Raw genomic sequence first — 144,179 nt, forward strand, 5'->3', positions numbered from 1 at the left:
AAATCACACTTGCAGCCAGTTGAAATGGATTAAAGTTGAGTCGACCTCTGTCCTGTGTCCTTGTGTGTACCACATTGAGCATGGAGAAAAGAAAGAAGACCAAAGAACTGTCTGAGGACTTGAGAAGCAAAATTGTGAGGAAGCATGAGCAATCTCAAGGCTACAAGTCCATCTCTAAAGACCTGAATGTTCCTGTGTCTACTGTGCGCAGTGTCATCAAGAAATTTAAAGCCCATGGCACTGTGGCTAACCTCCCTAGATGTGGACGGAAAAGAAAAATTGACGAGAGATTTCAATGCAAGATTGTGCGGATGGTGGATAAAGAACCTCGACTAACATCCAAACAAGTTCAAGCTGCCCTGCAGTCCGAGGGTACAACAGTGTCAACCCATATTATCCGTCGGCGTCTGAATGAAAAGGAACTGTATGGTAGGATACCCTGGAAGACCCCACTTCTTACCCAGAGACATAAAAAAGCCAGGCTGGAGTTTGCCAAAACTTACCTGAGAAAGCCAAAAACGTTTTGGAAGAATGTTCTCTGGTCAGATGAGATAAAAGTAAAGCTTTTTAGGAAAAGGCATCAACATAGAGTTTACATAAAAAAAAAAAAAAAAAAAAAAAAAGATGGCATGGCATTGTGAAGTCTGAAGACTACCAACAAATTTTGCAGCATAATGTAGGGCCCAGTGCGAGAAAGCTGGGTCTCCCTCAGAGGTCATGGGTCTTCCAGCAGGACAATGACCCAAAACACACTTCATAAAACACTAGAAAATGGTTTGAGAGAAAGCCCTGGAGACTTCTGAAGTGGCCAGCAATGAGCCCAGACCTGAATCCCATAGAACACCTGTGGAGAGATCTCAAAATGGCAGTTTGGAGAAGGCATCCTTCAAATCTCAGGGACCTGGAGCAGTTTGCCAAAGAAGAATGGTCTAAAATTCCAGCAGAGCATTGTAAGAAACTCATTGATGGTTGTTCGCAGATATTTTGTCTAAAGGTTGTGCTACCAAGTATTAGGCTGAGGGTGCCAATACTTTTGTCCGGCCCATTTTTGGAGTTTTGTGTAAAATGATTAATGATTTGACTTTTTTTTTTTTTTTCATTGCAAGCAAAATAAATGAAGATATTAATACCAAAGAGTTTGTGCTTGCAATCATTTTCTGGAAGACAATGAGTATTATCTGACAGAATTGCAGGGGTGCCAATACTTTTGGCCAACACTGTACATAGTAGATGAGGCTGGATGAAGACATCAGTCCATCAAGTCCAACCTATAACTCTACAGTACCCTACAGTGTTGATCCAGGGGAAGTCAAAACACCCCATGTAGTCAAATAGACAATAAAAGGGAACCTTTATGCTAGGTTGACTTTTCCCCCAGTATCCATTCGCTGCCAAACCTTTATCAAAAAACAAAACAAAAAAAAACCCCCAAAACCACAAATAACGGATTGATCCAAAAAGGATTTCAAACGGTTACAGAGCGGATACCTGAATCTGTCTTTTTAGGTGGATTACTAAATGGATATCCAGTAAAAATGTGTCCGTTTGTCTCCATTTTGTGTTTTTTTTTTGTGTTATTATTTAAAAGAAGACTATAAATATGCTAGATATATGAGATCAAGAAGGATAAATCCATTTGGAGCCAGCTTTCATTCCTATCTACTCTGTTCATTATACTGTGCCTGCTTTGAACTATGTTGCCTACTCAAGTCCCTTTTAGTTTTGAATTCTTTATGCTGCATATACGGAGGAAGCAACTGCAACAGGAGAGAGTGCAGCAATGTCATCCCTACTTGGTTCACCCCATGACATCAGCGAAGATATCACATGATGTACATTCAACGCTATATCCAGAGCAGCGACAACACCCGGACAAGTTGTTTGATTACTTGCAGATGTCTGTATCCAGCTCTGATGAATGGCTGCAGTGTATCTCTTCCAGGATCCATCGGCAGGACACACGCTTCCGCAGATCAGTGTCCCCAGGAGAGTACCTCTGCAGTGTTTTTTTTTTTCCACAAACCCCAGAGGCCCTTTAACATTTTGTTTCCTCCAGTTCAAATTTTGTTCAGCCTTTTCTTAGCTTCTTGATTAGTGTGTACAGCCCAAGTCACATGTCCATAGGATTCAGAATATGGAGGATAATCTCCGATGCACGGGTCTTCACCCTTCTGTCATGGGCAATGTGACAAGAAAGAATGCAAAAGAAGATTCAGCAATCCAGGAGTATCAAAGTAAAATTAAAACATTATTTTTATTGTTCCCATACAAACAAAAAATAATGCAGTGTTACATCACTTAAAGCGGCGGTTCTCAACCTGTGGGTCGCGACCCCGGCAGGGGTCGAACGACCAAAACACAGGGGTCGCCTAAAGCCAGGGGTCCTCAAACTACGGCCCGCGGGCCTCATGCAGCCCACCAAGGACATTTGTCTGGCCCGCCGCATGTGGCCCACGCGCCATCACCTGGATCACTCACTAACGGGGAATCCAGGATTCCCCGTTAGTGAGCAGATCGCTGCTTTTAGTTGCATGTGCAAATGCACATATAACTGAAAGCTGTCAGTGTAGGCCGCACGACCGCAGCCTACACTGACGGCAGAGAGTGACCTCTGCTCCAACGACGTTAGTCATCACGCTTGCAGTCTGAAGGAGGAGTACGCGCAGTGGCTCTTCATGGGTAAGTATGATATGATTCCTATGACTAAGGAACAACATGTTCCAAAACGCATCAGCTTTTGCTCGCACTCTTTAAGTGATGTAACACCGCATAGGTTTTGGTTTTATGGGAACAATAAAAGTAATGTTTTCATTTTACTTTTATACTCCTGGATTGCTGGATTTTCTTTTGCATTTTTTCTTTTTTAGCTTCACGTGTTTTATTTAATGTTTTTTTGCTATTATTTAATTTTTTTAAATTATTACATAGCATATGCAGACACGACAATATATATATATTTTTTTTTAGTCTGTACGTTAAGATAAGCAGAGAGCAGGGAGCTATGTCACTTGTCCTGGGCGGAGAGATAAGACCATCCCCAGGTCCGTGATTATGGAAACACAGTGTAAACAATGAAGTAAATAACCTCAGATAGCGGCCAAACAAAACAGTTTTGCTTAAGCAATGTATTTAGGAAAAGTCTTAAATCCACATAAGCTGGCAGTATAGATAGGATCCTTGAGATGGGACAATCCCTTTAAGTAAGGCCTCAATTACACAGCAGTGATTTTTGCCCATTTGTTGTCTTTTCTACGAGCAGTACGTGGATCCACTGAATTAAAGAGGACCTTTCATGGTTTGGGGCAGAGGCAGTTCTATATACTGCTGGAAAGCTGACAGTGTGCTGAATTCAGCGCACTGTCGGCTTTCTCGATCTGTGCCCCAGGTAAAGAGCTAGCGGTGCCGGTACTGTAGTTCTTTAAAGTCGAAAGGGCGTTCCTGACAATCTGTCAGGAACGTCCTCCTCCACAGCAGTGCCTATAGCACTGTACTGTGTGAGCGGGGAGGAATGCCCCCCTCCCTCTGCTCACAGTGCTTGTCCATAGACGAGCATTATCAGGGGGCGGGGGTGGGCTTTCCTCCCCGCTCACACAGTACAGCGCAATAGGCACTGCTGTGGAGAAGGACGTTCCTGACTGTAAAGAGCTACGGTACCGGAACTGCTAGCTCTTTACCCTGGGCACAGATCGGGAAAGCAGACAGTGCGCTGAATTCAGCGCACTGTCAGCTTTCCAGCAGTATATGGAACTGCCTGTGCCCAAATCAATGAAAGGTCCTCTTTAAATATGTGTATTCAGATGCCTGCTTTGTATTTCCGTGAACAGTTGCTCCTCAGGAAGAAAAACCAGATGTATGCACTACTTTTATCCGTTTCTTGGGCAGAACATGCGCATCCACATCAACACGGACATTATTTTTATTTATTTTTTTTGAATCATTGGTTACAGATGCTTTGAAAATTGTATTTGTATACAAATTGTATTTTTCAACCAACTGAACTTTAGTAGGTTGAACCAAAATGGGTTTTTTTTTAAACTCTTTAAAGACTTCTTTCATTGTCTCATTTTGAAAAGCTATTTTATTATTTTCATTTTTCCATCAATGTAGAAGTTTGAGGACTGTTTTTGAAAGAAGAGGTTTTACTAAGTAATTACTAACTGAAATTATATTAAATCGTAATTGAACTTTCAAACTTTTAATTTTCTGGTAAAATTTATGTATGTGGGACAAATTGTTCTTCATAATGGTACTATTCATTATTCTGTACAAAGTACTGGGAATCTGAAAAAGTGGAAATGGAGAAAAAGTGCATTTGTACATCTTTCTTACAGTGTTCACTCTGCAGCCAAAAGTACGTTACCTGTAATTTATGTTTCGGTACTATTCCAGGAAATTTTTTGCCATATTCTGACTCATAATTTCTTTCATATTTCATATTCAGGGATGCAAAGGGCATCTTGTTTTGCGTGACCAGGTGTACTTTTTTTTTTTAGTTATACCAGTTTGTGGAATGTCTATTGCTTTAATCACTTTTTTTGCTGTTTTGTCTTCATAAATAAAATAAAAAAAAAACCGGTGGTTCGTTTTTTTTTTTTTTTTTTAATTTAATCCCCCCACTATGTCATTTATCATACAGGAAAATTTTTTATATGAGCTTGTAGATACCTAATGTGTATGTGTTTCACAATATTTAAGTACTTTTATATGTGTTCTAGGGAAAGGGATTGATTTGAATTTTAAGTTCTATATTTTTTTTGGGAAAAAGTAAAACAAAATGCATTTATTAGACCGTCTAGGGGTCTGATCACTAATGCAATGCACTGCACAATTTTGCCACTTCTATTACAGACTTCATAGAATAGCCTTCAATAGAAAGCAATGCCAGAAGCCTAGGAGCCTTCAATAGGCAATACCCGGCAAAATGGCATCTCAGCCAGCTTTGCCTGTGGTACATTAGCACTGGGTCTCTGCTGTATAATACTCCCCCTTGCTCTTGAGAAGCCACCATATTTACATCTCTTGTACTATTACGACTGATGTAGGGAAGGGGTTAAATATGTATAAATAAATTACTTTTATTCTGCTGGTCTGTACAATTATAGTCAGAACCACCTTATATAGTTTATATTTTGCTATTATTACACAATAAAACTTTGTGGAAAAAATATTTTTGCATCACCATCTTCTAAAATCAGTAACTATCCGTAAGCAGGCCCTTCTGAAGCAGTTTGGCCAAAAAGATGCAGACCAAGCAGACTCAGGATGCAGTAAGGGAAGGTAGCATGAAGAGGCCAGCCGCTACAAAGGCTGACTTAGAGAGGGATTCTATCGCCTTATCCAAAAGATTGCTGAGGGAGGGAGAGTCTGTCAGGGGCAAGGTAATAGCCTAGGGAAGCTGAGCCAATGCAGGATCCACGGGAGGCTTTGACCACTTGGAGATCCATTAGACTGCATTCACAGAGTTTTTTGGTCAGGAAACATCGCTCCTGCCGCTGCTGGCTTCATGCGATGTCGCAGGCACCTGTGCTGGCATCTAACCCTCCATGGCATCCGCCTCTCTATTACAGCGGATGCCGGGTCTGTATTGGCATTGTGAAGGCTGGAGAACTGACTGGTCTCACCATCTATGAGCGCGCACGCAGGGCCAGCGGCATAGAAGCGACATCATCTCACCGCTGGCTTTGCATATGTAACCCCGCCCACCAATGACACAACAAAGCAGAAAGAAAGAAGAAGATTTTACAGCAGCGAAGACTGGTGGGTATGCGACGTGGGAATACCCCTTTAAGGGCTAGTTCACACGTTGTTAGGTGGTCAAAGAATTGGGGCAGGTAAAAATCTGCTTCAGGAATTAGGAAGCATTTTTTGACATGAGGCGTTTTTAGTTTTTTTCCTACTGTACAGTGAATGGAACTTGAAATAAACCACGATGCGGTTTTTCCGCCTCCCATTCAGTTCCGTTGGTTTCTTCAGGCGGAATCCACCTGAAGAAAGGTCATGTCGGATTCCACTTCAAAATCCACATTTCACTACGTGTGAACTAGCCCTAATAGTTCAGCATTATAATGCCAAATTAACGCATTTTGGTCACTTTGCTTTCCCCCCCAAAAAAACAATAAAAAGTGATCACATACTAAACATTGGTACCAAAAGAAAGTACAACTTGTCCTGCAAATAAAGAACCCTGACATATCTCGGTCATCAGTACAATATATAAAAAAAAAAAAGTTATAGGCGTCTGAATACGGTGACACCAGGAAAATTGTTCATTCAAAAAAAGTGACATTTTATTTATAAAAGTGGTAAAATGTAATAAAAGCCAATGTAAATACGGTATTGCCATACATTGTAATGACCCACTGGACAAAGCTGCCAATGTCATTTTTTTTAATGCAGTGAATGCCATGAAAAAAAAAAAATGCAAAAAATGATAGAATTGTTTGTCATATCACATCGACCACCAAAAATGTATATAAAAGCTAATCAAAACATGATATGTACCTCAAAAGTCAGCAAATGAAAGTACAACTAGTCATGAAAAAAATAAGCCCTCACAACTACGGTTAACAGGAAAAAGAAAAAGTTATTTTGGAAGACGGAAAATATGAAAAAAATAAAGTCACCAAGCATTAACATACAAACTACTCTGCGCCCTCACATAATTTATGCTCTTGTTTAATGAAATGTTCAGACCATTATATTTTATGAGCAAATTAATGCATGAATTCCAAAAGCTGAAAATCTGTAGTAGGTAGACCATAGGCGAAACCACCATTTCTATTTTCGTCTTCCAGACAATATATCTGAAAGGCAACTTCTCTGGAGGTGACTTGGGTCTTAAAAAAAACAAAAAAACAAACAAACACAACATCAAAAATAAAAACCAAAAAACCCACCAACCCAAAACATTTAACCTCCAAGATCTGTATCTCCTAACAGTACTTCTACTCCTCCCCTTCCCCTAGGTCTTCCCTGTTGTGATCTATTTCCGATATTTTCACTTCAGTAGAAGACATATCTGCAGTGTTCTTCCAAGTAAAAGTACAGGGTTAGGCAGGGAGGTATGGATGATTTGAACGGGGCGCCACGCAAGGTGGGGATAACCTTGGTGGATAAAGAGTGGGAGTATCTGCTCGTCAGGAGCCGCCATTTTAGCAGCAATGGAGACGCGGTTGACAGAGCATCGTGTACAACACTTTTATTGAAACGTGCCGTTCTGTTATTCAAACACAGACGTTTCTGGAATAATTTCAATGTTGGCCGTCATGGTCGTGTTCCGAAGTGTGACACAATAATGAGGTGGGTGAATAACTTTCAAAGAACAGGTTCTTTGAGACCCGGACCTGCACGAACGGTATGGACCCCGGAAAACATCGAAAGGGTACGTCAAGCAGTTGAAGCCAGCCCTCGACATTCGGTCATACGGCACGCTCATGTAATTTTTTTCTTTTGTTTTAATTTGATTTTTGTAATGGCAACATCCAAGTTACATATTGAAAAACTAAAATTTGAGTTTTGTTGAAAAATGAGCGTGTAACTTATTTCAAATCATCCATACCTCCCTGCCTAACCCTGTATATATTCGATTAACTTTAAAATTCTGTAGAACGTTACAGAATTGTTTATGCTTTGTCTTTCAAAGGGTATTTGTAACTAGATTTCTTTTACTCCAATATCTGGTACAGAGTTGATTTTTTTTTTTTTGTAGTTTGTATTTGTCCTTTCAATTTCTCCTTTAAACCTTATTTTCTCTTTTCATGTTTAAGAACAAAACACATCAAACAAAAAAACATTGTGATTTCTTGATCCTACTTCATCATCAACTCAGTCTCTGCTCCCAACTGGTAGAGACAGCGATATACTCAATCACCTCAGAACCATTTCGTTCTTTAGGCTGAGGCCCCATGTTACGGAAACACGGCTGTATTTGTTGCAGATTGTATCACTTTAGTTTTTTTGAACCAGATCAAAGGATGGCTACAAAAAAAAAAAAAAAAAAAAAAAATATTGGAGGAATGGCATGTATAGAGAAAATACCATATAAAAGACACACTGGACTATAAGATGCACCTAGGTTTTAGAGGAGGAAAATAGGGGAAAAAAAAATTTGGAGGCAAAAAAATGGTAAAATATTTAACGTATGGGAGTTGTAGTTCTGCAAACAGCTGTAGGGCCACATTGACAGATGACCCCGCAGCTGTATGGGAATGCATAGAGTGGTTTTTTGCATGGTCAGATTTACTTTTTAGTTCTACCATTTTGGAAAATGTCTATTGCTTAGATCACCTTTTATTTAAATCAGAGGCAAAACGCTGGCACAAGTGCCGGGACCCGCAGCATCGCCACGCTCCTACAGGAAACCGCTCCTCCTCTGTCCACATTCAGAACATAAGACGCATCCTTAGTTTCCTTGCAAATTTGGTGGGGTGGGGCGTCTTAGAGTCCAAAAAATATGGTACAAACCACTACTGACTTTGGCTCAAAATCTGCAATGTGGGGATTTGGCCATATATAGGTTTTCCAAAACCGAATTTTTTTTCCCACCAAGAACTTATTTCCTCTTTAGAGGCTTTGAAGGTAGAGGAAAATGACGAGGTCCACATTTGAACAAATAGTTTACCTAAAAGATTTCTCTGGCTTCATTAGACTATTTCTAGTTCTTTGTCCAGACGATTATTCAGAAATCCAGCCATGCCAGTCTCAGAAGCAACAATACATACACAACAAGTTTTAAGGAATACCCAAGTAGAAGGGGTAGTACCATGTCCTCATGTCAGCCAGAATAGATTTTAAAAACATTAAAAAAAAAAACAAAAAACTTAAGAGCAGAGGGGTTGTTCATCCGGTTTCTAATGGCCTATCCAGATCACCGGTACCCAGACAGCACAGCCCTCAGTATGGTTTACATACTCCGAGCCATGCTGCTCACTAGCCATGCAAACTGTAGCAGTGAGTGCGGGTACCTGACCCCCCCCCCCCCAACCCACACACTCAATTTGATGTCCAATCCTTGTAATAAGCAAACAGTGTTAGAAACCACATAACCCCTTTAACTTTTACTCCAAATAATCTAAAAGTGGGCTTATAAGTATAACACTGCAAACTTATACTGATAGATTCTCAAGTATCAATATCATGGTTACTTGGACCCCATCTATTGGATATTTATGTTTTTGTGTTATAATACTTACAGGCTTACATACTTTTAGATTATTTGGAGTAAAATTTAAGTTTTATATTAATTTATATTTTCCACTGTGGCTATTGAGGATTGCGTAGCTAAGCCTTAAGACTTGCTGTGTATGTACAGGGTAAACCCTGAGGCCCAAGTAGCAGGTCACAGCAAAAAATTGCTGCGAGACAAAATCCCACAGATGTTTTCACTGTGTAATACACACAACTTACTGCCAAAGGGAATGATAACTTGCAGTTGCCAACATTGAGATGTGTTAACACTTCTTTTACACAAATTTCTATAAATCATTTCCCTCCCCCCTCTCAATTTAAAACAGCATTTCAAAGTAAAGAAAAGCTAAATCCTGACCGGACTCCTGGTAGACAATAGGAGTCCTCTTCCAACAACCACTCACACTGATTAAATAGCCTTCTGTGTATATCCTAATGCTATGCAAAATACACAGCCGGGAAAGTAGGACTTTCAGTCTCTTTTTAGGCTAAGGGTAAGTTCATATGGCAATTTTTGGTCCAGAACCTAAGGCGGAGGCCGCCTCAGGTTACGGACCAAAAGCTGGGTAGCAGCGACTGAAAGCCGGTGCACTGCACCCGCATCCAGCCGTGCACTCCACTCCAGATTAGGCCCAATGAATGGGCCTAGTCCGGAGGAGGGAGTATTTTCAGGCCGAATCGCGAGGCACCTCGCTTCTTTTTTCCGGGAGCCGGAAGAAATGGCTCCCAGAAAAAAACTCCTGAGTGGCTCCCATTGATTTCAATGGGAGCTGTCTTTTTGGTCAGGATTTTGAGGCGGATACGGCAGATTTTGCTGTGGTTTTTTGAGCCAAAATGAGGAGTTGATTTAACAAAAAGGAAAAGTCTCAGTGCTCCCTTTATGTGTTCTATTACTTTTCAAGCCACTTCTGACTTTGGCCCAAAAGGCCGCAGCTAATTCTGCAATAAAAAAAAAAAAGCTGCATTTCCACAACGTGGATCCTTTGCCTTAGGGTGTTAACTAGCTAATTTCTGAATAAGCACTGATCAACTACAAGACATGCAACTGGCCCTTATTGTGCGCCGCTTCATTACACAGGCTGATGCAGAGCTTATGTAGGAAGTACAATAGCTTTCATTGTCCATAGACAGGGCGATTTGCTGCTGATGGATAATGTGTATTTGTTCTGTCTAAATCAACAGATAACTCATTCATTGGGTAATTGTTGGCACTATTACACAGGCCAATAGTACAAGCATTTGTTCCGGTGAATTGGCTGTTTCTTACAGTTTACGCTAACAGGTCACTTTAATGGAATAAAGTAAAGGCATGTATGTATCCCGTTCCCCAACAAAAACACAAAGAAAATGTAGTTGGCTTAGTAATTTATTAATATTATTCAGAAATGCGGTTCTGGCCAGTGTGATTAAATAGAAATGGCTAGTTCTATCAGTGATGGGGCAACCCCCGAATCCCACACATTCTGGCAGGCTCACGCACACTATGCTTTTTCCACAGTCAAAACATGTACCACCTAAAATCAGGTGTACAGCGTTTAAAGAGCTTACCTACCTTTCTAAGGCTGGGTTCACAATATTGCTAGAACTCGGGTATTTCATTCCCCTATCCGCATTTTTTCACCTTTTCCCAGGCAAAAACCCGGCGGACCATGATAGTTTATGAGGTCCACGGGTTTCCATTCGGGGGTGTGTGGGGGAAGGGGTGGTGGTCTTAAAGCAACCCCCCCCCCCCAATGGAAATCCAAACGCAGGTGTGAACCTAGCATAACATTGATGGCTTGTCACTAGGATACATCATCAATTTTAGATCAGTTGGTTCAAACAATCATGATCGCCACAGATCAGCGGGTACAGTACAGCTCCAGGTAACTGTTGCCACACTGCTCACTGTCCTGCTCATCGTACAATGTTCCTACACATTGTTTGGAAAGTGAGATGCATGGCTCCATGCATGTAAACATTACCAGGAAGCATATGGTCTAGGCACAGCTAATCAGTGGAGATCCCCATGTTCAGATATCCACAGATCTACAATTGATGGCCATCAATATTAGAAAGGTGCATAACCCCTTTAACAAAAAAAAAAAAACAAACTCTGGAAAAGTGTCCTTTTAAAGTATACAACAGGGAAGTCATGAGAGCAGCAACGATTTAAATAATAGATTCCTAAACCATTTTTGCCCTCATTTTGAGAGAGACATAATGAACAAAATAGTTTACTTCTAAGGGAAGCTCTCTATGGAACAAACATTTCTGAAAAGTAAAAATGTACAGGTAATTGAATAAATATATACTTGCAATGAATACAATCATGGGATTTATTTAAAAAAAAAAAAGAAATTATAAATTTACACTTTACAGAGGTGCATTTCCAAGGATCAGGGGCAGGATACCCAATAAAAGCACCCATACATTTTTCGGGCATCCTTTGAGGATACTGAGTAATATTTAAATAAATGGGTGCTTATTGCTAAAGACTGAAAACAGTAGTTGTGTTAAAAACCATTAACAATGTCTGCTCTCCAGTAGAGGCGAAAAATGGATAAGAAAAATTAAGATACAAATAAACCTTCCCCTGAAAAATCAGCCGTACATTTTGGAATGGAAAAAAAAATATATATATAATATTCTCTCAATCGGCTAGTTTTATCATACACACAAGTCTCAAGTTTAAATTCTATTTTTTTCCTTTTATACAAACAAAGCCTCCCTTCCCTCCCACAAAAAAAAAACAAAAATATATATAACCTAACCCCTAAGCAACTGCATATATCAAAAAAGTATCTAAACATTGATATCCACACAACAGAAAGAGGTTTAAAAGAACATTATTTTAAAGGGAAAGTGAGGATTTAACCATCAGGTGTACTTTATTTTTCTTCTGCCAATCCATCGCTTCCACTTTCCTGAAATAGAAGCATGAGAGCTTAAGGGGAAACTTGATTGTGAGGATCCGGTGGATAGATGGAAAATATAAGGCTGTCCCAATTTGGCTTTCCTTTTTATTGTTGCGGTGATTTTTTTTTGTTTGTTTTTGCAAAGCCACTAGAGGGAAGCCATCATTATAGCCTGAAAACAAAAAGAAAGTCTTGAACAATGCAGCATTTACCTAAATATGAGGTACAGACCAACCTCATCAGATTTTTTTTTTTTAATCTTCAAACCCTTCACAAATTTGTATCCAGTGAAAAATCATACAAATAGGGTTCAAAAGAAAAAAAATGTATTGTGGAATTATCCTTCAGATATTTTCCATGTGGCTGGACCACCCACATCAAGAAACTCTGTAGGTCACACGTGTAATAATTTTCATAGATTTACTTAAATATAACTATATCTGTCGCATTAACAGAATGGTTTTGTTCTGACTGGATCTGTTCTGCCCCAGAATCAGAAGTGGACCAGTTAGATGTGGATATGAGAAATACCAATACCTTAAAAAAAAAAAAATCCAGTTACATCTTCAAAACACACCTTGGAAAAAAAATCTGATGCTGTAGTAGAGGGAATCGTAGTTTATTTAGGGAAATTAAACCTGAACGCACAAAAGAACGTATCTGGAGCATGGCAAACTGTAGTATAAGACGTCATGCCAGTGTAGATGAAAATTTGTAGGGGAGTGGGGGTGGGACATGAAGTGGCTTCCTTTTTATGTGCATTCCTTTTTTTTGCAAGAACACACAACAGACACCTCATCTGCAGGTAATTATCACGCTTTCCATGGGTAGCAGAAAATGGCAAAGAAGGAAAAGTGATGAGAGAGGATCATTCTCCCTCCTGCAAGTGAAAGGACCAATCCAGAAAAGTCCTTTCTTGTTTCCTCATGTTCTCCAGGTTTGTGTTCATTTTTTGTCTTTAATCTGTCAATGCTGAAGGATGCATTCATTATTTCCACGTAGAGGACTGGGTGATTGAGCGGGAAGGAATCATATCTAGGAGGTATTCCCGTTGGCGGTCCACAGCTGCTGACTTATGCACGGCGAGGCCAGGGTTCACAAAGGCTAAAGTTCCTCCTGCAAGGAATCAAAGTCACAGTTTTAAAGAAGAAATATAACTATTGTACAAAATTATGGAACAACTAATCTATTATTTTCAGTGAAGGCAGCTTATGCAGAAAGAACCTGAGTAGAGTTGAGCGAGTACTATTCGAAATGGCAATTTTGAATAGCACGCTCACATAGGAATGAATGGGAGTGGCTGGCGAGCAGGGGGTTAAGCGGCCAGACACTGGCCCCGGCTGCATCCATTCATTCCTATGGGAGCGTGCTATTCGAAACTGCTGTATCGAATAGTACTCGCTCATGTCTAAACTTGATATTTCTGCAATATGTGCATGGATCTTTGTAAAATATCTGTCTAAATAGCAAATAAAATAAATAAATAAAAAAAAAAAAAAAAAACTTCCAACATATCTGTATTTTTTTCATCAGACCATTTCACAAAACTTACTAGTGCCTAAGGTCACACAGCCCAGCTCTGCTAAGCAAACAGTCCATGTGAGGGCCGTATTTCCCAAAATGAACAAGGCTTCGTGAATGGAACTCAAAGCATCATAGTAAGTTTATGTTAGTGAGCCCCTAAAGGGCAGGTTCAGAAATGAACTCTCACCTTTCACGTCCTCCGGCACCCATGGTATTATATACCGCTAGAGAGCTGACAGTGCACCATCAGCTTTCCCGATGTGTATCTGGGTGCAGGAGATATCGGTGTCTTTAGTTTTGGCAGAGATATCTTTCAACTGTCAGAAGGGTGAGCCTTATCGCCTAGGAACATTGTTGGATGGTAAGGTATACTCCCCTTAACCACCTCTTCCATAGCATTGTACTGTCAGATGGGGCATTCCTTACTACCCAGTAATAACGCCGAGCATTAAGGCTTGGCTTTCAGCGGAATTTAAAACCGTGAATGCCAGGGGAGGTGAAGAGTCTTCTTTAAGTCACTTCAGTATTGTAGCAACACGGCCCTAAGAGTGTGCAGCGAGTTCCATTCACACAGCACTGTCCAGTCCTGCAAACACGGACTAAGTTTCACCGACGGAACTTGGCTCTGTGCATATGGCCTACATTGAAGAGTGTTGATATTTTGAGCTCCACGTTAAATTTTTGTGTAGATGCCAAACATACCAAAATATCCACAAACCACACTTGAAGGCGTTTTCCGAGATCAGGATATTTACAGGCCCTGAATATCAGACCCCTTGTCTCACACCTTTATGAAAGGGCTGTGGTGTGCTTCATTGTTTACCTTGGTATATCTACATACATACTGTATTCTATGTAGGAGTGTTAATTGTACTGCAGGTTCATCCCATTTAAGTGAATAGGACAAAGCTACAAAATCATGTATAACCACTGTAGAGTATCGAGCGCATGCAGCTGGACTAATGCAATTGATAGAACAATCATAAGAGCATTGTACCAAACAGCTGATCAACAGATGCTGCAAGACAGATAACATAATGATGGTCTGTGTATGAACGTTTAGTGACTATTTACTGTTCTTTTTATGCTCTATTAAGGTAGAACATATAAAGATTATAAACCAATTCTCTTTACATCAATCATGGTGAATAATAAGTTAAAGCAAGATACAGTAGATCAGCAGTACAACTTATTTTACTTTAATGTTACGGAAAGGCATTGCACATAACATTCAGATATGTAAAGAAATATACAGCTACAGTTGAGTCATGTCATGACTATCAAGCTTTCTTTTGCAGAAGAACCTATGGTCAAAAGTCTGAACATTAATAGTTAAAGTGTCCCTCCAATTCAGATATCCAGACTTGTATAACATCAGGCATGGAGAGTGCATACTGGGTGGTACAGTTGTTAAACAGGATACATACACAATATGTTTTCCATGTCTTTTGGTTTAAGACCTGGAACAGGCAGGAGTTCAGAACTGGGACACTTTAAATAAGTAAGAGATGGATCACAGATTACTTACCTGTTTCCACCTGTACAATTAAATATAGCAAATCTCTATAAAAGGTACTTAAACGCTGCATGATATATGTTCAGGTAAAATTGTTGCAGCAACAAAATTACCCATATTGCTTACCCCTGTGCATCTCCACTGATTGTTTCTTTGATTGTTGTGTCGCTATGACTCTCTGACTAGAAGTTTGTCCTATAGAAAACAATTATACCCATTTGATGCAATGACATACTGCAATACTGAAGGGGAGTATACAAAGAGTAAAACTGTGCAGTTATAAGAGGAAATTGGACCATCATGTAATAGCTGCTACTGTCTACATCAGCGCTTCTCAAACTGTGAGGCTATTGAGGTGCAGGCTCCTGCCCAGGTCAGCTATGGCACAAAGATGGGCCTCTAAGCCTGTGGCCCCACGTGGTGTAAATACTGTTGCAAAAACCACAGCGTTTTACAGTCACTGCAAAGTGGATGGGATTCTAGCCAGTTCCATCCACACACTGCAGAAAATTACAAAATCACAGCATGTAAATGATACTGATGATTTGATATGCCGATTTCCCTATAGGTATAATGGAAGCACTGCAACAAAAACCACAATGCCTTTCTCTCGTGTTTTTTTCCACACCACTCTTTTGCTGCAGCCCGCTACGTGGGGCCGTAGCCTAAAGCACAAATGGCATGGATTATGCTAATGTTGAATCAATGCAGTTTCCAAGGCAAGAAAGGCTAAAAGGACCTGTGAAGACATCACCAAGAGTTTACAGGTACTTCAGCCAGGAGCAATTCAGTTGGAATCTGTGGGCTGAATGCTCTAATTTCAAGAGTGAAGAGATCACGCTCAGTGGCACTGGAGGCAAGAGACTCTTATCTGCCTGGTCTATTATGGGATACTTAATGGCAGACTGTGCCTACCATTAAGAGAGGTGAAGGGTGGGGTCTGTGCAGAGATCAATGCATTGAGTCCTGCACAGTAGTATTTGTTTGGTACTGCTAGGGTGAGATATGCTGCACTGTGAGGTATTTTGTGCTGCAATGTGGTACTTTGTTTTGCTACAGGTATTGTGTATGTGCTGTACTGTGTTATTTAGTTGCTACTAGTTAGATTATTAAGAGTGGCATTTACTTGAATCTGTGATAGTATGTGGTTTGCTGGTGAGGCCCAGGTATCACACCGAATTGACTGGCAAGGTCAAATTCAAAAAAGTATGGGGCCACACAGTGGCTCAGTGGTTAGCACTGCAGGCTTGCAGCGCTGGAGTCCTGGTGTTCAAATCCCGCCAAGGGCAAAAAAAAAACCATATGCAAGGAGTTTGTATGTTCTCCCGTGTTTGCTTGGATTTCCATCCCATATTCCAAAGACCTACTGATAGGGGGAAAAAAAACGTACATTGTGAGCTCTGTGAGGGCTCACAATCTACATTTAAAAAAAAAAAAAAAAAAAAAAAAAAAAAAAGTTTGAGAAGCCCTGGTCTACATGGATAGTTTTCTTCAATAAATTCCCATGATCAAAGGGTGACATTCATTTGTATACATACAGGTACATATATAATATTATGAACTGCTAAAATCCTAAGAAACAAGTATAACATCACTGGAATGGGATTACTGTCTACACATGGCCAGAACGGGTAATGTTATGGTAGACATTGAACCTTTAAGTATAGGGAAGTCAGCTAAAAGTGACAAAAACCTTCATCAACTCATCAATTATGTACATCCAAACCTAGTACATATACAATGCATTTAGATATTAAAAGTGACTTACTGTATTGTATAAATAGTATACAGAAGTGTATAAACATCCAAACAAAAGAACCATAAGGGTAAGTTCACATGGTGGAATATGAAGAGAAATTCCTCTTCATTTCCTGCTGGCCTATTTGCTGTGGTCTAGTCACGACGGGATGCTGATGCAAATTTGAAAACTCCGTGTGAACATACCCTTAAAAGTACCTCCAGTTAGAAACAACTGGTGAATGTAGGTAACTGAGGTGGAGGATTGGACAGGGTAGAAAATTGATAGTCTGGTTAATTGATTTATTGCCTCATTCTGTGCACTGGTAGCCTTTAATCTACAAACCTAGTAGTGTTAAAAGCATGCAGAGTGTAGAAGCAGAAATTGAGTAACCCTTGTTATCTCCCCTTCCCTAATTTTACGTACAGTTTACAAATATTATTCCAGGGGCCATATATCTTTAAGAGGTAGACCGATTTCTTTGAAAAAAAAAAACAAAACAAAAATATGTAGAAAATAACTATGCCTGAGACGTTTCATATAGTAACCTGTACTATGTATTTATGAAAAGGTGTTTGTAACAGGAGTTATGTTTTAAAATTCTCCACTGTTCATCTAACGTACCTGCATTAATTGAAGTTTTCTTCCAGTTTCCAGGTGCCAGATTGGTTTTGTTCACAGAACGCTCTCCGGATTTTACAGTCCGGTTGGCAAGGGTGGCTGCATTAGTCAGCTTGGTCGTAGGTGGGAACGTATGCAACACGCCCCGAGTGGTCCCTGATAATCCACGGGATATTGGTGTGGGGCTCTAAAAGAGAAACATTAGAGAAGGAAATTAAAGTATTTGTCCCCTTTACATTAAATGTTTCCTTAAACAGTTTTGCTATGGATCATGTAACTACATACAAATCCTGTGTAGTTTCATACTAAAGTCATATTTTGAAGTAGCAAATTTTGAAGAATCCATTGTACACATGTTTGCAATATGATTATAGAAAGTCTTTTTTTGAGATCAATAAAATTAAAAAAAATGTATACATAAGACACAAAAATTCCTTTAGGATAGCATCAGGATAGGTTAGTTGGTTGGCATGAGTCATACAGACGTTTCTGTCCCCACATGGACCTTATTCAACAGACATCCTAAGTGGTTATCCAGTTTCTCACAAGTGTCTGTGGACACAGGGCTACCTAAAAGTGTAGTTTTTTTAAGTGTGTTCTAGGGAAAGAGGGGCAATTTGAATTACACTTTTTTTTTTCTTAACTCAAATTTTTAGACCCCCCCTAGGAGTCTTGAACCCCAGAGAGTCTGATCACTAATACAATGCATAATACATTGTAATGTTAATGCACAGCACTTCTATTACAGACCGTCATGGCAATGGTTTGCCTGCCCAAGATTTTGTTCAGATGGCTCATGACCAAAGTGTCAGAGGGGTTAAGTGTCTGCAATCATTGCAGTCATGGCCGCCGGGTGTCCACTGTATAATACAGCAGAAACCCAGCAGCTATGGAGGCCACCATATTTAAATACCTGACACTTGCAGTAATAGTCAAGCAGGATCTGTCTCAAAGTACAAAATGCTAAATGACATAACATTTGATAGCTGTTGTGCCCCTGAATAACAAGGTACACACCCATTCAAAAGACATGGCCCTTGTAAGGTTATGTAAACTAGTTCTGAGGCGGGAATCTTTTTAGCCTCTCAGAGAAATACAACAGATTACCGCCCACTTGGAGAATCAGCGCTAGTTTACATCTAATATTCCAGGGGACATATGTCTTTAAGAGGTAGACAGATTTCTCTGAAGAAAAAATAAAAATAAATGAAAAAAAAAATATATAAAAATCAAAACCCCCCCCCACACACACAACACTTGTTCAGGGGCACAATGATAAGCAAATGATGCATGGTACTTACCATTTTGTACTTGGTGACAGGTCCTCTTTATAGTAGATCAAGTGAAATTATATTTGGCTAAGGCCACACACATCAGATCCACAGTATGTTCACCAAAGACACCCTGCAATGGATCTGTTTTGCTGCAGATTTCAGAAAAAAATACCCAGGCAAATGGCCCCAGCTTTAAACCTTTGCAATGCAAAAGGTAGAAAACCTAATTAAGAACAAGCAGCGATAAAATGCATGCTGCACTTTCCAACCTGCAGTATAAGATGCTTTGTGCTGCAGGTTTTTTCCTGCATTGTGTGGTTGGGATTTGTTGGGTTATTACTGTAGTAAAGTGTTTGTTTTTTAAAAAATTTTTTATTTTCACTACACCATTCACTTTCTAGTATACCCACTTGCTCACCTGTTTCAGAGAGTGGTGTTGAACAGAATGTTCCGACTTAATCTGTGCAGGGGAAGAACTCTGCTGCAGTATTCGTTGCTCGATCTCCTGCTCTTGCTGCAGAGCTTTCACAAAGGCAGCCTTCAGTCGGTTAGTGTGTTCTGCTTTGAGGGCCTTCTTTTGGTTAGAAGTCATGCATACATCACACATGACGGTCCCATTCTTTTCCTGCCTCCAGAGGCTAGTGAAGTCTGTCTTGCACTGTGCACAGCTATAAGGCTCATGAGATGCAGGTGGTGGCACAGTTTTACCTGTAAGGACAACAGTTTTAGTTTGTAGTCCAGTAAAGGAAAGTACATCTACCTAAGTTTGAAGTATACTGTACAATTTAACAGTACTCCTTTAGGCTAGGGCTACATGACTATTTTGGGCCAAAAAGTAGCGCGACTTCTAGTTGTACATTGCTTGACTTTTCTGCGACTTGAAGTCAATGTAGCATTGGGGGTTACAATGAAATTCCAATGACAGACAAAATTGCTTGTGTAGCCCCTTAAAGGTCTTGGCCATTTTTTGATTTTCAGCTCAGAGTCACTTGATGGCTTATTGTTTGCAAAACAAATTGTACTTTGTAATGGTACCATTCAATATGCTGTGCAATGTACTGAATGGTGTGGAATTGGAGAAAAAAAAAAAATTAATACGAGTTTAATTTTTACGGCATTCACTGTGTGGTAAAAATTACATGTTACTTGTATTCTACGAGTCAGTATGAACACGGGATCAAAACATTACAAATACGATATAATTTTGGTATTGCCTATTAAAAAATGAAAAGCTTTGCAAAATAGAAAAAAAAATAAATTGTGTTGCCATATTATGACACCTGTAACTTTTTCATATTTACATGTATGGAGCTGGGTAAGGCTTCCTTTTATGTAGGACAAAATTACATTTTTTATTAATACCATTTGGGGAAACATCTGTTGGTTTTATCACTTTTTATTAAATACATTTATAGAAGGCAATGTGGCAAAATAAACACTAATTTAGCGATTTGGATTCGCTACTATGCTGTTCACTGTATGAAATAAATCCTATCCTACAATAATATATAATAAAATAATTATATATACTAATACTAATAAATAGAATAAAATATATAATAAATGATTAATTATTAAATTAAATTATTAATTAAATGTAATAAAATAAATGTGAAAGTTTGTATGTTTGTTCCTTAATCACGCAAAAACGGCTGAACGGATTTGAATGAAATTTGGCACAGAGTGTACCCTCAATTAAAATATAGGCTACTTTTCATCCCGGTAAATGACATTGTTTCATGACAGTTATGAATTTAGGTTCACATAGTATATTAAACAGCTCTTAGCAGCAGCTTAACTCATCCAGGGCTGTTATCTCTCTGTGTAAACATTCAGCTAACCCTCATTTGCATATTATCTGATCTGCTCCAGTGCAGACAAAGTGATATGGGCAAACACCTTCAATCCAAATTGGCAGTTTGCCAATTTTTTACATGCCTGGAAAAAGAGAATCTAATTTGTTGCAAACAACGAGAGCTATGAAGGAGCCAGAAGTCAGAGTTCTCCTCAAGCGGAGCTGAGGGGGAGGATCATCGATGCCAACACGCTCATTATATTGCTTCCAGCGAGGTGCTGAGATGCAGGGAATAATCCCAGGCACAGTGCAAGAACCAAGTTCAGCGGCAGGCCAGCTTGAGATCTGCCGAAACACCAGATCATGCGGCTCATCAACGCCAAGAACACACTCATTAATATGGTGTCCCAGCGAGCTGCTGGCACAATCACAGGCATGGTGTGAGGAACAAGTTCAGCAGCAGGACAGCTTAACAGTTGCCGAAATGCCGGAGCAGGCAAACCATCGACGGCAGCAATTTGCTAAATATAGGTGGATCATCGACGCCAACATCCTGCAGACAAAGTCGCAGGCAGAGGCTAGTATTTTAATAGTTCGGACATTTTGGACTGCGGGAACACCTTAGGGTATGTTCACAGAGGTTTTTTTTGCAGGCGGAATCCGCCTGAAAAAAATGGCTCCTATTGACTTCAATAGGAGCAGTTTTTTTTTTTTTCTTCCCCGCTACCTAGTAGCTGAAAAAAAGAAACAACATGACCTATCTTGCCGCGGAGCTCAAGACATGCGCTGTGATGTAGGGAAAGGAGGGGGGTGATTTGAACTATAGATAGAACGCTTTTTTTCCTTTTCTTCTTTTACATGATTTAAAAAAAAAACAAGAAAAAAAACAAACATCCTACAGACCTTGAAAGCTAGTGGGTCTGATCTCTCATACAATTCACTACTGTACTGCAGCGAACAACAAAATGCCCTCATTTCTAATACACACTGTCAGAGGAAGTCATGGCAACCCAATCGCCGCCCTCTGGTAACATTCTGGAGTGCAGCTATCGAAGAAAAATAATCCTTATAGGAATACTTGACAAAAAAAGAAGGAGTCCAGCAAAATTTCTTCCAAATTAAAAAATAAATAAATTGTTTCTTTTGTTTAGACAAACATATTAAAAATGTATATACTCCAACGGGATGCTTAGATGTAAAACATAGTAGTCAGAGACTGACGCGTTTCGAACTTAACGTTCTTAGTTGTAGTCTACCCAAAACACTAATATTATTATTAATTCCTACCTTGGGTCTCCAGCAGGTTCTGCACTACCTCCTCCAGTCCTACTAGATAAATGAACTCATTATTGGCTGCACTTGGAAGAAAGTTAAGTTCTGGTGCAGGTGGTTTAGGTGGTGGAATCTCCAGCAAGGTTTTTTCCAACTGCTTACGCAGGGCAAGCTTGGCAGCTGCTTGTCGGCTAGCAGGAGAGTCATTAGCATTTCCACTTGAGATGGCAGTGGAATTTCCGGTTGATCCAGCTGAGCCCTTTAAAGAAGTTGGGGATGCCTTAAAATAAAGAAATAAATTAAATTATATTTTATTATTTATTCATTGGACCATTAACGGCTTAAAAACACAGCCCAAAAATGTGTTAAGGATCACGCCTTTTTTTTCAAAACTGTCACTTTAAGAGGCAATAACTGAGTTACGCTAGTAATTTTGAGATTGTTTTCGTGACATATTGTACTTCATGTGAGTGGAAAACAAATTATATTTATTTATTTCAATGTATTAAATATTTAAATAAACCACAATATTTAAAATGTGAAATGCTCTGCTTTTCATACAGGATATTCATATCAACAAAATAAATAAAAAAAAATACGGGAAATACAAAAGCAGAGATATAGTACATAATATCTATTAATCACAGTGCAATTTATTTTAGACATTAAGGCGATTTTCCAGATTTACAAGAAAGTTTCCCAAATTTATTTATTTATTTTATTTTTTTTAGAGGCCATTTTAGTTCTGAAGGGGTTTATAAAATTATATAGTAGAAACCCCCCATAAGTCACCCGATTTTCAAAACAGAACTCCTCAAATAATTCTAAACATTTGCTTGTTTGTTGCTTGTAAAGTTTGTTAACCCTTTAAGAATCTCATGGTAATTAAAACAATAAGAGGTGAAAGTTAGATTTTTTTCTAATATATTCATTTAGCCATAAAATTAACACATACACAAACAACTGTGAGTTGCATTTTCTCCTTTTAACACTTTGTGAAATTTCTCCAAAGCACAGAAATACCCGACACTGTTTATTGCAGCAAAATCTGCTTTTTTTAGTTTTCAGGTGCCATGTCTCACTTGCAGATCCCTTAGGGAGCCAATACAATGGAAACCCCCAAAAGTGACCCCATTTTGGAAACTACACCCCCCTATAGAATTCATTAAGGAGTATAGTGAGCATTTTGAACCTCTGTTTCACAGATTTTATTAACATTTCGATGTGTAAATGAAAAATTACTAAAATGTCACATCATCTCCGAAGTTTTAATTTTCACAAGGGATTACAATGAGAAAAAGTACCTGCCCACCGATAGTTAAACAATAGCTCCTGGACACGGCAATAACCCACATGCGTTGAAATCTGCTGTATGCATATATGGTGGAGCTTGGGGTTATTTATAAAAAAAAAAAAAAAAAAAAAAAAAAAAAGCATTATTTGGCTTTTGGAGGGCAGATTTTGCTGGAATAATTTTCAGGTGCCATGTCGCATTTGCAGAGCCCCTAAAGTATCAATTCAATGTTAACCCCTCAAAAGTAAAATCATTTCTAGAAACTACACCTCAAGGGGTATTATCATTTTGAGCCTAAGAGTGCTTCCCAAAAATTGTAAAAAGTGAAAATTGAAATTTTTAAAAGAAATATGCATTGCATCAGAGACATACACTCCTAAAATGATTAAGTGGGCTGTCTTGGGGACCAGAGAAAAAAAAAAAAAGTTATATATGAGGGTGTAAACTGCTGCTTGGACACACACCAGGGCTCAGAAGGGAAGGATCATTGTACTTTTTAGCTTTCAGATTAGATATTTAGAGGGAATTTTTGGACGCCATGTTTTTGCAGACCGCTGGAGGTGAAAGTAAACTGGAATTCTCAAAGTGACCCAGTTTTGTAGGGTCAATTTTAGGGTCTCTGCAAATGTAACATTGCATCCAAAAAAACTATCTAAATCTGAGCTCCAAAAGCACATATCGCTCCTTCACATTTACACCCTGCTGTGTGCCCAAACTGCAGTTTATGCCCACATGTATGACACTGGTGTACCCAAGATAACGTACTTACTGTCATATGTGTGTATTAAATGCAGTTTGGTCACAGCAGCGCACAGAAGGGAAGGAGCTCTATTTGGAGCAAAGTTTGATTTTTTTGACATCTTGCCACTTTTGCAGAGCCCCTGAATTGCCAGGAAAGTGGAATCTGCAGACATGTGGCCTCATTTTGGAAACTACACCCCTCAAGGGATTTATGAAGCGATATGGCGAGCATCGTTAACCCTTTAAGAGTTGCATTAATTTTAAATTTCCAGAAATTAATGCAGTGTCAATAATGAAAAGTGAATATTACAATTTTTCCAGGGATACGCCATTTCAATGCCTGATATGTTGTGCCTAGCTTGTGTCAGCAGAGTTACACATGCCAAAAACTATTAAGTATCCCAGGCAAAACAGCCTTTGGAGCATTCATATTTGATACAAGCTGGGCACAACATATTTCGCACTGAAAAGAAAAATGCTATTTTCATCTCTCTTACCATCAGGTGTGTATTCATTTATTAATAAATTATGAATGCAACACTTGGGAGTTTAAAAAATATATATATACACACTATATACTTTAAAGAACACTGACACACACTCTTCACTTAACACTGGAAAAACATAGCCGTTTCATATTTCTTTATTTACCAACCTGTGGTATGTTGACCAGCAAGCTTGTGTTTGCCACATTGGCCACGCGAATAAGTCCCTGTTGTATGATTCTCTGTCCTTGCATCTGCACATTGGGCACTGATGCTCGAGGAGCAAGTAGTAAAGGAGGTGGACCTGTACTTGGATGTTGCCTGATATTGTGCATCTGCTGAGGAGACACAGAAATGGGCTGATGGTGGGGAGGGAGGGGGAAAAAAGGAAATGGCATATGGAAAGCACATGAGAAAGAAAGAATAAAAAGAAAAGCCAACAGTATACACTAGAAGCACACACAAAATAAATGAATAAAGTGTCCAGGCAATGAAATGTTTACCAAAAATAAATTAAAAAGAATTTGCATTTATATGGATAATCTACAGTTAATGTAAGTAACAGCTGTAAATTTGCTGCTGAATACTGAGTGTAGTGGTCTACACCAAAACACCCACCTAACAATACCTGGTTAAAGTTAGATTAATAGTAAATCAGTCAATACTTTAGGTTCATTTATCAAATATTTCCAGAATCTGTACAGAAGGTTTATCGCTTGAATTACATGGAGAAATACTGAGAAAAGATCTGAATCTAGTGTTCTAGGCCTGTTTTCACTACGGCTGGGCAATTATGACTCAAATCAACCTAATGATGAATTGAACATTTTACCTCAATCACAAAAGATGAACAATTATTTTAGATTACACGCCTTTCTACATATCAGCAATCCTGATTGGATAGAGCACAGCTAGGAATATATCCCTTAGCTTATGGCCATGTGAGACAGGATGGCATGGAGGCAGATTAACTTAAATATTCTATTTGCGCAAGTGTATATTGATTAATTGAGCTTATTTTCCGTATCAATTATTTTAAATTAATTGCTCATCCCTAGTGTTCACAATAATATATAGCCAAAATGTTAGGATCTCCCTGAATGAACACTATGTAAGTTATTCTTCCACCCAAGGCTATTTCTTATTAGACAGTAGAAGCCTGGATGTGTACATTAAATTGACACACATGCACATAAGGCTGGCTGAGGCATTTACTTGGAATGCTTGATCAAGATGGGAAACACATTGTGGCTTATTCTGCCCCCCTTTTAATAATGCCTACTGTCGTTTTAAATAGTGTTCATTCATACGGGCCCTAACTTTTATGCTTTGTATGAAGTACATTAACACTTGCACATCATATACAAAGAACATGAAAAGGATAGCCAAATACAAAAAGCAGTGTATATTACTCTTACCTGTGCTCCTCTCACAAGTGGAGGCATAACTATCTGTGTAGATTGCTTGGCAGGTGCTTGTTGCCCACCACGTACTAAGGGAGGAGGAATAACAGTGCCACCAATACGGGATGGTACCTGCAAGAAGATCAATCAATCGTGAAAACAGAAAGCCTCCTGCAGTAAAGTTTTAAATTATGTTGTACAAACTGGGGGACAAATTTCCTTTGAGAAAGTAATCATATAGAACTTGAGATATATATGAATACTTTGTGGCTCTCATTTAAAGCTGATCATAAAATTAACCTTTTGTGGTGCAGTCTCTTTCTGAATCTGACTCTGACGTAGCTTTTTAAGTAGCACCAGTTTAGCTTCTTCTAACCGTAATTCTTCTTTAAGCTGCTTGATCAATCGCTCTCTTTCTTCGGGGCTGCTTCTCTGTATTAGCTGTGGAGAAACACAGTAATACAAATAAATACTCCAAAAAATAAATACTTAAATTATAAAAACACACACACACACACTATATATATATATATATATATATATATATATATATATATATATATATATATATATATATATATATATATATATATATAAACACAGACTTCAGATATTCTGAACCTCATCATTAAGCACTGCAAAGAACAAAGTCACAAGACCATAAACAACCAAAACGGCCCTTCAAACAGCTGATCTGGGTGGGAGTGTCAGATGTCTTAAAGGAGGACCTTTCATGGGTTTGGGGCACAGGCAGTTCTATATACTGCTGGAAAGCAGACAGTGCGCTGAATTCAGCGTACTGTCGGCTTTCCCAATCTGTGCCCAGGGTAAAGAGCTATCAGTACAGTTACTGTAGCTCTTTACAGTCAGAAGGGCGTTCCTGACAGTCTGCCAGGTACGTCCTTCTTCAAAGCAGTGCCTATCGCGCTGTACAGTGTGAGCGGGGAGGAACGCCCCCTCCCCTCCTGATAATACTCGTCTCTGGAAGAGCACTGTGAGCAGAGGGAGGAGGCGTTCCTCCCCGCTCAGACTGTACAGTGCTATAGGCGCTGCAGTGGAGAAGGATGTACCTGACTGTCTGTCACGGAACGCCCTTCTGACTGTAAAGAGCTATGGTGCCGGGACCAATAGCTCTTTTCCCGGGGCACAGATCGGGAAAGCCGACCGTGCGCTGAATTCAACGCACTGCCGGCTTTCCAGAAGTATATAGAACTGCCTGTGCCCAATCTGATGAAAGGTCTTCTTTAAGAATAAGTCATTAATACTTCAATTATACAAAATCACTTTTAAAAGGGAGTCTGTTACCAGAATATCAGCCCAATCCTGCAGATTGATTTAGGGGACCCTAACCTAACAGTGTTTTCCCTTTTGAATCAGTGCCTCTGCTTGCAAGCTATCGCATTCAATATGCAAATTAGCTCTTTGGAGCAATGAGGACATTGCCATTTTCTCCAATAAGGTGGAAATGGAAACACCATTGAAAGAGCTTATTTTCATCTTCACAAATACATCGATATCTTGGCAACAGAGGCACAGATTCTCAAGGGGGAATATACTATATGATCCACATGACCCTAACCAATCTGTGGGGTGGAGTTGATATTGACATAAGGCATATTTATAGAAAGCCAAAACTGGCATGTTTACTTTAACAAAACACTACTCCAACTCAATGTATAAATGTTACATAAATAGAAGAGTGAAAGCAACGGGTAACAAATAAGAGGTTATTTTCTTACCAAAAAAGTTTCAGAATTGGGCTCCTTTGGCTGCTTTGTTAAGCCATTCATCCGTGGACTTGAAGGTTCATTATCAGATAAAACTATAATATCTGGAGAGGGAACCCTCTTTTCTCTCTTCATTTCACTGAGTAAAATAAATGAATATAAACATTTAGACATCAGTTGTTCCACCGATTTAAAGATTTTACCACTAGCTGGTACCCGCGACTTCGTCTGCGGTGATTGTAGCAGTGGGTATATACAGGCGCGGGTAAGGTTTTCGTACTGTGTATAAGGTATGGGATATAAAATGTAACTTTGTATCTTGTTGTTTCTGTAATTCTGAGAGCACATGAGACTTTTGTGTTGAATGTAATTTGTATTTCAGCCGCTATACGGTGTTGGTATAAACTGTACATAGTGACTTTGGGACAGAGGTATTTCAGGTTAATATACTTCGATATACGACATTGTATGATTTGTTATTTTCCACCAGTACATGTAAGTTTTGGGCACAGGATACTCTTGAGTAAGCAACATAAAGTCTGGCCCTGTGCATGATAGTTTAGTAACTCCATGTGCCTCTTATTAATAGCAATTAACCCCATCATGTCCCTCACATTAACCCCAGTGTAAGAGTTACTGATAGAGATGAGCGAGTACTGTTGGGATCAGCCGATCCGAACAGCACGCTCGCATAGAAATGAATGGACGTAGCCGGCACGCGGGGGGTTAAGCGCGCTGGCTACGTCCAAGCGGAAGTACCAGGTGCATCCATTCATTTCTATGGAGCGTGCTGTTCAGATCGGCTGATCCCAACAGTACTCGCTCATCTCTAGTTACTGATATGTGAGAGACTTGGAGGTAATAATTAAGTATCTTCATTACTGAGGTCTTTTATTAGTACCTCCATATGTCTCACATATTAGTAACCTTTATATGGGGCACACAGGGGTTAATATGAGGGACATGATGGGGTTTATTCCTATTAATGTGAGGCACATGGAGTTACTAACACTAAACTAATAACCCCATGCCTGACATTAATGAGAATAGGAAGTAAAGGAAGGGAGCTGTGTGTTTCTTACTTTCAGTTTGCTAGCAGCTTTGACAGGAGCTATCACTATAGCAGGCAGAGACTTGAGCGACTAAGCTCCACCCCCTGGGTTTCCTGCACATCTCGCAAAGGGGAGTGTCCTTATGCCTCAGCTCTAGCAGAGACTTTATTTAACTCTTGCAGGTCCTGTGCTGCTGGCATGCCAGTGAAATATGGCAGGAGTGCCACTCTTGGCATGTGTGCCAGGGGTTGCGGACCTCTGCTGTAGGGGGTAATATGAATTTTGTGGCTTGCTATGGTCCAAAGTGTGTGAGATTGCAGAGCTAGTGATGTGAGTTTGGGTTTTGTGGGGGTCCTGGGAAAAACGTATGTGCGCTATTGTGACGAAAAGTAGCCTATTGCGCAATCGAGTGTAGGGACTATGTTTGTGGAAAATTTCAGCCAAATCGGGGTCCAAAGTGTATGAGATTGCAGAGATAGTGATGTGAGTTAGGGGTTTGTGGGGGTCCTGGGAAAAATGTATGTGCGCTATTGTGACGAAAAGTAGCCTATTGCGCAATGGGGTGTATTAACTATGTTTGTGGAAAATTTCAGCCAAATCGGTCAAGCGGGTTTTGCGTGATTGACTAACAAATATCCGAACACACAAACCCACAAACATCCAAACTCACAAACTTTCACATTTATAATATTAATAGGATTGCCATTGTCTTAAGGTTCAGAGTCTCCAATATCTCCACTTGTCAATGACTCAGACAGACATACATCAGTGGTGTAAACATCAGTGTCAAAGTTAATAGGTTGCTAACGTAAAAGGAAAAACAGACTCTAGTTTTTGCTTGAGTATCACTTAATGATCCGCCCTACCATAATTAACCGTTAAAGAACCATTAATATTAAATAAATGCAGGTGTAAGAGTTACTAAAAGATGAACAACTTAAAATAGTGCTCAGTCAGTGCAGCATTTACTGCACTTTTTAGTAATACTGGAGAGTCAGTCTCTCCCTATCCTGCAATGTTTGACAAGAGGGAATACATTAGCACAGTTTACAAAAGCTAAATTACCGTATATACTCGAGTATAAGCCGAATTTTTCAGCCCAGTTTTTGTGCTGAAAAAGCCCCCCTCGGCTTATACTCGAGTCAGCAAAAAAAAAAAAAATAAAAATAAAAAATTAATTTTTTATTTATTTATTTTTTTTTTTAGGAGGGGGGTGGGTCTATGACCAGCCACAATAGTAATGTATAGAATCTCCCATAAAGTAGTGCAAAAGAAAAAAAAGAAGATTTAAAAAAAAAAAAATTAAAGTTCTAAGTCATTCCTTTCCCTAGAATACATATAAAAGTAGAAAATGACTGTGAAACACATACACATTAGGTATCCCTATGTCTGAAAGTGCCCAGTCTACTGAATATAGGGGATCTGCAGAGCTCCTGTTCCATCGGGAAGGGGTTAATAGGAGCACTGCAGATCCCCTATATTCAGCCAGGCTGAATTCCAAGTGGGGGGAAGATAAAACACAGTCCTCAAGCTCAGGGAAGGGGCAGACAGACAACCAAAACACCCCCTCCCCTTCCCCAGCAACTACTGCACCCAAAAACTCCAACCATTTTAATTTTTTTAATTTTCCAGTTGCTGCTGCATTTTCCCCCTAGGCTTATACTCGAGTCAATAAGTTTTCCCAGTTTTTTGTGCTAAAATTAGGGGGGTCGGCTTATATTCGGGTCGGCTTATACTCGAGTATATACGGTAGATCTATTAGTTCTTAAAGAGGACCATTCACCACCTCCAAAAAGTTCAGCTCTTTAACCATTTAACCCCTTAAGGACCAGGCCATTTTTTGGTTTCGCATTTTCGTTTTTCCCTCCTCACATTTCAAGAGCCATAACTTTTTCATTTTTCAGTTCACAGAGTCACATGATGGCTTATTGTTTGCGGGACAAATTGTACTTTGTAATGGCACCATTCAATATGCTGTGCAATGTACTGGGAAGCTGGAAAAAAATTCAGAATGAGGTGCAATTGGAGAAAAAATGCATTTGCGCCATTTTCTTATGGGTTTAATTTTTACAGCGTTCACTGTTTGGTACAAATGACATGTTACCTGTGTTCTACGTGTCAGTACGAACGCGGTGATACCAAATTTATATAGTATTTGAAATGTTTTGATACTTTTAAAAAAATGATAAACTTTGCAAAATAGAAAAAAAATTTTGTGTCATGTTCTAACACCTGTAACTTTTTCATATTTCCATGTATGGAGCTGGTTGTGGTGTCTTTTTATGCGGGACAAGATGACGTTTCTATTGATACCATTTGGGGAAAGATCTGATGGTTTGATCACTTTTTATTCAATTTTTTATAGGAGGCAAAGTGTTGAAAAAAACGCTTTTTGGCTGTTTTTATTTTTTTTGCCACTACGCCGTTCGCAGTACGGGATAAATGTTTTAATATTCTAATAGTTCGGGCATTTTGGAGCGCGGGGATACCTAATATGTTTATGTTTAATGTTCTTTAATTACTTTTATAGCTAATCTAGGGAAAGGAGGGTGATTTGAACTTTTATATTTTTTTTATTTTTGTAATACTTTTAAAAACTTTTTCTTTTCTTCTGTTACATTTGTGATCAGACCCCTTAGGTACCTTGAAACCTAGGGGGTCTGATACTATTCACTGCAATACTACAGTATTGCAGTGAATAGGAAAATCGCAGGACTTCTATTAGACGATGCCTCCGGCTGTCATAGCAACCGATCACCGCCCTCATGTGACGTTCAGGAGGGCGGCGATCGGCGAAACATGGCCGATACAGCCGGCATCTGCCATGTATGGAGCGAGCTCAGCGTGTGAGCTCGCTCCATACATCCCCATGCGACCCATGACGTACAGTTACGTCAAGGGTCGCTAAGGGGTTAATAGGTGCTTATCCGCTGATTGTGGCAGTTACAATTTTTCCTCTAGCCCCCACCATTCCTGAGCAATCAATGCCATTAATTTTGATGCCTGATATGCTAGTCTCTGTACTGTCAGGGCGGTGTGAGGCAGGAGCAGACAAGGGGTGCGATTCTGACCTCTGACATTGCATGACTCAGATTGCAGCCCCGAATCACGTCCTCTGCCTGACACTGCCTTTCTGACATTACAGAGTTCTAACAGTTTTGGTATCGGATGTGCTAACTGCACTTGTTGCTCAGGATTAGGAATCAGTGAAGCTGCACCTATTCACAGCTAAGAACTTGGTGGAGGTGGTAAAAGGTTCTCTTTAAAATAAAATGCAAAACTAATGCCAGAGAAAAGACACAAAGCAAAGAACATTTTTGGGTGTTCAGTTCGGTTCACATCCGTGCTAGAGTCTCCACCGATTTTGGAGGTTTCTTCAGAGAGAAATTTCTGCACAGAGAACTTTTCAATGCTGGTTTCCGTATAAAATTGGCAGAAATCCAACGAACCCCTTTACAGTCTATGGAGTCTGCGGGTTTAGCAGTCCAACTCTCAGTCGTTCAGGTTCCTCGGGAGACCCAAACAACGGAGAGTTGTGCATTTATTAGTGTTACTTGAACTACTACATGTAATGGCATGAATATTTGTTTTGTGGAGGTCTTGGTAGTTTACATAATCAGTAAGTTACCAATTTTATGAGAAAGAACAGCAGATGGTCATTTTTCTCTGCCAAGCATGGCATTATGCATTCACAAGTTAGTCAACTAGCAAACTGATATTTTCTAGAAAACTTCTGACCATTTCCAAGTGGATCACCAATTATGTGAGGAGACTACAATCAAAAGTCTTAGGGGGCGTTCACACTAGCTTCGGTGTCCAACAGCTGGTGTCCGATGCTAATGTCCACACAAAATCTTGCGCGGACATTAGCACAGGACACTTGCAGTGTCCGTTACATTTTGCATTATTTTAAATAAGACATCATGTAGTGTCCTTTACTGTCTGTCCGTGTCTGTCCTTAAGTGTCTATTTACAAAGGTGTCTGATTTTTAAATCCTGTAGGATTTTGCTGTCTGAAAAAAAGGACATCTGTATGTAAATCATTTGCATGACCAAAGACATCAGATTCTTTTCAGATGCTACCAAAGGTCTACAGATCTTGTGTGTAAGGTCAGCTTTAACTTGGGCTTCCACACAGACAAGGAAAATGACGCAACCATGTGATAAGTCGTTATCAATTATAACTGCATTTTTACCGCTTTGTTTTCGACTACATTGCACACCTTCACGCCAACAAACAATTTTTATGTCAAAAACTGCAATGGTCAACAAATGAAGTGCAAAACCCGTGCAGTCGGTTAAAGAGGACCTTTCACCACTTTTGGGCACATGCAGTGTTATATACTGCTGGAAAGCTGACAGTGCGCTGAATTCAGCGCACTGTCGGCTGTCCCAATCTGTGCCCGGTGTAAAGAGCTTACGGTGCCGGTACCGTAGTGCTCTATGGTCAGAAGGGCGTTTCTGACAGTTAGCCAGGAACGTCCTTCTGCCTCGCGGCGCCTATCGCGCTGTGCTGTGGAGCGGGGAGGAACGCCCCCTCCCTCTCCTGATAATGCTGGTCTATGGACGAGCTGTGTGAGCAGAGGGAGGGGGCGTTCCTCCCGGCTCCACAGCACAGCGCGATAGGCGCCGCGAGGCAGAAGGACGTCTCTGGCTAATGGTCAGAAACGCCCTTCTGACCATAGAGCACTACGGTACCGGCACCGTAAGCTCTTCACACCGGGCACAGATCGGGAAAGCCGACAGTGTGCTGAATTCAGCGCACTGTCAGCTTTCCAGCAGTATATAACACAGCATGTGCCCAAAAGTGGTGAAAGGTCCTCTTTAAGCATGTGTGTAATTATTTAAAAATCTGAACGGAGCCTTAACCGTTCGTATTTTGTGGAGATCGAACCAATTCATCTACCTTAGGAGTCGGTCGTTATACTGTTGATGTGGATATAATAAAATTTGATGCTAAAATTAATTAGGTCAGCACAATTAATCCTAGTAAACTTTCCCATATAGGATTTCTTCAATTAATTTGCACCCATGCCATATTGTCTCACACTGCCATTGGTCAGTATACTGAATAAATCAGTAACTGTACCACTACCCAAATTAGGGATGATGACATGCGAATAACCAAAATGAAAATTCTGTGACAGCGTGGCATATAACTAGAGAGAGTGTCATGTAAAAAGGGGGAGTGTCAAAAGAAACGGTCATTAATTGTAATCAAGATACAATGTTCAGTTAATCGTGAATTTTATTTAGGTCATAATTGCTTAAGTAAGGATATACCAAACTTTAGTAGCCCACAATATTGTATTTATATTATTCTATTCTAGAGTCGCCTTTCCATTTTTCCGGTCTGTCGGAAGACCAGAACAAGGGAGAGGTTGACTGCTAAAATAGTAGTAACTCACAAGAGTCAGACGGACCCCATTGCCTATAATGGGGTCCTTCGTTTTAAAATTTAAACCATGCAGTGCTTTTCGCTCTGACTATTTTCAGGTGGACATTGCGACAATCTCCAAATCTCTGGTGCCAATGCAAACAGAGCCTTAAATCCTAAAATCATTGGGAATTGCAGATTTGTAATCACAGCACTCAAGTTTCCTGGCAGATGAGACATTTCAGTCACATCAACTGGCCATTTACCATATTCTAACACCTATAACTTTTACTTTTTTGTTGACAGATATGCAGGAGCTCTTTATGTACAGGAAAAGTTGTACTTTTTATTGGAGTCAACGTTTGGAATTTATGACTTTTTGATCACTTTTTATTCCTATGTGATCAATAGAGGAATCTTACAACTCCATAGGCCCAGGCCTCAGACTGGAGGTTATGCCACAGACACAGCTGCAGCGCTGGACATTAACTTTATGCTCAGCATGATATAAAATAGTACAGCGTAGAGCGCTAAGGGGTTAAAGGGATTTTCAGGGTAAATGATATTGATGACAATCTTTGGATAAGTCATGAATAACACATCAGGGAGGGTCCCATAGTCAAATAAATGTAAACTCAAAAGCATGAGTGCATTTATTGCAACTGCCACTAGATGGTGTGCAATCCATTAAATGTTTTTCAAAATCATGCTCATTTCCTGACAGTTCCATCACTTAAAAGACCATCTCACCAAAAACTTGTAAAGCTAGGTTCACACTTGTGTTGTGCGATTGAAGGGGGGCAGGGGAGAATCTGTCACCCATTCCACTTGAAAAATGAGAAAGAAAAGTCCTGCATTCAGGAATTTTTTTTTCAGGACGAAACCCGGCAGACCCCTTTATAGTCTGCTCCCAAAGAGGTAACCGCTTTTTAAGCAGATTGGGTTTCAGTGTTTTCGGGTCCCCAAGCAGACTTGAAGAGTGGAAACTGTAATGCAGTTGTGAACCTAGCTTAAAAGGGGTTGTCCAGCCCAAAAAGGATTTTTCATACTGATGACCTATACTGGATGGGAAGTGCCCAAAAAAGCTTCTCTTATTTAAGTAAAAGGAGTGACTATGCAATTCCCCAGAACTACTGCTATTAAGTGGATAGGTGATCAGCAAGAAAATGCTTTTGGGGGTCAGAAAACCCATAATTTTAACTAATCTTTAAGGCAACTAAGGGGGCGTTCACACTTGGGCCCATGTGCATCGTCCCCGGCGGTCGGTTTTAAAACCCATTCCTTTTAAAAGGTTTTAAAAGCAAACCCCCACTGTCCGTATGCAGCCTCTCCATGGGAAAACCAGTTTTTTGGGCCGAACACAAAGTCGGACATGGAGGACTATTGAGAACTGTCCTCATCACATTATCCCAAGGGTGAAATTCTATCTGAATGACTTCCAGAAAACTCACATAATATGTCAATAACACGCCCTTATTACAGGTTCTAGACCCACCCCTGATGACACCATACAAAATAAAAATTAATGTAATGGAGGAAAAAAGTTTTCCCTCTTTTGTAAATATTTTCCTGAATTTAAAAAAGATTAAAAAAAAATGCAAAAATAAAAATAAATCCATATGCAGCCCTAGTTGAATATCCTAAATTATATAAAAAAAAATATTATAGCCTTCAAAACCGCACATAAAAAACAAAACAAGAAGAAATATCAATATGCATCTGGCCCTGAACCAGAAATTGGCCCAGTACTGAAGTGGTCAAAGGGGTTGCTGTACAATGTATATGGGGAAGGGGGGGGGGGGGGGTCTCCCAACAATCACTACAACAAGTGTGCCAAGCTCTTTGTTCATACTCACAGCAGTCATAGTAGGTAGGAGTTTAAATAAACTTCAAGGACCATGGGCTCAACTTCTTTTCTTATTCAGAGGCTTTAGGTCTAACACAGAAGTTGAGTAGTAGGCTCATACAGTATACACAACTTGTCTTTCATGGATATTCAGTAATATGTAAAATAGGTACTGCTTTGACAGTGCAGAGTACAAAAAACAGGCTCATGGAATACTGCCATGTCCAGATTCTCCCACTTTCAAGTCTTCCATCTGGTACTGGTAATTTATTACTGTAGGGTAGAACACAGCCCAAACTGACCTCACTTTCACCTTTTTATAAGCCTACTGTATTTTTCGGACTGGACGCACTGGACTATAAGACGCACCCAGGTTTTAGAGGAGGAAAATAGGGGAAAAAAATGTTTTAAGCAAAAACTGGTAAAATATTTAATATATGGGAGCTGTAGTTTTGCAACAGCTGCAAGGCCACATTGACAGGTGACCCTGCAGCTGTACGGGGACGCATAGAGTGTTTTTTTTTTTTTTTTTTTTTTTTTTTTTTTTTGCGGGGCCAGATGTACTTTTTAGTTATACCATTTTGGGGAATATCTATTTCTTAGATCACCTTGTATTGAAAAAAAAACCCGGTGGTTTATGATATATGATTTTCTAATATATATATATATATATATATATATATATATATATATATATATATATATATATATATATATATATATATATATATATATTTTATTTTTTTTTTGTTTTCTAGGGACAGGAGGTGATTTAGCTTTTTTTTATTTTTTATTTTACTATTTTATTCCCCCCCCCCCCCCCCCCCCGGGGGGGCTTGAACCTACGGTCACTTGATTGCAAGTCCCATAGACGGCAACACAACTGTATTGCCGTCTATGGGACATTGTGTATATTAGTATTACGGCTGGTCATAGAGACCAGCCGCAATACTAATACAGCAGTGACAGGTCTGGGAGCCTCATTAGGCTCCCGGCTCTCACCCGAACAGGTCGGCTCCTGCGATATCGCCGCGCAGGAGCCGGCCTGCAACTTCACAGGTACGGGGCCGGTGGGGACCGGCCCCGGGGGAGAAGGGGCCACCGATACTGACCCGGCAACCGCTGTACTAGAGAGGCGGATGCTGGCGAGGGATAGACGCTGGCACAGGTGCCGGGGCCTGAGACATCGCTGCGCTCCTCTGCCCTGCATGAAGCCAGCGGCGGGGGGACGGAGGAGCGGAATAGCATTGCCGCTGCTGGCTTCATGCAGGGCAGAGGAGCGCAGCGATGTCGCAGGCCCCGGCACCTGTGCCGGCGTCTATCACTTGCCAGGCGCCACATTCAGACTATAAGACGCACCCTTCTTTTCCCCCAAAAAATACGGTAGATTATCTGAATACATATCATAGAATCAATGGAAAAATACAGAGATCTGCTGATTTAAACTCACCTCTTGGTGGTGCTCATGTCCATGGGCTCTTCACCCGTTGGTACCTCCACTTTAATAGTGGCCTTCACCTCCCCACTTTTTAGAAGTCCCGGCATCTTGCCAGACCCAGACTCTGTCTTCACCATGATGTCTCCATCCAACAGTCCCTTCTCCAGTTTTAACTTCTTGCTGTCAGTATCATTCTGTGTCACCTCCCTCTCCAGCGCCCTCTTTTGACTCCGTGTCCGGCATGCTTCATCCGCCATATCGTTGGCCTGAAGATCAAAAAACATACAACAGAACCTCAAAAAGTTGCAAATTGTCATGATAAAGAAAAAAAACACAAAAAAAAAACAAAACAAAAAGGTAGCTCAACTGCAATTTCAGCAGAATATCCAGGGTCTCCAACATCATGAATTTAAGAATCTGCAAACTGCCCAACTCCATTGTCACCTGACATGAGGCACGTCCAAGGGTTGTGGAATGAGCCACACTACATGAAATGTGCATACAACAGTTTGTAGCATCAATGATCTCTGTGACTGAGTAACCATAGTTCTTATATCAGTCACAGAGACAGATATGAACCAATATTTTTTCATGCTGAAGGGCCTCTGCCTGATATCTTACAGTACACGACCGGTGTACATAGTCTCACTTATACTGGACACTACACATTTGGATTTATTACAGTTCTGAGAAGTGGAAGGCAAACCCCAGGTGGCATTACGTAGTGACATCAAGTCCCCACGTGACCTTTTTATTTTCCCAGGATGCTGCTGGAGACACAAAAGCACTTTCTGGAAAACCAGCCTGAACTGGTTCCAGACAACGAGAGCTGCGAGTGGCGTTAACCCCTTGCAGTGTCACTGACACCCGCCTCCCCCCCCCAACTATAAACGCCCCCCCTCCCTAGGCCTGCTGCTTCTGGCATTCCTGTACAGAGTCCAAAAGTGCATCATTCTTAAAGTGAAAAAAAAATACTGATGCCAGTCTGCCCCAGCTGTAGACAAATTTGGTTCTTTATTAGCTTAACAAAACATGGAAAATGGTAAATATAACCTTAATCAGGCAAGACCACAGCCTACCTCATCTGCTAGCAGTGGATAGGAATTTAATGAATGGTTTTATTAAAGCTATATCTCCCTTCACAAGCATGTTCTGTGGATTTCCACATTACTAGTCAATGACGATTCTTATGACCATAAAGAAACTATGGTTGTGCCACCTCTAGAAACCAGGTAGCATTTGCAATTGGATGTGACATAGGTCACTTTCTTGATGTAAGCACCAGAAGAATGTAAGAAAATGAATCTGGAAGGAACTGCAAATCGCCTTCTATAAGCACTTAGGCCGAATATCACACCAGAATTTGTTACCGTACAGGAGTAAATCCTAAAAGTGGGTGGACCAAGACAGGCTTTTTACTGTTGCCCAAGTGCATTGCCGGTCTATGAATCTCTTTTTGGGACTGCCAGAGACGGCCAAGCACTGTATTCTGCTGTCTCAGAGATGAATAGGAAGGCAACATGCCTGCATGAGCACAGGTGTAGTAAAGGACATGAGCCCCATTTTCTGAATGTCTCCAAGATACTAGTAAGGCCCGATTCACACAAGAGTTTCACCTGTGATTTGTACATGAAAGTATTTCACTAGGAGACAGGGACTCCTGACAGTACAGTTAGCTATGCTCTTAGGAGTTGCTCTCTCAACTTCAGCCACACACAGGGCAAGGATCTGGAGTCTTGCAATAAATTGCAAGAGTGTCAAACCATCTATATGGGGAACCTGGGACCATGTTCTTTGAATTAGTGGGGATGGAAGTGGTCGGATCTCCACTGATAAAGCAAGCTATCAACAACTTGGTGAAAGGTCCACCAACTCCTGCTCTGTCCAATCTTTAATAGGCTCGCCTCCAGATTCCTGAGCAATCAGTATAGCTAGTTTCATTGCTTGAAACGCTACCTATACTTTGCAATTCCAAGTGTATGAAGTCAGACAGGAATATGCAAGGGATCATGAGCTCTTAGGGCTAGTTCACACGTGGGCAAAGGGGAGGTTTTTGACAGCGGAATTCGCTTCAAAAACCTCTCCTTTAACATGGTGGTCTATGTAGACCACTAGCTTTTTTTTTCCTCCTAGCGTTTTCCGCCTGAAGAAGCGACATGACCTTTCTTCAGGCGGAAAACGCCTGAAGAATTGCATAGAAGTGAATGGGAGGCGAAAACCGCGCGGTTTTCGCCTGCAGTTTCTATAGCACATATAGGAAAAAAAAACCCTAGCGAAAACCGCTAGCGAAAACCGCGTCAAAAACCTCGTCAAAAACCGCGCGGAATGCAAAAAACAGCGTCAAAAAAACTCCTCGAGGTTTTTTACCTCGCACAAATAAGCTAGGCGGTTTTCACGTGTGAACTGACCCTTAGGCTACGTTCACACAGAGTTTTTTCGGTCAGGAAACTGACTCAAAGTCCTCCTCCTAAAAACACCTCACCATAGGACTGTATGGTGAGGCGTTTTTTGGAGGAGGAATTTGAGTCAGTTTCCTGATCAAAAAACTCTGTGTGAACGTACACTCAAATACAGTTTGTGAAGGTGGTGAGACATCCTCTTTAGCTTGGACCAAACCATTTAAGAGTCAGTTCACATGGTGGAAATTGAAGAGGGCACTTATTCAGACTGGAAAGTGAAGCCCCAGGAGGAGAAGAAATTCCCCTAAAGTCCTTTTCATCTACTTTGCATAGGAGTAAAATTCAGATTTTCAATGCAGAATTAAAAAAAGGCATCTTTGGAAAGTGTAGAAGTGACATTACAAGGTACTGTCATTAGTTTAATACCTGTCTTCTTGCTAACAGACTTCCTTTTCAAGTCCATTTCTGTCATTCTATGACAGATGACTGCAAAGGACAATAATAGTAGTGTGAATGTAGCCTAGGAGAAAATCTTTAAAACTCTGCAAAAATGTATTTATTTTTGCATATATTTTACTTGTAATGTGCATGGGATATTAAATATATTTCAAAACTATTCAACAATTGAATTTCCTTTTATAGAAAATAGGTTCTCCCTAGGAAACCTGTATGGGGTCGTTCACATCTGCGCCCGATCTCCGTTCTGCAGGTTTCCGTTTCCTGCACAAAACAGGGCAGGAGACTGAAACCTGCAGGACTCTTTCAAACGCATTCATTTGAATGGGTTTGAAAAGTGTCCGGCCGTGAGCGCCGGTGAGAATTTTATGCTCTTCTTGGTGAAACCGGGTTTTTTTTCATCCGGACATTCAGTACTAGGTGTCCGGTTTAAAACAAAACGGTTTTGCCGTGGAGAGCATAAAATGCTCACCGGCACTCATGACCAGACTCTGCATGACAGGTTTCCATCTTCTGCATGCAGAAGACGGAAACCTGATAACGGAGTGCAGATGCTGGTGTGATGCTAGCAATTTAACAGTTTCCAAAAAGAGAGAAGGTTCACTTTATGTTTCTAACTAGAAAAAAAAAAAAAAAAAAAAAAAAAACACACACACACTAGTGATATCGCTTAGACATAGATGAGAGTGTGATTTTTATAAGCAACACGAATCACAGCTTTCATATGACTCAAAAACCACTAACCCTTTGAGATCAGTTTTTTTTTTTTTGTTTTTTTTTTAAATCCTTACGCTGGGTTCACACCTGCGTTCATGTCTCCGTTCTATGGTTTCCGTCTTCTGCATGGCAGAAGACGGAAACCATAGACCGGGTCCGGCCGTGAGCGGCGGTGAGCGTTTTAGGCTCTCTGCCGCGAAACCGGATTTTTTAATCCGGACACAGAGTAGTGCATGTCCGACTCTGTGTCCGGATTATAAAACCCGGTTTCGCGGCGGAGCGCGCAAAACGCGCACCGCCGCTCACGGCCGGACAGCTTTCTCACCCATTCAAATGAATGGGTGAGAAAGTCTCCTGCAGGCTTCCGTCTCCTGCATCTGTTTTATGCAGGAAACGGAAACCTGCAATAAGGACAGATGAACGCAGATGTGAACGAGTCCTTACTTGTATAACGCCATCATATTCTGCAGCGCTTTACAGACATTGATAGTCACGGTCTCATATAGGGCTCACAATCTACATTCCCTATCAGTGTGTCTTTGGAGTGTGGGAGGAAACCCACGCAAACACGGGGAGAACATGCAAACACGGGGAGAACATACAAACTCCTTGCAGATGTTTGTCCTTGACAGGATTCAAACCCAGGACTCAAGTGCTGCAAGGCTGTAGTGCTAACCACTGAGCCACTATGCTGCTCAGAGGTCACACTACATTTTTATTTTTCTGGAAACCCCCCCCAAAAAAACACTCTTCCTCTTAACATTTATGTGGAGTATTTATATTAAGGGGGCCTTTCTAGTGTTGATTTACTATGGTGGTGTAATGGGTATACTTACTATTTATGCAATTCCATAGATATAGTGACCTGCACTGCCATGCATGATCATCTTCCAACTGCTGGTCACTGTTATTCACCAAAATGTAACATGGTCTTTCAAAGTATTCCTATGAGAGCAGTTCCATAGGAATACAATGAATCACAGTGCAGTCCCATTGTGGCCTATCAGCTGCAGCGACCTCACTAATAACAAAACTCCTTACTCTCAGTTTATCATTGGCTGCAAGAAAGGAGCTTTGTTATTTGATGTGCCAGACACCAGTAGCACTGCTTTGTTGTCAATGCCTCATGCAGCTCTTCTCACATGAGAAAGGATCATGTGTATAATATTTAAAAAAAAAAAAAAAAAAAAAAGTAAAATAGCCTATCCAAGAGTTTATGATGCCTGTACAGGTGTTATTGCAAACTCTGCCCGAGATACAGACATGACCTTCTCTCTCAGAGGTAAACTGCTACATTTGTGCATAATGGCAATCCAAACGCATTTTCCCTGGCAACCGCTTAGAGCGTTGCTAGAGAACTTTTGAGACCATTTTCTACTAAAAGGAAGTAAAACCGATGAATAAAGTAGATTACAAAAATGTTCACTAAACAACCCCTACACAACTTTAAAAATAATATCAGTCTATTGTTCGTGGGTTTCCCAGGTAACCGCTTTTTTATGTGTATAGGTTTCCATTCGGGGGTTCCCCAAGTAGACTTCCTGAACAGAAACCCCAACGTAGATGTGAACCAGGCCTCAGAAGAGAACACAAAACTTTGGGAAAATAAAAATGTTTTCTTGGAAGTTGCCATATTTTGACACCCATAACTTCTTACTATTTCCATATATAGGGCTGCATATGGTGGCTTTTTGTGTCACCAGATGCACTTTTTACTTATACCATTTTGGGATCGTCATGTTTATAGGCCCAAAACCCTATAAAGGGGTCTTTAGTCAAAGGAGACAGAACTTTATTTTGGGGAAATGGAGTGGGGAGGGGGGGTTGTTTTTTTACATTCTCTGTGTGAACTTGCCCTCCTCAAGATTCTAGTCAACTTCAAAACTCTGAAATATTAAAAACGATGAAACCAGAATAAGTTTAAAAACAGATTTAAAAGGGGGATGTCCCATTAAAGAGGACCTTTCATGTCCTCAAGCACACGCGGTTCTCTATACCACTGGTAAGCTGACAGTGCGCCCTTGACAGTACTCAGAACTTCCTCAGAACGCCCCCTCTGACCGTACACATCTAGACCATCAGCAACGCCCTTCTGACAGTGGGCAGAGATCGGTAACAGCACCGTTATCTCCAGCCCTGGGCACATAATGGGAAAAATGATAGTGTGCTCAGAGCACTGTCTGCTTTCTAGCAGTATATAAAACCACATGTGCCTGAGGACATGAGGTCCTCTTTAAAGACACTTTTCCCTTTTCCACAGGAGTTAAGTGTCAGGGCTCATTCACATCTGCGCCCGGGGTCTCCACTTTCAGGCTTCAGTTTCCTGCCCGAAACTGGGCAGGAGACTGAAACCTGCAGGCATTTTTCAAACCCATAATGGGTTTGAAAAGTGTTCGGCCGTGAGCGTTTTATGCTCTCTGCGGCGAAAGTTTTTTTTTTATAAAAAAAAAAACAAAAAAAAAAACTGGACACAGAGTCGGACATGCAGGACTGTGTCTTTTTTTTTTTTTTTAAAAAAAAAAACAAAACCAATAAAAAACAAAAAACACGGTTTCGCCGCAGAGAGCATGCAGAAGATGGAAACTGAGAGCGGAGACCCGAACGCTGGTGTGAACCCAGCGTCAGACCTTTGTGGGTCTAACTGCCCGTGGTGCCACAGTGTTTAAGTGAACAGGGGGCCAAAGTCCCCCATGCCGTCTCCTTGTGAATGGAGCGGCAGTGCACTTGCATGACCTATACTCCACTCACAACTATGGGGCTGTTGGGACTGGAATCTCTGGCAGCCCCATAACAGTGTGCCAATGTACAGTAATATATGGTGGAACTGAAATTCCGTCACAGGAAATCAGGTTTGGGTAAGGAGATACTCTTTTCTAACAGTGGTGCTTTAGAAAGATTTGTGTGTGTGTTATTGTATTTATTATGTATATTGGAGGCCATCTTTTTAAGGACCACTTTTCAGTTACATTTTTGGTGGTGGTCTCAAAAAGATTTCATTGTCTTTGCTTTATGTGAGGGATATAATTTACTTACACACACAGATGGATATATAGTCTGGAAAGAGGAAGTCTTTTACTTTGGCTGAACTCACATGTACTTACTGAATTGTTCAGCATGTGGGATATGCTCTGAAAGAGGCAATGCACAGCTACATCTAAATGTCCACTTAACAGTAGTGAAAGGGTTACCAACAGGTCAGTGACTTGAACAGCATGCCCTTAATTCCCAGTAATACAGCACTCTATCATGTCTTTAACTCTTCAATCCACAATGACTAGCACAATTTCATTTACATTTCTTGGGCCAAAGAAGTATAACCAGCTTTCCCTGGCTCCTGAAAAAGCAAAAGTCTGATTAGCAATTTAAGAATAAATAAATAAACTTCAGACTTTTGAAGGGAAAATAAAATCAGTACTTAACAGGTATCCGTATGATCTCACAGCTAGGCACCTTAGCTGAGCAGCGACATCTCTGCTTTCTGTGCTTCCTTGGTACATTTATAAAAGCTAAGAACTCTACAGTATGCTAAAACCAGAAATACCACCAAGACGCATCAAACAATGATGCTAATACAGACAGCAAGAGGAGAGGAGAAAGAAAAAAAAAAAAAAATACACAATCACATACATTGGAAAGTAAGAGGAATTTGCAGTGTGAAGCCAGCAGTGGGAGCAGCGAGACAAAAAGGGACGCAGCAACACAGCAGCTCTTGAGGATCGGCCAGCTTACAGCTGTCTGCCTGAGCACAATGGGTTAAGCTCTGCCATTTTGGTGTCATTCACTGATATGTCCATTAACAGTGTTACAGAGTAAAATGGAAGTCGTTAACCCTTCCCCTCCAGCAATCAGTCAGAGAAGGAAGTAAAGTGCTTCTCTGCAAAAGTTACTGCATTTCTCTCACCGTGAAGGACAGCCTCTTGAATGCATGTAAATGTCTCACGGGGGAGAAATTAAAAAAAAAAATTAAATAAAAAAAACCCTGATTGAGATGGAGTTTATATTCCCCAGCCTTACAATAATTATTAAACGCATGACTGGAAGAGATTCCACTCACAAGGAATACCGACAAGAAGACGCACAAACCCACAACACAGCTTATAGGCAAATAAAACAACCCCCTCTGTCCAATATATAAACCATACTACTATTTATTATTACAGCACTAACTGCTGTAACCTTTTTAGTATGGTGAGCATTTTTTTGTCACCATAGTTAGTGTGCTGTGTATTAATAGTAGGGATGTCAAACTGTAGACCAAAGTCATACAACATGAACTGTCAGCAACCAATTAATCTGACAATTAAACATGTATTTCAGTGTCATCCTTCTTTGATGGTTTGGATGAACAGAGGACTCAGGGTGGACGTTTGCACAGCCTCATCCTTATGTTGAATATATTCATACAAACCTATTCAACTTTGTTGAAATGAACAAATGCCCACAATGTCACACCTCATGGTCCCCCCTTCCCCTCCTTTTAGGATCACTTCTTCTGGAGCAGCACATCTGAAAGATCCCCGTGCCAGAGGTTGCTGAACCCTGGTCTAGGAGGCCCAAAGTAAGAAAACTGGTACACTATATATATTGCCAAATAATAGGTCTATAAACCCTTTTCCTATAATTGTCTAGCTATGCAGTAATACATGTCACCAAGCCAATAAGGAAGCAGTCAGTTCTGGTCATTTCAGCCTTTTCAAAGCACCAGGATTTCAATTTATGCCAAAGTAGCTGTATTTTTATTTTTTTTAAAGAGTTCTTTATTTTTAAAGGAACATTTAGGAATAAATTTTATTGAATAATTAAACTTTTTGAAAATGGAATGAAATTAAATACATTCCCGCAATACTTGGAAAATGTATGGCCTAGCCTTAAGATAAATTATTAATTCACCAGCAGGGGCCCAACTGCCAGGATTCCCACAGATCAGTGGTTTCAGTGGGTGTACAGCTACCACAAATGGTGGAAACACAGAACCCCAACATTCAGAAATTCACAGCATAGGACTTCAAATACGCATGTAGCCTTTTGTTAAAGTTACAGGGGTCAATATGGGCAAAATGTGAGTTATTAGACAGGCAGTATCACAGGGTTCATGGTGGTGTAGACTACATGACTGGTCAGCCTGTGGTGGGGGGAGTAGGGGCATCACTAGAATTGTGTAAGAATAAAATCTTGTATTTGCCTTGCTCTCCATGACACAGAAGGACATGCAAACCAATCCCAACAGACAAGCTCAAGTTACAGGTTTGCTTCACTGGCCTATCAAGTAAAAAAAAAAAAGGGGGGGGGGGGGTAAGAAGAAAGAAGCCCACAGCCCGTCTCACATTCAAGATACTCACTAATATTCTACAGGGACAGCAGTAAAATTAATTTCACAGGCACTGGACAATAAAATATTACTTATTAAATTTGAAGAGAAAACCATTTCCATGTATACAAACCTATCAAACAAAAGCCAGATGGGTAAATCTGGCATACAAAAGCTTTCTAAGTGACATTATGTATCCAATACATAATATATATGGATTGGATACGAATAGCTGGTAGCTAAAAGCTACTTAGTATGGCTATCTTACATTTACTGCACATACCTGCCTCACTTTGTTGTACAATCAGATACAAACTGCATGGTAGTGGATCAGCTTCTTAAAGGGGTTCTGTCATTGGGAAAAGTCATTTTTAGATAATCACATCCTTGCATAGGCTTTAGAAATTCTATTCCACACCTACCTTTAGTATGTAAATTCCCTCAGTGGATTTTGAATAAGTCCATATATATATATATATATATATATATATATATATATATATATATATATATATATATATATACACTAATGAGCTTCGACAATGCATTGGAAGTGTCTGTGTGCTCTATGTGTATGCACAGCAGAGACGAGTCATCAGCACAACAGCCTCATAGAGCAAAATGTGCACACAGACACTTCCGATGCACAGTCGAAGCTCATTAGCATATGGATAAAAACTGACTTATTCAAAATCTACTGAGGCAATTTATATACTAAAGGTATGTAGGAAATAGCCTTTCTAAAGGATATGCAAGGATGTGTATCTAAAAATGACTTTTCCCCCAATGATCGAGCCCCTTTAATTTACCCAGCAACCCCCACCCTCCTCAAAACAAAAAACAAAACAAAAACACAACAACAACGGTGCACATTTACAATTATGGTTATGACTGACATATACAAGACGCCCCTAATGTGAGCTAAAGCTTTTAGACCTGCTGGAGTAGCTTCCTAGAAAAGACACCGTGGCCTAAATCTGAGAAAATGCTCCTAAATTGTGCTAAAATTGTGTTTCTGTCTCAAAGTAATCCAACGAATAGATGGTATAAATTTAGTCCAGCGTAAAGATGCAGCGGATTTATCATCCAGTATCAGCCAATGTGATAAATCTGATGCACACTCAGACTAATTAGTAAATCTGAGCCATTATTTAGCCAGGAAAAGCATCTGTCAGCTCCAGTCACTATACTTCTTATTATGTAATATAGCTTTATGATATACATTGCCAATTTGTTTGAATTTATGGGGAAAAAAAAACAACAAAAACACCCATAAGGCCCGGTTCACATTTGTGTTTGGGCCATTCTGTTCGCCTCTCCACATTTTTGCAAGCAGCACTTCTCTCTCTGCATTTTTCCCCATTATAGTCTGTGGGTTTCACATTTTTCCTAAGGTAACTGCTTTTTTATGCGGATTAGGTTTCTGTTCATGGGTCCCCAAGCGACCTCACCGAACAGAAACCCAAGTGCAGATGTGAACCGAGCTTTACATGTTACCATGATCTATTTATAGTGACTTTGAATATCTAACAACGGAAGCAAACAAAAAGAACATACATACCACTCCATGTGTTAATGCATGGCAACTCTACACAGCACTTTATACTTAAAAGGGATTCTAACACAAACTTTTTTTTTTTTTTTTCCTGTGGATAAGACGTCTGAATAGCCTTTAGATAGGCTATTCGTCTCTTACCTTTAGACGTGATCTCCACTGAGTCGTTCCTTAGAAATAATGGTTTTTACCAGTATGCAAATGAGTTCTCTCGCAGCGATGGGGGCGTCCCCACCGCTGCCAGAGAAGTGTCTCCAGCGCCACCTCCTTCTTCGTCCGCAGCATCATCTTCAAGGTCTTCTTCTGGCACAGGCTCGTAACTTCTAGGCCTTGGGCAGAGCAGACTGCGCAGGCTGCTCTGCCCAAGGCCTAGAAATTACAAGCCTGCGCCAGAAGAAAACGCTGAAGATGACGCTGCGGACGAAGGAGGAGGCGTCACTAGAGACACTTCTCTAGCAGCGGTGGGGACCCCCCCATCGCTGTTTGAGCGCTGGAGCCCGCCCCCATCACTGAGAGAGAACTCATTTGCATACCGGTAAAAACCGGTATTTCTAAGGAACGGCGCAGCGAAGACCACGTCTAAAGGTGAGACACGAATAGCCTTTCTAAAGGCTATTCCGACGTCTTAGCCACAAAAAAAAAAGGGTTTTAATGGTAGAATCCCTTTAATATAATTTTTTTTTTCTCCATAAGAGTAACATGTGACTACTGGAACACTGTTTTGTAGCTTGCAGTCAGAGACAAGTCTGAAACATTGAAGATAAAATTGTCAGCCATTTGTAATGAAAGTTTTTGTAACAACTAGATGCCTATGATGTAACGATCATTACATGCCTACACAGGTGTACTTGGCCATTAAAATGCAACTTGCCGAAAAAGCGCTCATCCCCATTCTCTCAATACTTGCCTCCTTAAAACGGACCCAGATTTTCATGGAAAGTCTTGAAAGTCACTGATGTGCTCTGCTGAAATGCTCAGACCCAGGGCAGCTTTGTCACGATCTATATGGGAACCTGTACACTCTCTAACCATGCACAGTATGAGGTTTGGACAGCCAAGTTGTAGTATGGCCACCAATCAGGGTCAATAAATACAGCACACTGTCATAAAGGGTACAAAACTTTCTCTCTATGCAAATTTGCCTTTGTCAGACCTACTAGATCTTGCCATTAGTGACTCCAAATCAAACCAAGATCCATAGACAATGAACAAGATGACAGTATTCGCAGCACTGATGGAAGTCTACAGATTTGCTGAAATTATCAGTATGTTTAAAACAGAGCTTTCAGACAATGTGCATTTGATTCTCGCAGATACTTCACAGCAGTGTGCCCGCATTAGGGGGAAAGAGCAGGAGGTGCAATGGAGCAGAGGCAAGTATCTACACTAAAGCTTCCACAAGTTTGGAGGAAACATGCTTGCAGCCTAGAAAACCAGGAAGCTTTTGATTTGGTTGGGGGTTCTTTCTCCCAATATGCAAAACCATGGAGAAGGCTGTGGGCTGCAGATGACTGCAGTGTTTGAGACCCCTCATGACAGGATTATTTTATTTATTATGCTTACTTATATAGCGCCATCATATTCCGCAGCGCTTTACAGACATTGACAGTCACTGTCCCATATAGACAACTCAATGAGGAAAACGCGTTAACCTTGGGAGTAAACTAGTACTTTCACAGCCAAATACATGGCATGTTTGTCTGAATGTGCACTAATAGCAAATATAAGTTACCCTACTGCAGGGGTGTCCAAACTTTTTGCAAAGAGGGACAGATTTAGTGAAGTGAAAATATGTGGGGAACAACCATTCAGCCTGACATTCTTTCAACCATTAACAATAAATGCAAGTTAAAGGGGTTTTCTGGGATAACCCTAAAACCCTACACTAATCTAAACACCCTACCCCTCCTACTTTCTAAATTACATAAAAAATGTCTATTTACCCATATACCTGGGGTGGTCATGTGACCACCCTAGGGCCATTTTTTGACTATCTGGTGACGACAGCCTGAATATCGGCCTGATAGGGCCACAAGACTGGGTTTACCTGCTAGCTAGGCCTCTAGTACAAGCCAGAAAGTCTGCTTGACTGCCATGGAATCCACCACAGAATTTTTCTGTCTCCTATTCTCTTCAATGGGGGTGATCAGGTGAAATCCACTTGAAGGTTAGGCATGATACTCCCCCTCCCTGGCAGAAATAAATCAGCAGAGGAATCAGAGTCATTGAAATGAATGGGAGGCAGACTTTAGATGGAATTTGGAGAGGATTTTCAGGTTACACGCACATGACTGTATGCTTTGTCAGCATGATGGCCAAGATGGATATGACCATATAAACTCCCTTATTAATAAAGGGGGGGGGGGCTTCCTCTTTGTCCTGCTGAGCAGATGGTAGACTTTGGAGCACATTTAATGTCCCTACCGGTGGATCCATTCAACATCTGTGTGGTGTGCAGGAAACAAGCTGTAATGTACTTCACACTTGTGGCCACTCTTTTTAAGGGCTCAAAGTCATATTGTTTAGGAAGGAACGGATTCGATAGCTAGAACTTTTTAGCAAAGATCCATATAAAGTAAGCCTCGGAGTGGGGCAACATGATATGGTTATAGCTGCATGTAGTTCTTGGACTACCGATGCTTCACTTCATATTCCTATCAGTTGCATATCATATCATATATCATAGGTGGTGCTACATAATGCGCCTAAATGAGTCTTCCTGGGGGGCTCCCAATAAATTTTAGCAATATTTCATTACTGGCCATGCAGTAAAAGGTGGTACCACACCAAATCCCTGGATACAGCTATAGCCTGTGCTTTCTCTTCTCATTAAGTGAAACACCAATTAATTTTGGCTATATAGTTATTGGCCAGCTATAACAGCTACTGAAAGAAAAATGTTACAAAAACATTTTTTGAAACAATTGTCCAGGTACATAACCCATTTCTAGTCTGAATGTTTTATGATGCTTTGACTCAACCATCACAAACGCAAGTATTATTCCAAGATCCTATCAAGACAGGTCAATGTCTTCAGAGTTAATGAAGGTGGCTGAAAGCAGTTTAACCTGTTCCACCCTGAAGGAATAACAAAGAATACCAAGTGAAAACACACATGTTCTACAATATATAGTTTAAGTTACCCAGCATCCTTTGCCCTCACACAGGCCAGGCCTTGCGTGTCCAGGAAGTGACAGTGCAGACAGACAGGCCAGAAAGGGTGGGAGAGGGAAGGGGGGGGGGAGGCACAAGGGGGTGGGGTACAGAATGCACCCAGGAGCAGCTGTATTGTGAGGGGGGGGGGGGTGAAGAAGGTTGACAAGTGACAAAAGATTCTGTAATGCTACACAGGAAGACAGAGTGAAATGAATGTGGGCAAGGCAGCAGAAGAGTTAAACACCCACCTCCTCCCCTTGACCTGCCTTAACAATGCAATCTTCCCAGGAGCATATATTGAGACTCAGCAAAGGGACTCTGCGTCATGGATAGCTGGAATCGGTTAACTAACCTGAAGATTTTAACTAAGAAGTGCATAAGTAACGCCAACATACTGCACAAGTCTGCCTGGTTTAGGGAATCGTACGCTACCCTTCATTTTGCAGTGAAAGTTTCTTTTGACGGTGTTATGCTACCAAAATATCATCAGTTTATATATTGTATAACTACAACATAGAAACTACCACAAGGTATATCTAGGAGAATTACAGAGCACACCACAGAGATATAAACTCTCCAAAGCATGTCAGCCACCAACTACTGAGGATCTACATTAAGGCTATATTCACAAGACTGAAACTTAGTGTTCAAGTTTTCAGGGATCCGTTTTTCAGGTACTACATCAACTCAATGGGTAAATCTGGTCTGTGAAAACGGACCGGAGAGACCAAGGCATGAAAAATTACTGTATACACTAGTTTCTCATGGCTGACAGTTGAAGATTTGGGTCACGTGAATACAGACTAAAGGCCACATACATCTGTTTTGAGAATAATGGGAGTCAATGGGTGTAAAGAAACGTTAAATTTTTTCAGGTCGATTTGGGACACCTTTTGGACTAGTGGTTTAGTGAAGAGTTTCCTCAACCTTTTCAAGCCAAATACTGAAAAGTACCTCCAGTGCAAACTGTGGGGTCTGTAATGAGACGTGTGCTCTGAATCTGAAGTGGCACGCTAAGCATATCGGCTTATCTTCACCAAACAAATTATTTTCCTGAGGTACAGGAACCCCAGGATGAGAACCACTGGTTTAGTGTCAAATAGCCACACTAGGAATGGGGGGGGCTAAGCGGAATTCAGTCAAATACCATAGACACCAGTTATGATTTTTGCAGGTTTTTTTTTTTTTCCTTCCCAAACTGCAGGCTCAGTACTAAAACTGTAAATGTGAAATTGGCCTAGATGATGTGACCAGCTCTTTAGGACAACAATACATTTTCGTCTATAGCCCTAGTCCAATTTTAGCATACATTCATAATAAATCACAATGTTTAAAGAAAAAAAAATTGCCTGGATCTTAAGCCAATTACTCATCTGTAGTCTTTCTTCAGCATTTCTGTTAAAACATGCTAAATAATGCACCTAAATGCTGGTACTGGTTGTACTTTGAGAGCATCCCATGACTACACCACCTGTTCTAAAAAGTATTACTTTCTCACATCACCCACACTTTGAAAGCTAGAATACATACTGGTGATCACATTAGAATTAACACATCACCTTCATACCACCTGCATTAACCCCCCCCCCCCCAGATTGCCCTATGGCTAATCTCATACAGGCTGTTTGTTGCAGATTTAGCTGCATTTTTTTGAGCCAATACCAAGAATGGCTACGAAAGGAATGGGAAACGTACAGGTAGCCCTTATACTTCTCTCTTCCACTCCCGATTTATGCTAAAAAAAAAGAAAAAATCTGTAGCAAAATAAATAAATAAAAAGCTGGCCTTTCCACAACATGGGGCCTCAGCCTTAGGTCAGGGCCCCACATTGTGAAAAAACTGTATTACAGTACCTGCAGCGTGGATGGGATTCTGGCTAATCCATCCACATATTAGAGAAAAATAAAAAGCAACAAATTTGCAGTTGAAAAGCTGAGCATATGCATTTTTGCAAAATCCTAACATATTAATTACACCAGCGAAAACTGGCATTTTCCATATAGGTATAATAGGGGTAGAAAGTCTGCAGAGGAAAGTGATGCGTTTCACATCCAATGCACTTTGCTACATGGGGCCTTACTTTTAAAGAGGACCTTTTACCATTTTGCCCACAGGCAGTTCTATATACTGCCGCAAAGCTGACAGTGCGCTGAGTTCAGCACACTGTCAGCTTTCCCGATGTGGGCCCGGTGTGAAGAGCTTACGGTCCGGTACCGTAGCTCTTCTATGGTCAGAAGGGCGTTTCTGACAGTTAGCCAGAGACGTCCTTCTTCACAGCACAGCCAATCGTGCTGTACAGTGTGAGCCGGGAGGAAAGCCCCCTCCCTCTGCTCGCAGTACTCGTCCATAGACGAGCATTATCAGGGAGGGAGGGGGGCATTCCTCCCGGCTCCCACAGCACAGCGCGATTGGCTGTGCTGTGAAGAAGGAAGTCTCTGGCTAACTGTCAGAAACGCCCTTCTGACCATAGAAGAGCTACGGTACCGGGACCGTAAGCTCTTCACACCGGGCACAGATCGGGAAAGCCGACAGTGCGCTAAACTCAGCGCACTGTCAGCTTTCCGGCAGTATATAGAACTGCCTGTGGGCAAAATGGTGAAAGGTCCTCTTTAAAGCCGAGGCTCCACGTGGCAGAAGTTCCGCAGAAAAAGACACAGCGTTTTACAATCACAACAAAGTGGATTGGTTTCTAGTGAATCACATGCCCCACTTTGTGAAAAAACAAACGCAGCAGACACACAGATTTTCAAAACCGTTGGGGGTTTTGGAAATCACAGAATGTCAATTATACCTAAAGAAACACTAGCAGTTTTCCCATAGGTATAAATGAAGCAGAAAGACTGAAGAGAAAACCTTCGCAGACCTTCTGTATAAAAAAAAAAAAAAAAAAAATGCAGGAAAAAACGTGTTGCCACTGTGGTTTATCCCACAGCAGATTTTGCTGCGGGACACTACATCGGGTCTTAGCCTGAATCCTGAATAACCCTATCCTTGGAATAAGTTATCAAGCTAGTTTAAGGGGTCCAACTCAAAGTACCTACACCAATCAGACGTTTGAAAGGGATGTGGCAAATCCTGCCCTTTTTGCAGGTCCGATTTTTTTTTTTCTGACTAGTTTCTTTTACTTTGTTGTCTATTTAATTCCCCCTTTTTAAACGCTCTTACCAGATTTATTTATTTATTTTAAACCACTGCACTGGTACTAGAGTGAATTTTTGCCAAGTGGGGAGAGCAAGGGCAGGGAAGAAAAAGAACATAAAAAGGTACAAGAAGAAAAAATATATGTGCCCCATGGTGTTTTACTTGTGTCAGTTATATCCAGTCCCCTCCTCACCAGTGTTTTCACTTCTCCAAGTGAAACGCATTCACTTCTGCTCCCTCTCATTACTGGCCAAGTAGTAGATATACACCAAAATTAATTTAATAAAATTTAATTAATAAAATTAAGATGTCTCACTAAGGGTTGGTTCACATTGCAGAAAATAAAGAGGAATTTCTCTTCATTTTTTGCCGATGTTTTCTGCCCACGGGCTACAAAACAGGGTGCGGATGCAGAGCTACGGCATTCTGCCACGGATTAGGTCCAGATGAATGGGCCTAATCAGCATGGAGTCTCGAGATGTGGAACCTGCAGCTGAATCAGCCACAGGAATCCTTGGTAAAAATCAAGCAGGATGCTTATTTTTTCAGCATCCAGCTACGATCTCTGCCTCCAATTGAAAACAATAGGAGGCAGAATCTGGGTGGCTTTCGAGGCAAATTTCTCTGTGTTAACTTACCCTAACAGATATAAAAGTACCTGTGGTCTTTCTAGATACCAGAGTGTATGGCGCAAAGGCCCAGGGGAGGTAATTGCTGAGACTCGTGTTTGGGTTTCAATAGTCATGCAGCACCGTGACACTTGCATCTCTGCGTCACAACACCACACGACCAGCTGACACCCAATCACAAGCTTCAGCAGTCCCTGAGGTCAGTCGGAAGCTCTGATGTCAACAAGAAGTTGCAATGAAGATCACAAGAGTGACACTGTCACGAGACTGGGGCTTGACAAAGGAGTGCAGTGGACGGGGTAGTCAGTTCAGCCAGATTTACCATCATTTATTGCACAAAACTGGTGTAAACGATGGGGGAATGTATACCAGCTATGAACCGACATATATTTCTTGTCAGGCGCACAAACCAGCAGAGGGTGCACCCTCCACTGGCTCTAGAGCTACACAGACTGGCATGAGTAACACCAGTCTTCATAAATCTGCCCTGCTGTGTACTGCCAGTATGTACAGATATAGAGATTGCCAAAGGACAATGGCTGTGACTCTGGGGTTATACCACCTTTGGCATCATATGAACCGATTAGCAACTAAATAACCCAAAATTGATGGTAGGATTGTTCTTACGAATCACACCATCATCGATCAGATAACTACATGAGTGAGTCTAATGTGTATGGGCAACCTTAGGGTAACAACATAGTGAAGTTACAAAATCATGTAGTTTTCATTATGTTTTTAGTGCAGCTTTAATTTTACAGATGAAACAGGTTAATAAATTAATTGTTTTTTGTCATTTGTTTTTAGGTGTAAAATTAAAAAGCAGCAACAAAGAAAGCACAAAGACAGCAAGTCTGTCAGCTCTTAGTTGAGGTGTTAGAAGCAGAAAAATGGACAATAGTAAGGATCTGAGCAAGTGAAGATCCAAACTGTCAACTAGAACAAAAGATTTCCAAAATGGCAGGTCTTTAGTATCTACCAAAGGTGGTTCAACAAAAGACAACTGATGAACCAGTGACAGGGTCATAAGTGCCCAGATTTATGCACATTGAGTGTGAAGGCTAGCTAGTTTAATTGCACACAAGACCCACTGTAGAGGGTTACACTGGCTACCAGAAATTTACACATACACACACACACACACACAGGGGTTTCTCCTTTAGACTAGGTCACCAATATCAAATTGGTTATTGCCTGACCACCAACATGCTGTTTATAGAGGGTGATACTCTTGGAAATAAGGAGGCTGCAGCACACACCCCTTCAAACAGGTGATCAGCAGGGGTGCCCAAAGTCTGACCACCACAAATTACATACCGATAGGCTGTTAAAGGGAGTAAATGTTTGGGATAGGTCATCACCCCCTACAAGCATATACAACTGCCACCATATAGTGTTACTGAGTAAATTACAGTAATATACCTTTCATGTGTCACTTTTGTAGATTTTCAAGTTTTATGCAAGTGAGAGAGTTGGTGGACTGGAGGAGGGCCTTCAGCCCTCTGAGAACGGATCTTGCTGCTTAAGTAGGATAGGTGATGTCATAGCAGTTGGAGAACATACCCCCAATGCAAGTGGTAGCGCAAGCAGGAGGTGGTGGAGTGGGGAATCTGAGAAACAAGAGCTGAAAGCTTTCACCCAGCCCACCAACTGCCTCAAACAAAAAAGATAAAAAGGCAACATGCATTACAAAGGTATGATGATGTTTACCACTGTGGCCTCAGCAGTCATGTGTGGGTGACTGGATGAGTAATTGCTGCAGAGGAACTAGGTACCTGAAGCTGGGGTGGATGGGCACAGAAGATGGCACACTCCTTTGCCCAAGGCATTATTTCTGGCACAACTGAGGCCCGGGACTACCTGTTGGAAGATGCTCTGACCCTGGCAGATTATCTCCCCACTCCCCGTGATCACAGCATCCAGGGGGGAGATCATTCCCCATGAGAAAGTTAAGAAAAAAAAATAAAAAAAAAAATATTGAAACACAGATGTGTGCGTACATGGAGCCACACGGTGGCTCAGTGATTAGCACTGCAGCCCTTTCAGCACTGGAGTCCTCAGTTTGAATCCTGCCAAGGGCGCAAAAAAATAAAATAAATAAAAACATCTGCAAGGAGTTTGTATGTTCTCCCCGTGTTTGCATGGATTTCCATCCCATACTCCAAAGACATACTGATCAGGGGGGGAAGGGGAACAGTTATTTTTAACTAAACATACATGCATAGCCTTTAGAAAGGCTGTTCCACACCTACCTTTTGTATGTAAATCCCCTCAGTCGTTTTTGAATGAGCCAGTTTTTATTCATATGCTAATTAGCATCCAGCGAGCACTGGGAGTCTCAGCAAGCACTCGCTCTCTGCTGCGTGCTGTGTGAGAGCAAGTAGAAGAGTCATCAGCAGCAGCCTGTGCTGTACACACACACCACACAGTGCTCACAGACCCCTTCGGGTGCTCGCTGGAGGCTAATTGGCATATGAATAAAGCGGGCTCATTCAAAAACTACGGAGGCGATTTACATATGTGTGGAATAGCCTTTCTAAAGGTTATGCAAGGATGTGCTTAGTTAAAAATTACTTTTCCCAATTATAGAGCCCCTTTAAAACCAAGACTTTAATGTCACAGGAGAAATCTCTGCTAACTTGTGACAGAATTTGGGGGAGAAAAAAAAAAAAAAAAAAAAAAACCACACACGGGCTCATCAAAACTAAATTAATTTAAAAATTAAGTTATACATTTATAGTAACTGTATAATTAGATGCATAATTTGTTGCATATTTACTTTTATATCAATTCAATAACTTCCAACAGCTTTGGAGCCCCACTTTCACGTGACCTCTTCAAGAATATAGAGAGACCAAAGCACTTACCCTTCATTTCCATATGAACATATCAGTGATCTACAGTGCCTTACAGAGTATTCATGCCCCTTTTTCATATTTTGTCACCTTCCTGCTTGCTGTTCACTCCTAAGATGGAATCCGGAGCACGCGCTGTATGCCAAGGCCTGAAGCTTAAATAGCCAAGCATACAGCGAAAGCACAAGATTTCATTCGCACCAACGGGACAAGGAAGAAAAGTGGAGAAGGCGTGAAGAGCAAAGAGGGGGGCAGAGATGCAGGTCCAGGATGATGATGCAGGGGTGCTCGCAGCACAGGGGAAACGCCCCCTGTGCTCCCACAAGACTGATTGACATAGAAAAATTGTTTTTTCATAAAAACAGCTACAATGAACAGGAAACAAAAGGTAGGTCTATAATAGCCTTTCTAAAGGCTACGTGAAGATAAGCTTAGTTTAAAAAAAAAAAAAAAAAAAAAAAAAAAAAAAAAAAGGAAAATCTCAATGATAGACGCCCTTTAAATGTATTTTGAGCAATAGACCAACACAAAATGGCAAATAATTGTCAAATGGAAGTAAAATGATACATGATTTTCAGAACTTTAATCAAATCAAAACCTGCAAAGTGACATGCAAAAGTATTCAGCCCCCTTTAACAATTTGTAGAGCCACCTTTTACTGCAATTACAGCTGTAAGTCTTTTGGGGTATGTCTACCAGCTTTGTGCATCTAGACACTGAGATTTTTGCCCATTCTTTATAAAATAGCTCAAGATCAGGCAGATTGGATGGAGAGCTCCTGTGAACTTTAATTTTTCATGTCTTGCCACAGATGCTCAATGGGATTTAGGTCTGGACTTTGACTGGGCCACTCTAAGATATGAATATTCTTTTCTCTAAACCATTTCACTGTATCTCTGGCTGTATGTTTAGGGTCATTGTCTTGCTGGAAGGTGAATCTCCTTCCCAGTCTCAAGTCCTTTGCAGCCTCCTACAGGTTTTCTTCCAGGATTGCCCTGTATTTAGCTCCATCCATCTTCCCATCAGCTCTGACTAGCTTCCCTGTCCCTACTGAAGAAATGCATCCACACAGCATGATACTGCCACCACCATGTGTCACAGTGGGGATTGTGTGTTCAGTTTGATGAGCAGTGTTACTTTTCTGCCACACAACGCTTTGCATTTAGGACAAAAAGTTTTAACTTTTGTCTCATCTGACCAGAACAGCTTCTTCCACGTGTTTCCTGTATGACTTGTGGCAAACTGCAAACAGCACTTTCTTTTAACAATGGTTTTCTTCTTGCTACTCTTCCATAAAGGCCAGATTTGTGGCGGGCATGACTTATAGTTGTCCTGTGGACAGATTCTCCTATCTGAGCTGTGGATTTCTGCAACTCCTCCAGATTGAACGTGGGCCTTTCGGCTGCTTCTCTGACTAGTGCTCTCCTTGCTCGATCTGTCAGTTTAGGTGGGAGGGCATATCTTGGTAGGTTTGCAGTTGTAGAATACTTTTTTCCATTTTTGATGAGGATGGATTGCACAGTGCTCCTTGGGATGCTCAAAGCTTGGGATATGTTTTTATAACCTAATCCTGCTTTAAACTTCTCCACAACTTTGTCTCTGACCTGTCTGGTGAGTTCCTCGGTCTTTATTATGCGGTTTGTTCACTAGTGTCCTCTAACAAACCAATGAGACCTTCACAAAACAGGTGTATTTATACTGAGACTAAATTACACATAGCTGGACCCTATTAACTAATTAAGTGACTTCTGAAGGCAACTGAGTGCACTGGATTTTATTTAGTGGAATCAGTATAGTGGGCTGAATACTTTTACACGTCACACTTTTCAGATTTTTAAGTTTGTGGCTGTAAGGTGACAAAATGTGAAAGTTCAAAGGGTATGAATACTTTTGCAAGTCAATGGACATAAAAATGGGGCTCCAAAGCTGAACAAGAGGAAAACTTGGAAATTATAAGAAAAAAAAAAAAAAAATTTTATATATATATATATATATATATATATATATATATATATATATAGTAGTCAGTAGACTAGACTGTAAGATGCTTCGAGTCCTTGTCTCCCTACAACCTTACAGTCCTCAATATGAGACAGTAGAATGACAAGGAAGCAGGGTCTTCCTGCATTATAGATCCAAGGAGTCCAATGTCCTGACTAGGTTTGGACCAGAAAATATGGCCAATGCACAGACTAGATTTTACAGTCTAGATTGCGCCACGATTTTCATGAGTACTAGATGTCCGTTTTAGGCCAGTGTCCCAAAATGCAGCGGGAAAAAAAATAAAAAAAAAATAACGGCGTTTTACAGTCACTACCAAATTCCATCCACACATTGTGGAAAAGTATGTGCAGTGGTTATGCCTGCGCGGTTTTGTAAATTGCAGAAATGTCCATTATACCTAAGAAAACAGTACTTTTTTTCATCCCCAGATTCCTCACTTAGCAAAAGCTTAGAGAGTGACAATCATGAATACAGCCCCCATATTCCTACAATCCAGCTTTTCCCCAGGTCCTGATCAGACACCATCTTGGCTTTTACATTTCACTTTATCTGTACTCCATAAATCCCATGATGCATTAGCATAGCATTACATGGGCACTATAGACTCTACTATATGTACTGTATGGCACCCTTCTCTCTATATTCCCTTCTATAACGTAACAGACTATAGGTATATAGTTAGACACAGAGGTTGCAGCTCTGCCTCCCTGATAGGAACTGTCTGCTCATCACTAGTTAGTGACAGAAGTTTCTGTCAGAGGGCCGAAACGCCAATGCACCACACCGGAAATGAGGATCTGACTTTTTAAAAAGGATCTTTTACCACCTCCACAAAGTCTAGCTCTTCACATCAATTAATAGGCACTACTCCATCTATTGTGGTACAGTTGTAATTTTCTCTCTACACCCCACCATTCCTAATCCATCAACACTATTAGTTTTGGTGCCTGATAAGCTATTTAGACTCTGCATTGTCAGGCAGAAGCAGACAAGGTGTGCGATTCAAAACTCTGACACAGGCTGCCCCTGACTGGAAATCTAAATCACATCCCTCAAGCTAACACTGCCCTTCTGGCATTACAGAACTTGATTAGCACATCAGACACCAAAACTAACAGCATTGATTGCTCAGAAATGGTTAGGACTAGAGAAAAGAATTCAACTGAATCAGTGGAGCAAGACCTACAAAGATGCTAAGAAATTGAATTGGTGGAGGTAGTGAAAGGTCCTCTTTAAGGCTCAATTCTAAAATGCAGAAGACCATCTACAACCGCAGAGTAAAGACGTCTTATAGGCAAGACTTTTTCAATTCACTAAATAACAGAAAATAGCAGATACCCGAAATACCCTAGTAAAGTCAATATTGCCCCTCAGGACACCTTTGTTGTCAGCTGCTAGATGGATCTATTTTTATTGTTTACGCTAGGTTCACACCTGTGTTTGGGTTTCTATTCGTGGGACTGCTACTTGCAGTGCTTTTTTCTCCGCATTTTTAAAGCATGTTTGGGATGGAAACCTCAAACACAGTTCAAGTGCTGGTGTGAGCCCAGCCTTGGTTTGTTCTACTGTTTCTATGATGGAACAGGAGAACGGATTGAGCAATGCACACGTGAACATCAACTCCTGGAGATTTTTCAGGGTCACAATAAGATCACATGACCAAGCAGAAGTAGTATTCAGATAGAAAAGTGTAACTAAATAAGGTAATGTTCAATAAAAAAGCATTAGGGAAATAGGTAATTAATAATAAGGACCAAATAAAAAAATAAACTGGAGTTCTTCTGTAATGCACTGAGGTCTTCAAAGCTTGTGTGTCATAGCTTGCATACATCTTCAGAACACAAGCAGAATGTGTATATTAATGCATAGAGGAATGTGACATAGCCATAAATACATACATTTTGTCTGGCTATCACAAGAGAACCAATATAAAAACCAAGAGCCGCACCAAACACAGATGTATGGGTTTACTGTGAAGAAAGTTAAGAGGGCATTGGAAAAAACCGTGATACTGCTCATATGAACCTAGCTTCAGCATGTTGAGAAAATAATAATAAAAAAAAAAGGTCACCCATGTGTACACTACAGACCAAGAAAGGAAAGAAATAGCAGCATGTGAAAAGGTGCAGGTTATGTGCAGCCCCTGGGCCTGATGCACCTTTCACAGCAGGAAGGACAGAAATCTGGGAAGAGGAGAAGGAGGGACTCTTATTATGACAGCAGCGAGCAGGGTTACAGGCACAGATGTGCATCTTGTAAGATATTAAGATGGCCTGTCCTCTACTGGGCTGAGCTCCACGTACAACACCCAGACACCTATTATAGGCGTACAACGCGCCCCCACCCCCTCCTTTAGAGCTGAAACAGCAACAATTTGCCCACACCATTCACCGGCAGCTGGTGCCAGAAGGTCTCCCCCTCCATCCGTGTACGGGTGCAGACCCCAGATAACCTTTGCCCCATTACTCGCCCGCATACACACTTCTCCCTTCGTACCCCCTAACATCTCCCAAGACTTTCCCCTGCCACCGATCGGATGGAAAGGGGAAAACTTCTGTGTACTCCAGTAGCGCAGACTGCGGCGGCTGATCGCCAGCAGACATTATAAACTGACTAGTCCCCGGACATCTCACACCTCCCCGGAGACATCTGCTCCCTCCGGCAGCACCCGCCTCCCCCTTTAACCCCGACAACGTCGGATCGCCGAATAAAGAGAGTGGACCCCGTTTTCCCTAATAGAGAGTTGTGAAGAGGTTGCGGGGAGCCTACTGACCAGCCCCCTCCCCCATCTAATAAGAGACATGTAATAATAGGATAACCGGAAGAGAAGCGACATTCACAACTAGATGCAATCACGTAACTTCTACCTTCATCTAAGATCCCACACGGAAAGCAGAGCCATACCTCAAGCCGGGAGCAGCACAGGCCGGCCCAGAGCACTTACACAACGGGGTTCTGTGATAACTGGGGGATAATGAGGCTTCTCCTCCCCTCCCCCACCTGTGAGGAGGAGCATCTGACTCATTAAATAAAATAATAATACTACAACTTTTCAATCGCAGCCCAAAACAAGCTCACATCGCAAACTTTCTGCCCCCCCCGTGCCAGGGTGCCCTACTTACAGCGTCACCGGGGCGGCACAACGGGCCAGGCCAGCTGAGGCCTCTGTCGCCGGGTCCCTGTACACACGGATCCCCGGTAGTCCTGGCCTCTGCTCACGTTGCCAAATAATGCGCCTCTTACACATGGAGGCTCCAGCCGCCTCTTGTCGCGCATGCGCAGCCGGCCCTTTAATCCACACTACCCCAAACAGGGAGAGGAGAGCGGGGTCTTAAAGGAAACCAGCGCGTGAATGTAAGTGGAGTGGAAGCAAGTGTGCCCGGGAAAACATGTGGGCAGTGCACAGATTGCAGGAACAGGCTCACTGCTCCCACCCACCGGAACAAGCCTATACAGGAACACTGGGGACTTACAATATGTACTGGACCGACTTTACCCACACCTATACAATACTATACACACACACACACACACACGCATAGCGGCTGGTGGTCCTATTCACAGCCATAACAACACACAGCAACCTAGCAAGTTCATCTTGCTGTTCTTTACTTTGGAGAGGCTTTTGGCACTAAAAGGGTTAATAATCCAGCAAGGCGTTTCCACAAGGAAGTGACATCTGCTGTAATTTATAAGACTAGCCAGGCCTGTTCCAGATAATCTGGACCCAAATTGTCTGGTTAAAGACACAGCAATGAAAAACATGATCCTTTACCTTCTTCCCTGCTCAGAGATGGTCAGAGCAAGCAAACAAACAAAAACTCTGAAAAGTAGGGGTCAAAAATAATTACTCACACCAGCGCCAAACTGTCACCATTTGGGTCCAGCGGGGACCCAGACCAATAAACTAGAGGTTAAACACGGGCACTGGAGGACCCCATGGACTATAATGGGGTCTGCAGTTTCAAAACACAGCAGAGGAGAGAATTACGCAATGCAGGACTTTAATCTCAGACGATTTTCGGTGGTTTCTGTGACAGAGTCTCCGGCGCAGGTGTGAACCCAGCCTCAATTGTTGGTCTATAAATTGTATAGTATTGTAGGTGAGGGCAAAATTTAGCAATAGAAGGCTAACACTTTTCTGTCTACATTTGCAACAAAAATTAGGTTACATGGCTTTACGCCATTTATGAACAGTGCACACCAGGAAGAACAGAAAAATACGACAGGCTCGATACTTTTGGAAAAAAGTGCACCAGAATGGGCATGGCTTAGAAAGGTCTGACTTTACGACATTTATGAAACCGAAAAGAACGAATAGGTCGCAGATTTTCTTGTGCAAAGTAGGCCAAGTTTAAAATGGTGTAAACTTAGGAATTTACAACAATTTACTTAGCGCGCCATAAATTGTTGTTGCACGCCACATATTTGTCTCCTCAATAAGCGAGACAGGAGTTGTGTCTGCTTATGTTCTGCCAAAAATTGTAGAGGTTTGTTCCTTACGGTGTGTGAATGAGGTTTTGTCTACTTGTTTTGTAGTTTAAAACAGTGCAAAAAAGTAACAAAGCATTGATAAACAAGCCCCTGTATTTACTATTCCATCTAGGTCAGAAAACTGGTGCATATGTAGCTCACAGCCCATGGGCCACTTTGTTGTTCCTATACACACTTGGAGAAAGTGGATCAAGGTGGGCCTGAGACTCAGTCAGTGAGAAAACTGGCTTGAGTTGCGCCTGACTGGTGTAGATGTCAAATCTGGGGAGATCTCATGCACTAGATGCACCAGAATTAAGAGGTCTAAGCCTCTAAATATATCAGCTGCATTTCTCAACGCCAGACTTGATAAATTCTACCCATTAACATATGTAAGGAGAAGGTGCCTAGCCATTGAAGTTGCCTTGCTCACTCAGATGAACCCTTTCTACTTTCCCTATTAGGGGAGGCTGAGTGAATGGAGGGATCCTACAACTAAAACCCCTACTTAATTACCTAAGCATTTTTCCTATCAGCTCTGTGATAACAGCACAGCAATCAGCTTTATGGCATGCAGAAATGGCCATATTTTGGTAGAAACCAATGAAAAGTTTTCTTCGAATTGGAATGAAGGACAACAAAATATTAGTAATAGGGTTGAGCCGATCTTGACTTTTCAGGATCGATTTTGAAATCAGATTTCCGATCATTTTCCATTCGAACCCGATCCCGATCCCAATGCAAGTCAATGGGATTTTTTTTTACTAATCAGAGATCGGATTTTAAAAACAATCCTATTCACTATACAGCATGGAATCTAACAATTGAACGCTTTAATTGTTAGAATCCACGCTGTGTAGTGATTTTTTTTTAATCACTATGTGTCCACTTACCAGCAGAGATGGCTTGTCCGGTGCCCGTGTTCTCGTTCTTCTTCACCTCGCTGCCCCTTGCCTCCCAGGTTAGGAGAGTGTGGGCGGGTACTTGGAGGGGAGACGTCACGTCTCCCCACCCTGTACCCGCCCACACTCTGAGCCACAAGCCCTGCCTTCTTCCTAGCTCTTTAAACACTAACCTGGGAGGCGGGGGCAGCGAGGCGATAAAAGAGAACACCGGGCACCAGACCAGCCATCTCTTCATGTAAGTAGCTGCTAGAGACGTTAGCTAGTCTCCCAATAGAATGAATGGACGCAGCCGGCGCACAGGGGGTTAAGGCTGTGTGTCGGCTGCTTCCATTCATTCCTATGGAACCGCAGCGGAATGCACACACCAGACACTGGGCGCAAATGTGAACGCCCCGAGGCTGTGGCCTAAAGATTGTTCCACACCAGTGTGCTGACTGTGCATCTGCAGCTCCTTTCACTAAATGAATAGAAGCCACTGAAGCAAGAGCTGCAAAATAGGACAGGGATAGAATCTATTCTATAGTTTGCGGCCTGGACACACGACCATGGTTGTGTGTATGATCCCATTGAAATTAATGGGTCAGTGTGCTATCCGTGAATTACACGGATAGCACACTGCACATGACCACAATCGTCTGCAACCAGCCTTACACTGAGTTCACACCAGCATTTGATCTCCGTTTTCAGGTTTCCGTCTTCTGCATGCAGAAGACGGAAACCTGTCATGCTGAGTCCGGCCGCGAGCGCCGGTGAGCATTTTATGCGCTCCGCGGCAAAACTGTTTTTTTGTTTGTTTTAAACCGAATAGAGTACTGCATGTCTGATTGTGTCCGGTTTAAAAAAAACGGTTTCGCCGCGGACAGCATAAAACGCTCACCGGCGAACATGGCCAGAGACTTTTCAAGCCCATTCAAATGAATGGGATTGAAAAATGCCGGCAGGTTTCCGTCTCCTGCCTCTGTTTTGTGCAGGAAACGGAAACCTGCAGGACGGAGTACGGGCACAGATGTGAACGAGCCCTTAGTCTATATTCAAATATGATTCAGAAAAGCTACATGTAAATTCTCATTAGAATTTTGAGTCTGACCCCACTGTGGATTTTCAGTTTGTTAAGCTGTAGCTCTCCATACAGAAAAGCCTTGCTGGTGTGTGTGTAGCTGGCTACACCACAGATTTCAATAAGTGACAGATCACTTCTTCTCCAATACAGTGACTTTCATGTGAGATGGCCCAGGTGTCACACACCCACCTATCCTATAGCTAGTAAAAGAAAGTCTGTCAGATGGAAAATCTTTTAGCTAATTTGCATATCAATAAATCCTTATTTTCCATGAAAAGTGAGCTGTAAAACAGAATAAGGAAAGGATTTTGAGAAAGTATGGAAACAGCCCTACAGTGTTCAGTAAGCGTGGATAGGCTCTTAATATTCTCTGGGTTGTGCCCACATCATTCTTACAGATATCGCGCCAGTCATCACTATACCAAATTTATATTGTTTTTATATTTAATTTACAAAAACAAAAAAATATTTTAGCTGCCATATTCTGATACTCGGAACTTTTTATGTTTCAGTAGGCAGCCAAATGTGCAAGTCTTTTTTTTTTTTGTTAATTCATTCCTACCACTTTTAGGCAATGGCCAATGTTTTGACTACTTCGTCATAGGGAATAAATATTTTATAGTAAGTATTTTTAGATGCAAGGATGTCTATATAAGTTTGTTGTTTTACTTCTGATCCTTACTTTGTGGAGCTAAAAAGAAATTAAATCTCATCAACTTTGCTGATACTCTACAACGGATGCCATAAGGCTATGTTCACATCTGTTGCACTGGTCCTCCAACAGAACAGTATCAAAAGGGCATATCATAAAGGATACTTCCCTATCCAAAGAAAGCCTCCTTATCATTTTAGTCTCACCGCGCTTGCAGGTGACCAGAGCTCGATTCACTTTTATTGGACTGCCGGAGATTAGTTTTGGCAGCCCAATAGCAGTGAATGGAATATGGGTCACACAAGCACACTAATGCTCCATTCACAAGGAGGCTTTAGGAGGACTTTTGGTCCCCCGTTCTCTGGATCACTGAGGAGCCTGGCTGTCAGCCTTCGACCCCCCCCCCCCCAATCTGTTTGACACATAGCCACTATCCTGTGGATAGGGTATAAGTGTACTTAAAAGATCCCTTTAAAGTCCCCAATGCCAGAGGAGGGTGCAATTAGTTCATGATGAGTCTCATCTTCTTTTAGGTATATTGTTGTGCATAGGTGAAAAGTTATGGCCAATTTCAGAAAAGATTGGAGGTCGCTGCAAAAACACCACCACTTTGCAACTCTTATGTCAAGGATGTGGCATAACAATAGTAATGAACTCTACCTATTATTTGCAAAACAAATCTATCCATCATGTCAGACTCAAAGTAGACATTTGAAACAGCACTAGAGATGAGCGAGTACTATTTGAAACGGCCGTTTCGAATAGCACGCACCCATAGGAATGAGTGGAAGCGGCGGGCACGCAGACTTTGCCGGCGGACGGCTGCTTAACCCCCTGCGTGCCGGCTACGTCCATTCATTCTTATGGGTGCGTGCTATTCGAAACTGGAGTTTAGAATAGTACTCGCTCATCTCTAAACAGCACCACTAAGGTTTTATGCACAGGACTGGTCCATGTGTTATCCATTAGTACAAATTTGCCATCACAGATACCATACAGACCCATTTATTTCTATGTTCCATAGACATATGGGCCATTTTTATGTCAGCTTTATCTGCTTAGAGACCCCCCCCCCCCCAAAAAAAAAACAAAAAAAACAGAAACCCAAATCAACTTAAAAGTGGCTACCCTCAGAAACTATAGACTGAAGACTATAGTGGGGGTCCGTGGGGTTCTCTCTTTTCATGGACCTGGACACAACTGTGGTCATGTGAACAAAGCCTTAGAGAAAAAAAAAAATAAATTATAACACATAAATGATTAATGGCAGAGAACTCCATGGTACATCTAGTCTGCCTTTATATTATTTCCTTTTTATCTTAGAATAGACGTGCGTTTATCCCAGGCATTCTTATATTAACTTGGTGCACATATCCAACCACATCTGCTGGAAGTTTGTTCCAAGCCTCAACCACTCTCTGTTAAATAATATTTTTTGACACTACTTCTAAACACCACCAATTTCAGATTGTACCCCCTTGCCCTTGAGTGTTCACACCTGCACCTGGTTGTTGGTTGTTCTGGTCTGAGGCCCAGACTGACACATACATGGACAGCTAAAACAGCTGACATCAACAAAGGTAAATGAACCCCAATGACTATAATTGGATCTGTTATTTTAGGGCTCGTTCACACAGGGCAAGTGGGGGCGGAATCCACCTCAGACTCTGCCCCCTCACAATAGAGGTCTATGTAGACCGCTAGATTACATTTACCTTGAGTGGTATGGAACATACCACTCACAGTAAATGTAATCTAGCGGTCTACATAGACCTCTATTGTGAGGGGCTCACGGAAAAAAAAAGAAACAAGCTGTACTTTCTTCAGGCAGATGCCGTGGTTGAGTCAGCCCCGGCATCCGCCTCGCGACAGCACCCTCCGGACTAGGCCCATTCATTTGAGCCTACTCCAGAAGAAGAAGCCGCGACAGTCGTGGCAGGCGCATTTTGGTCCAATTCTGATGCGGCTTCCCATACCCCGTGTGAACAAGGCCTTAAACTGAAACCGCCATTTAAAGAAAAGAAAAAAGTTGCACTTGCAGCACTTTTTCAATCATGTCTCTTACCTTTCCTTTCATTCCTCAAGGACATACATATTGTTCTCTAAAAGGGTTGTCCCGGATAATATTTTTTTCTGTTTAATATGAATCCGGGGAAGTTGAAAGAGAATACTCACCTGTCTCCAGTGCTCCATGTTCTTTCCTTAGACTTCTGGGGCCATCCAGCGGACTAAGGAAGGACGCAGAACACCACTATCCTTGACATCCCTTGTCCTTTGCGGAGGCCACTGATTGACCTCAGTGGTCACATGCAGCAGGGTCTTCCGCTGGAAGAAACACCCGAGCAGCAGGACACCGGATATAGGGGAGCATGGGTTTGGTTTTTTGTTTTGTTTCCCCAGCCCCTTTCCCAGCCTCATACTCATAAAAGCCACATCTGTTGGGTTTTATGTTTTGGGCCTGCCACTTTCTTATAACCCGTCTTTGTAACCATTCTATTTTATCTATGTCTTTTTATAGGTGGACACAGTATTCCAGATGTGGTCTCACAATCTTTCTCTACTTGTTATACCGCAATCTACAGTGAAGCATCTTACTTGCTCTCCCTACTACCTGGTTGCACATTACAGACAGGTTTTATCAGACCACTTTAATGTTATTTTTAGGCTTCTTTACTCTGTATATAGTTTTACAGAGACATGCTTTCTCACACTTTATTTGTTGGACATGTACAGTTTCTCATAGATTCATACTATACCTCTGTGTGTCTATACTAGAGGCACAGGGAGATGTACAGTATGAGACTATAAAAAAAAAAAAAACTATGATTGCAATATTACAGCCATGTGCATAAGGAAAAGCCAGAATTGAAATTTTCCCAGCACGAAACACTCCACGATCTGGAGCGGGGGAAGACATCCCGTGCACCTTTTAATCACTTCTGCGATTCTACTAACTGGGGCATGTAAGTGCGTTTTTTTCTTTGACTATTACAATATATTGAGTAGTGGGGCTGTTTTTGTCAAATTTTTGCGAGTTTTCCAGCCATGTGCATAGGCCTTGTTCAGACTTGACATTATACAAATAATAAAAAAAAAAAAATCATGAAATGTTGACAGAACTATTTAAGGCAACGTACTTTGAACGGAAGGAAGAAAAGGCCCTAAAAACTTACCAAGATGCCATCAGTCATAAGAGAAGCACTAGAATCAAGATATAACAAAGGACATATGAAGTAGTTATAGTATTTCTAATTGATATATTTCACTTTTTGATGTGTGTTGTGTAAAGTTAGATTCCTCGCTATATTCATACTAGTGTTGCCGCTCCTCTGTTCTGGACCATCTGAGGACCAGAACAATGGAGAGGTAGACCGCTAAAATAGTGGTAACAAAAGAAGTACGACAGACCTGTTTGACTAAAATGGGGTCCATCAGTCACTAATGTTTTAAAACTGAAACCAATGGAGGAAAAAAAGTCCCCTGTGCAGGACACTGGTACAGAGCCTCCAACAGCGTTAAAAAGTTATATTTTTAAGAGTCTCCTGAGCTAAGAAATGGTTCCCGTGAAGTATGCTGCATTATATGTAACAAGAGACATGTGCACTACTGCCCACCATTACATTTAAAAAGAAAAAAAGAGCTTAATTGAGAAAACATTCTGCAAGAGTTAATACATTAGACTTCAGAATAAAGAGTATTATCAAACACATTAAGGGTTACATTATTCAAAAAAGCTATGGGGGAGTAATAAGGGAAACATCAGACAGGTTCCCAAAACATGGAAGACAATGCTTCATAGCTTCAGCTGAAAAGGGGTCAAGCACAAGCAGCAAGGCTATAGCGGAAGTACGGTACACATCTCCTTGTGTGTGCATTTCAGCTGCCAGGGAACATCCTCTGTGACTATTTGTACAGAAGCCACCTAGCTGTACAGTAAGCACATTAACCCTTCTGACAGACGTCACTAAGTGCAGCCATTTTATAAGCTCCAGTGCCAATTAGTGGTGACTGGCATTTGCATCTAGAACATCTGAGACTCTTATTTACAAGGCTGGATCCATCCATTTCTATTTACTTCTAAGCACTGGGACACTTCTGGGAAATGCCAGAAGTTTGCTTTATGTGGACTCAATGATCACAAATAGGGCTTATATAAGGGTATTGGCAAACATATTAATGGCGTATCTGAGAACAGAAAGGTAAGCAGGGTGGGCTTAGAAGTGTAAACTATACACCCCCTGGCTTCTATTGTTTAATGATCACAGGCTCCAGCCATCCAAAGAGATAGATGTGTGACTCTCAAGCTTCACTATGGGAGACATCACCCCCCACAACAAGGCCACCTCGCCAGTCACCTACAATAGTCCCCTTGAAAATCCGTGACCCATTCACAAGTACAGGAGTGAAAGCTTTCCAAGGGTGATTCACCCCCTCCCCTCTCGCCCCGCTTTATACGGGGCAGGCTTCCTCCCTCCTCCGGAAGCTTTACACAGCACACCCTCCCACCATTACACTAGAGTGCAAGCTGTTCAACCAAGAAAACCTCTCAGCCGTGTTAACCTAACATTATAGGAGAGGCAATCCGATGCAATACTCTCATATGTGTAGGACTGTGCATGCCCCTCTGATTCTGGGGTAGGGGTACAAACTCTCCCACAGATACATAGACGACTAAGTGAGAAGCAGAATTATTAGCAACAACCAGAAAGCGAAGCGTGCGGCCATGAGGTTAACCCTTGGAGTTCTGGGGCGTAAAGTCTGCTGAGCCCTGAAGTCCCAGAGTTCTGGCTTTCCTTGGATTGTATTTACTTCGTGCGAGGACTAGACCGCAGAAGCGCGAGCTTTTCTACACACATAGAGCGCACACACGGCTATATAGAGTACATACGTGCCACAGCGTCGCTATAACCCCTTCCGAGCTCCAGACCTCACCTCAGCAGGGGGACCTGGCTCCTCCCCCGAGTCCGGCCGCAAGAAGGACTCCGTGCTTGTGGCTGGGGGTCAACTGCTCCACAGAAGCCTAGCCCCGCAGGATCGTACAGACCGCTGGATCGTCAAAGGGAACTTCGAAGTCCAAGAAAAGCGCACTCCGCCGAGCCGAAATTACCGCTTTAAAGCCGGCTTCACGGTTGCTAGGCAGATAACTGCACCGGCGCCACGCTTCCGTGTAGCTGCTTTATGACTGACAGGAAAGAGAACCAACCACACTGAGCAGGGGAGATGGAAAACCATGGAGCTAGTACAGTAAAGCCTGGAGCTGTCTAGAGGGCGGAGCCTGTGTGCACTGCATGGCGGGGCGGCAGGATTGGATTACACACAAATTAGAATAATCGCCGTTCTCATGCACGCTGTAAGCCCCGCCCCTAGCGAACGCTCCACTCTAGAGTTGTAGCGCCATTCATAGGGAGGAGTTACATTGGCACTCATGTGCTTCCCAATTAGAAAAATTCCAGTGCAGCCTTCTAAGCCAATGAAAAAGGACTCCAGGCGGTGACGTAGCGCTTGCGTCTTCTGGTGGGCGGGGAGGAGGCGGCTGTTACTCTAAAAGAAAAACGCCTTTTCCCGCCCTTTTTGTGACGTCAGGATAAAGTTGGCGGTGCTGGTAGAGGGATTCTTAAAGTGGCAAACAAGGGGTGTCCCATAATGCACCCCGAGGGACTGTGACGTGCTAGGGGTGATGCCGAACTGGAGAGAGTCCAGATAGGAAACATTTCGCGAATACGGGTTTAGTAGTTTACCTTGGTACTTCTTTATTGGGAGTGATATAACATGGCGTTGTGAGGTATTTGTTTAGCCGAAGCGGGGTACTTGTACCCAAGGCAACTTTCCTTGTAAATAAGGAGCTAATACCCCCGCCCGTAGCTGGTTGGGTGAATGACGTCACCTCTTGTGAGGTAAATATAACATTACTTCACTCTCCTATCACATGACTCGTCTTTTCCCCCATAGATGAATACCACCAACTTTATCAGTTATTAAATAGGTTAAACGTTCATACACACAGTCTGTAAACAACTACTTACGCTAGGTTCACACCTGCGTTTATCACTCCGTTCTGTGCTTTCCATCTTCTGCATGCCAGAAGACGGAAAGCACAGACCGGGTGCGGCGGTGAGCGTTTTATGCTCTCCGCCGAGAAACCGGATTTTTTAATCTGGACACAGAGTACTGCATGTCCGACTCTGTGTCCGGATTAAAAAACCCAGTTTTGCGGCGGAGAGTGCAAAACGCTCACCGCCGCTCACGGCCGGACAGCTTTCTCACCCATTCAAATGAATGGGTGAGAAAGACTCCTGCAGGTTTCCGTCTCCTGCCTCTGTTTTATGCAGGAAACGGAAACCTGCATTACGGAGAGGACAACGCAGATGTGAACGAGCCCTTATCGAATTCTACCATGTACCTTGTAACTGTTTTATGCTAGGTTCACACTAGTGTTCAGGTTTCTGTTCTTTGGAACTGCTTGGGGACATGAAAAACAGAAACCCTAGCTTCCTAAAAAGCAGTTATCTGCGGACCCCATAGACTATAATGTGGTCGCCCCGATTTTTGCCCAAAATCAGTGGAGAGAAAGGTCCTGCACTTTTCTCGCTGTATATTTTGAAGGGATCCAATCATTGGAATCCCATTTTTTTTCTCCCTAACACGTAGGAATAGCCGTAAAAAATGCTATTCTTCTCTTACCTTTAGATGTCTTCTCCGTGCCGCCGTTCTTGCATTGAGGCATCCCCAATGCTGCAAAGAGAACTATTCAGCCACACCTCTATCTTCGTCTGGAACACTTCTTCCAGCTTCTTCCAGCACTGGGCTTCAACCTTCTAGGCATGCGCAGTCAGCTCTGCCATGGGGCCTGGGCAGAGCCGACTGTGCATACCAGCGGCCATTTTTTTTGTGGCCGCTTACACAGTAGGGCAGCTTTACGCAGTAAGCGGCTACAAAAAAAAAAGGCCGCAGGCATGCGCAGTCAGGTCTGCCCAGGCCCCATGGCAGAGCCAACTGCGCATGCTTAGAAGGTTGAAGCCCAGTGCTGGAAGAAGAAGCGGAGAGAGATGTATCAGACGAAGATAGAGACGTCGCTGGAGAGTTCTCTTTGCAGCATTGGGGACGCCACCAGTGCTGTTTGAGCACTGGGGACCGCCCCCAGTGCTGCGGGAGAACTCATCTGCATAAAGAAGAAAACCTGGATTTCTACCGAACAGCGGCACGGAGAAGCAGAAGTAGGAGTAGGAGAAGAATAGCCTTTCTTAAAGGCACTCTATCATTGGGAAAAGTCATTTTTAACTAATCACATCTTTGCATAGCCTTTAGAAGGGCTATTCCACACCTACCTTTAGTATGTAGATTGCCTCAGTGGTTTCTGAATAAGTCCGTTTTTATTCATGTGCTAATTAGACTGGTGCACGATGCATCGTGCACCCCATTTACTATTTCCTATGCACAGGCTCCTGCTGATGGTGACTCAGCTTCCTGTTTGCAGACACACATAGGAGATAATAGCAGAGATGAGTGCTGCTGGGACCTTCCTGTGCTGGCTGGAAGCTCATTAGCATATGAATTAAAACGGATTTATTCAGAAACCATTGAGGCAATTTACATACTAAAGGTACATGTGGAATAGCCTTTCTAAAGGCTATGCAAGGATGCGATTAGTTAAAAATGACTTTTCCCAGTGATAGAGCCCCTTTAAGGCTATTCCTATGTGTTAGGGAGAAAAAATGGGATTCCAATGATTGGATCCCTTTAAGCGGAATGGTGGACAGAGTTCCTGAACAATCAAACAACGCTAGTGTGACCTATAGCCTTGATTGCCAAACCATTGTTTGTTGTTTCTGGCATCACATACCAATCCCGATGCCTTTTTTTTTTATTTTTCTGTCAATGTACCTGCATGAGAGGTTGCTTTTTTGTGGGACAAGTAGTAGCGTTTAACCCCTTAAGGACACACTCTCATTTCTCAAATCTAACGTGCCGTTTTATGAGGTAATAACTTTGGAGCAATTTAATTTATCAAAATGATTTTGAGATGAAAATTTACAAAAAATTCCCCCAAAAAAAGCATTGCTTTGGTCCCACATTTTTCATTCTAACAACTTTGTTACTCCTGAACACAACAATATGTGGTGGTAAATTGCTGTACATGGCCAGTCCTAAACAGATGTTGCTGGAATTTTTTATTTATTTTTTTAAATTGGTCGCTATCTATTAGATTATTCCAACATTTTGCTCACTGAGACCCCTTGTCCTGAACGCTCTCTGCATCTAATTTTTTTATTTTTTTTTATTTTATGTAGATTGTGAGCCCCATATAGGGCTCACAATGTACATCTTTTTTTTCCTATCAGTATGTCTTTGTAGTATGGGCGGAAATCCATGCAAACATGGGGAGAACATCCAAACTTCTTGGTGGGATTCAAACCCAGGACTCCAGCACTGCAAGGCTACAGTGCTAACCACTGAGCCACTGTGTTGCCCCGCTCTCTGCATCTTCCACTAAAGGAAACTGCATATTACATCTCAGCATTCTTCAGCATTGAGACGTACTGTGTAGAACAAAGCAGAAACAGGGCTCACAGGAGTGGGGATCAGTTAGTAAAACATAGGCTGTTACCTGTTGGCTTATTCCAACCGGTAGAAGCCAAACACTAGAGATGGAAAGAACGTGTTTGACACAAACTGGAAGTGGCCAGTGGAGGTGAGTAAGGCTGGGTTTACACTGAGTGTTTTGGGCCGGATATCGACACGGAGGCCCCCTCAGGATCCGGTCCAAAAATCGTCTAGCTGCAACTGGATGCTGGTGCACGGCATTCCACTCTGGATTAGGCCCAAATGAATGGCCAAGTCGGGAGGGAGTGTTCGCGCCATGGATTCTGCAGCAAGAAAGGGCATGTTGCTTCTTTTTTCCGTGAGCGGCGCAAAACTGCTAGTGGAAAGAAGTGAACGGCTCCCATTGAAGTCAATGGGAGGCGTTTTTTTTTGGACCAGTTTCTGATGCGGATTCCGCATCAAAATCCAGTCCAAAAATCCCCATGTGAACCCAGCCTTAAAATCACAAATATATATACTCCCTTTCCTGAATGACTGGTGTTTGCTTGTGTCCTATTTCAACCTATGGCTGACATCACACACCCCAGAGTCATCAGCTTTGACCCAGTAACATAATGTTAGCACGTCCCATGCGACCACTGAGGGCCAGTCACAGGCCTCAGTGGTGACCCCAGGGTGCATGATGTCAGCCAGAGGCCTGAAGAGGACACCAGGGAACCACCTGACACTACAAGGATGTCCTAGAGAGGTGAAGGAATGTGTTACACTTATTGTGTGAAACTAATAACATGGGGGACTGAGGTCTTGATGCTCTGGATATCCTCCAAAAGTGATCCCATTGGTACAAGGGCTGTTCAATATGTTATCTACTTCAGTATGCTCTGTCAGTCTTAGAAAACTGAGCTGGTCTGCTGGTTTAGTCATGCAACACACACAGTTGAAGTTCAGTCTGGTGAGAGCACTGGAAGTGACAGGATGGCAAGGAGTTCCATGATTAAATTCTTTACGAAGGAAGAAAAGAAGCCTAAAGAAATCCACTAAAAGGTGACTTGTTGAAGCACCTCAGAGTAAATGTGCCATAAAGTGGATAATTTGGGGAGATCATTGGGTCAAAGTGTTCTAGTTTATGAATTCTGCATTTTAGTTGGCACCATTTCTAGTATCGTTCATTTTTTTTTTATTTTGAAGGTCAATTCCCAGCAGTTTACCAAAGAGAATTTTGAGAAAATCCAGAAGATGTCTATTTTGGGTTGTTATAAGTGATGAAACATAATTCCAATACCATAATCCTAAGACCAGGCAAGAATCCATGCAATGAAAAACTGCAGAAATGGTGATATTTTTTTTCAAAATGTGATATAAAATGTGATCAAAATGTCAAGTACCCCCCAAAAAGTACCAATAAAAAGAACTGGTTATTCCACACAAAAAAAAGCCCTCAACTCTGTCAACCGAAAAAAAAAATGTTACACATCTCAAAAGATGCTGATAAAAAATAATTGATTTATGTCCCCAAATGGTTCATTGTTCAGCAAAATTAGTAACATAAAAACCAGTATAAATGGGTTATAGCCGCAGTTGTACTGACCCGGAGAATAAAGGTAACATGTTATGTATGCTGTTCTCTTTGAGGGAAAAAATATTAAAATGTAAAAAGCTATGCCAGAATTGAGGGTTTTTTGTTTATCTACCAAGAAAGCGTTAATAAAATTTAGTCAAAAGGTTATAGGCACCCAAAAATTGTGTCATTACAAAATTAATCTCATGTTGCAAAAATCAAGCCCATATATGGCTACATCACCAGAAAAATAAAAATAGCTTGTAAAATATAAAAACAAAAATCACCAAATTACAACACAACTGGCTGCGACAGGAGGAGAATGTGTAAGCTGTGCGAGCGTATTACGGTACACCCCAAATTTAGAGTTTACAGGGGAAAAGAAACCAGAAGTGACCCGCCCCCTCCCCTGCAATCATTTGAGCTACTGGGGACATAGTAAAGAATTTGGTGTTCCAAATGTACTCCACACAACTTACATATTCACTTTTTACCATCTTCTCTACATTCATGTCTTCGGGTAATACTGCTCACTCCACCACTTGATAAATTCTTTGATGGGTGCAGTTTTCAAAATGGGGTCACTTTCTAGGGGATTCCAAATTTCTGGTACTTATGGGCTCTAAAAACATGACATGATATCCAGATACCAAATCTCTAAATCTGAGCTCCAAACACCACATAGTGTTCCTTCCCTGTTGTGTGCCCAAACTGCAGTTTATGCCCACATGTATGACACTATTGACCCAGGATACCGTACTTAACAATGTCATATGTAGATATAAATTTCTGTTTGGGCACAGCCAGACATAGAAGGGAAGAAGCGCCATGTCGTTTTTAGAGAACAGATTTAGACTGTTTGGTTTTTGTACGTCATGACACACTTGCAGAGCTCTTGAAACGCCCGTAAAGTGGAATCCCCTGACATGTGACCCCATTTTATAAACTATACCCCTAAAGGAATTTATACAGGGGTGAAGTGAGCATTTTTAACCCTCAAGTATTGCGCTAATTTATTATCCATGAATGAAAATGCAGCTGCTGGTGAAAGGTGAAAATAACATACTATGTTGTGCCCAGCTTGTATCAGAGACGAATGATCCAAAAACTTTTGTGGCCGTAACACCCACTTAACAGTTTTTGGCGTGTGTGTGTCTCTGCTGACACAAGCTGGGCACAACCTATCAGACACTGAAATGGTGTATCCCTGAAAATAATTGCAATTTTTACCTTTTATTATCAGCTGCGCTTTTATTTGTGAAAATTAAATTAATGCAACACTCAAGGGTTAAAAATACTCTTTACGCCAATTGATAAATTCCTTCAGTGGTGTTTTCTCAAAATAGGGTCACTTGTCTTTGGATTCCACTTCACTGGCAATTTAGGGGCTCTGCAAAAGTGGCAAGACGTTCGAAAACCAAACTGTTTTCCAAAAATGAAAATAGCGCTCCTTCCCTTCTGTGGCACCTCAGATACTGCTGAGGAGGACCCGAGCATGCTTGATGCTTGGTAGAGGAATGAACTGAAAAAGTACGTGTTTTGATTTGCGGTTATAATTGAACAAGTTGAAAGTTATTGTGAAAGAGTTGAATAAAGTTTGACTTAAGTTCTGAGCTTTGTTTCATTAATGCGCTGCGCCTTACAGTCCGGTGTGCCTTGTATATGAACCTAGACGACTTAGCAGGCACTCATTGATAATGCATTTTATAATCCGGTGCGCCTTATAGTCCGGAAAATACGTTATATTATTGGTACTCTAGGGGCTTTGCAAATGAGATATGTCACCTGAAAACTATTCCAGCAAAATATACTTTTCAAACGTCCAGTGTCGCTGCTTCCCTTTTGTGCACTGACATGCTCTGAAGGAATTGCATAATAAAATGTGAGATGTATTTCCTCCTTTGTGAAGGTATTATTGAAAAAAAAAAGTCTACATTTCACTTCCGTATCGTTTTAACCCCTTCCCGATATCCGCCATACTAGTACGGTGGATGTCGGGTATTTAACCCCTTCCCGACATGCACCGTAATAGTACGGCGCATGTCGGGTCTGTAACTAGCCGGGCGGCCGCCATAGCCGCCGGGTGTCTACTGCTTTAAGCAGTAGACAACCGGCTCTAATGCCTCCGATCGGTCCCTGGACCGATCGGAGGCATTAACCCCTCCGACGCTGCGGGCAAAGGCGCCGGAGGCACCATTTTTCCTGCGGCGCATTGGCGCCGCCATTTTGCCCGGGATCACCGGCTCCTGGAGCATGCTCCAGGGACGACGTCCCGTTGCCATGACAGCCGGGAGCCTTGTACAGGCTCCCAGGCTTGTCTGCAAATTGTCTCTTTTGCAGGCTGGTCTATGCAGCCTGCAAAAGAAAGGATGATTTTTTGCAATGCATTAGCATTGTAATGCATTGCATTAGTGATCAGACCCCCTAGGGTTCAACACCCCTAGGGGGTCTAATAAATGCAAAAAAAAAAAAAAAGTAAAAAAAATATAAAAAGTATTAAAAGTTCAAATCACCCCCCTTTCCCTAGAATACATATAAAAGTAGTTAAAAACTGTGAAACATATACATGTTAGGTATCCCCGCGTCCGAAATCGCCCGCTCTACAAATCTATAAAAATATTTTTCCTGTTCGGTAAACGCCGTAGTGGGAAAAATAGTCAAAAGTGCCAAACCGCCGTTTTTTCACTGTTTTGATTCTGATAAAAATTTTAATAAAAAGTGATCAAAGCAATAACATTTCCCGAAAATGGTAGAACTAAAAAGTACACCCGGCCCCGCAAAAAAAGACGCCCTATGCATCCCCGTACACTTGCGTATAAAAAAGTTACGGCCATCGGAATATGGCGACTTTTAGAAAAAAATTTTTTTAACACAGTTTTGAAATTTTTTTTTAGGGGTCAAAATGTAAATAAAATCATATAAATTTGGTATCCCTGGAACCGTACCGAAATACACAATATAGGGGACATGTCATTTTGACTGCACAGTGAACGCCGTAAAACCAAAGCCCGTAAGAAAGTCGCAGAAATGCATTTTTTCTTCAAATCCACGCCATTCTGAATTTTTTTCCTGCTTCCCAGTACATTCTACAGAATAATTAATGTAGCATCATGAAGAAAAATTTGTCCCGCAAAAATTAAGACCTCATATGACTCTGGGAGCGGAAAAATAAAAAAGTTATGGGGTTTAGAAGGAGGGGAGTCAAAAACGAAAATCAAAAAATGCCATTGGCGGGAAGGGGTTAATTATGGCAGTTAATCAGGAGAGGCTCAGTGATAATGCCCCCGATCAGTGCCCAAACTGGGCATTAACCCCCCTGGTACCTAGGTAAAATCTGACCTAGGGAATTGCCAACACCTGAGATTGAGATCTACGGCTGGCATGACAGCCAGAAGCTTATTGTAGGCTTGTCTGCCATTTACTTCTTTTGCAGGCTGCTCTATGCAGCCTGCAAATAGAATTGCCGATATTAGTATTGTATTGCATTGAATTAAAAGTAAAAAATATAAAAAATTCAAATCCCCCTTTCTAAATCTATAAAAATATTTTTACCGTACGGTGAACGCCGTAGTGGGAAAAAAAAAGTGCCAAACCTGCTGTTTTTTACAGTTTTGTCTCTGATAAAAAAAAAAAACGTTTGAAAAAAAAGATCAAAGCAATAGACATTCAACCAAAATGGTGTAGCTACAAAGTACAATTGTCCCCCACAAGAAAAGATGCTCTATGCATCCCCATACACAAAAATATAAAAAGTTTCGGGTATCAGAATATGGTAACTTTAAGAAAAAAATTTTTGCAAAGTTTTAGATCTTGTTAAGGAGTTAAAATGTAAATAACATTATATAAATTTGGTATCCACGGAATTGTACGAAAACATAGAACACAGGTGACATTATCATTTTGGCTGAGAAACCCGTGAGAAAGTTGTACAAATGCTCTTTTATCCAATTCTACCCGATAATGATTTTTTTTTTTTCCATCTTCCCCTTACATTGTACAGAAAAATAAATGGTACCATTATAAAGAAAAATTTGTCACACAAACATTAAGCCCTAATATGGCTCTGTAAATGGAAAAATAAAAAATGGTGTTTGGGAGTCAAAAACGAAAATTGAAAAATGTCACCAGTGGGAAGGGATTAATTACTGTGAAATGCTTAAAGGGTTAACAAACTTCCCAAATGCGGTGTCAAATTATTTGAGTTCAGTTTTGAAAATGGGGTAATTTATGGGGGATTTCTAATGTATTGGCCTTTACAAAATTTCCTATTTTGTTTATAAATAAATTCAAAAATATGTATTAGTGTTTACCACTAAGGGTGAATTCACACTGAGTAAACACTAGCTTATTCTGAACGTAAAACACGTTCAGAATAAGCGGCGTCTAAAGCAGTTCCATTCATTTCTATGGGAGCGGGGATACGAGCGCTCCCCATAGAAATGAATGGGCTGCTTCTTTCACTCCGTGCAGTCCCATTGAAGTGAATGGGGAGTGCCGGCGTATACGGCAAGCTCTGCTCATGCCGGAGCGTACACGCCGGCACTCCCCATTCACTTCAATGGGACTGCACGGAGTGAAAGAAGCAGCCCATTCATTTCTATGGGGAGCGCTCGTATCCCCGCTCCCATAGAAATGAATGGAGCTGCTTTAGACGCCGCTTATTCTGAACGTGTTTTACGTTCAGAATAAGCTAGCGTTTACTCAGTGTGAATGCACCCTAACATGAAGTATTATGTGTTATAAAAAAAACTGTCTCTAAATCATTTGTGTAAGTTATTAAAGTGTCTTAAATTTATTGCCATATATGCACATACAGCCGAAAGCTGTCACTATAGATCACGGGACCACGGCTTACACTGACTGCAGAGTGTGACCTCTGCCCCGCTGCTGGCGTGATATCATAAGTCATCGGCCCCTGCTGTGAGAAGAGGGAGGACAATACTTACCTGCTCTTCGTGTGACTGCAGGTAAGGAGCTTATAATACTGTGTGCGAGCCCGCTGTGGAGCATATAATACTGTGTGTGGGGGAGCTAATGTGCAGCATATAATTGTGTAGGGGGTGCTATTGTGGAGCATATAAGACTGTGTGGGGGCCCAAAGTGGTGCATATAATACTGTGGGGGGGCCCCCACTGTGGAGCCTATAATCCTGTGTGAGGGTCATTGTGGTGTATATAATACTATCTGGGGGCCACTGTGAAGCACATTGTACAGCCTGGGGGCCATGTACTGTGTGGGGGCCACTGTGGGGCAAATAGTCTATGGGGGCGCCTTCACTATTTAGATCACACAGTATCTGTTTTATAGCAGATGTGATATTAATACAGTCTGTAATAACAGTGCACGGTCAATATAAGGGCTAGTTCACACGTGAACTGCCCGCACGGGTTTTGACACCGAGAGAGACGCGGCGAGCCACGTCTCTCTCTGGTCAAAACCCGCCTGCCGCGACCATCGCGGCTTTCCCCTTGGCTGTCGGCTCAAATGAATGAGCCGACATAGGAGGGTGCTGCCGGGGGTGGAAGCCACGCGGCTGAGCCCGCGCGGCTACCGCCTGAAGATAGGGCAGGTCGCTTCTTTTCTCCGCTAGCAGCAGCCCGGCGCTAGCGGAAAAAAAAAGCCCGGCGGTCTACATAGACCACCATTGTAGAGGGGCGGATTTTGAAGCGAAATCCGCTGTCAAAATCCGCCCCTTTGCCCACGTGTGAACTAGCCCTAAAAGAGATCCTGTGCAATGTAAATAATGAACAGTAATTGTTCAAAAGTACCAAATGAAAACTATACCTTTCAGTACAAAGTTGTTTGTGTCATTGAAAGCTCGGTGAATCCCCATTTACACGACTGCATTTTCATGTGGGTTCTGCACATTATTAAGGTTAAATTGCCGTGTTAGCACTTTGCAATAGTTCAGTGGGTTTTGGCTTGCAGTTTGGGCACTCGGTCTCTAAAAGGTTCGCCATCACTGGGATAGACCATCAGTATAAAATCTGCAGGGGTCTGACACCTGGGATCCCCGCAGGTCAAAAAAACAAAAAATTACTCCAGCATGCCCAATTATGTATAAAATATAACTTTTACTTCAAAAATTTAAAACCGTAGTACAGACATGGATCCAGGCACGTACAAAAAACAGATAAGCTTACGCGTTTCGGGAACAAGGATGGGGTCCCTTATTCATATTCAAGCTATGAATAAGGGACCCCATCCTTGTTCCCGAAATGCGTAAGCTTGTTTTTTGTACGTGCCTGGATCCATGTCTGTACTATGGTTTTAAATTTTTGAAGTAAAAGTTATAGTTTATACATAATTGGGCATGCTGGAGTAATTTTTTGTTTTTTTTGACTATTGTCTACCCCGTGAAACAGTCCAGGGGTTTCTCTGTGCAGCCCATTTGCTCGTTCAACAGATCTAGTGAAAACATATACAGGTCATTCCACAGTGGTCAGAGCTGCATATATTCTGCTTTATACAAATCCCTGCAGGTGACTGGTACAGAGACAGCATAGTTCGTGGTATTGTTTACATACCGCAAGCTGCGCTGCTTCTCACTCACAGTTCAAACTGTAGCAGTGAGCTATCAGATTTCAATGGGGCAGCACTGCAGTTCCCACTCTCCCCGCAACAGTTTGCATGTAAACAGTACCTTGAATCTTGGTATCGGTGTCCTGTGGGGTTCCTGGGTGTCATACCACCACACATCTAATATTCATCCTAGTGATAGGCCATAAACCCTTTAAATTTCACAGAAATTTTTATTCATATTCAGGTAGATAATTATGTTAATCTTCCCTCGTATACAATATATTCCAAATTTATTATACCAATTATATTTTGCTGATTTTACTAAATGGTTGATGTAATTGAAAGTCAGTATAATGTTCAAAATGTCAACCGTTAGAGTTTAAATCAAAATTTTTTAGACAAAGCTCCAAATGATAACTTTTTTTTTCACAAATAAAAAAAATCAAAATCCAGTGTTCCAAGTTAATAACAGCGTTGCAAATAATTGAAAATGGTCATTTGTTGCAATTGCAGCATGAAGGGGAGGATGGTGACCACACCATGAGTTTCTCTCCATTTATGCCCTTAGCAGCCAATAACTCAGAGGTATTCTTTGTTGCATGAGATGGGACATTGTCATTCATGAAGATGATTTTGCTACAGAATGACACTATAAGTGGTTGGTCAGAAACTTTATGCTTTGCTGAGGTAATTTTCACAACTTCAGGGACTCTATCAAGACCTACCAGCTCACTCCTGGTACGAGTGAGAGGATTAGTTGTGAGAGGATTGGCTCATTGGTAGCAGCAGTGGACCCGTATAAACAGGTTTTACCCTGTATTTTTATTTGTTTAAAAACTGGTAGAAAATAAACAAGCCTTAACAGTCAGGCAAAAACAACAACAAAAACTCCTGCTTGTCTGAGCTTCTAACTAAACAGGTAGTGTCCTAACTATATCTGTGTCTTGCTTCAGCCACACGGTCAACACAGTAAAGGCAGCAGTTCAGACTGGACTCATACCATTTTGCAAAGGTTGTGACAGAACCCAGCTCCTCCCAGTGGCGGATCCAGACTTTGCGGGGCCCTGGGCAATTGACTTTGGCGGGGCCCTACTTACCGGGGAAGGGGGTCTGGGAGATATGGAATACCCCCTAGGGGAACGGGAGGTCTGGGGGTCCCCCCCTAGAATTTTTGTAAAAATTAGCCCTAAAATTGCGTTTTTGAGGCGTTTTGTTAACTAGTGACGCTAGGTTCACACTAGCGCCCGGAGTCCGTTCTGAGTTTCCGTCTTCTGCATGCAGAAGATGGAAAGCTGTCAGATCGGGTCCGGCTGTGAGCGCCAGTGAGCGTTTTATGCTGTCCGCCGCAAAACCGTTTTTTTTTAAACCGGACACAGAGTACTGCATATCCGACTCTGTGTCTGGTTTAAAAAAAACGGTTTTGTGGCAGAGAGCACAAAACGCTCACCGGCGATCACACCCGGACACCTTTCTAACCCAAACCTCCCAACTTTTGAAGATTAGAAAGAGGGACAAAATGTGCGGCGCGCGTAGCTTGGCTCTGCCCACTTTTATGTTGACCCATTCTCATTAATTTTTCATGCACTCCCACACAGTATAATCGTCCTACAGTCACCCGTAAATTATATGTTCCCCCTCCATCTCTCCCCCAGTTTCATATACACCCTTCATCTGCCCCTAGTTTCATGTCCCCTTCTCCATCTCTGCCCCTAGTTTCATGTCCCCCTTCCATCTCTGTCCCCATGTTTCTGCCCAGTTTCATGCCATTCTCCCCCCCTTCATCTGCCCCAGTGTCATGCTGTTCTCCCCCCCACCTTCATCTGCCCACAGTTTCATGGCCCCCCCGTCTCTGCCCGTGTCATGACGTTCCCCCCCCTTCATCTGCCCCAGTGTCATGCCGTTCTTTCCCCCCCTTCATCTGCCCCAGTGTCATGCCGTTCCCCCCATCTGCCCCCAGTTTAATGAGCCCCCTACATTATGTTCCTCCTTAATGTTTAACACAAAAAAACACACTCACCTTCCAACGCTCCCCCGCCATTCTCTCACTCATACACATATTGTAGACGCGATGTGACGTCATCACATCGCGTCTACAAATGCCGGAGCGCAGCGTTAAAGCAGGAGCTGAACTGTGACAGCTCCTGCTTTAAACGCCTATGTATTCAGCTCATCGGTGTCCGTAGACATCGGGACATATGCCCCGCCGACCGGGACCTTTGTGTTAGGTCCGGGCTGCGCCGCTGGGCGTGGGGCCCCGGGCGGTTGCCCGACTCACCCGGCCCTGGATCCGGCCCTGGCTCCTCCTCACTTTCCCAGGAACTGCGCAGAAGTGAGAATTTGCCAACTTTATATAGGCCTTTAATGAGGCTCAGCTCCCACCTGTGCTTGAATGCTCCTCCCTAGTAGGACAAGAAGAGGTTAACAGAAGGAGCCATCTCACAGCTAAGGTTTTACCTGAATTGTAACCTCACTTACCACACATTACGCTGGGTTCACACCAGCGCCTAAACATCGTTTTCAGGTTTCCGTCTTCTGCATGCAGAAGACGGAAACCTGTCATGCCGAGTCCGGCCGTGAGTGCCGGTGAGCGTTTTATGCGCTCCATGGCGAAACCGTTTTTTTTTTGTTTTTTTTTTAAACCGGACACAGAGTACTGCATGTCCGACTCTGTGTCTGGGAAAAAAATACGGTTTCGCCGCGGAGAGCATAAAACGCTCACCGGCGCACACGGCTGGAGACTTTTCAAGCCCATTCAAATGAATGGGATCGAAACATGCCGGCAAGTTTCCGTCTCCTGCCCCTGTTTTGTGCAGGAAACGGAAACCTGCAGAATGGAGTACGGGCGCAGATGTGAACGAGCCCTTAGTGAGGAATCTGGAGGAGATATAGCTGCCTTCCAGAATCTCTCCTGTCACCTCCTCATATGGTATATAAAGCTACTAATGTCAGTGGACATGAAAGGTTCTCTGTAACCGATTAAAGACCAGGTCTAAAATTACCTTATGGACCAGGCTTTATTTTTCTAACATGTGTCACTTTATATGGCAATAACTTTGAGACTCTTTAACTTACACAAGTGATTTTATTCATGACACGTACTTCACATTAGTGGTAAATATCGATCAATATTTTCGTATTTATTTATAAAAAAAAATTAAGAAATTTGGAAAATAATCGCAATTTTTAAAATGTGAAAGGCTCTGCTTTTCAGACAGATAGTCATACCACCAAAATACACGAATAAACATTATCTTTTAACCCTTTCCCAAAATCCACCGTACTAGTACGTCAGGTGTTTAACCCCTTCCCGCCGATGGCATTTTTTGATTTTCGTTTTTCGTTTTTGACTCCCCTCCTTCTAAACCCCATAACTTTTTTATTTCTCCGCTCCCAGAGCCATATGAGGTGTTAATTTTTGCGGGACAAATTTTTCTTCATGATGCCACCCTTAATTATTCTATATAATGTACTGGGAAGCAGGAAAAAAATTCAGAATGGGGTGGATTTGAAGAAAAAATGCATTTCTGCGACTTTCTTACGGGCTTTGGTTTTACGGCGTTCACTGTGCAGCCATAATGACATGTCCCCTATATTCTGTGTTTCGGTACGGTTCCAGGGATACCAAATTTATATGGTTTTATTTACATTTTGACCCCTTAAAAAAAATCCAAAACTGTGTTAAATTTTTTTTTTTTCTAAAAGTCGCCATATTCCGACGGCCGTAACTTTTTTATACGTAAGTGTACGGGGATGCATAGGGCGTCTTTTTTTGCGGGGCCTGGTGTACTTTTTAGTTCTACCATTTTCGGGAAATATTATTGCTTTGATCACTTTTTATTCAAATTTTTATCAGAATCAAAACTGTGAAAAAACGGCGGTTTGGCACTTTTGACTATTTTTCCCACTACGGCGTTTACCGAACAGGAAAAATATTTTTATAGATTTGTAGAGCAGGCAATTTCGGACGCGGGGATACCTAACATGTATATGTTTCACAGTTTTTAACTACTTTTATATGTGTTCTAGGGAAAGGGGGGTGATTTGAACTTTTAATACTTTTGATATATTTTTATATTTTTTTTACTTTTTTTTTTTTGCATTTATTAGACTCCCTAGGGGTGTTGAACCCCAGGGGGTCTGATCACTAATGCAATACATTACAATGCTAATGCATTGATATGCATTGCAAAAAATCATCCTTTCTTTTGCAGGCTGCATAGACCGGCCTGCAAAAGAGAGAATTTGCAGACAAGTCTGGGAGCCTTGTAAAGGCTCCCGGCTGTCATGGCAACGTGACGTCGGCCCTGGAGCATGCTCCAGGAGCCGGCGATCCCGGGCAAAATAGCGGCGCCCATGTGCCGCCGGGAATATGGCGCCTCCGGCGCCTTTGACCGCTGCGCCAGAGGGGTTAATGCCTCCGATCGGTCCGGGGACCGATCGGAGGCATTAGAGCCGGTTGTCTACTGCTTAAAGCAGTAGACATCCGAAGGCTATGGCGGCCACCCGGCTCCCAGGCGGTCGCCATAGTTACAGACCCGACATGCTCCGTACTATTACGGCGCATGTCGGGAAGGGGTTACAGATGGTGGCCGCCATAGCCGCCGGGTGTCTGCTGTTTTATACAGCAGACAACCGGCGTTAATGCTCACGATCGGTGCCCGCAATGATTGTGGGCATTAACCCCTCTGGCACCTCGGTTAAAGCTGACATAGGCACCATTTTACCGGCGGTGCATGGGAGCTGCCATTTTGTCAGGGATTGCTGACACCTGGAGCAAGCTCCGGGGCCGGCATCCCTTTACCATAACAGCTGGGAAGGCTCCCAGGCCTGTCTTTCATTATTTTCTATTGCAGGCTACTCTATGTAGTCTTCAATAGAACTGCCGGTTTGGCCACAGGAAAATGGCCGATGGACATGAGCAGTGGGCGCAGTCGGCTATTTTCCTGTGGCTGAACAGGAGAGGAGAGATGGAGAACAAGAAGAGGGCAGTGCTGGAGAGTTTTCTTGCAGCACAAGGGAGGCCCCCCAGTGCTGTGGGACCGCCCCAGTGCTACGAGAAAACTCATTACCATAATGAAGAAACCGTGAATATATACCAAATGACGGTGCAGAGTATTCGTTCCTATGGGAGCGTGCTATTCCAAACTACTGTTTCGAATAGTACTCTCTCATCTCTATTTAGCATCCATATATTTTGTCTGGCATAATAGAATCGTGGATTCTAGGAAATAAATTGGGAAGCGTATAAATTTGTTTAGGTGACAATATTTTCTAGTAATTCATCTGTAATAAACAAACTAAAAAAAATTAACCAGTGTAAAATCTTCTACATCAACAATTATACCTGGGGTGGCCTTATAATCAGAGATGAAAGGAATGGCAGTATCAGAAGCTGCCCATCTGGGAAATGCAACATCTGGTGGCAACCTCCATTGTAAATGTGAGAAGTTGAGTAAAAGTATCCAGCATGCCCGAAATTCTTAAATAATAAAATATAACTCATACTTCATAGCAAGTTAAAACATCTTACAACATAGATCCAGAGCAAGAAGACAAGAAAAGCCTACACGTTTTGAAACCTACATTGCGGTCTCTTAGTCATAGCATTGTAACATGTGTCCTGTTTCTAGGCATATTGCTTGTACTGGGCACCACTGCTTGATTTGGAGACATTTCTCCAATAGACATTTCTGTCTCTCCTGTATTGATAATTGTTGAGGACAGGCTAGAGTGACCACTAATTTCTGAGCTGTCACTGGTCATAAAACCCTTAAAATTGTCATTGCTGTCTTCTTGACTGTCAGAACATAAAAAGGACATAAGCCTCTTCCACAGTGTAAAACTTCTGTGCCATTTTTTTGTAATGTTTTAAATGTAAATGTAACAGTGAACTGAAAGAAACTAATAGATTCAACCGATTAATTAACGCACATATGGAGCGTAAAAAAAAATTCTGAATAGATAAATTAATTGTAAAAGATAATTGTAAGATTAATGAAACTATAATATATATTTATTTATACGCTCTATATGAATCGATAGGACACAACTTGGGATAAAATTAAAGGGATTCTACCATTAAAACCCTACATATCGGGTTTTTCTGTCCGCTTGAAAAGTCGGACATCTTTACATGCGGACAGTGAAGGAAAGGCACGGAGTGCAAAAGAACGCACCCGATCGCCATTTAAATAAATGACAGGTGTCACGGACACAGCTAATGTCTGCTCCTAATGTCCGTGCGAGATTTTGAACGGACACTAGGAGTGGACACTACCAGTCAGACACAGACAGTAGTGTGAACGCCCCCTTACTCTGCGCAAGTCCTGCTTCCCTATGAAGCGCTGGTGTGCAGTGCTACTCACATTTAAATGTTGCTAGAATGTCTGGGATCTTTATGGTTTATATATCCTCTCCACTGTTGATCAGAGGGATTAATATGGTAGTGGTAGTGGTAAAGTAATGGCCAGTGAGGGAATTCATTCTCTCTTCTGTGATTGGCACGACCTAAAGTATTCACAGACCAAGGCTTTAAATTTTGAAACTCAACAGCCAAAGCAAAAGACTTGCTGGACACTACTATGCCAATCATGGGCCTATTATATCAGGTGATCGCCATCCTTTCTACCTGTTACTCATGCGAGTCTCAACTGTTTATACTTGCATATAAGTGTTATTTTATTACTTGACACTAGGTGACAACAGATGTACTTGATGATGAAAAAAGAGTTTAATGATTATGGGTGGGGTAGGTGTAGGCTACATTAGAAAACAAATGTGGAGTCATTTAGGTGTATTTGCTGAAACTTTTTATCTTGTCTAAATATGTTTGGTTTATTTCCAACCTTTCGCTTCCTCAACCAGGGTCCTTGGAGAGTTGCCTGTTGTTATATAGACGATTCAGAGAGGATTGCCATTTGAGATAAAATCAGTTATCATCCAGTTATAGACCTCCCACAGACTATATGTCTGGGTGGTTCACTCTTAACTGTATAAGGACATACCTGTACATACTGGCAGTGTTTAGCAGCTGCACGAAATCATGCAGCTGGAGAACCTGGAGTGCCGCCTGTAACTACAGCCAGAGTTCCTATAAAGAAGCCTGGGTTTTTTTTTTTTTATGCTGTATACACAGCTGTGGGAGCCGCCATGATGCAACTCCCACAGTGGTGACATCACACACCAGGGACCAGAAACTGTAAGAGCTGCTGAGTCCTGGAGGACCCTGATCAGCTCTGCAGTTTGATCACGAAGACTGCACGTAATGCAGACTAAACTGTCAGCTCCAGTTACAGGAGAAATAAGCCAAAAAAATTTTTTTGTTTTTGCAGCTGTGGCATACTGGCCACAGGTGCAAACAGGCTTATTTAACTCATTGGTGGGATGAATAAGCCTGCTGGCGGCCGTGGCCGGTATGCATCTGGCACGGCTCTGCAGGTAACTGAACATTTACAATCTTTACTCTTTCTTTTAGGCCTTGGGTCGCATGTTGTAGCTAAATAAGTATCAGAAGTCCTCATATGTGTATTTAAACCACTAATCATTTGTTCTGGGCTCTAACCAGTCTTTATATGACATTTATTATTATTCTTTCAACTGGATGTCAGTTTCACTTTCAGTATGTCACAGCATGTAACCCATAGACACTTTACTATTAGTCCCATATTACAGTTGTGTCACACTGGCAAAATAATGCTTGTATAACTCATTTGATTATTCTACCTCTGTATTCAAGATTCTTTATTTGTTCATTTGTGTTGCCTAAGATGTAAAATTGTAATTCTTTTCAAAACATTGTTGTTTTTATTATGTATATTTTAGCTACTTACATTTGAAAAAGGGCTGGTATAAGCCCGAAACGCACAGTGTTTTGCCCAATAAAGCCGATTAAAGATCCATTTGTGGTGAAAGCGCAATTCCTAAGATTCGAAACTTCCAGGTAGTTCGTATCTGTTCCTGTTACTGATACTGGTTTTCTACACCCCAGGGGTGCCAGTGATTTTGCAGCTGAAGTCCACTCAGAGAGGAACCCTCTGATAATTGGTTCCAGCGCCTTCAAAAGAGTTGTGCTAAATTCACAACTTGATCAGATGAGAACCTGTCCATTTCTATTTACCCATTCAATCTAAAAACAATAGTACACTATGGACCGGTGTTGTTCTACAGTCCTATGAAAAAGTTTGGGCACCCCTATTAATCTTAATCATTTTTAGTTCTAAATATTTTGGTGTTTGCAACAGCCATTTCAGTTTGATATATCTAATAACTGATGGACACAGTAATATTTCAGGATTGAAATGAGGTTTATTGTACTAACAGAAAATGTGCAATATGCATTAAACCAAAATTTGACCGATGCAAAAGTATGGGCATCTCAACAGAAAAGTGACATTAATATTTAGTACATCCTCCTTTTGCAAAGATAACAGCCTCTAGTCGCTTCCTGTAGCTTTTAATCAGTTCCTGGATCCTGGATGAAGGTATTTTGGACCATTCCTCTTTACAAAACAATTCAAGTTCAGTTAAGTTTGATGGTTGCCGAGCATGGACAGCCCGCTTCAAATCATCCCACAGATGTTCAATGATATTCAGGTCTGGAGACTGGGATGGCCATTCCAGAACATTGTAATTGTTCCTCTGCATGAATACCTGAGTCGATTTGGAGCTGTGTTTTGGATCATTGTCTTGCTGAAATATCCATCCCCGGCGTAACCAACTTCGTCACTGATTCTTGAACATTATTCTCAAGAATCTGCTGATATGTACATCTCACCCAGAAAGAGTTAATAAAATGTAGTCAATACGTTACAGGCACCCCAAAATGGTGGCATTGAAAAGTACATCTAATACCGCAAACAACAAGCCCTCATATGGCCACATTGCCAGAAAATAAAAATAAAAATCTAGCTTGTACATTGTGAAGACAAAACCCCCAAAAGTCGCCAAATCATTAGGACACAAGTGGCTGTGACTAGAAGGAAATGTGTAAGCTATGCCAGCGTTTTCAGGGGACACTCCATATTTAGAGCTTATGAGAGATAATACACCAGTGCTGATCCCCCAGAATGCCCCTCTTCCCCATCCGTGTCATAGGAGCTAGTGGGAAAATAGAATGGGATTTGGTGTACCCAATTTACTTCACACAGCTTACATATTCACTTCGGGGTTACTAATGCTCACTACATCACTTGATAAATTCTTTGAGGGGTGCGGTTTTCAAAACGGGTTCCCTTTCTAGAGGATTCCACTGTTTTGACACCTCAAGGGATTTGTAAATGCGTCATGGTTCCTGAAACTGATCACAGCCAGATCTGCCCTCTAAAAGCTCCTTGGCGTGCCTTCCCTTCTGCGTCTCGCGGTGCGTCCATATATTAGTTTACACCCACAAGTGGGGTACTATGGTAGTCCGGAGAACTTACATAACAAATTGTGGGATGCGTTTTCTCCTTTAACCCCTTGTGAATGTGCAAATTCTAGGGTTGAATGAAAATATTAGTAAATTAAAATCAAATGTATAAATTTCACCTCCATTTTGTCTAAATTCCTGTTAAGCACTTATAGGGTTGAAATACTTGGTATATGTTGTTTTGGCTTATTTAAGGGGTGCAGTTTTGAAAATGGGGTGATTGGGGGGGGGGAGTTAATACAAGGGTCTTTCAAAACCCCTTCATAACTGAATTAGTCCCTTTAAAAAATGGGTTTTGGGAATTTCTTGAAAGTTTTGAATATTGTTATTTCACTTGTAAATCTTATAATGTCTGTAAAAAGTAAAAGAGTGACTAAAGTTTGATGCCGACATAAAGCAGAGATCTGGGACATGAGATTTATGATATAATTTTGGCGGTCTGACTATCTGTATGCAATGCACATCATTTCAAATTTTATAAAATGCATATTTTTCAAAATTTCCACCAAATTTCCTATTTTTTCATAATTAAACACAAAACATATCAACCAAAATTTATCAGCATATTTTGGTAGTCATGGACTATGCTACCCGATATCCTGAAGTCATCCCTCTACGGCACACGTCGGCAAAGTTGATAGCCAAAGAGTTGTTCACCATGTTTTGCCAAGTGGGTCTACCCAAGGAGATCCTCACAGATAAGGGAACCCCGTTCAGGTCTAAAGTCATCAGGGAATTGTGTAAACTCTTAAATATCAAGCAGTTACGTACATCTGTTTACCATCCCCAGACAGACGGGTTAGTATTAACAAAACCCTAAAAAATATGCTGAAAAAGGTGGTAAACAAGGATGGAAAAGACTGGGATGTTTTGTTGCCATATTTGATGTTTGCCATTCGTGAGGTATCGCAGGCTTCCACTGGGTTTTCTCCTTTTGAGTTGGTCTACGTCAGACATCATAGGGGTTTGTTGGATATTGCAAATGAATTGTGTGAACAAGAACCCCCCCAAAGTATCATTGAACATATTGTTGGTATGCAGGATAGGATAGTGGCAGTCATGCCCATAGTTAGAGAGCATCTGCAGGAGGCCCAAAAGGCTCAAAGTTTCTTGCCAAATGCTAGGGCCCCTATGAGGTAATGGAAAAGATGGGGGAAGTGAACTACGGTGACTGGGGCCCGGCACTTCTCTATGCTTGATCTCACTAAGGGATATTGGCAGGTACCCCTGACAGCGCCAAAGAAAAAAAACTGCGCTTTTCTTTTAAAAAATAAGGAAATTTGTAAGTGACTCTAAACTTTTGAATGGTAGTGTAAATCCAGAAATATTCTCTTTTTTTTATTTTTATTTTAGAAGGTCTGATCTATTTCAGCTTTTATCTGTGATTGTGTATATAGGCGTTATGCAAAAATCGTTTCAATTACAGTTATGTAAAACTGCTGCGTGTCTGAACACAATGTCTTTGGAGAAACCTTTGGCAATTTTTTGACCTATGCTTATTTATCGTATATACTCGAGTATAAACCAAATTTTTCAGCACAATGTTTGTGCTGAAAAAGCCCCCCTCGGCTTATACTTGAGGTTTTTTTGGGAGGGGGGGGGGGTCTATGACCAGCCGCAATAGTAATGTATAGAATCTGTCATAAAATAGTGAAGAAAAAAAAAAAAGCTTTAAAAAAAATATAATAAAAAAATAAAGTAAATAAAAGTTCTAAATCCCTCCTTTCCCTAGAATACATATAAATATATAGAGTATCTTCAGTGCTCCTATTCCATCGGGAAGGGGTTAATAGGAGCACTGCAGATACCCTATATTCAGCCAGGCTGAATTCTAAGTGTGGGGAAAAAAAAACCAGTCCTCAAGCTCAGGGAAGGGGCACACAGATTACCAAAACACCCCCTCCCCTTCCCCAGCACCCAGCATTTACTGCACCCAAAAACTCCGACCATTTTAATTTTTGAAATTTTCCAGTAGCTGTTGCATTCCCCCCCTCGGCTTATACTCAAGTCAATAAGTTTTCCCAGCTTTTTGTGGTAAAATTAGGGGCCTCGGCTTATATTCGGGTCGGCTTATACTCCAGTATATACGGTAATTTCTCACTCTAAAATGCATACTGGTGCGTCCAACATATTGGAAACCTCAATTACACTTAATAACATATATCACATAAGTTAAAGATTATTTTTAATGCCTATATTGCCATTATCCCAACATAAATCCAGCCTCTCAATTGGTTAAAAAGAACCAGCACATAAACACAAGATTAATATTAAGCAATATTATGATTATTATTAAGAGGGTTATTAGATCCTCCCTGGGCTCTAATGAATCAGGCCGTCAAGGATTGCACACATTCAATAGTAAACCCACGTATAAAAGCATATATGGCTATTGTAGACTAGAGTGTTATCTCATGTCTATCAGCCAAGAAAGTGCTTGTATTAAGAGTATATCCAATCCTCCTCTATAGGAGGCTATTGAAGGCAACAATGTTGTCTCATGCTGATCATCACAAGTAATGCTCACATATAGAAACCTGTCTGATTCCCCTCTAAATATAACTATCAGCGCCGTACCTCTAATGAGGCGAAGGCCTCAGACGGCACTCTCCAACTAGCGCAGGAGAGCAGCCGCTCTAAAAACAATGTGAGCGACCCCTCTCCTGGGTTGGTTTAAACCTCGGCGCTGATACGCAGACATCGTATTGCCAGGTGAAGAGGAGGCTGCGCGGGAGCAGCGGCGAGATCGGTAAGTAACATAACTTTTTTTTTTAATAATAGGCCGCTACCTGCTGGAGTATCCCCAGCAGGTAGCGGCCTATTTACCTACCTCCCCAGGCCTACTCACTGCCGCTCCCCGCTACCCATTGTAGTCAGCGGAGGGCAGCAATGAGCAGGCCTGGGCCCAGGCCATGATCCCACTTCCGCTGTAATTATACTCGGAGCCACAGGGAGGTGAGGGAACATAATAAACAGTGTGACTCATCTCTCCGGGATTTGATGTTAATCCTAGCAGGCTTTAGGCCTGTATGGTAATGTCCCAAATGTCACGTGGTGTGGGATATTACCATATAGACCCAAAGCCTGTGCTAGCAGGACCATACAGGCCCGAAGCCTGTGCTAGTAGTACTAGCCTGTTACTGCCCCACAGCGTCCTCCCTGTAACCTCCATTATGCCGCACAGTCTATTGGGACGCACACACACACACAAACATATATTGTCAGGGTCTGGGGTTGCTTGGTGGGGGTGGCATAGACACACAAGTCCAGTTTCTTTAGTCCAAAACAAAGGTAGAGTTTTATTTTCACTCAAGAATATAGTGCAGCCAGAAAAAGAAACAATACAAAAATAAATACCTGCCCGGCTAGGCTCTAACTAAACATAAGAATAGGTTACCTCACCTAGGATAACAGAAATCCAAAAGCCAGTAGAATCATTTAGGACACAGCTCCAAAAATATGACCTCTCTGTTGGCACCCCAGCCAAGCTCTGCCCCCAGTCTGCTGCTGGAGATGACTTCTTATGCTCCCTTGATGAGCATATTCTCTGCAGCTGAGTCGCTGCTGGAACATCCTCAAAGTGTGGACTGGAAGGGGGTGGAATGACAGGTCCCACTACCAACCTACCTGCCATTCCTAAAAATCCAGCCCAGTAACCGGAACTCTGAAATAACACTCAGCAGACATTAGTTATCTGCTGAGAAGCATTCTTTCTGGAGTTTTCTCATCTCACCCACCTTAGTAGTCTGGGTGAGATGTACACCCCCTCCATTACCTAACCAGCCATCGGCTTACATATCCCACCCATCTTCTCCAGACCGGAGGGATGGGCATTTGTGGCCATCATACAATGCACCCTTGACAGGGCATCAGCGTTTCCCAATAATTTCCCTGGCCTGTGTTCTACAAAATTTTGCAGAGACAAGAACCATCGGATAACCCTAGCATTTCTGTCCTTATTGATTTTCATCCATGTAAGGGGAGCATGGGCAGTGACCAATTTAAACTTTCTCCCCAGGAGGTAATACCTCAGAGCATCCAGCGCCCACTTAATGGCCAAGCATTCCCTTTCCACAATAGCATAGTTTTTCTCAGTGGGGGACAGCTTCCCGCTCAGGTACATCACTGGATGCTCCTCACCATTTACAACCTGGGATAGCACCGCTCCTAGACCTGCATTTGAGGCATCTGTCTGCACCAGGAACTCCTTCCTAAAGTCAGGGGCTATCAACACTGGCTGCTGGCATAGAGCTTGTTTTAACCTCTGGAATGCCTCCTCTGCCTCTGGTGTCCAGTGGATCATCACTGACTAACCACCTTTCGTCAGGTCAGTATGAGGAGCTGCAATATAGGCAAAGTTTGTCACAAACCTCCGGTAGTAGCCAGCAATGCTAAGAAATGCCCGGACTTGCTTCTTGGTCAGTGGTCTTGGCCAGTTTTGTATTGCCTCCACCTTATTGATTTGGGGCTTTATTACCCCTTTTCCAATTTCATAGCCCAGGTACTTGGCTTCCTCTAGCCCTAAAGCACATTTCTTAGGGTTGATAGTAAGGCCTGCCTTGCTTATGGAGTCTAGTATATTCAAGATGGCGCCACACTGACTGGCTGCCTCGATACAGAGCTCCAAGCTGAGAGCAACCTTTATCTTTCCTTTTCACTCTTTTTGTCTGTATCTTCAATAATCCTCTAACTAAGCAAACTAGCACTATGAATTAGCAACTATAAATCGAATGGAAGACCCTGTGGAGTATTTTTTTACCTTTTGTTTCCATTGTTAAAGCATGGACAAGACTCGAGACCTGATTCAGCTGGAGTTTTCCTGTTTGCACATGTGCCTGTTACCATCCCCCCAGGAGCTAAGGACAGCATGGACACCATGCGGCATGGAGGAGAAACCTGCATGGAAGTGTGGACTTCTTCTTTCAAGGAGATGATTTTTCTATTGCTGATGCTTACAGATGACTGGTATTTCTTTCTTTTACTGTGGACACGTGGGACTCTGTTACAGCCTGGGAACCTACCATCACCCACGTACCCCATGAGTTTATGGAAGCTTGGCAAGAGAGCAGCACCATGTATACCTGGATGGCTTCAGACTTCTTTGGGCAGTAGAACACAGTGGTAAGAAGTAAGGAGGAGGGCTTGTGATGAAGGACATTTGGGGCATTTTTTTGTGGTTAATGGACAATAGCGCTGATGCAAGATACCAAAATATCAGCTGTGAGCATGAGATCTCACTACCTACCAAAGGAACTACCACATGTTATCATGATAGCTGCCTATGTCCCCACCTCTGCAAAAATGTTTCTGCATGTTATATCTACATGCTGTGACCCCCTCCTCATGTCCTCCAACCACAGTCGGGCTGTATTATTAACATCACTTCACACAGAGAACTAAATGATCCTGCAGTGTGTCTGTGTTTCTTTCTTTTTAGTTGCTATGATTCCTAGGATTGCTCTATCTGCCATGAGCTTGGATGTGTTTTCTCTCGTGTTATATACTACTGTACCATCTATGAAACTGTATCACTGAAATTTCCCCATTGTGGCACTATTAAAGGATTATCTTATCTTATTTTATCTTAGTACAGCCTGCATCTTACAGAGGTGACTTCCCCAATCTGGGATATGAATGACCACATCGTCCAGGTAAGCCGCTGCATAGTCACGATGTGGCCGCAAGATGTGGTCCATCAACCTCTGAAAGGTAGCAGGAGCTCCATGAAAACCAAATGGCATGACCCTGTACTGGAACTGCCCTTCTCGAACAACAAAGGCAGTTTTCTCTTTGGCTTCCTTAGACAAAGGTATTTGCCAGTAACCTTTTGTAAGGTCCAGTGTGGTTATGAACCTGGCATTACCCAACTTCTCAATCAGCTCATCAATCCTGGGCATGGGATAAGCGTCAAACTTTGAAATCTCATTCAATTTTCTAAAATCATTGCAAAACCTCCAAGTACCATTTGGCTTTGGTATCAAGACAATTGGGTTAGACCACTCACTTTTGGACTCCTCAATCACTCCCAACTCCAGCATGTGTTTAACCTCAGCTGACACCACCTCCCTACGTGCCTCTGGTATTCTGTAGGGATTGAGGTTTACTTTCCTCCCAGGTTCGGTCTCTACATGGTGCTCTATCAGGTGTGTACGCCCTGGTAGATCAGAGAACTTGCATCTATTCTTCTGCAGGAACTCTCTTGCCTCCTGTTGCTGGGGCACTGAGTGGGTCTCATTCAAATGGACTGGAGGGATTAGTGGCAACGAATCGCCCACCTCTGTATTTGAGGCCACTAAGGATTCCCTCTGGTTCCAGGGCTTAATCAAATTCACATGGTAGATTTGAAAAGGCTTCCTTTTCCCTGGTTGGTGAACCTTATAGTTGACTGGCCCTACTTTTTCCACAATTTCATATCGGCCTTGCCATTTTGCCAAGAACTTGCTCTCCACAGTAGGCACCAAAATAAGGACTCTGTCCCCTGGTTAAACTCTCGGACTCTGGCAGAACAATTGTAAATTCTGGTTTGGGCCTCTTGTGCTCTTTGCAGATGTTCTTTTACAATTGGCATGACTGTTGAAATGCGCTCCTGCATTTGAGCTACATGCTCTGACACTATGGTATGGGGAAGCTTCTATTTCCCAGGTTTCTTTGGCTATATCTAGTATGCCCATGGGGTGTCTACCATAGACTAATTCAAAAGGGAAAAAACCTGTACACGCTTGTGGAACCTCTCTAATAGAGAACATCAGGTATGGCAACAGGCAATCCCAGTCATGACCATCTTTTTCTACCACCTTTTTAAGCATATGCTTGAGAGTCTTATTAAAGTGCTCCACGAACCCATCTGTCTGGGGGTGATACACAGAGGTCTGTATGTGGGTAATTTTAAACAGTTTGCATAGCTCTTTCATAACCTTTGACATGAACGGTGTGCCTTGGTCAGTCAGTGTCTCTTTAGGTATGCCTGTCCTTGAAAACATATAGAATAACTCACGGGCAGTACTCTTTGGTGTCGTATTACGCAAGGGAACTGCCTCAGGATAGCGAGTAGCGTAATCTAAGACAACCAGAATATATTGGTGACCTCTAGCTAACTTGACTATTGGACCGACCAAGTCCATACCAATCCTTTCAAAAGGCACTTCAATGATGGGCAGGGGAACCAAGGGACTACGGAAATGTGGGGCTGGGGCATGTACCTGACACGTAGAACAGGACGCACAGTAGTCCTTCACTTCTCTGTACACGCCTGGCTAATAAGATCTTTGGAAAATCCTCTCTTGTGTTTTCTCCACCCCTAGGTGTCCCCCAAGTACACGATTATGGGCCATATGAAGTACCACAAGGCAGTATGGCTTTGGTACGAGATGCTGCTCCACAATTTCCCCATTACTTTTTGCAACCCTATACAAGAGGTCATTATTCATAGCAAAATGTGGGAATTGGTGGTCAGCATCAGGTTCCTGAGGCACATTGTTAAGAACTGTCACATTATCATGAGCAGTTATATATAGTTATATTTTATAGCATAACTGTATGTCCTGGTGTGCCTAAGGGTTGAAAATAAGAGTGAGAATAACTGGTAACTGTGAAGATTGGTGGCTAAGAATTCTTGATTTTTGCCACAACGGTATTGAGAAATGGCCTGTAATTGTATAATCTGCACACAATAGCTAATGAGCCCTTAATTTCTTTCTCCACTATTAAACGCCTTTACACAGGCATGAGAACAAATGTGTAAGTATACGTGGATTCATTTTTTTTAGCTGTAATGCGCTGTAAACACACAGGTGTAGCACACAGGTATGAGTAATGAGCAGCAGTATACTATGAACACAATGGCTATTGAGTCCCTTATTTCTTTCCCCACTATTAAACGCTTTTAACCCCTTAACGACCGGCCCATAGTAAAATTACGTCGGCACTGACAGGTCCTTCCTGACTGCCCTATTGTAAAACTACGTCGGGCAGTCAGGGAAGGATTCCCTGTCAGTGCCGACGTAAATGGAGCGGATCTTAGCTGTATCTGACAGCTAAGATCCTGCTCCATTACCCCCCATTGGAGGGGTCTCCGATCGGGGGGTTTTAACCCCTTCAGTTCCGTGATCAAACATGACCACGGAACTGAAGCGGTTCCGTGATGGTGCGGGCGGTATTGGCACCCCCCTGCGGCGAGATCGGGGGTGCCAGTGTCTCTAACACGCAGCCTGGGGTATGGCCAGTGACCCCAGACTGCTAAAGACCCCCGATACCTGGATGATCCTGCCCGGGTTAAGAGGATGTCAGCCGCAGGCAGCCCCTGCGACTGACTTCCTCTAGACGCTGCAAGACACTGACTGCTGTGTCCTGCAGCGTCTGATACAGAATTAGTGATGCTTTTATCAAAGCATCACTAATTCAAGTGTCCTAAAGGGACACATGAAAAATTAAAATAAAAAAAGTGAAAAATAAATAAAGTTTATAATAAAAATGAATAAAGTTATAAAGCCCCAAAATTCCCTTTTTTTTATAGAAAATGAATTATATTAAAAAAAAACCACTAAAAATTAATAAAAACAATGCATATTTGGTATTGTCGCGTTCGTAACAATCTGTACAATAAGACTGAAACAATATTTAATGTACACGGTGCATGTCGGAAAAAAAAAGGAAAAAACCCGCCGAAAGTAGTGATTTTTCGAATCTTACCTTACAAAATATGCTATAAAAAGTGATCAAAAAGTCATATGCGCCCCACAACAGTACAAATAAAAAGCTCAAGTTGTCCTGCAAAAAATAAGCCCCCAACCAATACTGTCAACCAAAAAATAAAAATATTACGCCTCTCAGAATATGGCAATGCAAAAATCACTGATTTATGTCCCCAAATGTGTTTTTATTCTACAGAATTAGTATCGCATAAAAAAATACTATAAATGAGGTATTGCTGTAATCGTACCGACCCGCAGAATAAAGGTCATATGTTACTTATACTGTACGCTGCTTGGCACAAAATTTAAAAGGTAAAACTCCATGCCAGAATTGATTTTTTTCTTTTTTAAATCCAGCAAAAAAGGGTTAATAAAATGTATTCAATAAGTTGTAGGCACCCAAAAATGGTGTCATTACAAAATGCATCTCATCCCGCAAACAACAAGCCCTTATATGGCCACGTCACCAGAAAAATAAAGAAAATATAGCATCTAGTAATGTGAAGGCAAAAAACCCAAAAATCGCCAAATCATTAGAATACAACTGGCTGCGGCAGGAAGGGAATATATAAACTGTGCGCTCGTATATCAGGGGACACCCCAGATTTACAGCTTATGAGGGAAAAGACACCAGAAGTGACCCCCAGAGTGACTCCCCCATTCATAGGAGCTACTGGGACATAGTAGGCAATTTGGTGTTTGCAATGTTCTCTGCACAGCTTCCCTCTTTGCCATCTGCTGTGCAGTCACGTCCGGGATACTAATACTTACTGCACTCCCTGATAAATTCTTTGAGGGGTGCAGTTTTCAAAATGGGGTCACTCCTTTGGGGAATCCACTTTTCTGGTACCTTTACAGGCTCTACAAACATGACATGGCGTCCAGATACCAAACATCTGAATCTGTACTCCAAAAGCCGCATCGCGCTCCTTCCCTTCTGTGCCCTGCTGTGTGCCCAAACTGCAGTCTATGCCACATGTATGACACATGTATGATACTGGTGTACCCAGGATAATGGACATAATGTCATATGTGGGAATAAACTGATATTAGGGAACAGCCGGACACAGAAGGGAAGAAGGGTTATTGGGTTTTTGGAGTGCAGACGGTTTGGTTTTTGGATGCCATGACACTTTTGTGGAGCTGAAACACCAGTAAAGTGGAATCCCCTGGTATTAGACCTTATTTTGGAAACTACACCCCTGAAGGAATTTATCCAGGGGTACAGAGAGCATTTTTAACCCCCAAGTGTTGCTATAACTTATTATCCATAAATGAATACGAAGCTGATTGTGAAAGGTGAAAATGACCAGGAATACGTCACTTTAGTGCGTAATATGTTGTGCCTGACTTGTATCAGAGATGAACGCTCTAAAAGCTGTTGTGCCCGGGATACCCGCTTACCAGTTTTTGGAGTGTGTATCTCTGCTGACATAAGTTGGGCACAACATGTTGCGCACTGAAATGGCGAATCTCTGGAAAAATTTCATTTTTAACTTCTCATTATCAGCTACGATTTCATTTCTGGAAACTAAATAAATGCAACACTCAAGGGTTAAAATGCTCACTGTGCCACTTGATAAATCCCATCAGTAGGCTAGTGTCCAAAATGGGGTGACATGTCTGCAGATTCCACTTTATTGGCAATTCAGGGGCTTTACAAAAGTGCTGCCCAAAAACCAAAATAGCGCTCCTTCCCTTCTGTGCCCGGCTGTGCCCAAACAACTGATTCTACCCACATATGGCATTAAGTACGTTATCCGGTGTACACCAGTGTCATACATGTGGGCATACACCGCCATTTGGGTACACAGCAGGGCACAGATGTGAAGGAGTGATATGTGCTTTTGGAGTGCAGATTTAGATTCTTCGTTTTTGGACACCATGTCACATTTGCGAAGACCCTAAAATTGCCCTTACAAAATGGGGTCACTTCTTGGGGAATTCCAGTTTACTGTCACCTCCAGGGCTCTGCAAAAATGTCATGGCGCCCAGAGGGTCCCTCTAACTCTGTACCCCAAAATCTAAAAAGTGCAGTGCTCCTTCCCTTCTGAGCCCTGCTGTGTGCCCAAGCAGCAGTTTACACCCACATATATAATTTTTTGCCCCTGGGGATGGCCCACTTAATAGTTTTAGGAGTGCAGGTCTCTGACAACACAAAGTGGGTGCAATGTATTGGGCACCGAAATGGCATATTTCTTTAAAAATTTCAATTTTCATTTTGTACATTAATTTTTGGGAAGAATTTTTAGGCTCAAAATGATAATATGCCTTGATACATTCCTTGATGGGTGTAGTTTTTAAAATGGGGTCACTTTTGAGGGTTTTCCATTGTATTGATACTTTAGGGGCTCTGCAAATGCGACATGGCACCTGAAAATTATTCCAGCAAAATCTGCCCTCCAAAAGCCAAATAGCGCTCTTCCCATTCTGAGCCCCACCATGTTCCTATACAGCAGATTATGGCTACATATGGGGTATTGCCGTGTTCAGGAGAAATTGTGTAACAAACTGTGGGGGCCTTTTTCTCTTTTAACCCCTTGTGAAAATGAAAACTTTGAGGATAAAGGGACATTTTAGTAATTTTTAACCTACACATCCCAAGGTTAGTAAAATCTGTGAAACGGCTATAGGGTCAAAATACTCACTATACCCCTCAGTGAATACCTTAAGGGGTCTAGTTTATAAAATGGGGTCATTTATAGGGGTTTTCAATTGTTTTGGTAACTCAAATCTTGTTTGAATGTGCAATGGGCCTAAAATATCTGCAAGCAACATTTGTGTCTTGAAATCCAGTTGGTGCTCCCATCTTTTTGGGCCCTACCGTGCGTCCGTACATAGGATTAAGGCCACAAAGTGTACATTTTTGAACACGGGAGAAATGGGGCCATCTATTTTGGGGTGTTTTTCTTCATTTTCATGTGTTGTTGTGTAAAAAAAACTGCCTTTAAAATGACTCTTTTATGTAAAAAATATGAGAATTTTTTGTTTGACACAAATTCTTTTAAAATCTATAGGGGCAAAATACTCACTATACCCCTCAATGAATACCTCAAGGGGTCTAGTTTATAAAATGGGTCATTTATTGGGGTTTTCAATTGTTTTGGTAACTCAAATCTTGTTTGAATGCGCAATGGGCCTGAAACATTTAGCAGCAAAAATTGTGTCTTAAAATCCAGTTGGTGCTTCCTTCTTTTTGGGCCCTACCATGCATCCGTACATAGGATTAAGGCCACAAAGTGTACATTTTTTAACATGGGAGAAATGGGGTAATCTATTTTGGGGTGTTTTTCTTCATTTTCATGTGATATGTGCAAAAAAACTGCCTATAAAATGACACTTTTGTGTAAAAAATATTAATTTTTTTGTTTGATGCAAATTTTCTCAAAACTTATGGGGCCAAAGTACTCACTATACCCCTCAATGAATACCTTAAGGGGTCTAGTTTATAAAATGGTGTCATTTATGGGGGTTTTCAATTGCTTTGCTAACTCAAATCTTGTTGAAATGCGCAATGGGCTTAAAATATCTGCAAGCAAAATTTGTGTTTTGAAATCCAATTGGCACTCCCTACCTCTTGGGCCCTACTGTGCGTGCGTACATAGGACTAAGGCCACAAAGTGTACATTGTTTAACACGGGAAAAGTGGGGTGATATATTTTGGGGTGTGTTTCTTCTTTTTGATGTGTTGTGTGCAAAAAAAACTGGCTTTAAAATGACACATATTTGAAGAAAATGAAAATGTTATTTTTTTCATCATTTGTAATAATTCTTGCAAAACAATATTTGTTTGATCAAAATGCTCACTATACCCCTCAAAGAATACCTGAAGGGGTCTAGTTTTACAAATTGGGTCATTTAATGGGAGTTTCTGTCATTATGCCACCTATTCCTGTCTTCAAACATAGCTTGGTACAGGAAAAAATCACAAACTCAAAATTTCCAAAATTTGCTTATAAACTTGATAAACTTCTAAATTGTCTAAGTTACTCAAATATGCTAAAATTATTTCAAATATGCTTGAAACACAAAAGGAACATTTAGAAATATATAATTACTAACTTTTTTGCCCTATATTATTGTGTATATGTGAGATATCGCAGCTGAAAATGGAAAAATTTTCAGCATTTGCGAGTTTTCTAATAAATTTATGCAAGTTATATCAGTCTAATTTTACCTTCTCAGTAAAGTACAACATGTCACGAAAAAACAATATCAGAATCGCTCTGATGCCTAATACTGTTACAGAATTATTCACTGATAAAGTCACACAGTGCAAATTTCCAAAATTGGTCCCAAACAGGCTGGTCACTAAGGGGTTAAAAAGGCATGAGAACAGCTGAGTGCAGGTATTAATGGATGAAAATTCACTGTTTTTAGCAGTAAAAGGCTTGTTGTGTTCCACCTTGAATACACAGATATGAGTAATGAGCAGCAGTGTAGCAGTAAGCAATGTGTATTAAGTTTCTTTCTGTTAACGACGCTTCAACCACCCCAAATTCTTCTTTGAGTTCCTCCCTATACTTTCCCTTCACTAGCAATCCTATTTCCCTGAACATGTATCCATTTTCTAACACTGTCCCTAGCTCCTGCTGATGTCTGTCCCTGCAGTAAGAGCAATGTGAAATGACTGTACCTAAAATGGCCACTGGTTTTTATAGAGCTGTGACATCACAGAGGTGGCTGGCTGCAGATTAGCTGCACCCTTGGCATTGTGGATAGAGATGAGCGAACACTAAAATGTTCGAGGTTCGAAATTCGATTCGAACAGCCGCTCAATGTTCGTGTGTTCGAACGGGTTTCGAACCCCATTATAGTCTATGGGGAACAGATACTCGTTAAGGGGGAAACCCAAATCCGTGTCTGGAGGGTCACCAAGTCCACTATGACACCCCAGGAAATGATGCCAACACCTCTGGAATGACACTGGGACAGCAGGGGAAGCATGTCTGGGGGCATCTAACACACCAAAGACCCTCTATTACCCCAACATCACAGCCTAACAACTACACACTTTACACACTCAATACCACCTCTCTGACAGTAGGAAAACACCTTGAAACATGTGTATTTGGCACTTGCAGTGAGGAGAGCTTGTCACCAGCAGTGAATTTGGCCCTTGTAGTAAGTTGAGGTTGGCACCAACATTTGTTTTGAAAATCAGGGTGGATTGAGCCTCTAACCAGCAGAGTTTGGGCAAATTCATGGTGGAGGGAGCCTCTAAAAACCCCAGTTTGGACCAATTCATGGTGGAGGGAGCCTCTAACCAGCCCAGTTTGGGCAAATTCATGGTGGAGGGAGCCTCTAAAAAACCCAGTTTGGACCAATTCATGGTGGAGGGAGCCTCTAACCAGCCCAGTTTGGGCAAATTCATGGTGGAGGGAGCCTCTAACCAGCCCAGTTTGGACCAATTAATGGTGGAGGGAGCCTCTAACCAGCCCAGTTTGGACCAATTAATGGTGGAGGGAGCCTCTAACCACCCCAGTTTGGACCAATTCATGGTGGAGGGAGCCTCTAACCAGCCCAGTTTGGACCAATTCATGGTGGAGGGAGCCTCTAAAAAACCCAGTTTGGACCAATTCATGGTGGAGGGAGCCTCTAAACAGCCCAGTTTGGGCAAATTCATGGTGGAGGGAGCCTCTAAAAAACCCAGTTTGGACCAATTCATGGTGGAGGGAGCCTCTAACCAGCCCAGTTTGGACCAATTAATGGTGGAGGGAGCCTCTAAACAGCCAAGTTTGGACCAATTCATGGTGGAGGGAGCCTCTAAAAAACCCAGTTTGGACCAATTCATGGTGGAGGGAGCCTCTAAACAGCCCAGTTTGGGCAAATTCATGGTGGAGGGAGCCTCTAAAAAACCCAGTTTGGACCAATTCATGGTGGAGGGAGCCTCTAACCAGCCCAGTTTGGACCAATTAATGGTGGAGGGAGCCTCTAAACAGCCAAGTTTGGACCAATTCATGGTGGAGGGAGCCTCTAAAAACCCCAGTTTGGACCAATTCATGGTGGAGGGAGCCTCTAACCAGCCCAGTTTGGACCAATTAATGGTGGAGGGAGCCTCTAACCACCCCAGTTTGGACCAATTCATGGTGGAGGGAGCCTCTAAAAACCCCAGTTTGGACCAATTCATGGTGGAGGGAGCCTCTAACCAGCCCAGTTTGGGCAAATTCATGGTGGAGGGAGCCTCTAAACAGCCCAGTTTGGGCAAATTCATGGTGGAGGGAGCCTCTAACCAGCCCAGTTTGGACCAATTAATGGTGGAGGGAGCCTCTAACCAGCCCAGTTTGGACCAATTAATGGTGGAGGGAGCCTCTAACCACCCCAGTTTGGACCAATTCATGGTGGAGGGAGCCTCTAAAAACCCCAGTTTGGACCAATTCATGGTGGAGGGAGCCTCTAAAAACCCCAGTTTGGACCAATTCATGGTGGAGGGAGCCTCTAACCAGCCCAGTTTGGGCAAATTCATGGTGGAGGGAGCCTCTAAACAGCCCAGTTTGGGCAAATTCATGGTGGAGGGAGCCTCTAACCAGCCCAGTTTGGACCAATTAATGGTGGAGGGAGCCTCTAACCAGCCCAGTTTGGACCAATTAATGGTGGAGGGAGCCTCTAACCACCCCAGTTTGGACCAATTCATGGTGGAGGGAGCCTCTAAAAACCCCAGTTTGGACCAATTCATGGTGGAGGGAGCCTCTAACCAGCCCAGTTTGGGCAAATTCATGGTGGAGGGAGCCTCTAAACAGCCCAGTTTGGGCAAATTCATGGTGGAGGGAGCCTCTAACCAGCCCAGTTTGGACCAATTAATGGTGGAGGGAGCCTCTAACCAGCCCAGTTTGGACCAATTAATGGTGGAGGGAGCCTCTAACCAGCCCAGTTTGGACCAATTAATGGTGGAGGGAGCCTCTAACCACCCCAGTTTGGACCAATTCATGGTGGAGGGAGCCTCTAAAAAACCCAGTTTGGACCAATTCATGGTGGAGGGAGCCTCTAAACAGCCCAGTTTGGGCAAATTCATGGTGGAGGGAGCCTCTAAACAGCCCAGTTTGGGCAAATTCATGGTGGAGGGAGCCTCTAACCAGCCCAGTTTGGACCAATTAATGGTGGAGGGAGCCTCTAACCAGCCCAGTTTGGACCAATTCATGGTGGAGGGAGCCTCTAAACAGCCCAGTTTGGGCAAATTCATGGTGGAAGGAGCCTCTAACCAGCAGAGTTGTGGGAAAGCAGGGTGGAGGGAGCCTCTAACCAGCAGAGTTGGTGGAAATCAGGGTGGAGGGAGCCTCTAACCAGCAGAGTTGGGGGAAATCATGTTGGAGGGAGCCTAGTATTAGCAGAATTGTGCAACGCTTATGGTGGATGAGTATGAGGATGCGGAGGAATTGGAGAGGTTGAGTACAGACATGGAGTTTCATGTTGGGGTGCTTTACACAGGTGGGCATAAAAATGAAGGCTCTATCCAGTGGTGGTTCATTTTTATCAAAGTGAGCCGGTCGGCACTCTCAGCTGACAGACGGGTGCGCTTGTCAGTGATGATGCCACCGGCTGCACTGAACACCCTCTCAGATAGGACGCTGGCGGCAGGACAGGACAGCACCTCCAAGGCATATAGGGCAAGTTCAAGCCACAGGTCCAACTTCGACACCCAATACGTGTAGGGCGCAGAGGGGTCGGAGAGGACAGGGCTGTGGTCGGAAAGGTATTCCCGCAACATGCGCCTATACTTCTCACGCCTGGTGACACTAGGACCCTCCGTGGCGGCACTTTGGCGAGGGGGTGCCATCAAGGTGTCCCAGACCTTAGACAGTGTGCCCCTCGTTTGTGTGGACCGGTGAGAACTTGGTTGCCTACTGGAGGAACTGCCCTCCCTGCCGCCACTGTCACATGCTGGAAACATCTCCATCATATTCTGCACCAATTGCCTGTGGCAAGCATTGATGCGATTGGCCCTCCCCTCTACCGGAATAAAAGACGAGATGTTGTTTTTATACCGGGGGTCAAGGATAGCAAAGATCCAGTACTGGTTGTCCTCCATGATTTTGACAATACGCTTGTCGGTTGTAAAGCACCCCAACATGAACTCAGCCATGTCTGCCACAGTGTTAGTTGGCATGACTCCTCTGGCCCCACCGGAAAGTTCAATCTCCATTTCCTCCTCATCCTCCATGTCTACCCATCCGCGCTGCAACAATGGGACGATTCGAAGTTGCCCGGAAGCCTCCTGTATCACCATCACATCATCGGACAACTCTTCTTCCTCCTCCTCCTCCTCCTCCTCCTCCTCCTCCATTAAACGCAGTGAAGCGGACAGATGTGTGGACCTACTCTCCAGCTGTGACGGATCGGATGCTATCCCTAACTCCTCTGTGTGATCTGAGTTATCCCTGATGTCAATCAGGGATTCTCTCAGAACACACAAGAGCGGGATTGTAAGGCTCACCATCGCATCCTCAGAGCTCACCCTCCTTGTGGACTCCTCAAAGACCCGTAGGATGTCACAAAGGTCTCTCATCCATGGCCACTCATGGATGTGAAACTGAGGCAGCTGACTTTGTGGCACCCTAGGGTTTTGTAGCTGGTATTCCATCAAAGGTCTCTGCTGCTCAACCACTCTATTCAACATCTGAAACGTTGAGTTCCAGCGTGTGGGGACGTCGCACAAAAGCCGGTGTTGTGGCACATGCAGGCGTTGCTGGAGAGATTTTAAGCTAGCAGCGGCTACTGTCGACTTGCGAAAGTGGGCGCACATGCGCCGCACTTTCACCAGTAGCTCTGGAACATTGGGGTAGCTCTTTAGGAAACGTTGCACCACTAGGTTGAAGACGTGGGCCAGGCATGGAACATGTTGGAGTCCGGCAAGCTCCAGAGCTGCTACCAGGTTCCGGCCGTTATCACAAACGACCATGCCTGGGCCCAGGTGCAGCGGCTCAAACCATATTGCCGTCTCATCGAGGAGGGCATCCCTCACCTCGGAGGCAGTGTGCTGTCTGTCCCCCAAGCTGATCAGCTTCAGCACAGCCTGCTGACGTCTACCAACGCCAGTGCTGCAACGTTTCCAACTCGTAGCTGGGGTCAATCTAACAGCGGAGGAGGAGGCGGTGGCGGAGGAGGAGGCGGTGGCGGAGGAGGAGGCGGTAGAGGAGGAGGAGGAGGGGGGTGTTCTTCTCGTGTCCCTGCCAGGAATGTTAGGCGGGGAGACGAGGTACACCGGGCCAGTTTGGGAAGCAGTCCCAGCCTCAACTACATTCACCCAGTGTGCCGTCAGTGAAATGTAGCGTCCCTGTCCGCATGCACTTGTCCACGCGTCGGTGGTCAAGTGGACCTTTGTGCAAAGCGCGGAACTAAGGGCCCGCCTGATGTTGAGTGACACGTGCTGGTGCAAGGCGGGGACGGCACACCGGGAGAAGTAGTGACGGCTAGGGACGGCATAGCGAGGTGCCGCAGTTGCCATCAGGTCCAGGAAGGCGGGAGTTTCAACAAGCCGGAACGCCAACATCTCCTGGGCCAGCAGTTTAGCGATGTTGGCGTTCAAGGCTTGCGCGTGTGGGTGGTTAGCAGTGTATTTCTGCCGCCGCTCCAATGTCTGAGAGATGGTGGGTTGTTGTAAAGAAACGCCTGATGGTGCCTTTGATGGTGCAGGAGAAGGAGATAAGACAGGACCAGGGGAGGATGAGGTAGAAGTCAACAAAGTGGCGGAGGCAGATGAAGTGGTGTCCTGGCTCGTCCTCTGGAGTGCATCGCCAGCACAGTCAGCAGTGGCAGTGGCAGAGGCAGAGGCAGAGGCAGTGGCAGTGGCGTGAACGGCAGGCGGCCTTTGTCCTGCCGTTGCTGCCTGCCACTGATTCCAGTGCTTGGATTCCAAATGACGGCGCATTGAAGTGGTGGACAGGTTGCTCTTCTCAGAGCCCCTAATCAATTTCGAGAGGCAAATTGTGCAGACAACACTATATCTGTCCTCGGCGCATTCCTTGAAAAAACTCCACACCTTCGAGAAACGTGCCCTCGAGGTGGGAGTTTTTCGGGGCTGGGTACGAACTGGAACATCTTGGGAGATTCCGGGTGTGGCCTGGCTTCGCCTAAGCTGCTGACCTCTGCCTCTGCCTCTAGCTACCCTTTTTGGTGCTGCACCTGCCTCAACATCCACACTACTTTCCCCGCTTGACATCCCCCCTGTCCAGGTCGGGTCAGTGTCCTCATCATCCACCACTTCCTCTTCCAACTCCTGTCTCATCTCCTCCTCCCGCACAATGCGCCAGTCAACTGGATGCCCTGACGGCAACTGCGTCACATCATCGTCGATGAGGGTGGGTTGCTGGTCATCCACCACCAAATCGAACGGAGATGGAGGAGACTCTAGTGTTTGAGCATCTGGACACAGATGCTCCTCTGTTAGGTTCGTGGAATCGTGACGTGGAGAGGCAGGTTGAGGGACAATGAAAGGAGCGGAGAACAGCTCTGGGGAGCAGGGACAGTTTGGGTTATTGTTCTGTAAAGCTTCGGAATTTTGGGAGGAAGGAAGACAAGACTGTTGGGTAATAGGAGGAGAGGAGGCAGAGTCTGACTGGCTGCTGGACAATGTGCTGTAAGCGTTCTCTGACAGCCATTGCAAGACCTGTTCCTGGTTCTCGGGCCTACTAAGGTTTGTACCCTGCAGTTTAGTTAATGTGGCAAGCAACCCTGGCACTGTGGAGTGGCGCAATGCTTGCTGCCCCACAGGAGTAGGCACGGGACGCCCTGTGGCTTCACTGCTACCTTGCTCCCCAGAACCATTCCCCCGACCTCGCCCACGGCCTCGTCCACGTCCCTTTCCGGGAGCCTTGCGCATTTTGAATTCCTAGTTAGAAATTGGCACTGTATACCAGTAGTAAAAATTGTGGGTGCACGTAACCCCAATATATTCTTTGAATTCCCAGTCAGACACTGGCACTATATGGCAGTAGCAAGAAATGAGGGTATTTGTATTCCCAATATACTCTTTGAATTCCCAGTCAGACAATGGCACTGTATACCAGTAGTAAAAATTGTGGGTGCACGTAACCCCAATATATTCTTTGAATTCCCAGTCAGAAACTGGCACTATATGGCAGTAGCAAGAAATGAGGGTATTTGTATTCCCAATATACTCTTTGAATTCCCAGTCAGACAATGGCACTGTATACCAGTAGTAAAAATTGTGGGTGCACGTAACCCCAATATATTCTTTGAATTACCAGTCAGAAACTGGCACTATATGGCAGTAGCAAGAAATGAGGGTATTTATAACCCCAATATATTCTTTGAATTCCCAGTCAGACAATGGCACTGTATACCAGTAGTAAAAATTGTGGGTGCACGTAACCCCAATATATTCTTTGAATTACCAGTCAGAAACTGGCACTATATGGCAGTAGCAAGAAATGAGGGTATTTATAACCCCAATATATTCTTTGAATTCCCAGTCAGACAATGGCACTGTATACCAGTAGTAAAAATTGTGGGTGCACGTAACCCCAATATATTCTTTGAATTACCAGTCAGAAACTGGCACTATATGGCAGTAGCAAGAAATGAGGGTATTTGTATTCCCAATATACTCTTTGAATTCCCAGTCAGACAATGGCACTGTATACCAGTAGTAAAAATTGTGGGTGCACGTAACCCCAATATATTCTTTGAATTACCAGTCAGAAACTGGCACTATATGGCAGTAGCAAGAAATGAGGGTATTTATAACCCCAATATATTCTTTGAATTCCCAGTCAGACAATGGCACTGTATACCAGTAGTAAAAATTGTGGGTGCACGTAACCCCAATATATTCTTTGAATTCCCAGTCAGAAACTGGCACTATATGGCAGTAGCAAGAAATGAGGGTATTTGTATTCCCAATATATTCTTTGAATTCCCAGTCAGACAATGGCACTGTATACCAGTAGTAAAAATTGTGGGTGCACGTAACCCCAATATATTCTTTGAATTACCAGTCAGAAACTGGCACTATATGGCAGTAGCAAGAAATGAGGGTATTTATAACCCCAATATATTCTTTGAATTCCCAGTCAGACAATGGCACTGTATACCAGTAGTAAAAATTGTGGGTGCACGTAACCCCAATATATTCTTTGAATTACCAGTCAGAAACTGGCACTATATGGCAGTAGCAAGAAATGAGGGTATTTGTATTCCCAATATACTCTTTGAATTCCCAGTCAGACAATGGCACTGTATACCAGTAGTAAAAATTGTGGGTGCACGTAACCCCAATATATTCTTTGAATTACCAGTCAGAAACTGGCACTATATGGCAGTAGCAAGAAATGAGGGTATTTATAACCCCAATATATTCTTTGAATTCCCAGTCAGACAATGGCACTGTATACCAGTAGTAAAAATTGTGGGTGCACGTAACCCCAATATATTCTTTGAATTACCAGTCAGAAACTGGCACTATATGGCAGTAGCAAGAAATGAGGGTATTTGTATTCCCAATATACTCTTTGAATTCCCAGTCAGACAATGGCACTGTATACCAGTAGTAAAAATTGTGGGTGCACGTAACCCCAATATATTCTTTGAATTACCAGTCAGAAACTGGCACTATATGGCAGTAGCAAGAAATGAGGGTATTTATAACCCCAATATATTCTTTGAATTCCCAGTCAGACAATGGCACTGTATACCAGTAGTAAAAATTGTGGGTGCACGTAACCCCAATATATTCTTTGAATTCCCAGTCAGAAACTGGCACTATATGGCAGTAGCAAGAAATGAGGGTATTTGTATTCCCAATATACTCTTTGAATTCCCAGTCAGACAATGGCACTGTATACCAGTAGTAAAAATTGTGGGTGCACGTAACCCCAATATATTCTTTGAATTACCAGTCAGAAACTGGCACTATATGGCAGTAGCAAGAAATGAGGGTATTTATAACCCCAATATATTCTTTGAATTCCCAGTCAGACAATGGCACTGTATACCAGTAGTAAAAATTGTGGGTGCACGTAACCCCAATATATTCTTTGAATTACCAGTCAGAAACTGGCACTATATGGCAGTAGCAAGAAATGAGGGTATTTGTATTCCCAATATACTCTTTGAATTCCCAGTCAGACAATGGCACTGTATACCAGTAGTAAAAATTGTGGGTGCACGTAACCCCAATATATTCTTTGAATTACCAGTCAGAAACTGGCACTATATGGCAGTAGCAAGAAATGAGGGTATTTATAACCCCAATATATTCTTTGAATTCCCAGTCAGACAATGGCACTGTATACCAGTAGTAAAAATTGTGGGTGCACGTAACCCCAATATATTCTTTGAATTCCCAGTCAGAAACTGGCACTATATGGCAGTAGCAAGAAATGAGGGTATTTGTATTCCCAATATATTCTTTGAATTCCCAGTCAGACAATGGCACTGTATACCAGTAGTAAAAATTGTGGGTGCACGTAACCCCAATATATTCTTTGAATTACCAGTCAGAAACTGGCACTATATGGCAGTAGCAAGAAATGAGGGTATTTATAACCCCAATATATTCTTTGAATTCCCAGTCAGACAATGGCACTGTATACCAGTAGTAAAAATTGTGGGTGCACGTAACCCCAATATATTCTTTGAATTCCCAGTCAGAAACTGGCACTATATGGCAGTAGCAAGAAATGAGGGTATTTGTATTCCCAATATACTCTTTGAATTCCCAGTCAGACAATGGCACTGTATACCAGTAGTAAAAATTGTGGGTGCACGTAACCCCAATATATTCTTTGAATTACCAGTCAGAAACTGGCACTATATGGCAGTAGCAAGAAATGAGGGTATTTATAACCCCAATATATTCTTTGAATTCCCAGTCAGACAATGGCACTGTATACCAGTAGTAAAAATTGTGGGTGCACGTAACCCCAATATATTCTTTGAATTCCCAGTCAGAAACTGGCACTATATGGCAGTAGCAAGAAATGAGGGTATTTGTATTCCCAATATATTCTTTGAATTCCCAGTCAGACAATGGCACTGTATACCAGTAGTAAAAATTGTGGGTGCACGTAACCCCAATATATTCTTTGAATTACCAGTCAGAAACTGGCACTATATGGCAGTAGCAAGAAATGAGGGTATTTATAACCCCAATATATTCTTTGAATTCCCAGTCAGACAATGGCACTGTATACCAGTAGTAAAAATTGTGGGTGCACGTAACCCCAATATATTCTTTGAATTCCCAGTCAGAAACTGGCACTATATGGCAGTAGCAAGAAATGAGGGTATTTGTATTCCCAATATACTCTTTGAATTCCCAGTCAGACAATGGCACTGTATACCAGTAGTAAAAATTGTGGGTGCACGTAACCCCAATATATTCTTTGAATTACCAGTCAGAAACTGGCACTATATGGCAGTAGCAAGAAATGAGGGTATTTATAACCCCAATATATTCTTTGAATTCCCAGTCAGACAATGGCACTGTATACCAGTAGTAAAAATTGTGGGTGCACGTAACCCCAATATATTCTTTGAATTCCCAGTCAGACACTGGCACTATATGGCAGTAGCAAGAAATGAGGGTATTTGTATTCCCAATATATTCTTTGAATTCCCAGTCAGACAATGGCACTGTATACCAGTAGTAAAAATTGTGGGTGCACGTAACCCCAATATATTCTTTGAATTCCCAGTCAGACACTGGCACTATATGGCAGTAGCAAGAAATGAGGGTATTTGTATTCCCAATATATTCTTTGAATTCCCAGTCAGACAATGGCACTGTATACCAGTAGTAAAAATTGTGGGTGCACGTAACCCCAATATATTCTTTGAATTACCAGTCAGAAACTGGCACTATATGGCAGTAGCAAGAAATGAGGGTATTTGTATTCCCAATATATTCTTTGAATTCCCAGTCAGACAATGGCACTGTATACCAGTAGTAAAAATTGTGGGTGTATATAGCCCCAATTCTATTGCTAGGGGACTTGCAGGGTATTTCTGGGGTGAAGGTGGGGGGGCACACCGTTGGAACGGGTATCGGGGTATATATCGGGTATACGGGAATACACTGACAGTGTATTCCATTCAGGATCCTGGGAAAGCTGGGTTGCGGCGATTGAGCCCGTCAGTGCCACGTTACACTGACAAGCTTCTCCCTGGAATTTAGCTCTTACAAGAGCTGTTGGTTGTCTTCTCCTTCCTATCCTAGCCTGTCCCTGCCTACCCAGAATCTAAGCCCTAGCTAGCTGGACGGAAACCTCCGTCCTCGGTGAATTGCAAGCTCAGAATGACGCGAAGCTGGGCGGCGCTGTTCTTTTAAATTAGAGGTCACATGTTTTCGGCAGCCAATGGGTTTTGCCTACTTTTTTCAACGTCACCGGTGTCGTAGTTCCTGTCCCACCTACCCTGCGCTGTTATTGGAGCAAAAAAGGCGCCAGGGAAGGTGGGAGGGGAATCGAGTAATGGCGCACTTTACCACGCGGTGTTCGATTCGATTCGAACATGCCGAACAGCCTAATATCCGATCGAACATGAGTTCGATAGAACACTGTTCGCTCATCTCTAATTGTGGATAATCCCGCATTCCCAGAGTTCCCTGCCCCTTTTCCTAATGTGCAGTGGTCATTTTATTAAAAAAACGCAATTCAATGTATCAAAGCGTGACGAAATCCGGATTCTGGGCAAATCGAAGATTTAATGAAATTCTGATCAAATTCCACTTCTGCAGAATCAATTTGCTTATCCCTAATTATAACAGAAAGTTTTAAAGAGGAGGAAAAGATTCCAGAAAAAAAGGTTAAAGGAGGTTAAAAATTTTAGTAAGGAAAGAAGTAACATCGGGATACAATCCAGAGGAGGTGTGATGGGATATGGTCATGCAAGTAGTAGGGCAAGAAGAAAAGAGCTGGGAGACTTGTGTTACTGGGTTAAAGAATTTAAAAGGTTCAAAAGGAAGAGAGAGAAAAGGGGACTGATATTGCGTGGAGATTGGGTTAATTTCTGATGGATGTTATCAATTTTCACTTTAAAATATGTGGTCAGGAAGAGTAAGTGAAAGGTATCAAAGAGTCATGTAGGCAGGGGCGTAACTACCGTGGTAGCAGCAGTAGCAGCTGCCACAGGGCCCGAGCCATTAGGGGGCCCGGTGACAGCCGCTACCGCTGCGGTTTTTTTGTTTGTTTTTTTTTAAAAGTCCGTTACGGGCCCTATTCACTTGCCTATCCTAGCTGGGCCGGGATCGGCAAGTGACACCGCGGGGCCCACAGAGGCTATCATTATACTCGGGGGTCTTTGCAGACCCCCGAGTATAATGATCGGCGCACCGGGAGGGGTAAGGTAACATAAAAAACAGTGTTACTTACCTCTCTACGATCCTGCCAGGCCTCCGTCATTCGTGTCTGACGTCTCTGACGTCACATGACCCAGGCCAGCTTCCCGGGTCATGTGACGTCTGACGTCATTAAAGCTGGACAAGAGCGGACAGGACAGCCGACAGGAACAGGTAAGCAACTGTCTCTGTTCTTTTAATGGTTTTAATCCCCCGGGTCTCCGATTATTATACTCTGGGGTCTTTTCAGACCCCAGAGTATAATAAATGTTTATAGGTGTCCACAGTGGGACATATGGGGACACTATGGGGGATAATACTGTGTGTGCAGGGGCACTATAGGGGTTAATACTGTGTGTGCATTGGACACTATAGGGGTTAATAATACTGTGTGTGCAGGGGACACTATAGGGGTTAATACTGTGTGCATTGGACACTATAGGGGTTAATACTGTGTGTGCATTGGACACTATAGGGGTTAATACTGTGTGTGCATTGGACACTATAGGGGTTAATACTGTGTGTGCATTGGATACTATAGGGGTTAATACTGTGTGTGCATTGGACACTATAGGGGTTAATACTGTGTGTGCGCATTGGATACTATAGGGGTTAATACTGTGTGTGCAGGGGACACTATAGGGGTTAATACTGTGTGTGCAGGGGACACTATAGGGGTTAATACTGTGTGTGCAGGGGACACTATAGGGGTTAATACTGTGTGCATTGGACACTATAGGGGTTAATACTGTGTGTGCAGGGGACACTATTGGGGATAATACTGTGTGCAGGGCTTACTAAGGGACATAATAGAGTGCGGAGGAGGGGGTCAGTCGAGGTCTTCGGCATCGGTTTGGGGAGGGGGGGCCCCATGTCAAAAGTTCGCCACGGGGCCCCGCCATTCCTAGTTACGCCACTGCATGTAGGGTTGTTGGAGAGGAAGGATATGAGATTTGTGAAGTTGGCTTGTTTGGCAAAGTGAAGGGCAGAGTTATTGGCTATAGCATAAACTTGAAGTCAAAGACCACTGAAGAAAATGTGTTTGAGTGTGCCATGGTTGCCAGTGTCTGCATTGGCAGGCTTGGAAGGTCAGAAGTGCTATTGTATCCAGGGCAGTTTTGAGAGTCTCGTTGCAGTGCTTGGCGGCCAGACTAGAACAGGAAGAGAAGAGGAGTAGTGATGACTGTAGGGTGTCTGAGAGATGTTGAATGTTAATAGCATGTAGATTCCTGTATGTTTAGTAGTTCAGTGTGTTTTGAAAAGAACAAGAGTCTTTGATAGTAAAAGAAAAAATGTTGTGGTCGGAAATTGGTAGAAGAGAGTTAGTAAAGTCAAAGACATTCCCACTAAACCGAATGTGGGACCCCGAACTCCAAGAATACTGGGGCATGGTAAACTGCAAACCTCTTTGTCAAAGCTCTGTCAAAAACAGACTCAAAGTACGGACTGGGTACTGACTGAGAAGGTAAGAGTAAGTTATTCTAAATAACTTATTGAGAATAGTACGTTTGAGAAATAAGTAGATGCCCCCATCAGTGATGAACCTAGCCTCTCTGCTGCCTGAGGCGGACAATCAAAAGACGCCCCCCCCCCAACCCGAATGAATACTGGAGGGAGGGGGCTTATGTTCCTCTTTTGATCATCCACCTCAGGCAGCGGGGTGGGGCTGCTAGTGGTAACACGTCATTGAATACAATGCAGTAATATTTTGTGCAGTAATACTTACAGGAGTATGTTGTCTTCCCACATTTCCTGTCTCTTCCCTTTGGACTGCCATGATCACTTCTTCCAGCTGTAACTTGACTCTGTAAAGTAAATTTTACAACACAGACATCTTTGACTCCTCACTTCTCCACTCCTCACTTCTCCACAGTGGCCCATGCAGCCTATATTATGCCCCACAGTGGCACAATAGACTGTGCGGCATAATAGAGGTTACAGGGGCTGCAGTGGACCCTGCAACCTCTATTATGCCCCACAGTTTCCCACCCAACCATTATGCCCCACAGTGGCCCACCCATGAACTATTATTATACTCGGGGGTCTTTTCAGAAGAAGGGAAGAAGAAAAGAGAGAATACTGGGTTGAGAGAAGCCTTCAATGTCTATGCAATGAAGGGATAAAAAAAAAAAAAATAACAGGTAGGCAGCCTGGCGACCTTAGTTGGGGGAAAAACTGAGTGGGGATTAAGCTATAATAATAATACATTTTATTTATATAGCGCCAACATATTCCGCAGCGCTGTACAATTTGTAGGGTTCAAATACAGACATAAAGATACATAACAAAGAAAGTATTTTCACAAACTGGGACTGAGGGCCCTGCTCGCAAGAGCTTACAATCTATGAGGTAGAGGGGGTGACACAAGAGGTAGCAGGGGCGACATTGCTTATACAGAGGGCGGACAATGTTGTAATAGAGGTTACTGTCATTACACAAACATAAAACTTTATGAGCCGTCACTAGTCGTGCACTTTAACCCCTTAAGGACCAGGCCATTTTTTGGTTTCGCATTTTCGTTTTTCCCTCCTCACATTTCAAGAGCCATAACTTTTTCATTTTTCAGTTCACAGAGTCACATGATGGCTTATTGTTTGCGGGACAAATTGTACTTTGTAATGGCACCATTCAATATGCTGTGCAATGTACTGGGAAGCTGGAAAAAAATTCAGAATGAGGTGCAATTGGAGAAAAAATGCATTTGCGCCATTTTCTTATGGGTTTAATTTTTACAGCGTTCACTGTTTGGTACAAATGACATGTTACCTGTGTTCTACGTGTCAGTACGAACGCGGTGATACCAAATTTATATAGTATTTGAAATGTTTTGATACTTTTAAGAAAATGATAAACTTTGCAAAATAGAAAAAAAAATTTGTGTCATCATGTTCTAACACCTGTAACTTTTTCATATTTCCATGTATGGAGCTGGTTGTGGTGTCTTTTTATGCGGGACAAGATGACGTTTCTATTGATACCATTTGGGGAAAGATCTGATGGTTTGATCACTTTTTATTCAATTTTTTATAAGAGGCAAAGTGTTGAAAAAAACGCTTTTTGGCTGTTTTTATTTTTTTTGCCGCTACGTTGTTCGCAGTACGGGATAAATGTTTTAATATTCTAATAGTTCGGGCATTTTGGAGCGCGAGGATACCTAATATGTTTATGTTTAATGTTCTTTAATTACTTTTATAGCTAATCTAGGGAAAGGGGGGTGATTTGAACTTTTATATTTTTTTTATTTTTTTAATACTTTTAAAAACTTTTTTTTTTCTTCTGTTACATTTATGATCAGACCCCTTAGGTACCTTGAAACCTAGGGGGTCTGATCGCCCATACTATTCACTGCAATACTACAGTATTGCAGTGAATAGCAAAATCGCAGCACTTCTATTAGACGATGCCTCTGGCATCGTCTAATAGATCTAGTGCAGAGACAAGCCTGGAAGCCTTCAATAGGCTTCCGGCTGTCATAGCAACCGATCACCGCCCTCATGTGACGTTCAGGAGGGCGGCGATCGGGGAAACATGGCGGCGCCCATGCCGCCTGCGCTGTTTACACGCTGCGGTCGCGTTTGACCGCAGTGTGTAAAGGGTTAACAGCAGCGATCGGCTCGGGCACCGACCGCTGCTGTTATTGGCAGGTCCTGGCTGTATGATACAGCCGGCATCTGCCGTGTATGGAGCGAGCTCAGCGTTTGAGCTCGCTCCATACATCCCCATGCGACCCATGACGTACAGTTACGTCAAGGGTCGCTAAGGGGTTAACATGTGGATGGAGCTTGGACTTATAAAGTTAGCCTGAAATGGCATCATATCATGTGGGGTAATGTGGGAGTGGGGACAGAGGAGGGTTAAATTTTGGGGATTCTAATTATAGTACGGAAGGGTTTACATTAGAAATTGTGATAGGCTTGTCTGAAAAGATGTGTCTTTAGTTTGTGTTTGAAACTGTAGAAATTGGGAGTTAATCTGATTGTCCGGGGTAGAGCATTCCAGAGAAGTGGTGCAACTCGGGAGAAGTCTTGTATACGAGCGTGGGAGGCTCTGATAATAGAGGATGTAAGTGTTAGGTCATTGAGTGAACGGAGAGTACAGGTTGGGTGGTAGACAGAGATGAGGGAGGAAATGTATGGAGGTGCGGCATTATGGAGAGCCTTGTGGAAAGGTCTGAGTCAAACATAACCCCGAGGCAGCGGGCATGCTGCCTAGGAGTTATAGTAAGGCCTGAGACTGCAATGGATATATCAGGGACAGATCTATTAGATGGTGGAAACAGTAGTAGTTCAGTCTTAGAGAGATTTAGTTTCAGATAGAGTGAGGACATAATATTAGAGACAGAAGAAAGACAGTCACTGGTGTTCTGTATTAGTGCAGGGGTGATGTCACGTGAAGATGCAATTGGGTGTCATCAGCATAAAGATGGTACCGGAAGCCAAATCTGGCGATGGTTTGTCCAATGGGGGCTGTGTGGAGAGAAAAGAGCAGGAGGCCTAGGACAGAGCCCTGAGGAACCCCAACAGCAAGGGAAAGAGGGGAAGAAACAGAGCCTGCAAAAGTATTCATACCCCATAAACTTTTTCCACACTTTGTCGCCTTAAAACCTAACAACTCTAAACACTCTCCTGCACCCTATATCCAGCACTGAGATCCCACCCCTGCTCTCCAGATGATATATCTGCAGGGGAACCATAAGTACTGGACCAGGAAGACCTTATAAAACCTTAAACAACACCTGGCAACTATTTCCACTAAGTCCGACTTATAGTCTTACATTAACAGGCTCAAGCACTTATATAAAACAGAGATCCAGTCAATGGCTAATCACGTCTCTCAGCTCTCAGAACAGATTAACAAAATGGAAAGTGAAGTACATGTACTTTAGGGCCAGCATGCCATACAAGCCACAATATTGGAATACAACATACTGCAACATCAGCAATTGCAGGAACAACATCAGAATATGGATTCCCCCAAAACAATCACACCTAAAGGATCTAGTTGCCACTGTGCAATAACTGTTTGGTGAATTGCTGTGGGAACCACAGCGGTCGTATATTGAAACGGATCCCAGAAAAGGCAATCCAGAGTATATTGAGGTGTATATTGAGACTTTATGGGGTTAAAATGCCCTGCTCCTCCCCATTCTGTTTGAATACATGCTACCTCAATCTAGGCAGTCTTATCTATACACTGGCCAACATTTCCAGGCAGCCTTGTTATTAATGGCTGCTAATCCTATATTTAATCCAGTCTGAAATCCAATAGACTGGAAATCAGTAACAGCAATCAATCTGTGTATTGTCTAACCATTTTGAATGTGCCAGTTCTAATAGCTGGTCCTTATCTAGTGTGGTTTTTCCTGGCACTTGACAATATATTTTTATTACTAATGAGTACTTTTTAACTTATACTATTAAAAGTTATATTTTAAGTGTATCCTTTTTCTATCAGTTTTCTAATTAATATTGTTTGATACACCTACCTCCTATCTGACATTTAAAGGGGTATTCCCACGTCGCATACTCAGCAGTCTTCACTGCTGTAAAATCTTCTTTCTTCCTGGTTTCTTGCATCATTTGGTGGGCGGGGTTTCACATGCAACCTACAGTTTAGCTCCACCCCCAAATTTGTGTGTAGCTCCGCCCACCCATATTGGACTATGAAGTACAGGCAGCAGCAACTCCATTTTGTGTTACATACAGAGACTGCCTGTCTCTGCCATAATGAACACAAATGAGTTAGCTAGCCTGATAACTGGGAGAACAGAAGACAGTTCAGAAATGAATGCAGCTCCTCTATCTGATAGCAGGGAGCTAGGTCACATGTGGTGTAGACACAGGAATAGCTAGATACACAGGCTCGCTCCCGTGCACTTAGCCCCTCCTCCCTCCCCCCTGAGAGCAGGCAGATACATCACTTGACTTTTGAGCAGATAAGTCAAGGGCTGTGTCAACAATGAATTGAATAAAGTAAGATAGTGGACAAACAAAGCAGTTTTGCTGAAGCAGTGTATTTAGGAAAAGTCTTAAATCCACATTAACAAGTAGTATAGATAGGATCCTTGTGATGGGATATAATCTCACACTAGACTAATGCTACTGCAGGTTCAAGATTGGCCTGTTGCTCCTCCATTACTTCCAAGACCAGCACTGAAGAGACCCCAGAGTATAATAATAGCACTAAAACAAATGGGTGAATTTCATGAATATTCATCATAACAAATTTGGAGGGTTCACCTGAAGCGGTGGCTCTGGGGAGTATATTCTACTTTGTGGAGCCACTGTGGAGCATTATACTGAGAGAGGCCTCTGAAGAGCATTTTATTTTATGTGAGGACACTGGAGCATTATACAGGGGGTATGCTCTGTTGATCATATTATATTGTGTATGGCCATTGTGCTGCATTATACTGTGAACGGGCAATGTGGAGCATTATACTAGGGGAGGCCCTCTGAGGAGCATACAGTCCTATGAAAAAGTTTGGGCACCCCTATTAATCTTAATCATTTTTAGTTCTAAATATTTTGGTGTTTGCAACAGCCATTTCAGTTTGATATATCTAATAACTGATGGACACAGTAATATTTCAGGATTGAAATGAGGTTTATTGTACTAACAGAAAATGTGCAATATGCATTAAACCAAAATTTGACCGATGCAAAAGTATGAGCACCTCAACAGAAAAGTGACATTAATATTTAGTAGATCCTCCTTTTGCAAAGATAACAGCCTCTAGTCGCTTCCTGTAGCTTTTAATCAGTTCCTGGATCCTGGATGAAGGTATTTTGGACCATTCCTCTTTACAAAACAATTGAAGTTCAGTTAATTTTGATGGTCGCCGAGCATGGACAGCCCGCTCTCAAATGATCTGAAAACAAAGATTGTTCAACATAGTTGTTCAGGGGAAGGATACAAAAAGTTGTCTCAGAGATTTAACCTGTCAGTTTCCACTGTGAGGAACATAGTAAGGAAATGGAAGACCACAGGGACAGTTCTTGTTAAGCCCAGAAGTGGCAGGCCAAGAAAAATATCAGAAAGGCAGAGAAGAAGAATGGAGAGAACAATCAAGGACAATCCACAGGCCACCTTCAAAGAGCTGCAGCATCATCTTGCTGCAGATGGTGTCACTGTGCATCGGTCAACAATACAGCGCACTTTGCACAAGGGGAAGCTATATGGGAGAGTGATGAGAAAGAAGCCGTTTCTGTAAGCACGCCACAAACAGAATAAAGACATCATGTTTTAGGACTTGTTGGTTGGTGAATGCCTCCTTCTTTTATTTCTTATTTTTTATGTATATTTCAACATGTAGTTGTGCCCATGCTTCAACTTGCTGGTGCAGTCAACACCTTACTCCAGTGGCTAAGTGGCTTGGATCAGAAATTACCCTGATCCCTATTTGTTAAAGAGTAGAGATGAGTGAACAGTAAAATGTTCGAGGTTCGATATTCATTTCAAGTAGCCGCTCAATATTTGACTACTCGAATCGAATATCGAATCCTATTATAGTCTATGGGGGGAAAATGCTCGTTTCAGGGGTAGGCAACATTCGATCAAATTATACTTACCAAGTCCACGAGTGAGGGTCGGGCTGCATCCTCCGAGAAGTCTTCTCCGTGCAGCATCCCCGCGGCATCTTCCGGCTCTGAATTCACTCTGCCAGGCATCGGGCCTGGGCAGAGCCTACTAGAAAATGGCTGCTTACTACTTAGCTACTTTGAGGACTGGTTTTAAAAATTGATTTACTTTTTAGGTCAAATATGTTTAGAAAATTCTGAATCCCCTTCCCGCTGATGCCATTTTTCTCCTTTCCTTCCAAACCCCATAACTTTTTAAGGTTGAGTTCAGATGGAGTTTTTTGGTCAGGATTTTGACGCGGAATCCGTGTCAAAATCCTGACCAAAAGAACGCCTCCCATTGAAATCAATGAAATCAATGGGAGCCGGTCATTTCTTTTTCCCGTGGTTTGTTCCCGCTTGTGGGAAAAAAGAAGCAACGTGCTCTTTCTTCGGGCAGATTCCACCTCTGATTCAGCCACGGATGTTGCCTGAAGACACTTTTCTTTTGTCATTAGTATATTAATAAAAACAGACTTATTCAGAGACCACTGAGGCAATTTACATACTAAAAGTAAGTGTGAAATAGCATTTCTAAAGCCTATGCAAGCATGTGTTTAGATAAAAATGACTTTACCCAGTGATAGAGCCCCTTTAATACATTTTTTTTACTAACTTTTTTATTTTTCTGTTCACAGAGCTATATGAGGGCTTAAAGGGATTCAATCATTTGAATAGCATTTTTTCTCCCTAACACATAGGAGTAGTCTTAAGAAAGGCTATTCTTCTCCTACCTTTAGAGGTCTTCTCCGTGCCGCCGTTCCGTAGATATCCCGGTTTTCTTCGGTATGCTAATGAGTTCTCTCGCAGCACTGGGAGCGGTCCCCAGCGCTCAAACAGCAGTGGGGGTGTCCCCAGCGCTCAAACAGCACTGGGGGTGTCCCCAGTGCTGTGAGAAAACTCTCCAGCGCTGGCGTCTATCTTCTTCTGGCACGCCTCCTCGTGTCTTCTTCCGTCGGCTTCTTCTGGATTTAAAATTCACACATGTGCAGTGTAAGTGGCCGCAAGAATATGGACCTCAAAAACTGAACACTGATTTATATTTTGCGGACTGCAAATTACACATGGTCATGTGCATGATGCACATAGGATAGGGTAATTAGTACATGAAGGAAAAGTAGGAATTCATTAGCTTGATGGAAAAGCCCAACTTGTACTTGACTTCATGGTCCCTCAAACACTAGGTGAATGACAGCTGCTGTTTTCTTGTTTGAAAGGATATTAGTAGCTGAGTAGCAACAGAGCTCAGAATCAGAAATAATTATTTTATAATTGTTAATGATAATTAATAGAGATGAGCGAGTAGTACTCGATCGAGTAGGTATTCGATCGAATACTACGGTATTCTAAATACTCGTACTCGATCGAGTACCACTCTCTGCTCGAATGTAAAAGTTTGATGCAGAACCAGCATTGATTGGCCGAATGCTATACAGTCGGCCAATCAATGCTGGTTCTTCTCCTACCTTTAGAAGTCTTCTCCGTGCAACTTCCCCGCGGCGTCTTCCGGCTCTGAATTCACTCTGCCAGGCATCGGGACTGGGCAGAGCCGACTGCGCATGTCTGCTTGTAGTGCGGACATGCGCAGTCGGCTCTGCCCAGGCCCGATGCCTGGCAGAGTGAATGAAGAGCCGGAAGACACTGCGGGGACGCTGCAAGGAGAAGACTGCACGGAGGATCCAGCCTGACCCTCACTCGTGGACTTGGTAAGTATAATTTGATCGAACGTTGCCTACCCCTGAAACAAGCATTTTCCCCCCATAGACTATAATAGGGTTCGATATTCGATTTGAGTAGTCGAATATTGAGGGGCTATTCGAAACGAATATCGAACCTCGAACATTTTACTGTTCGCTCATCTCTAATAATTAACAATTGCTTTCCAGGAAAAATAGAACTATACAGGAAACTGGGGAGATATGTAACAGTACCCTTTTTTCTAGACCCTCCTAGCAAACCCTCAAAAGTCTCTGCAATCGTTCATGCTATCCAGGATCTGATTCATCTCAACATCTGATGAAGCAGGAGATATTTGGATCTTAGAGGAAGATCTATGAAAAACAAGAAGGTGCAAGAGAGAGTGAGATGGAATTTGGATATTGGGAATTTGGCCAGGAAGTGATTATTTAAAATAGAATCTGGGTTGATCTACTTCAATAGGAATAAACTGATGAATATTCAGGTTTTGACAGTTTGGATGCACCCTCCATTGAGGACTATGGTATCTGGTTGTTGTGGTCTAATTCTGACTTAGGTAACAGTTTGGGACAGTTATTAAGGGTTAATATATGTTATAAACTAATTGCTTGTGGACTTTCCTCTCATTTCCCTGCTATAGTTCAAACTGGTAATTCTGGAACATAAATATTATATATAATATATACTCCTCTGTGGACTTTCTGTTTCCATTATACCTATGGGAAAACCGCTGGAGTTTCCATAGGTATAATTGAGCCGGTTTTGGAAATTGTGACATGTCCGTACTGCGGTTTTACCCAAAGTGGGCATGGGATTACGCCACATGGGACACAAAAGAGCCCTGAGACACAATACCAGCCATGACTTTAATTGAAAAACAAAAAATTTTAAAGGGGTTGTCCCATAACAAGGATCCTATCTATACTGCTAGTTTATGTGGATTTAAGACTTTTCCTAAATACATTGCTTTATCACTTCACTTCATTGTTTACACTCAGTTTCTATGGCCACGGGGCTTATCTGCTCAGTTCCCAAGTGACATAGCTGCCTGCTCTCAGGGGGGGAGGGAGGGGCTGAGTGCTTGGCAGCAGCTCTGAGCTGTTTATGTCTGACAAGTAACGCTGCTCCTCAGATAGGAGGTGAGATCTCTGGCATTTTTGATTCTGGTTTAATTGAATTTGGCTGATAAGGGCTGAGTTAAGATGTCCGTTACCTCTGTATGTAATGCAAGCTGACTTAAATCCAGCTCTTCTACATCAGCCTCTACATCAGCTTCATACTGTAGTAATGCATTTACAACCAATCCCTCATTACTGACTGAAAACGTAGCAGATAGCAGAGCAAGTGAAACCCCGCCCACCAATGTGCCGAGAAAACCAGGAAGTGAACAGAGCACAAAGACTGCAGATTGGTGAACAAGGCTTATGGGAATACCCCTTTAATCTTTAAGACACTTAATTCTGATTTGCATAATAATGTGAAACACTTTGTACAAAGTGCCGTTATCATGGCAAAAAATATATATAAGATAATCGATTCAGCATGTTGTAGTCTATAGTGCAAAATCTCATTTTGCATATTGTTTTTGTTAACCATAAATACAAAGTGTCATTATTATGGGAAAAAAAAAACAAGCTGACTTACACACTGTGATATAGTCTAATACTGGTTAGGTTACCCTTTCAAGGCTAAATCTAATTTAATTTTCTGAATTTTCTAGTATTTAGTTTTTTTGTTTTTGTCGAAAAGAAAACACTCAGAATTGGCAACTGGATCAAGAAGCCTTCAGAAGAAGGTGACACCCATCCGATGTGCAGCACCAACATCTGAAAAACTTGTCTAGGATAAGTCTAAGGCAAACTTCTGTGCTGATGGCACTAGCAGACAGGTTTCCACTGCTGCTGGTGTTGGTGGCAGTAGCTAAATGCTTTCCTCTCCCATATGGGAATTCTTTTGTATATTACCAAATGACAATCCCTGGCAAGATGCAAGATTTGCAACCAGAAAATTAGCCATGACTGTTTGGGCACAAAGGTATGCACTAGTTCTCTCCATACTTGCATGAAACCGTGTCAACAGCTCATTTGGCAAAATAGAATTGACAGTAGCACTGACAGGCAAAAAGAGTAAGATAATTCTACTCCTTCTCCCCATGATCCTCGTTGTAGGCAGGCCATATCACACCTAGTACATGGTCATTGGCAATCTCAACATTACCTCTGTCTGCTTCTCCTCCTCCTTCTCCAAGCCAAAGTCAGTAATCCATAAAGGAATGTATGTCTAGTAAAAAGCAATCTGTACCCAGCAGGGGTGAACCTGCCCCTTTCGCCGCCCGAGGCGAAGTGCAGAAAGCCGCCCCCCCCCTGCCGGGGGAGGGGGCGGAGCGGGGACGTGGCTTTAGCGGAGGGGGCGTGGCTTAGTGGAGGGGCGGGGCTTAGCGCAGTTCGCTGGCAGAGAGCAGGCCCGGAGACTGCCTGCGCTCTGCCTGAGCGTGCGGGGAGGCTGCTGGAGCAGCGCTGCTCCAGTGGCCTCCCCAAACCACCGCTCCGTGCTAAGCCAGTCCAGGACAGCTTGTCCTGGACTGGCTTACTTTAGCAAAAATGCCGCCTTCTCTGAGGCCCTGGCATAGCGCCGCCTGAAGCGCTCGCTTCAGGTCGCCTCATGGGAGGTGCGGCGCTGGTACCCAGTCATCCATCTGGTCCGCAACTTTAACTCACACCTGCCCAAGTTACTGGGCAGTTATTTCTCCAGGAAAGCTGTCCCTGCTTGATATCAACATGTGGGCCACTCCTTGGAAATGTCCATGTGAGGCCACAATCAATATGTGGAGCAGAAATTATGGGCAGGGACAATACATACCTTTCATGGCCCATTGGGTCAATATTTTGAACATCATCTGCCACTGTCCAGAAATACAGCAAGACTAGTTGCAAGTATTGACCTGTGAGTGCAGCCCCAATCTCTACACCAGGTAGGACCCATCCATCTCCTCCAGTTCCTCCTCACTGGACCTTTTCCCACCCTCTACCACCAGAGCAAGCTATTGCTTGCACACCTCTACCTGTTTTAATGGTTGTAAGGTGAAACACACATCGAGTGGCACTATCGCACATGCTGGAGCATCAATTTGAGCAGCAGAATGCGGTGAATGATAAAGGGTGAAGAACAACAAATTCTACAACATAATCTCTTTTGGAATATGGTCTTGCTTTTTTAGCTGGCTGGCTAGGTACAGTGTTGGTGTGCTACAATTTTTTCTTAAAATTCTGGAAATTGTCACTACACCAATGCTATGTTGCTGTGGTATTGGCTCCCTATACAGGGATAACCAGTAGGATAATGCAGGTTCTTTTCTGGCCCAAAGTACTTTTCTCATGGTCACAGAATCCTTTCCATTCAGAAGATATTCAATTTTTTCAGCAGGCGTGCTACAGTGTGCCACAAAGTTTTCTTAAAATTCTGCAATTGTCACTCCTTGGTGCTGCATCTGCTCCCATAGGGGGATTTATCACTTAACTTTTCAAGTGATATACTGACTATGTGGCACACATTTTTCTCCAAATTCTGTAGTTACCACACTGTTAACGTAATAGCAAAGTTAAACAAAGATACTTAATTGCTTCTTCAAATACAAGGATTCTGCTTGCATAAAGGGATGCTTCCTTTCTTTGGTGGGTGAGAGCCATTTCTCCATAACTTTTCAACTAGGCGCAGTGCCACAATTTTTTTCAAAATAACAATAAATTAATTGGTGGCCCCTATGTTATCTATACATAGATGATACTTACCATTGTAATCATGTCTGTGATAATAATTGGTGACTGCTGCAAAGAAGTCTACAGAACAGGAAGTGCCAGCCTATTATTAGAATGAAAAATATAGAGGGTATATATTCCTTTTTTGAAATGCGTGTCATTCTGGCACTAGAGTTCATAGAGGGGTGGGAGAAGTCTTATTCGAGAGGCTTGGTTCTAAAGTTTTGATCCCTATGCCGGTCAGTCGCCATCATGCATTGGTACAGTGAAGAGCATGTATTTGCTGTCGAGGCCTACTTTTCGAACCGATGTTTTGTGATCGCAACCCAGCGTGCCATCTGAAATCACTTAAATGTAGTCCCCTTGGGCCCTCTCCCAGACTGGAAATCAATTGTTACACGGGTCACTATGTTTAGACAAACTGCCAGTGCAATAGGACAAAGAACTGGAGTCCTTCAGCCCATCAGATCACCTGAGAACCTGAGAACGTTGAGGCAGTGGGAGCTTCATTCTTGCAATACCCATGGCGTTCTGCATGCAAACTTGGGTTTGCTCCTGGACTTTCCGATCGTTCAGTTAGACGAATTCTTCATGATGACCTTCATTAACATTCATACAAGATGGCGATCATGCAGGAACTCTCCAAACACAAGTTCAATTCTCGGAGAAACGCATGTGAGGCGCTTCTCAAAGATGTTCCTGAGGACACAATTGTTTTTTTCAGTGATGAAGCCCATTTTCATTTGAGTGGATGCGTCAACAAACAGAACATGTGCTACTGGACTGACACCAATCCCCGAGAATTGCATTAAAGGCCTTTGCATTCACCTAAAGTCGCATTTTCCTCAGCTGGGATTGTAGTTTTTTGAAGAAAATGAGGTCACAGTGACAGTGAATTCAGACCGGTAAGTGAACAGGTTGGAATTTTTTTTCCATGACTTGATGAATTGGACTTAGGGGACATTTGGTTCCAACAGGACAGAGCAACGGTTCACACTTCAAAGGCATCGATGGCCATTTTGAGGGAACAATTCCCGAGGCGCCTCATCTCAATAAGGGGTGATATGGAGTGGCCAGTCTGCTCCCCCAATTTGGCTCCTTGCAATTTTTTTTTTTTTTTTTTTTGGGGGGAAGGGGGGTTGAAATCTTGTGCTTATGTCAACCTTCCAAGTGCCCTACAAGACCTGAAGGCCAACATCCAGGCAGAAATTGCCAACATACCCACTGCAATGCTGGTAAGGGTCATGACAAATGCCAGAAATCAGCTTATTCAGTATATGGACAATGGGGGGTGTAACCTACCTGATATGATTTTCAAACCTGTGTAAAACAAAACTTTAGATATGTACCTACATTATAAAAAGAAATAAAGAATTTCTGAGTCATAAAATGGATTTTATTTAGTTTTGAAAAAGGGAAGTTATGTTGCCTCACCCTGTATATATTTTTTCTTTATTTTTTTAATAGATGTTGACATGGAAAAAGTTAAAATAAATCACTAACAATTCTTAAAAATTGTTTCACACTAAACTTGATTTAAAATAGTGGGTTATTTTTTATTTTTTTTTACAAAATATTCACTATACAGCCCTAGATAGGAATTGTTTGTTTCAGCAAACTCTATGGTAACTATCTCTCTAAATATTCTGATCTCTACTTCAGTTTTGTTAGGATTTATTAACTTGTATTTCATAATATGTGATCACTAGATGGCAATAGTTCCATATGTTTGCACAACTGGTAAAATTTCATTGACATAGGAAAGCAATATGCAGTATGTTAGCCCTAACTTATGCATGTAATTTTACAACTATTGTTTAAAGGGAGTTTATCATTAGAAAAATGCCTTTTTAACTAATGGGACGTTGGAACAGCCTTTAAAAAGGCTATTCTACTCCTACCTTTCACTCTTTTCTTCTCGTCGTTTCTGATATAATCCGTTTCTTCTGTTATGCTAATTACAATCACAGAGCACCTTGGGCGTTCTCCTCTGTGCTCCGAGCACCCCCACTTCATAACTTTCCACTACCCCTTAGCTCATTGTGTTCCCTCTTCCATTTATCCGTATCTTCTGCCTTTCGCAGGCATTGGATTCAGCACTGTAACAGATCGGTTTGCCCAGTGGTTTCCCCATAGGTATAATCGAAACAGGAAGTCCGCAGAGGAAACCTTTACCAACTTTCTGTCTAAAGTGCTGCAGGAAGAACCGGGATGCTATGTGAGAGCTTAGCCTAAGACTGAAGCCCCATGATGCGGAAATGTAGCTTTTGTTTGTTTCAGATTTTGCTGCAATTTTTGGAGCCAATGCCAAGAATGGCTACAAAAGAAATGGTAAATATATAGGAAGTTCTTATACTTCTACCTTTTGCTCAGTCCACTCCTGGCTTTGGCTCAAAAAAACCACAGCAAAACCTGCAACAAAAAAAGCTGCGTTTCCGCAACATGGCACTTTAGCCTAAAGAGGTTGTCCAGAATTTTTTTTAATGCCTGGGCAACCAGGGGAAGGTGAAAAAAAAATAAATCATACTCGCCATGAAGCTCCGGTGTCCCTCACCGCATTCTGGTCCTTCTGCTCAGGCAGCTTCTCGAAGTGAAACTGCTTACTGGCCGTGATATCACAGATCCCTTCCACCGAAAGTACTGATTGGCCTCAGCTGTCATGTGACCACTGAAGGCCAATCGGCAGCCGCAGCAGGCCTCATGAAGAGACCCGTGATTGGTCTCAGTGGTCACATGTGGTGGGCACTTTTGCCATATGTCACCACTGGACTGCGCTGGAAGGCGCCAGAGCACCGTGGAAAGGTGAGTATGATTTTTTTAAAATTCTTTTCACTGCCCCCTGCTCATTTATAAATTAAATGGGTTCTCCATTTTTGCCTGGACAACTCCTTTAAGGTTAAGGCCCTATGCAGTGGGCCACAGCAAAAAAGCGCTTTGGAAAAAAACGCAGCAGCAACCATGGTTTCCATTATGTCTATAGGGAAACTGCCAGCGTTTCCATAGGTATGATTGACATGCTGCAATTTCCAAAACCACGACAGTCCAAAATACGACTGCATGTTTTTTTCCCACAAAGTGTGGATGGGATTCGCAAACTACCTGCAAAGTGGATGGGATTCTGTCTAATACCATTCACACATTGCAGAAAAATATCCACAGCAAAAATGCTGTAATTTCAAAAACACTTGTGTTCTATAGGTATAGATATAATAAAACCGCAGTAGAAAAAAATGTGCTGCATTTCTGCTGCAGTTTTTCCTAGAGCGCTTTTTGCCTGCAGTTTGCTACATAGGGACTTAGCCTAAGGGCAGTGGCGTAACTAGGAACAGCGGGACCCCGTGGCGAACTTTTGACATGGGCCTTCCCCCCCGACCGACACTGACGACCTCGACTGACCCCCTCCTACGCATTCCTGCACGTTCTATTATGCTCCATAGTGGCCCCTGCACACAATATTATCCCCCATAGTGGCCTCTGCACACAGTATTATGCCCCATAGTGGCTCCTGCACACTGTATTATCCCCCATAGTGGCTCCTGCACATAGTATTATCCCCCATAATGGCCCCTGCACATAGTATTATCCCCCATAGTGGCCCCTGCACACAGTATTATCCCCCATAGTGGCCCCTACACACAGTATTATGCCCCAATAGTGTCCCCTGCACACAGTATTGTACCCCAATAGTGGCCCCTGCACACAGTATTGTACCCCAATAGTGGCTCCTGCACACAGTATTATGCCCCATAGTGGCCCCTGCACACAGTATTATCCCCCATAGTGGCCCCTGCACACAGTATTATCACCCATAGTGGCCCCTGCACACAGTATTATCCCCAATAGTGGGCCCTGCACACAGTATTATCCCCAATAGTGGTTCCTGCACACAGTATTATCCCCAATAGTGGCTCCTGCACACAATATTATCCCCCATAGTGGCCCCTGCACGCAGTATTATCCCCCACAGTGGCCCCTGCACACAGTATTATCCCCCATAGTGCCCCCTACACACAGTATTATGCCCCAATAGTGTCCCCTGCACACAGTATTGTACCCCAATAGTGGCCCTGCACACAGTATTGTAGCCCAATAGTGGCCCCTGCACACAGTCTTATCCCCATAGTGGCACCTGCACACAGTATTATCCCCCATAGTGGACACCCATAAACAATTATTATACTCTTGGGTCTTTTCAGACCACAGAGTATAATAATCGGAGACCCGGGGAAATAAAAACATAAAAAACTACTGTTACTTACCTGTCCCCTGGCTCCTACACTGTCTTCTCTGCTGCCGTCCTTCTGCTATGACGTCAGACGTCACATGACCCGGGACACAGGCCGGGTTCATGTGACATCAGAGACGTCAGGAAGGAGGCCTAGCAGGATCGTGGAGAGGTAAGTAACATGTTTTTTATGTTCCCTTACCTCTCCCAGTCCGTCAATCATTATACTCGGGGGGTCTGAAAAGACCCCCGAGTATAATGATAGCAGCGGTAGCGGCTGTCATCGGGCCCCCTAATGTTCCGGGCCCTGTGGCAGCTGCCTCCGCTGCTATGGCGGTAGTTACGCCACTGCCTAAGGGTGAAGCTGCATGATGCGAAAACACAGCATTTTTTACCACAGAGTTTTACAGTACTTAGAGTGAGTAATCCTATGCATACATTGTAGTTAAAAATTCACCTGCATTTTTGAAAATCGCAGAATGTCAATTATACCAGCAGAAACGCCAGACTATTCCCTATAGGTTTAATTACAGAAAAAAAACAAGCATTCCATCCCACCCCCACTTTGCAGGAAAATACACTCAGTGGACATGATGTGATTTACAAAACTGTTGCGGTTTCCCCATAGGTATAATTGAAGCAGAAAGTCCGCAGAGGAAACTTCTTCGAGCTTTCTGTGAAAAGCGCTGTGGGAAAAAACACATTGGATTGCCGCAGTGTTTTTTCCTGCAGCGCTTTTATGCTGTGTTTCACTATGTGGGGCTAAAGGCTGAGGCCCCAAATTAGGGAAAAGACAGCGAGGAGTTTATTGAGGAGAAGGCAGAAGTATAAGTACTTTCTATATATTTCCCATTCCTTTTGTAGCCATTCTTAGCTTTGGCTCAAAAACAAACAAACAAAAAAAAAAAACACAGCAAAATCTGCCTACCCCATAGCCCAGGTAATTAAACACCTGTGAAAAAGTGGATGGAGACGGGAGGAGTGACCTGCTTCCAATCACGTGACTTGGGGGGGGTCCTGACCGGTCCAGAACTCCCTGGTCCATCATCATCATCACAGGACAGATGAGGTAAGGAATTGAACAAAAACAAGGCAAAATTTTGACATATCACATTTTTTTTTATATTATGATCATTTACCACTAAAAGTTATACAAAGGAAAAAAAGGAAGAAAAGCAGCCAACAGTTTGTTACATAATTTCTCCTGAACATGACAATATGTAATATGTGGTTGTAGCTGCTGTTTGGGTACATGGCAGGGTTTTGGAAAGAGCGCTATTTTGCTTTTGGAGGCTAGATTTTGAGGGAATAATTCTTGGATCCATATCATATTGCAGAGCTCCTAAAGTAACAGTAGAATGGAGATCCCCCCAAAAAGTGACCCATTTTGGAAAATACACCCCTCATAGAATTTATCAAGGGGTATAGTGAGCATTTTTCCCCTCTTCTTCCCCATCTATTGTTTCTCTAATTTTGCTAGTCCTTGCACCCTAACCCTCTTCTTGTTATGGAAGCTTTCTTCTCACTTGTTCTTCTTTCAAATTTTGTTTTTGATTTGCAAACTTTCAATAAGAACATTTAACAACTTCGGTACCGGGCCAATTTGTAGTCCGGAACCTGACTCATTTTAGGGTTTTTTTGTATGTTCAGTATGTTCACATTTTTCTCATATGTCTCATTCAACTAATTTTTGCGTCTTTTTTTGGGGACACATAGGGCTTTATTTTTATGTTGTTTTTATTTTTTTTTATATCTGGGAAAATATAAACAAAATAAGAGGGAAATCATGTCTGGTTTTCACTTTTCTTTTTTTTTTTTTTTTTTTTTTATTTAATAACACAAAGTGCTACTTGAAAGCTATATAAAATAGTTTTTCCTTTCCGTTACTGTAATTTTTATTTTATATGGTGTCGTCGGGGTGGAGCTATAACCTTTAATAGTGGCGTTTTATTGGCGTATTATTTTATTTTTTTTATTTTATTCACTTTTTTTTTTCCCCAATTTTGTGTCCCCATAAGGTCATAAGAGACCTTTGGGGACATCTGATCACTTTTTTCTTTGTTAAGGAGGCTGATTTCCCCTTCAACTGGGGCTAAATGTACCAACAGGAATACAGCCTACTGCACGTTGTATACACAGCTTACAGAGCTGATCTGAGTCCTGTAGGACCCAGCAGCTCTTGCAAGATGCTGACACCGGAGGATCACGTGACCGCCAGGCAGCCAAATCATGGCGGCGCACATAGCTGTGTACGCAGTGCTCATTGAGAAAATAAACTTTCCCTGCCTTATCTCTGGGAGCTCCGGCTGAAGTTACAGCCGGCTCCCAGTTGCAGCAGCTGCACGATCTCATGCGGCTGCTGTGTTCTGATTGGATGTATCGGTATGTCCTGTCAGAACAAGGAAACTACCTTCCGGACGGTTATAGTCTATGGGTGGTCCGGAAGTGGTTAATAAAAAGAAAAACATTTTCACCCTATTTTGTAAACTACACCCCTCATCAAGAGCATTATGACCTCATGGCTTTTTGACAGATTTTATTAGCACTGGGACATAAAAATAAAAAAAATAAAAATTTCCAACAAACTGTTCATTTAGCCCCAAATGTTTCATTTTTACAAGTGGTTAAACAAGAAAAAGCACCCTATAGTTCATTACACAATTTTTCCAGAACATGACAACAACCCATATGTTGTTGTAAAATTGTTGTATGGGTACATTGAGGGTCTTGGAATGGAAAGAGAGTTATTTGGCTTTTGGAGGGCAATTTTTGCTGAAATAGTTTTCAGGTGCCATGTCGCATTTGCAGAGCCCCTAAAATACCAGTACAATGGAAACCCCCAAAAAGTGACCCTATTTTAGAAACTACACCCCTCAAGGAATTTCTTAAGAGGAATTATTATTTTGAGCCCAAGTGCTTCCCAAAAATTAATGTACAAAACGAAAATGAAAATTGTTTTATGTATAAACGGATTTTATTCAAGGTTTTTCAAATGTGTGAAGTACAAACACAAATAAACAAAGGAAACAAAACATAAGGCCCACGTCCAGAAACAAAGAATATGGCTAAAGGGGAGACCCCAAGCCGGAGTATCAACATAACATATGCATATGCAGAGTGAATAGAGGACTCGGTTAGAAAAGCCGACTCCAAGCTACCATGACGGAACAAGGGGGAAAAGGAACAACGGACAGAAACGCGGGTGACAAGACACTAAAAACCAAACATCAGGAGCCAACATACAGGGAAAAACAGGAAAGAAGACAAGGAGGGGAGACCAGAAGAGAGAGGGGGGGGGGGAGTACAATGGGCCTCAGAGCCCCAACTTAAGAGAAGGAAGCAGAGAAGTCGGAAGACTCCTGGAACAGAACCCAAGGCCGCTAGAGGTACACAAACCTGGAGGAATCGGGGGAGTCCTCCGCAACCAGAGCCTCCATCCTCCGGATAAGGATAAACTCCTGGAGGAATTCGAGCATGGAAAGTGGGGTAGAGCTGCGCAAGTGTCTCGGTATGACTGCCCTGGCGGCCGTGAGAAAATGTCCCAGGAAGTCCTTCTTGATCTCCGACAGCTAACCAGGGATGACCGACAGAAGAGCTAGTTGAGGAGAGGTGGCGACAGTGCCCCCACACACCTTAGAGTACAGGGAGAAGACTGCATCCCAGAATGGCCGAAGAACATCACAGTCCCACCATATATGGAGCATAGTGCCCCTAGCTGTGCCACAGCGCCAACACCGGTCGGAGACAGCGGGGAACATCCTGTGGAGGAGGACAGGGCACCTGTACCATCGGGTTAGGATCTTAAAATTCCTCTCCTGCGCACTGCAAGAAAGGGCCATCTTGTGAGACAGCAGAAAAGACTTATCCCAGTCAGCAGGCGGCAGACTCACCGGGAGGTCAGTGTTCCAAGCGGCCACATAAGAGGGGGGCTCCGCAGTGGCGTCATTAAGGAGGGAGTCATACAGTACGGACAGGGTGTGTTGGGGGGGTTAGGGCAATCGAGGACAGACTCCAAAGCCAGAGAGAGCAGAGAGAATCGGGGTGGAAGGAACTTCCTCAAAAAGGAAGCAAGCTAGCCATACTCCAGCCAGGACAGATGGAGATCTGGGTGAGATTTGCAAAATTGGGCGAAAGGAAGGAGCGGAGAGTCTCCCGGTGACTGGGATTGTCGGTCCTGTTCAAATAAAGGAACCTGTCTACAGAACACCCTGGAGAGAACATGGTGTTACCGAAAAGGGGAGTCAGAGGGTCCAGGACGCGAGCGCTCCCCATAGAAATGAATGGGCTGCTTCTTTCACTGCGAGCAGTCCCATTGAAGTGAATGGGAAGTGCCGGCGTATACGGCAAGCTCTGCTCATGCCGAGCCGTACACGCCGGCACTTCCCATTTACTTCAATGGGACTGCTCGCAGTGAAAGAAGCAGCCCATTCATTTCTATGGGGAGCGCTCGTATGCCGGCTCCCATAGAAATGAATGGAGCTGCTTTATACGCCGCTTATTCTGAACGTGTTTTACGTTCAGAATAAGCTTTAGTATACGTAGTGTGAATGAGCCCTTAGGAAGTGCGACGATAGGATGTAATGGCTGGAGGACTTGGGACGAAAATGCGACGGGATCCACAGTAAGGACGAGAGCGAGGGCGAAATTAAATCGGCTTCAATAGAGACCCACTGTTTATCGCCACTCTGGTAATGCCAATCAAACAAACAGAGCAACACCGAGAAGCGATAATACAAGCGTACATCCGGGAGGCCTGCGCCCCCTCTATGTTTGCGCCTAGTGAGAGTGCTGTATTTGAGTCTACTCCGCGAGGCGCCCCACACAAACCTCCCAAATAACAACTGGACACAGGCCAGGAAACTACGCAGGAGTGGGACGGGGAGGGCCTGGAACAGATACAAAAACCACGGGAGAACATCCATTTTAAGGGCATGAATACGTCCAAACCAGGAGAGGAGCCGAGCGCCATACGAGCGCAGGTCGGCAGTGACTCTATTAAGGAGCGGGAGATAATTAAGCTGGAAAAGGAGAGAAGGGTTGGGGGGAATGTGTATCCCCAAGTATTTGAAGGAGGCGGATTGCCAGCGATTAGGAAAGTTGCTCGCCAAAAATGCAGCCTCCGCAGGGGGGAGCAAGACATTGAGATCCTCGCTCTTGGACAGATTTACCTCGAAATTACCTCCTTAGATTTGGCAACTGGGTTGACGCTATAGAACCAGAGAGGATAGTGACGGCTTCGGATGTCCGGGACATGATCCTTTCTGAAGTGGGTCTCCTGCAAAATAAGGACATGAGAACGTTTTTTGTGTAGCTGGTAGAGAATCTTGTTACGTTTCTGAGGAACATTAAGCCCTTGAGTATTGAAGGTGAAAAAGTTGAGAGAGGCCATAGCATGGGAGGGGGGAGAAGGCACAAAGGGGTAGCACAAGAGGGAGAGGGGCAACGGGAGGGCAGACACAAAAATGAAGAAGGGAGGAGACAAGAAAGACAGAGGTAGGAGGTAGAGGGGGAGAGACACAGACAAAGATAAAAGACAAACCAACCAAGTGGGGTGGAGGGTACAACTCCACTCAAAAAAGGAGTGGAGAAGGCAAGAAAAAAAAAAAAGCCAAATTCCACACTACAAAGTAGCGTGGAGGCCCCGGTGGGGAACAGACTTTTCCAAAAGAGGAGCCGTTACCCTGCCCCGGACCCCCAAGCCAAACACCAAAAAACAAGGAGAGAGAAACTAAAACAGTATGATACGCTGACCAACAAAGTAACAGTCAAACACAACAGCAACTCAAAAAGAGAGCACAAAAATAAAGAGGTTGCTGCCCCAGAGGGGGTGCAGGGGCCCCGGACCAAAAAGCAGGCAAGGCAGCCCACAACCCCCTCAGGAAACACAGAGCCCCACAAAATGCACAACCACAAGGAGGGAATCAAAACAACGCCAGTCCTAGAATTCAAGTAGTAGAGGTCGAGGTCTCGTTTGGTCGGTCCATAGCTGGAGAGGCATGATCTCTGCGACGCCTCTTGGAGCGTCTCTGGGGTCTGACAGGAGCAGCTGAGAGAAGATCACCAGGGAATGGAGGCCAGGAGAGAGCAGGGACAGATGGGAGACCCAGAGCAGAGGCAAAGTCCAGTAGCTCATCAGGATGGGATAGGGACACAATGCGACCACCATGGCGCACCCGCAGGCGAAAGGGAAAGCCCCAGGTATAGGGCACTTGATATTGAGACAGGACGTCCAAGAGAGGTTTCAGCGCTCTCCGCTTGGCTAGGGTGAGGCGGGACAGGTCTGGAAGCAGTTAAAACTCAGCGTCCTGGAACAAGACCTGGGGAGACTCCCGCACTTTACGCATAATGGCTTAGTTTCAGCTGGTACCGGTGGACCCGGCAGATAACATCCTGAGGTCTCGAGGAGTAAGGCGGACACGCGCCCAGGGTGCGGTGCGCGTGATCAAGTTCAATAGGGGAATCCTGGGGAGCACCCAACAGAGAGTTGAAAATGAGGCGAAGGGTGGCATCCAGCTGCTGCGGTTCAATGGACTCAGTGAGGTCTCTCACTCTGATATTATTCCGTTGGTTGCGGTTCTCCAGGTCATCCAGTAAGTCCGCCAAATGCAATTGTCAAGTGTGAGAAGCAATGGTAGCATCATGAGCCGAGAGCTGGGTGTCATGCAGAGGCCACCTCCAAACCATCCACGTTGACCTCCAGCTGCTGGACAGTGGAACGGACAGCAGAAAGTTCAGACTTGTAAGACTGCTCCAGTCGAGACACATAGTCCTCCATATCAGACTTAGTAGGTACCGACGCCAGGTGAACACTAAGGCAGCGTAGTTCAGCAAGTGTATCAGAGGGAGGCAGCCACAGAGTCTACACACGAAGGAGGACCCACAGCAGATACATCAGGGGCTGCACCAGAAGTGACTACCGGAGGAACGCCAGTATGCAAATGAGCAGGAGGAGGCCGTTGGGGCACAGAGGAGAGAGGGTCCAGTGGTCCAAATGAGGAGGACAGCGTCGATCTCCCAGGGGTGCCAGAATTGCTGGGGACAGCAGTCGCAGGGCCAGGAGGTACAGTCAGAGGGGCCAGGGTCTCTAGGTAAGGGCTGGATGAGGATGCAGAGGCCAACCAGGGAGAGGAAGGGCCAGCTGGGGACCAAGAAGGCCTACCTTTATCCCATGGGAGGTGCTGAGGAGAGTCCTGTAGAGGTCCCAGGAGGGGAGACATCAGGGGGGGCCACAGGAGAGGGAGGCAGGGATGGCCATATGGATTCAGATCCCTCTACAGGCAGGAAGGAGGATGGAGGAGAGCTGTGGTCGGCTGCCCCTGGAGACCGAGACACCCGGCAGCTAGTTGCAGGGCTATGGGCCCCGGAGGGGAGCAGCTGGGAGTCCGCTGTGTTCGGGGAGCTGCATGAGGCAGGAGCGCCATGTGCAGGTGGGCCGGCCGCCTGGCCGCATGGAGTGGAAGTGGTGGCAGGCGCCATGTTGGAGCCAGCGTAATAGGGAGCAGGTAATGTTATACGCAGTAACTGCACGGAGCCACGGAACAACGATATAAAACAGTTTAATAAAGAAAGGAGGGTAGGGGGATGAGAACAAGAGAGAAGGTAAGAAATAAGTATACAGTAGCTAAGCAAAACATATACTGTAACTTCAATATGACACACAACACACTAACGCCAGCAGTTCCAAGCGAAAAGAGCTGTAATTCACAGGATTATGTTCTATTTCTCGGAACGTATGACTGCCGTAAGCAATTACACGTTCAACGCCCTCTTGTACTTGTGACAGTACTGCGCCTAGTCCGTAAAGGCTTGCGTCGGTATATAACCGGAAGGGAAGATTGTAGTCTGCATATGCGAGGATAGGGGCGCTGGTCAAGGCTTCTTTTATTTTGTCCATAGCTTCCACTTGTTGAGGTCCCCAGATGATCCTTTGTGTTTTCGGCCCTCTCGCAGTCCCTCTGAGAAATTCGTGCAAGGGTTCTGCCAACTTCACAAAGTGCTTGATAAAGCGATGGTAATGACCCGCTAGCCCAAGGAATGCATGAACTTCCCTCAATGTGGTCGGCGTGGACCACTGTTGCACTGCTCTCACTTTGTCATCTGAAGGTTGTATTCCGGCTTAGGACACTTTGTGCCCCAGATATTCGATTTCTCTCTGAAAGATTCAACACTTCTTAGGCTTGAGTTTAAGCCCATGTCCCCGCAGGCGTCGGAACACTTGGCCTAACTGGTCTAGATGTTGTGCAAAGTTTGCAGAGTGCAACACGATATCATCCAGATATATCAATGTAGCTTCAAAGTTCATGTCTCCTAGACAGCTTTCCATGAGGCGCTGAAAGGTCCCCGGGTCATTACTCAGTCCCATGGGCACAATGAATGCAGTCTTGGCTTTGTCTTTCTCTACCACAGAGACCTGCCAATACCCACTGGCCAAGTCTAGAGAGGAGAAGTAACGGGCTTTTCCCAAGGCGGTCAGTGACTCCTCTATACGGGGCAGCGGGTAAGAATCTCGGATTGTACAACTGTTCAGTTTGCGGGAATCGACACAAAACTGAGTGGACCCATCCTTTTTCTTAACCAGCACAAACGGGGCAGCCCAAGGGCTCTGACTTTCTTGTATCACTCCGCTCTTCAGCATCTGCGCAAGCAATTCCTTTACTTCTTGATAGTACTTTGGGGGTATCTGTCAATGTCTCTCTCTGCTGGGGGGAGCCTCCCCGGTTGGTATCTCGTGTTGAATTTTATCGGTACAACCGAAGTCCTCCTCGTGTCGAGAGAATGTGGCCTGATTTTCCCAGATAAAATTTTCTATAGTTTTTGCCTCTACGGGAGTAAAGAGTGTGAGGTCTGCTCCCATCTGTTCTAGGATAATGCAGCTGTTCCACTGTTCAGTGGGATCCTCTCTTTCTTCAAGGGATACGGACAAGGCCCAGGCTTCTCCCTCTATTGGTTTCAGCTCAATTGTTTCGGTACTTGCTACTTCTTCAGGTGCCAAATAAACATGCCCCAAGACGACACCCAGTGTGAGCGTGAGGGCTTGATCACTTGTATTCACACACCGCAAGGGGACTCTTCCATCTCTCACCGTGGCTAAAGTTCGTGCCACCAATGGATCAACTCTATCCTCTTCGAGGAATATGGGCTCCACCAAAACTTCTATACCATCTAGCTTCCGGTGCGCCCCAACAGGTAACGTGAAGACAGTCTCTCGATTTGGTGGTGAAGTTATTTTGGTCCGCCTTGGTACGCGGATCTTTCCTATTGGATATCGATTCCTGCCATTCCTGCTCAAACTGCTGGTGCGGATAAGGTACTGGAAAACTTTCTGCGTGGGACTGTCGTTAGCGGTCTTCTTCCAGTAATCAGGTCCTTCTTTGT

At 42.8% G+C, this 144,179-nt stretch overlaps 1 protein-coding gene across 8 annotated transcripts; it reads right to left on the reverse strand.

Moving 5' to 3' along the window:
• Positions 1 to 10,912: 10,912 nt before the first annotated feature.
• GATAD2A (GATA zinc finger domain containing 2A) lies at positions 10,913 to 71,760 on the reverse strand. 8 transcript variants are annotated; one of them, XM_075280402.1, is made up of 11 exons: positions 71,429 to 71,760; positions 37,199 to 37,452; positions 27,486 to 27,612; positions 26,047 to 26,187; positions 25,762 to 25,878; positions 24,514 to 24,702; positions 21,839 to 22,103; positions 19,175 to 19,464; positions 17,486 to 17,669; positions 15,250 to 15,318; positions 10,913 to 13,199 (listed from the first exon to the last, which is right to left on the reverse strand). In XM_075280402.1, exons 2-11 carry the CDS (start codon positions 37,441 to 37,443, stop codon positions 13,072 to 13,074), a joined length of 1,755 nt encoding a protein of 584 aa, XP_075136503.1. In that variant the 5' UTR covers positions 37,444 to 37,452; positions 71,429 to 71,760; the 3' UTR covers positions 10,913 to 13,071. The 8 variants fall into 8 exon arrangements, with proteins under 8 accessions (XP_075136503.1, XP_075136504.1, XP_075136501.1 ...); XM_075280403.1 differs by having other exon boundaries at positions 71,385 to 71,443; XM_075280400.1 differs by lacking the exon at positions 71,429 to 71,760 and adding an exon at positions 62,529 to 62,684.
• Between the last annotated feature and the right edge of the window lie 72,419 nt (positions 71,761 to 144,179).

Source organism: Leptodactylus fuscus, chromosome 1, assembly GCF_031893055.1.
Source record: "Leptodactylus fuscus isolate aLepFus1 chromosome 1, aLepFus1.hap2, whole genome shotgun sequence".
Taxonomy (NCBI): Eukaryota; Metazoa; Chordata; class Amphibia; order Anura; family Leptodactylidae; genus Leptodactylus; species Leptodactylus fuscus.

Coding starts and splice junctions, on each gene's coding strand:
- GATAD2A (XM_075280398.1), bottom strand. CDS start 37,470: ATGTTTTTTGATCTTCAGGCCAACGATATGGCGGATGAAGCATGCCGG. Junction 27,613..37,198: donor GACATGAGCACCACCAAGAG/GTGAGTTTAAAT, acceptor TATTTTACTCAG/TGAAATGAAGAGAGAAAAGA. Junction 22,104..24,513: donor TGCTGGTCAACATACCACAG/GTTGGTAAATAA, acceptor CTTTATTTTAAG/GCATCCCCAACTTCTTTAAA.